Consider the following 104542-nt stretch of genomic DNA (forward strand, 5'->3'; position numbering starts at 1 on the left):
TATTTTCATCATAAATTCAATACAGGGACTCCAAAATACTGAATAATATTGTAATGCCATGTAGAAAACTGTCCTGTTGTCTGACAAATCCAAATTTGACATTCTTTTTGGAAACCATGGATGCCATGTCCTCTGCCCTAAAGAGAAGGAGCACCCAGCTTGTTGTCAGTGCAAACATCCCTGATGGTATGGGGATGCACAAGTGCCCATGATACAGCTAGTTTACACATCTGGTAGGCCCCAATGCAGTCAAGTAAATAAAATGCCCTTTCCAGGGAAGAGTTTACATATTTCACAAGGCAAAGACAAATCAGCTCCTGAGTAGAAGAGTCCAAACAATAAAATTCTGGATTTAACATTTTACTACGTGGCCAAACTTTTCTGGAATTTGTGTTTAATAGTTCATTCAAAATTTAAATCCAAAACCTTGAAACGAGAAGAGATGTGACTGAATCTGATGAAAGGGGACCCAAACTGAGTGTTTGTAGGTGAACAGCCTGAGTACACTCAGTATCTGTAAACTTCTTAGAGCAGGATGTTTTGGTGTAAATACTGAATGGGTCACAGCAGGAGAAACACAGGTGTTACTGAAAACATTCAAGACACCTTTGTGTCACAGTAAACCAGGACAACATGTGAATGTCTCTGAAAGTTCAGTAACAAAGTGAGAGAGCTTTCTGAACTGTTGTTCAGATGCAGCATGATGATGAAAGTCTGTTCAGACAAAGCGGAGAGACATGAGGCCAAGGAAAGCCTTGTTCAGATTTCTAAGTGTTCAGGAGCTTTTTAACAATTGTAGGTCTGACCAAACTTTAACAAAGGGTTATATTTGGAAATATAAATAGTTGACTTGAACACAACATAAAGGTAACACTCTGTAATTCCTGTGTATAAAGAATTTGTTCCTCTTCTTTATGATCGGTCCATGTTTATTAGTCTTACAAAGAAAGAGAAAACAATGGACCACCTTTAAAGACATGAAGAATAATAATTAAGAGAAACTTTTTAATGATCTTACTTTTTTCTTGGTTTACTTTGAATGAGATTGATTGCAAAAAAAAAAAAAAGTTAACTGCATGCATCATAACTTTTTCTTCTTTTTTAACAGTTAAAGTTAATAATTAGTTTATTGGTCAAACTGAAACAAGTATTTGAGTAGTAAATAAAATCAGAAATTGGTAGAATTTGCCATATCTCATGCCCTGGCATGTGACGCACAAAATATGTTTGCAACAACAACAAAAAACAAACAAAAAAGCACAAACAAACAAAAATTAACAGAAGTCAAAGAGTTAAGATTCAGATGCTCAAAAGTTTCAAGAGATACTTTTCTTTCACGGTTACCTTTAGTAGCTAATACATTTTTAGCAATTTAGCCATTTATGGAGTATGTTTTTTTTTTTTTTAGCCGTTTACCCAGTATAGGTTTTGGCTATGCATTTGTACTAGTTTTAACATATTCTTGTAGTCTTCTCAAAGTTCCATTTTTTCAGTTAATGCTAAGGTTGCTTTTTATTGGTGGTTGTCTTTCAGTAATACATTTCAGCCAACACAAGCCACAGAATAAATACAAACACCATATTCTCTGTGGCACAAGTAAATTCAAGTGGTAAGTTCTGGTTAGAGGTACAGCTCAGCTGATTGGATGGCAGGTGCCCAGCTGTTAGCAAGGAGACTCATTTCCAATATGGCTTCTGCTGAAGACTTGCATCAAAACTCCACATCAGAAACAGATGGGTGAAGTCACGGAAACGGTTCCATTTATCTACAGCTAAAACTGTGGGACAGCTTGTGACGTTATCGGCGGCTAAAATAAAATTAGAGGAAATACCTGTGGGAAGTTTACGTTCCTCTGCTTTCCTCAACACCCGCCGTTCTTCCATTATCCAATCCCAACGTCCCTGGTTTCCGCGCGCGCTGGCTGAATCCTGCCTACAGGAAGTGCTCCAGGGTTGAGAGGGGAAGAACACCGGCTTACCACACGATGGATGTCCGCATAACACTTGCTTGCAGCTTTACTCGCAATGTGTCAGAAGCCGAGTGAGTTTTAGTCTCATTGGTCCATGTGGAGTTTCGAGTCTTCTTCATTCATTTGAACGACAGTCTGTAATTGTATTGTTATTACCTTTTCCTCCAGCAGATGGCGCCATTTACTCGTTCAAGTCATACAGGGCAAATGTAAACCCATTTCTTAACCACTGAGGTCTACTGGGCTTTTTAATGCAGATAAGGAGTTAAAGGTATATGAATTTAACTCTTTATTTGCATTAAAACAGTTAATATTCTAATTTATATAAAGTAGTGACTATTAGAACACTTGGCATATTTAAGAGGCTTTTTTATTGTTTTGTTAAATTGTCCTTTTAAATCATTGTTTCCTTACATATGTCATCCTTTTCTTTTTATAGAGGCAAATAATGATCAATTTTATACTCAAGTTTTGTTTCAGTCAGCTGCTAGAGAGGGGTGTCCGGATCAGGAACTGGAGAAGAAGACATCTCAGCACATTTCTCAGAAGAACAGATCCAACATGTGTGACAGCAGCCAGGTGAGCCTGCCACTCATATTCAAGTACCAAGCCGTCTCTGAGGCCTGTGTTTAAGTCCTTATAGCACGTAACCACAGTGTGTGAAAGCCTCTTGACGATACACAAATACTTTTTGAAGTAGAACTATCACAAAAGCCACATGTTTCATAAAGCATTGTATTCATTGTTTATTTGTTTTGCTTTATGTCACAACCATTCATGCTAGCTTGCAATTCCTGAAACTCCCACAGGGTGGCAGTACTGTCCAGCTAATCTGAGGACCAAGCAAGAACAGAATCTATGTGTGTTCAGTATTTCTGAAGGCTGAGATAGGATGTTTAAACAAAATTATAATCAGTAACATTTCTTTTAAATTGGAAGATTACTAACATAAAACCTAGACCAAGATACCTGATTTAAATCTTTTTTTTTTTGTAAATATTTAAACCTAGGAGTATATGAGAATGATAAACAGTATGAAGATAGATAGTGTGTTCCTCAGTGTGAGGTTATGATACAGATCTTTAAAATTTCCTTAGGTCATTTAAGAAAAGTAGATACAGCTGTCTAGTAAGAATGTCTTATCACATTCAAAATACTGAGCTGCTCTCTTTCAAAGACAAGAGACTGTCCTCTCTTACACTTGTCAAATCATTGTTTGAGGACATCCTTCAGACATAGGCTATTATTTGTTAAGATGATGTTGCCATACACAGGGTTAAAATAAGTATCAAGAGCACGTATCAGAGTATTTGATTGATAATACTTGGGCATAGTATTTCAACATTTTATTGCTGCTTGAGATGTGGGGCTCATCTAACTTCTTTGTTGAATGCTGGGGGGTTCTCAGATCTTCTGATGGTGCCAATGATGTCTAGACAAGAAAATTTAGGAAGAACCAGAACATAATTGTGTGTCTGGTGGTAAACTTGAATATAAGAAGTGAAGTTCAGCTACCAACATGTAAAGGGAAAAATTTGAAAATATTATCACTTTGAAATACAGGTAGCAACATCCTCTGCACTTATAACTGCAGTTCTCTAACCATTTTCATCAATTTCAAACATATTGTTACTAGAAAACACACCAAAAATCTAAACATACAATTTTGAGTTCTTTTTTAAATTGATAGGCCTAATCAGTGTCAATAAAGCATCAAATGAGCATTTGAATTGAGAAAAAGTCACAAAACATTTTATAGTGACTTGGCACTATACAAAAAAGATTGATGTGTTTATTGATTGATTGATATTTACGAAGGCTTAAGGAAGGTGTCTGGAGTTCAGGGACTACAAATCCCAGTGTTAGAGTTGGCACAAGGTTTGGCATTTCAGTTAGCATCAGTTAGCACGAGGAAGATGCTAACTTCTGTTTCTTCTTCTTCTCTTTTCAAATTCATTGTTTCATTTTGTTTATTAGTTTTCTTTTTAGCTATTAGGCGTTAGTAAGGTAAGATATACAGATACATTTTTATTTTATAATTTTAGCCCACTGCTGAAGTGTCAATTACATCCTTGTGTTCATTTTGAGGTAGGTTTTGTTCGGATTTGGTCGGCTGTGGATGTGTGTTTTTTTATATAACGTACGAAATTCATTTAGATATGCTGCACTACTTGTAACTTCAACTTGATTTTCTGCGTAAATGAGTCTATTGACCTAATACATTTTAATTTGTTATACATTCATAATTCTGTAGTCTTAGCTAGCAGGAGATTCAGCTTCAGGAGACCGAGCCACGAATCGCCAATGATGCTGTTTTGTAAGGGGAGGAGGTGGGAGGGGGTCTAATTTATTTACGCGCATCTGTAACCGCAGAAAATCTCAAAATGCGCCACATGAATAGGATCCAGCTTTAACGATGTACACAATCCTATTCCCCACTGTAAAGTAAAACTAATTAACACAAACTTTGATCACTTCTATGTCGCCTAATCCTTTGAGCTCAGGGAGGAAACGCTGATCCTGATTTTCTCTCAGAGACCTGGACTGGCTGCGCGGATCAGACCTGTTGTGAAACTTCTCCTCAACCTGAGGTATGGAGGACGAGATTCAGAAAGATGCGCATTTTTAAGACTGGCTGTTATGTCTGCAATGATTTTTTCCCCCAAACATCTCTGACAGCATTCATATCAGAAGTCACGGATGGTAACGGTTATTTTTCCCTTTGTATGGTCTGAAGGTGCAACGGTGATCCGGTTTCCCCTGGAGGGGCAACAGAGGCTGATATCGGTGAGTGAACTTTACTTTGGGAGAGCAAAATAGAAAATAAAATGTCTTTCTTTGTAATTGTTTTTTTTTTCCTCTACTGTTTAATTTGCAGCCTTTCTTAATATCACATCAATACTTTTGGATTAGCATGTGTCTGTTATCTCTCAGGAGGAAATCCACCTCTGAAATCTTAAAGTTTTCATACAGTTGGCAAAGTTGTAATAAATTATTGGTTGTACTTGCTGTTACATTTATCCTTTAAGACTGGGATACCTGCGTAAAATGTCCAAGCTTCTATCTTCAGTTTACTGTTGTCACAATGATGTGTTTGGGGTTTTTAATCTCAAACTGTATTTCTCAGAAAGATGCGGAAAGAAACAGATTTCCTCCTCAGGAATGCTATTGCTGAAAACCTAAATCCTGCTCAGTGTTAATACCCCTGATTTTCTTGTGTAAGTAGCTCAACATGAGTTTGGAGTTCTTATGAGGACAAAGTTCTCTACTCATTTTTGTTTAATGAGAGAGTTATAGTACAAACTGCTTTTATGAATGTACAGATTTCAGTCTATACATTTGATTTAAATAAATGTTGTCAAATGCTAATCCTCCTCAGACTGGGACAAGGATGATTTATTGCTGTGATTTGTGTTGTTCCTTGATGGTCTGTATGTTTACTGTATGTTTCTCCTTTCTTTAGATGAAAAAAAAAGCTGATTGATCAGTCAGAGGGGTTGAGCAAAATCTGAGGAAGGTCTGTCAGCGATGGGGCGTAAACTGGATCTGTCGAGTCTGTCCGACAACGAGGCGGAGCATGTCCTGCAGGTGGTGCAAAGAGACATGAAGTTACGCAAGCAAGAGGAGGAACGACTCAGGTTAGTTCTAGGTGCTTGCGATGCTGCACAGGGCAGACCGACACTTTCAGCAACAAGCCTAAGAATGCAGTGAAGAGTTTATTCGTTGCAAAGCCAGATATTTCCTGGAGGCTTTAGTGGAAGCCAAAAAAACTGATAAAGGGCTTACACTTATCTGTTTTCTGTCTTTTTCGGCAACAAGTACTTCATAACAACTTTGTCAGATTACACACTGTGAGACCATTCATGCTGCTTTTTAAGCTTTCCATGAGTGTCTCTGAATGTGATAATGCACATACAGTAAGAGCTCTTTGACTCTTTCGCCATGGATTATTTTTTCTCTTAGGAGCAGCAGCAACAAGTTATCAAACATCTTTGTATCACCAGTATATACAATAACCTTCTTCTAGGGAAAATAGTTTGCCTTGGAGACCTTTTTAGACATCAATAGAAAGTTCCTCCTCCGCCCTCTTTGCTCTAACATTTGTTCAATAACACTGAACAGGATGACCGCCCTTTCCTGTTGTACTCAGACATACTTCCTCTGAACTTCCGTCCAGCATTAGAGCAAAGTATACATAGACACAAAGACAGTGGGATTGTATGGATTTGTTGTTACCAATAGTTTTCTCAGAGGGGGATTCATAACAGTTGGAAATGCTTCCCAATTTGAGGAATATATGAGTCAGTCACGGGTTAAATCACAGGTTTGTGTTATTTTACCATAGCTGTGAATGAAAAGTTAAAAATGAGACTCAGGGCCATTAACTCCTTTAATTTATTACTAGAGGATAGTATCAGTGTTGACTTTGGCTGAATTTTACGTCAAAACATTTTTGTTTAATCAGTAAAAGTTCCTATTAGTTGGTTTTGATATGATGACAGATGCTGTCAACATTTTCACTTAACTTTGCGATTAAATGATAATTATTGAAGTTTAAAAGCAGGAGTCCCAGACATTTGAGCTGTTTTAAAGAGTTGTGTTAAACCACAGACAGCAGAAAAGAATGGACGGAGCAACAACTCACTGAGTGAAGCCTATAACTAACTCTAGCTCCCCCTAGTGGCTGGATACAAAATAGGTCTTATTATTGTTTCACAACAGATAGGTCCTCTTGAGTGTAATACAACCATCTGTTTGGAAAAGTCTCAACAAAATTCTATCCTCTTCTGGTATCCTTTCATAAAATCAAGCTTATCTATTGATGGACACTGAGCTAAGTGCTGTTCTTTCTTTGCTGTCCACAATGAATGCAGACAACAAAATGTTTAGAATTAGCCAAAGAAAAATAAATTAGGGATAATTAAAATAACAATATATACAAAGATACAAAAAAGTAGTGCATGTCTGTTGTATGTTAAGAGAACAAAGCATTTGTGCACAGCAGTAAAAACAAAAAACACACACAAAAAAGAAAAAAAGCTGCAATTTGAGAGCAAGGAGCAAACATGTCTGCCATGTTTGAATCTTAAGTATATCCGTTTGTTTTATTCAGGACTTGTACCGGCTCCAGCAGCGGAGTGCCTGGTGCTATTGATATTGTTTTGTAACTGTTTATTAGTTAATTTTCTCAGACAACACAAACACATTTTTCAGGGAAAGCCACAGAAGCTGTTGAACTGCCAGAAAACCTCATGATTTGAGGGATTGGAAGCATGTGTTCCTTTTTGGGCCAACACACAAACACAAACACACTTCAACACACACACTGTTAGTCTGTGGGAGAAAAATTGTACAGTTGCAAATACAGTGTGGAAAATAATTATTGAACGTGTCACCTTTTTCTCATCACATTTATTTCCAAAGGTGCAATTCAAACAAAATTTCTACCAGACATTGGTATTAACTCAAATAATCCACACATGAAAAGAAATCACAACAGGTCCATGAATAATGATTATATGGAATTAAGTGCGGTAATGCAGGGAAAAAGTATTGAACACGCTAACTGAGACTCATCTTATACTAAGTGGAAAAGCCTTTGTAGTATGACAGCCGAAAAGTTCAATTTTGGTCTCATCTGACCAGACAACATTCTCCCAGTATTCTACAGGCTTGTCAAGATGCTGTTTAGTAAACTTTAAACAAGCTTCATTATGCCTTTTCTTGAGGAATGGAGTCTTGCGGACTGAGCGTCCATAGAGGCCATGGCAGTGGCGTGTATTGCCTATTGTTTTCTCTGTAACAATTGTACCTGCTGCCTCCAAGTCTTTCTGGAGCACTTTCAGGGTGGTCCTTGGCTCGTTGAGTACTCTTCTGACTATCTTTCTGACTCCCTGGTCAGAAATCTTGCAAGAAGCTCCTGTGCGTGGCCTGTTGATGGTAAGGTGGTGCTTCTTCCACTTGCGAATAATGGCTCCAACGGTGCTGACTGGAATATCCAGGTGCTTTGATACAAGTCTGTAACCAGTTCCATTCTGATGATGAGCAACAATCAGGTTGTGAATGTCTTCAGAGAGCTCTTTGCCTTTACCCAACATGAGGTGTGTCGTATTTAACTGCTTGGTGTGAAAAAACAACCTAATCGGAGGTTCAAGTAACAACTACTGACAGATTTCAGGTGGTATGGTGCATTTCCTTGCCAAAGTATACAGCCTTTCCATGGTGTGTTCAATACTTTTTTCCTGTGTTATCGTACTTAATTCCACATAATCATTATTTATGGACCTGAACGTTGTGATTTCTCTTCATGTGTGGATTAAGTGAGTTAATACCAATGTCTGGTAGAAATTTTGTTTGAATTGCATCTTTGGAAATAAATGTGATGAAAAAAGTTGACACGTTCAATACTTATTCTCCCCACTGTAAATCTTACTTTTTGGTCCAGTTTGGGGAAATTTGTCTTGGATTGGAGTTCTGCACATGCTCATGCACCTTCACAACATTAATGCCAATTAAAAACATCAAAGCTACAACTCACAACGATTTTGATTTCTTTTAACTTATTACGTATTATTTTTTTCAGTAATATCTTAAATGGATTAGTTTTCCGTGCCGAGCTGCTGTAAATAGCAGAGACCAACATAAACTGTATGAAGAAGTTGAATACAGCCACAGACTGAATTTTGTAAGGAAGCCAGAGTACCTGGAACTCCTTTGGACCAGGAACTTCTTGATGTGAAGTGACAGCTCTAACCTACAAACTGCATAAACCGGCCTTTTCAAGGATTCCTGAACAACATTCTGCAAAATATACAACAGCATTAGTAATAATCCTCTTGAAAAATCATAAATCTTAAACATAAAAATTACACAGAGACATGCACACATCAGCAGATGTCAGATCAGCTTATCTCAGAGAAACAGACTTTTTCTGAGGATTATAGCAGCTGACACTGCTGCTTGAGCGTCTTCTTGTTTGTTTCTGTTTTTGTGCTGCGAGCCACAAAGCCCCGTCAGATGAGGACAGAGCTGCAGAAGCCAGAGACAGAAGTGCTGATGTTTCATAAGAGTTAAGATGATGTAAAGAGATAAGAAATGATTGTTGCTTTGTCCTGCTGAGTCAGAGGTGTGTGTTTCATCACGTAGGGTTGTGTGTGTTTGGATTCCTGTACATTATTTTTGTCTCTTGCTTCATGAACGTCTTGCTGTGGCAGTGTGTTTGTGCACAGGTGTGTGGTGTCTGCTGCAGATTTACCTTTATACCTTCAGTATTGGAGTGTGGCTGTGGGGAGAGGGCAGCGGTCATTTAATCGGATCAGCATCTGAGGGACGCAGGGAAACAGGGAAATTTTCAAAGTTTGGAAGCTGCATTATTGTTTCTTCATAATACACCAATTATTCTCCTGGAGTGATAACTGTTGGTTTAAAACCTCTGAACAGAAAACAAGATGTTTCATTTGTACTTTTTGTTTTAAGTTTGGTGTTTGTCAGTTAAAAGAAAAAGGAGTTAGAGCCCACAGTGACTCTTTTTCTGTCCTCGTCTTCATCCTGTCAGACTCCATCACTCTCAGCTGTTATCATTTCAACATGCTTGAGTCTTGATGCGAAAACATTTGATTTTTTTGACACTTTCCTCACAGCACTTCTCACACAACATTCCATTCGTCCATCCTTTGCCTCATCCATCTGAGATTTGGTAAATAAGAATATTTATGTTACTGTTGATGCCTCTGAGCAACTGAACCAACTCTTGTATGTTCAACTGACAGCAGTGTTTGATAAGAAAGGAAAAGATTTATCATATTACCAACCACTTTGGTATTTGTGTGCTTTTACATGATCCAAAATCTTTAACTTGTGTTTTTGGGCTCATCTGGTGTTACTATTTATGGCTCCAGGAAATGGACTCAGATTTCAGATCCTGATCTCAAAAAGAAGGTTTTTATTTCTTTGTTTTGAGTGGCAGTTATAAAAAGTCAGTATTTTAAATTTTTTATCTGCATTTTCTTGCACAACTCACAAACCATTCAAAACAATATTTCATCCCAAAACACAAAAAAGGCAGTGAAAAAAATCTGCGTTTATCTGCAGAAATGCTGAAAGACTGAAAATGCTGTACCAAGCATGCCAGGCCTGTAGTCGGCGCTATGTCTGTCTTGTCCAAGAGCGGTTTTTGTAGATCTCCACTGAAGTAGAGTAGGGCCGATCATCTGGTGCATACACCTCTTACATGTTTTTCAATCTGAGATTTCACTGCAATGGAGGGACTAGTTAGATTTTGCCCAGTTTGCCATTAACAGTTGCAACTTAAAATTGCAACATAAGTAATGATCCAGATATTTTACCCCAACCCTAAGGACCAATGCAACTCAGACAGCAGCAACACAAAACATACATATTTTATTGTATGTTGTACTTTTTATTTCCTTTCTTCATTTATTACTTTTATCATTTTACAAAAGCCTCCTGTGGACAAGTGTTGTAAATTAGCACCTGTGCTACATCACTTAAAATAATGCATCTGGTTTGTCCAATGTAATTGTTTAGTCCACATCAAATAAACAATAAATAAATAAATGAAAATCATATGAACAGAAGCGTGGGTGAAAATCACCTGATGTTAATGCTCTTGGCTAAAGCAGTAGGTGAAAGTGCCCATGGGAAACTGAGTCTTTACCCACAAAAAAACACTACAAATTCTGGCCAAAGGTGTCACTGACATCAACATCAAACAAATGATCCTCACAGCGCCTCTAAATAAAGTTTTTTCCAGGTACCATTACTTGTGGGGAGTGTGTTCTAATGTCTATACTCTCGTCACTCCTGATCAGAAGCAGAGCTCATAGCAAATGAATCTCAGTAAATCTAAATTTTACCTGGACAAAAAATTGTCAGGTAGTTGGACTGATGCTAGCATGAGTCTCTGACATGGTGTTCAATCAATTCCCAACAAAGCATACTTACCAGTGGTGGCTGCTGGTTAGTTAAGGAGGGGAAGCTCATTTTTTTCCAGCCTACATCATTAATTTGTTTATTTATTTAAATGCAAATTCTACCCTCTGTTCCTTTTCAAGAAAATGATATGTGACCCTGTCGTACCAACCAGGTGTTTTTTCCAGGGATTTTACCAGTGTTCTCTCAACGGCCAGAAGAGCTAGACTGCTTAAACGGCCTTAGCCCATTGTGTTGCGGGTGTAAGACGTTGAGCTGCTTTAAACAGGAGAAGCTCCTCTCGACACCTGCAGGCTGTAAGTGTGAGTGGCAGGGGGAGAAGCTCCGCAGCTGTAGCTGTAGCTGCTTATTGATGAAAAGAGAGAGAATCTTTAACAACACTCAGTGTTTTTAAGAAAAGTAAATTCGCTGGGGATTGAAAAGCCTCCAGATCAGTCCAGAACAACTGAATGTACAACTCAGAAGGTGTGGAGGGTTATACTTCAAGATCGCTGACTGGCTTATTTCACTGTCAATCAAAAAGAGATTCGGCCTCAGACAGATCGTCCAATCATCATGCAGAAGCCCAGCGTCCAGGCCAACCCACTGCCTCATAGACCCCCGGAGAAGCTGAGCGTCCGATGGGCGGGACAAAGTCCAGCGTTTATCCAATAACCGTCCAGTTTCCGCAGTGGAACAACCCACTCTACGCTTCCCTGCTGAAGTCAGAAGACACTCAGCGTCTGACTGTGTTAAAGACGAGACGCTGCAGAGATGAATGAGAAGAAGGTGGAGCCAGTTACCTGTAATAGGTAGCTGATTCTGAATAAAAGAAGAGGGAATTCTAGCTCATATTTTGTAACTGAAATGTACACACAGCAGTAGATATCACCACTTTTTGGGGAACATTTTAGAGGAAGCTGAGCTTCCCTTGCAGTCTTCGAGCAATGACCACTGATACTTACCGAGGTAAGAAAAAACACCAGGCATACAAAGTTAGCAAGGTACAGGTGAGACTAAAAGAACAATTAGCAGTCAGAGTTCTGTTTCTTTGACGTGGAGACCAAGCACAGAGATAAAGAAGGTAACATTAGGCAGAAACATGACTCTAAATGAAAGCCACCCTGCTTGATGTGTAAATGAGCAACCTGTAATGAAGTTTAAGCAGAATTTAAGTTAGTAAGAATCGTATGAATCCTATAAAAACAGCCACACTGATGTTCTACCTGCTGCTCCTGTTGAGGAAAACACACAGAAGCATTGTTCAGCACAGCCTCCTTCTTTAACCTTAACATGAGCACAGCAGGTGGTGCTGAAATGAATATGGGATGATAAATCCTCAGCTTAAGATATATTTATAACTGAGCATTTCAGCCCTTTCAATCATCATTTACCTTCAGATGATATTGAGGAAATGATGGATTGACCTGCTTTGTTAAACCACTTTAATTTTTGCTCCATTTTCATTAAAGATGCTTGAGGATCAGTGTGTTGTGCTCTGTGCTCATGTGCATTAACTCATCCTAACATCCATCCTATTTGATTTAGTTAAGCCCACTGCTACTTCATCCATCTCAAGTCAAGATGTACTCAGAATGAAATGTGGAGCTTTTTCCTCATCATTCTGTATCTCTCTCACACACACAAACACACTCACACTCATGGTTTCAGTATCTGTCTCCCTCTAACCATCCCCTCTCCCTCCTCCTCCTCCTCCTCCACACAGTGAACTGAAGCAGGAGCTGGACGAGGAGGGCAGTCGCTGTCTCCTGCTGTCACGTCAGGGTTTCTTCAACCAGCGCTGCTGCATTCGCTGCTGCTCGCCCTTCACCTTCCTGCTCAACCCCAAGCGCAAGTGCCGGGACTGCAAGTACAACGTGTGCAAGGCTTGCCGGGTCTACTGCAAGCGGGAGAAAGCCTGGCTGTGCTCCTCCTGCGAGAAGGGCAGGTAAGGTCTGCGCTTTTCGTGGTGGTGGTGGAGACAGTGAAAGGGACAAGTTGCTGTGGTTCAGTCTGTGATTTTTGTGTATGTGGTTTAGTTTAGGATAAGATGATGCTGCTTCTTACTTTGCCACTACAGGGATGGATTCAGCCCTAAAACAAAAAGGCACTGAGGTTTTGTACAGTATAAAGGATGTTTCACAGAAAAACAACACTACAGAGAAAAAAAATGTTATGGTAGAGCAGCATAAAATGTATCTACAGAGGATTGCTTTTATCCTTCTTTTATCAAAATTATCTCTTTTTTAAACGTAGAGACGTATCTTGATCAGAAGGTCAGGGTTTCATTGTAGTGTCCTCAGGCAAGTCACATCCTGTATTTGCTTTTGCTGTTGTTCAGCAGTGTGTAAATGTGTATAAATGAGATTAACTAATACAGATGGTCCCTTACTGTGGCTGCTCTGCCATCAGTGAATGAGTGTGGTATGAATGGGTTTATTTACTATTTAGATGCAGCTTCTTTGAGATGATATCAAAGCCATTCGGATGCTTTTTTTTCCCTAATGTTTGACTTTCAGAACTTCTGTGCTAAAAATTAGGGAAGTAACCTATGACTTTTATGTTAAATGACCACAAAATTTCAAAATAAAAATCTCAGATGTTTACAATATAAACGTCCGGGGTTTCTTTTCAGAGATTTTAGACAGTCAACATTTCTTTTTTAGGAGGGGATCAATTGTTTTCTCTTATTTCAAAAATTTAAAAAAGGGCATGACACAGTTCATTGACAGTAGTACAAAAGGTTACAGACACTTGATTTTAACAGTTCCTCTAGATGAACTCCCCACCAAATGGCTTTCTTAAATCCCACCATTATCTTTTATATTGTTTGTCTAGAGTGTGTGCAGTGATACAGTATGTAATACCCTGATCTCTTCTGTTTTACAGTTGACATATCATTTTGAAGGAAGAAACTATTTGGCTTAGACTAAATCTGAACTCTAAAGCCTTAAAAAGAAATCTTTGGTCAACATGTTGATTGAAGCTTTCCACAACAACTTAGCTAAAAGGTAGCCTAGCTGTCTTAGACAGATTATCAATACTCAATAAGTGTTTGCTTTGGGACAGTATTTCTTGGTAGCACTGATTAGGGATGGGTACCGAATTAGGTACTTTTATGGGTATTGACTGAATTCTGTCAAAAGTACCGGGTACCGTTTCACGTAGAATCAAAAGGCGCCATGTTTAGGTGCCTAAACGCATCCTTAGGACTGTGAGGGAGTGGAAGAGTAGGTGATTTTCCATGCTAGACATGAAAAAAGTATTGCAAGGTGATAAATTGAAGAATAAATGTTAAATTGAATATATATTAAACAAATTGATATTTTTTACCACATAAACACAAAAAATACCAAAAATTGGAACCAATGAGCACCGATACCGATTGCCAGGCATCGGTACAGTATCGTTTCAAATGTGAAAGGGACCCTTTCCTAGCATTAATACCTTTGCGCAAAGATTGCAAATAAAATAGGATATCATGGGATGTAAAAAACTCATAAAGCAAGTTTTAAAAGACTCACATTGGCCAAAGTGCTGCACAACCAGGAAGACACAAATAAATGGAGTATAATCTAATCAAAAAACATCCACATACATAATAAAACCCATATATATTTAATTGAATATTGGAAAACATATGGAAAAATAATCTAGGGCCAAGATGAAAAAAGAAAATAAATGAAAGACCTGCTTGAGAAACCCTGCAAATGAGAAGAGATGAGTCTTCATCAGTACATCAAACTTGGAAAGTGATGAAGACCTAAGATCAAAAGACTTGGTGTCCTCTGTCTTTGAGTGAACTAAATCTCCTCATCATGATGTTAAATCTGACCAAGGTAAGACATTAGAGACATCAGTAGATACTCAGTCATACATCACACTTTGAGACTTTGTATTTCTCTCTCTCAGCTCCCCTCGCACTGTAACTCCAGCACACAGTGAACAGATGGTAACTCATTAAACACGCTGATGTGACCCTCTCTCCTGCACTCTACAGCTGTTGTCCCTAAACACACAATTAGATCACGGCACATTTTCATTTGAAGCATTTCAGTTTTAAGATGAGGTGTAATTCTTGCATTTATAGATACAATTTATGTTGATATATGGATAAAAACTTAAAAAAGCTTTTAAGAACTACAAACCAACCGTAGAAAATGGTTGAAGGGGGATTTTACCTCCTGTCTCCTGATGTAGGTTTAAGTTGGCTACTCCTTTTCTCTTGATGGTTAAAGAAAGTTGCACCTTGGGCATCAGTTCGGCCTAGTAGGTAGGTTGTGCTCCTTCTGTGACCTCTTTCCCCTCATATCCCCACTCTCGCCTTGTTTCCTGCTCTATCCACTGTCCTCTCCTCTCTGAAGAAAGGCATGAAAAGCCCAGGGTCACGCTGTTTGCTGGTTCAAGTTGCACGTTCAGAGTGACTCATGAGTCAGACGCACACTCAGTCTCGCACTAACCTACTACAAGCAGCTCCTCGGGCCTTCAGAGTCTTTGGTCCACATGCTTCAGAGAGCAGTTTCAGCAAGTGTTTGGCTTCTTCTGTTGGTTTATTTGCAGAGCAGAGGCGAACCTGCACAGCTGCCTGCAGAACACTACAGTTCAGCTGAGTTTCAGTCCATTAAGCACGCCACCATGAGTGATACTCAAACCTGGACTGAACTCAGTTTGAGGATGTGTGATGTAAACACCCATAAGCGAGCGTCACCTTTAACCTGAACTGTTTTCATTTAAAGCAGGTTTGATGTGGCACATAATGGTAATATCACAACAAGAAGTAAATGTTGAAGTGCTGGAATTTGTTGGGATATTTTATTCTGGCTGAAGGAAACTTTTGGACCAACTTTTGGAAAAATTTCATCAGGGCTTTAGTTGTTTAACTGCAGCTCTGTTTGTGTCTCTCAGGTTGTTGAAGACACAGAACCTGGAGTGGTTTTACACCAACGTAAAGACGCGTTTCAAGAGGTTCGGCAGCGCCAAAGTGCTGAAGACTCTCTACAGGAAACATCTGGTGGAGCACCGTACGCTTTTGGAGCTTTCTGGTAACACCTCTGCTCATTTTCAGTTCATCAAGTCAAACGTGTGTGTGTTCAAAGTGTGCATATGTCTTGGCTGCTTTGTGATTTTTGCAGTTTTATAGCTTTGAACAGTGCTGAACTCTTAAGTTTGGAGAAGAGTAAAACAGGATTAAGCTGCTCGCATAACTTGAGCAGATTACGCTCTGCTGCCAGAGTCCAATCTTTATTTTTAAATTTGTTTGACATGGATGCAATTGAGTCATTATAAAACATTCGTTTCAGACAGATGGTAGACTCAACTAATGCAGCATTTTGTTTCAGCTGGAATTAAAAGTTAAATTCATTATAGTTTTTGCCTTGTAAAGATACCAAACCTAACATGAAGCCTTTGGATACCATGACGAGGATGTGAAATTCTCAAATTTGCTTCAAGGAACCTTCCATACTGTGTGAAATCACACACTGAGACTATATATGTGTGTGTTGTTTTGTTCTGTGCAGAAAACAGACGTGGTGTAACAGTAGGTCTTTTATTCAACATGACTTTAGAATCACTTTATCAACAGAGCTATTGTTTCAGTTTTTGGCACCTGCAGTAAAAAGCTCTTAAAACCCTGCTGAGGTTGAGCTCTCAGCAGTAAACAGCAGATGGACTGTTGGAAAATAAGCTAATGTAAGAAAGTGAGCAAATTACAGGGTCAGATGTATGTTCAAAAAGACCAAGTTTATTTTGAGAGGACCAAAAGACTTTTTAATAAATAATATTGATAAATAAGTAGGGTATGATTTTGATTTTTTAGAAAATGAACAGCAGATTTTAGTATCCATCTTTTCGGCCTGTTTGATACATTATGCTAAAAGAGATGAGCTGTGAGGTAGTGCATGAAGCAAGGTTGTCTCTGACTTGAAGTCCCTGTGAGGACTTAATAAGCAATCTTAGTTTCGCTTTTTTATGTTTGCCTGTTCCTGAAATTGTTATCTTTTTGCTGTTTCTAAGTATCCGTGTTCAGGTCAATCACAAATCCCTTTACGCAGATTAGAAATCCCTTTGGTTATGCTACCCCAGCCGGAAAAGTTCAGAAGGGAGGAGAGAGATCTGTGTTTTTTCTCTCTGCTGAAAATGATTTCTTTGATTTATTTTGTACTGATGGTGAACTCTGGAGCTGAACAGGCAAAAAGATGAAGGACAGGAGAGCAGAAGAAAGCTAAACAGGAGAGTGATAGAGCATAGGCTAAAGGCTAAAACACAGGCTAAGCTGTTTGTGATAGTGTCTTTTCCAACCCACAGTCAGCAGTTATTCTGCAGTGGTCTGTTCAAACTTGAGAGTCTATCAATAAAATGAAGAGTGACGTTACGTTACCTCTGATTGGTGGATGAGCACTGGCAGGACATGATTAGGATTCACTAATGTTACACGTTACTGACATGTCAGGCTGTGAGTAGTGATAAATATAACCTGAGTTTACAAGTTTGGTTGTTGTCACATTTCAAACAACAGCGCTTTGTTCTTCTTTGTTTCCTGAAGAAAGTTGTCTTGAGCAAAGAAAAAGTGTTTTTTTTTATTTCATTCATTTGCTTCAAAACAAACTCGTACAAATTACCTCTTTACAAAAGTGGGTGCTCATGGGAAATGGAGTCTGTATGCCTTCTACTTTTTGAGACAGATTTGAAACTCCAGTACCACAGTACCTAAAACTGAAAAAAAAAGACATTTTTTTAGAGTGAACAGGGAAACTGAATTGGGTTGAGACGAGAGTAGTTTTTCTTCCTGGAGCAAACATTGTCCAGGGCACGGGTGCCAGAGTTGGCACGCAAATAATAATTACAATGAGGCAGAGGACAAATAATAAATAGATAAATAAATAAATAAATAAAAGTATTGTGTTGTATTCTGTTTTACTCTTCACAATAAATAAAGCACACTATATATGTTGTTACATAAAAATTTAACAAATAATATTAAGTAATACATTTAAATCATGATGTTACAACTAGAGAATGTGTCTTGCAAGTGCACCACTGCAAATCTCTTGGGAGGTTAGTCTGCTAGCTCACAATTGCATCCATTTAGCGGTGTTATCGTGGCAAACGAACCAAGTTCCAATCGTTCTTTCCAACATGGTTGGACAAAGAAGTATGAATTTAACACCAGAGATGGCCGGAGATCTACGAAGGTGTGGTATTTTAGGACATTAAGTGTCTTTTTGACACCAAACACAGAAACAGCGTTGGAAAAGAATTTGAAACAGAGCAACACATTCAAAACTTTCTGTACTTTGGGCATGAGCGTATTTTAAATTGGCTCAAGTCATGAAAAAGGTCGCCTACCCTTGGCTTAGGGTTATAATGCTGTTGGATGTGATAAACTTCATGAGCTCTGAAAGTAAATAGAGTACATCTTAGAGTATCTGAAGACATTAGACTGCCTCCAGAGTTGCACTGATAAATAAAAACAAAAGAGGCAAAAATCATAGTAACAAAACCACAAATATTTTGCATTTTAGAGGCTGCCAGTGCCTACACTAGGGATGTCCCGATATTACATTTTCACTTCCGATATGATACCGATACTGCAGCATTGAGTATTGGCCGATACCGATATTAATCCGATACGATATCAGTATTAAACATGCATACTTTTATTACTTTTTCTGTAGTATGTCTGTCATGTTAGACAAGGCTTGATTAAGTGATGTTATTCAAACAAAGAACAGTAGTCGGCAACAGTAGGTATGAGGAAAAACTGACCCATTTATTATTAACCAATGGGTAACAGAAACTGCTTATATCGGAGATTTTAGATGCATTCCGATACGATACCGATATTTGTTTTTTTGCTGATATCGGACCGATATTCGATATCAATATTGGACTGGGACACCTCTAGCCTACACATTTATATATTTTCATTTATACGTCAGTTGAAGATTTGAATCTGCACTTCTACTCCAGCCAGTCTGTGTTTTTAAATGTACATCTTCACTTCTACATAAGTGCATTAGGATCCTGATGTTTTATTATCTCTTGCTTTGATGTTGTAAGATCAAGGAGAAAATCAGTTTCTGTCACGTCTTTGAATCTTTACAGAAGCCGAGTTTTGATTTGAACAATCCTCCACAGCTTAAGCACAAATACGGTGAGGGGTTTGGAACATTTCTGGAACCATCCATGCCGAAAATGTTTTTGTAGTTCTTCACTGAGCCTAAATAACAGTGTTCACCCAGCAGCATATGCTCCAGCCTGCTCGTTGAGTCAGAGACAGATCGGTGGAGGCAGAGGAGCGCGTCCTCAGGGCCATTAGTTCAGTCTCTCTGATCTGATTGAAAGACGAGGGATTTTAGAGTATTACCAGTGGTTCTGTGGAGCGGGGGGCGCTGCCTGATGATGATGTAGTGATGTGACCCCTGTGGGAGGATGACTGATGTGGGCTGGCCACCATCAGGCCACCACCCGGCATCTCATTCAGCTCTGTTTTCCTTTTCTGCTCACATGCGCTCTCTTAGCATGCACAGAAACACACATTTTAATTTGTTTTTCACCCAGCCCTGCTAAATCCGCTAATGTTGCCTTACACAAGAATTACGTGAGCTGAATGAATAGCATTAGATTTTAGGGAATAAGACTGTGGGTAAAAGCATTGTCTCATGGGAGATTATTGTAGCAGGGAAACATTTGGCCTCAAGAAATGACCACAGCAGCAGCAGCAGCACAGAGACATCCTCCTAGGGAAAAACGCTGACAAAGTCAAGAGGAGTATTCACAAACAGACCCTGAGAGCAGGACAGAAAGTGTTAGCATGTATCCTGCATGTATTAGCATACCGTTTATGTAGATCTATGATGAGGAGGAGAAAGGACCTTTAGTGTTTAAGTATTGTGTTTAAATTTTCTTATGTTATCCGCCCCTTGTGTCTGTGTTCCACTCTTCTTTGGTTTTCGTGCTAGCTGTGTGACTGTGACTACTCTCAGTCAGCGCTGCGCTTTGGGCTCTGCTTTTTTAACATCAGCATCAGCTAAAAATACATATTATTCAACACAAAACACACTGCTGACACTGTTTTTAGCACATATTTATCACAGCAACAGCTTTGGGCAGCTAAATTGAAAAAAAAAGGAAACACTGACTCACTAGTCCAAAGCAGTTGTTGTTTACGTGTATCCTACATGGCTACTGGTTTGTTTACATCTGCTTGGTAGTGTGAGGTTTACTGGGATGTTCAGAGGGGGCTCTTGTTCTGTTCCTTATGATTATATTGTGAAATAAACACATTAAAGAGGAGGTATTCTGCTTTCCCGTATTTATAACTTGAATAAAAAGTAACATTACTGGATAAGGTTGCAAAGTCCAGGAATTTTCATAATCTAAACTTTCTGTGGGAATTTTTGGAAATTAATGTGAATCAACAGGATTTTTGGGGGAGTTTTCTTGAATTAAAATAGATTATATATACCTAATCATACATGTATAGCTATTGAACATTTTGGTTTGATTTAAGCTGGCATGGATGCAAAAATATCCAATGTAAAATTTTTAAATGACACCATAAATTAATTTATAGGGACCTTTGGGGAATTTTTCCCAACTGGGTCTAGCTGCCACAAATGCAGGCATGAATATTTGTCGTAGCTAGTCTTTAAAAATCATACTCATTTTGATGAGTGTTTGTCAGTTGAAGGTAAATGTATCCACTGCTTAAAGTTCAAACATATCTTCAAACATATTTACCTCAGTACTGTCATCAACACTTACCTTGACTGGACGTCTACACTCCAAATCCAAAAATGTGGTCTCAATAGAAATACTATAGGCTAGTGAAGTACTGACTGAGAATGATCAAATGTGCTTGGAAGTGTTGGCATATGTGATTCATGGAACACAGATGAATTTTGTTCAATCATGTTATTTCAACCAAGATGGGAATTCTCCATCCCTTAAAGTAAAGATAAAATGATTTATCTGAATGTCCAAACTAAACTTGGACAAAATTTCAAGACCTCTGCATATTCATGTTGTAGAAATCTCTGAATCTGTCTGTTAACTGCTCAAAATGCAAAAAATAGCACGAGATCTCCATAAGATCATTACAAGATCTTCCTGAGACCTCAAACACCAAGGTCTGCACAAAGCTCTGCCCTTAACATGCCTTCAGACGGCTGGCCAATCAGAAGGAAGGGGGTTTGTGGAGTGGGGAGCCATAAAGAGACGGAGGCCAAAGTGAGCGTTTCAGACAGAGGCTGAATTGAGGTCTTTCTTAAAAATATCAGTGAGCAAAACAAGTGGTTTTCATTGCTGAAATCATGTGAAGCTACTACTGGGATACCAGAGAAGGAGTACAAAGCTTAAAAAAACACAACACCCCCTCTTTAAAGAACGGTGTTCATAATTACAGTTCACTCAAGAGGACGCTTAGTGCACGTGCCCAGCATTCTTCCAGGGTGTTTACTGTGATGAAATTATTACACATTCATGCCACCTGCCTGGATAAGCAGTTAGCAGACCAAAATAAGCAAATTACTGCCAGACACAAACTAAAGCTGAGGCTTATTTGAGAGGAATTAGTTTGACAGGAATTTGATCACCAACCAAATATTTATAAAAACAAAACTTTTGAGCTTGAGATGGCGTTCATTCAAAAGTGAAAGGATAAACAAAGTATTAATGAAGACTTCCGGGAACTTTAAACCTCATGGTGGCGCTCTGGTTGGTTCATACTGACAGACTAGATTGTGCGACTGATGTTTTATCCTGAAGTTATACTTAAGATTTCATGGTGGTGCAAAGTGTGTTGATTACATTACATTTACTGTACATGTTATTGGTGAGTTTTGATGAAAATCTCTTCCTTAGACAAGTTTTGCTGTCAAATCTGAAAAAAGACAGTGAGTTTACAAAGTCTTGTACATGTGCAGAAGCCTCAGTGAGACTGATCTCTGTTTGCACAAACAATAACATCACCAAACCCCAGCTTCTTTGGTTTGCTGGATTTTGTCTGCCCTGCGTAGCTTTTAACCAAGCAGAAATATTTTACAGCAACAAACACACTCCACCATGGAGTGCCACAGTCAGTTCACCTTTGTTCACGAGGCTCATGATGCCTCTGGGACTAAGGCGACCTTCAGCTGCTGTGGAACAGAAAGCTCTGGATGTCAGGGTCTTTCACTGATCCTGTTTTAGGCGAAATGTGTCGACGCGCATTAGATGTTCTAACAGAGATGTCAAGGGTCAACACAAGCTGCCCTTAATCTCCTCAGAGACATTAAATATCTGAATGCTGTCTTCATTTACAAGACATCTTCAATCAGGAACTCCTGCTGCTCACATCTTTGAGTAATGAGATTCTGTGCACTTTCTAAATCAGAGAAGTTGAGATCACTAAGCTTAACTGTTGCCCTTTTCTCTTAAAATGATTAGTGTGACCCTGTGTACTCCACTGTACCTCTGAAACAGGGAGAGCAGCTCACAGATGAGGTCCCCTGGTAATGCCACATGCGAGGTCGCTCTAATGCACTTATATAACCACAAACGGCCGCATTGTTGCATGAATATTTACATGACGTGAAAAGAGCTCAGGGCTCAAGGCTGGAAGAGGGAAACTGGACTGTGTGCCTGAGCTCTGCTGCTCTGTCACAAACTCCTACGAGCACTAATGGTGCTCTTTAAAGGGCAATTTCACTTCTCTAATAGATACTGACTCCCATCAACGCTCTTATTCAGACTGTTTATGAAAACATATGTTTGGATCTGTCTTTACATTAAAACATCTGTGTTTGTGTGTTTGTGTGCAGAAGGCAGCACCTTCGAGGACAGTATCGGCAATGAGGGCAGCATTTGTGGGAGCGACTCAGCCTTCTACAGACAAAGTGAAGGTACACATAAGCTCTCTACAGTTTTTGTGACATATCTGGGAAAACAAAGATGAAATCAACAGAAACGATTTGACAGAAAACAACATGTCCCCTGACATAACTTTACTTCACACTTGCATGTTTAGGTCCAGCATCTTAAATGAGACAAACACTTAAAGCAGAAAAAAAGAAATACTATAAGCAGAGAGTTTATCCTGATTAACAGCTTTCTCCTCAATCCTCTGGCTTATAATGTTTAAGAGTCTCTTTCTGAACATTACACTGTATGTACACAAACACACATAGCAGCTTGATGTTAACACTGTCCACTGAGATATTTTAGAGAATTTACAGCAGAAGTTCTGTAGATTGAGAAAAGCTATGTTAAAGCATGTTAAAGCGGTTGGTATACAGGACTTTCATTGCAGAAGAACTGCTCCTCCAGAATAAAATGTATTGTAACAAAATAGGCTTTATTGGACCACTTATACGATTAAGAGATTACTGTGTGTGTGAGTGAGCTTTGGAGGCTCTGGTAGGTGGATTTTCTCACCTTTGGACAGAGCCTGACGAGCTGTTTCCTTCCCTTCTCAGTCTTTTTACGCTCAGCTAAAGTGAAACTCATGTCAAATGCTGCAAGAAATCCAGAGCATATCTCTAAATCTTTACATGCTGAGGTGTTATTTATTTATTTTTTTTTCATAAAACTTTTGAAAAAAATCAAAACAAACCTTAAATCACTAACTGTAACAAAATGTGTAAACTTATGTCCAGTTTAGTTAAATGAATTGCTTAGAAAGTACAAAAGACCATAAAAATATGAAAATTTGGCACATTTTTCTCAAAGCGGAAATGTCATGGCTGTAGGGATGGGTACTTTTCACATTTGAAATGATACGGAACTGATGCCCGGTACCTGGCAATCGGTACCGGTACTCAACGGTACCAATTTTCGGTACTCTTTTTGTGTTTATGTGGTAAAAAATATTAATTTGTTTAATGATAAAGTATAGATTTCTTTCAATTTGACAAATTTATTCTTCAATTGTTAACCTTGCAATGCTGTGTTTATGACCAGCATGGAAAATAACCTACTCTTCCGCTGCCTCACAGTCACAAGGATGCGTTTAGGTACCTAAACATGATACCTTTTGGTGTTACATGAATCAATACCCGATACTTTTGACTGAATTCGGTCAGTACCTATAAAAGTACCTAATTCGGTACCCATCCCTACACGGCTGTATCCCTAAAAAAACCTTAAAAACGTGATGACTTTTATTAAACATGACACGATGGGAAAAGTCGCGGTGTGGATCTTGATGCTTTGTTGTTTACCTTTTAGAGTGGATTTCTGCAAACACATTAGAACAAGAATGATCGATCAACCTTCTCTGGTTTCAAATTTATCCCCAATTGAAACTTAAAAGATACAAATTGTGGTTCCGGCACTACACTGTGCTCAACAAGACGAACTGAGTGAGGTGACAAAAAGAGGAGAAATATTCAAGTATTGATTTGAGATTATTAGTACAATTAAGATTAACCAAGAAACAGAATTTTTCCTCAGCTAAACTCAACTGAAAGACTTTTCTATCACTCATCACTAAGCAGTCAAAGGCTGGGATGATGGAGCTGAAGAAAAAAACACAAAATGAAACTAATCCAGCTCAGGAAACTTCCATCTTTTTGGGTAAAAGAACAATGAGGTCACATAGAGGTCACGTAGATCTCCTCTCCCACTACAACACCATGAAACAGAAATATCTCAGCCCAAATATCCATTTTGCCAGCAACGCTAAGATGGTGTTAAGATTTGAAACAGTCTCTGAGCTTCCCCTGTCGACTGGAATGGTACTCCAGTTTTGCAGCTATGAGTGCTTAATTCTTTCTCCATAAAAGATTGAACCTCTGAGGCCACATTATCCTCTTCAAGGTTGTTTTGAGGCCGCAATAATCCTCTCAAGAAACCATACACTCATTTCAGTCCCCTGATGCTGTAAATCTCATGCTTCACAGTGGATAAAACAAAGAAGGGGGAACCATCCAATGGTCTTGACTCTTGTTGTCATCTTTTGGTGTCAATTTATCTCTGTTTGCCCTGGTTCATGAGCACCTTCAGAAGCAACAGAACATGAATGAAAACTTGTGACTCCCAGAAATCATGACCAGACTTTGAAGTGATGTTTTTTTTGTCTTCAGAGCACAGCATGGAAGAGACGCTCACAGTGGCCTTGCGGGTGGCTGAGGAGGCCATAGACGAGGCCATCGCCAAGGCCGAGTTCGACCCCAGTCAGGTTATTTATGTTCTAGATACTCTAAGGATACATCATCATACATATACTGTTTTTATAACAAAAAGCTGTTTTCATTTTTTAGTATGTAGCCCCCTGACATTAGTCTTTTAGAAACGCTTTGATGTAGATTCTGCAGTTTTATTGGTCTATGATGTTCTTTTATAGCATCCTCTACCTCTACTGCCCTTTCATTACGTTCCCCCTTAATCTGTCTCCTCTGCTTTTCCTCTTTCAGTCAGATTATAGAAATAGAAAAGCTTATATCTCTAAGATCATTACAGAGATCAAAAATAACTCTAGGATACTGTTTTCTACGACTGGCTTCTACTATTTAATCCTGCCCTCAAGCTGAACCTTCTAAGCCAAACCTTTGCCCCCTCATATCAGGAATTAGCATCTTTTTTAGGAGTAACGTCAAAATCATCAATCCCTCCGTTTGACCACGTGACAGGCATGCAGTCATGATTGAATTTAAAGCTAAACCCAGAGTTTCTAACACTGAGAAAACAGTTTAACTGGAGTTGTCTGGTGTATTTTCAAAATAAAAGTCATGAATCCCCCTCTTAAAAAATGAAATGTCATCTTAAATGGCGAAACCATAGACTCCGCCATTTGCCAAGGTACAGTTTTGAAACCAAAATACCCCCGTCACAGGCGCAGCCATTGGTAGCCATTGTGCAGCCAGAGTCTGCGCAGTAGAGACTGTGAGGGATTCACAAAAATTATTATTATTTATTTTCTTTCGAGAGTCTAATCACTTCTTGACTCTACCTCCGACATATTTTACAAGACAGGCAGCTGTCAATCATTGTTAAATGTGACGTAAAACCTTGTTTTTAACCTCGTATAACCAATGAAAATGAAACTCTTCAGAAACAAAGGTATTGAATACAAGGCAGCCAAATACTATCTTCAAATCACCACAACAATCGGACGTGAGAACCATTTCTACGAGATGTATTGGTATTTTAAAGTTTGACCACAGCCCATCTGGAATGACTGGGGAGAGATATTTTGACCTATACTGCAGCCAGCCACCAGGGGGAGCAGCTTTCGTGGTGACCTCACTTCTGTTTATAAGGAGTGCTCATACTTTTCAGTTACTGCAGAATCTCACAAACTCTTCACCTTTCACTAATCTGAACACGTTTCTTAAACTTACCGCAGCAGAAAAATGTACGAAAGGCAAATCTGTAGAAGAATAATCAGCTTACAGTGTGTGTTTCCATGTGTGCATGGAGCTGAATCGCTTTCTCAGCTGTGTGTTTGTTCACTAGGAGAGGCAGAATGAGGCACACTATCTGCGAGAGCACAAAGGAGAGCTCGTTGAGGAACTGGCCAAAACTATTGTGCAGAAAGTAAGAGACGGTCATGTTTTCTGCTGCAGACACTTTTTAACATGTGACCAGCTCCATACGCCGTACTAATCAGGTCTCTGTCTCTCTTAGATTATTAGTCGGAGGAAGACTTTGGCTGAGAGGAGGGGTGAATATGTCCAGGACTGGCCAGTTGAACGCAGCACTGACCTTCATCACCGCCATCAGCCCAAGAGTGATCGTGCTGCCAGCTCCGTCAAACAGCAACCAGGCCTCTTTGTAAAGAGATAAAACAAGATTTAAGACAGAAAACAAGCTCTTTTCAGGGTCAAAGCAGCTTAAAATGTGAAATGCTACATAAAAACAGCAAGTTGTCAAACAGATTTGTGACAGAATGAAGTATTATATAGGCTATAGATCTTTCTGCCTGCTCCATTTATCATCACAGCAGTGAAAGTGAAAAATAAGCTGTCTCCTTTCACACTAAAGCTCCAGTTTCTGATCATACCAGGCTTGACCTTCATTAGGGCCCCTTTCCTCTGTAATGCTTTTAGTGCAGCTGTTGATGACAGTTACATACTTTCACTTCAGTGAGATCATCTATAAAGGATCTCTAATTATTAATAAAGTGGAATTTTGAAATAAAGGCAAGATCTGATTGTCCCTAAACACTGAAGTGAAAGATAATGTGTTTCTGCTGCCCCCTGCTGGTAACCAAGTTTTATGCTTTGACTTCAGCTCTTTCAGTAAGTTTGTATTTGTTGTATCTCTTTCCTCAGAGGTCACACTCAGCCTTCTCTCTGTTGGAGAATGACTCCACAGGTTTGAGTCAAGAATCCTCAAAGGGGTCTGTGAAGGAAGGCGGAGCGCCGGCTATGACCACTTGGAAGAGCGTAGACCGGCTGGATAACGCAGGTTGGATCTTCTCTCCTTAAACCTGTTCACTGTTCCTCCAGATTTTTAGACCTTTGATGTATCAGCTCACTTTTAATCTACCTTTTCTTACTGATTTCCTGTTACAGGTCGTGTAAACGTGATGTGTTTAATGATTGGATTATCATTGTCAGATTAAACTAGCCTCACCTGTTTGTTTTTCACTACAGCTCCACTGATCCTTCTTCTTGTGGCATATGCTTGTGTGTGTTTTTGTTTCAAGGTGTGTCCGCAGTGCTCCACAGCATGGACGGGAACTGGATTGCCCTGCAGAGCGCCCAGCTGTCCCGCCCGAGCCTGCTGACCCAAAGGAAGAGCCAGGTCTACAGTGTCTTGGAGAGGGAGTCTGCAGTGGTGTCGGCCTACGAAGGCATGGGCTCAGACAACGAGCTCAAACCTGAGTCTGACAGCTCTGTGGGCGCCGCCCTGCAGGAGATCCACAGGAAGATGATGGACTCCAACATCAACTTGCAGGACACCTGCAACAGGATACTGTCCCCGATTATAAACCGCAGAGGCAGCGGAGACCGGCTCCTCTCTCCGATGCTGGGCCGCAGAGGCAGCAGAGACAGTCTGCTTTCTGACTCTGAGGGGAACTGGAAGCCCAACAAACCTCTGCTGGGTGTGATAAAAATGAAGGTGCCCGCTGAGATCCGACGGCCCTCATCTCGCAGGACCAGCATCATCGATGTGAACTTTAACATGGAGGGAGCACACCAGGAAGGGAACAAGGGGGCCGCAGAGCCGGATGTGCGGAAAGCTGAAAGATCGCTGATGAAAATGATTGACAGAGACTCTTCTTCTGTTGTAAGTTAAAAGAAAAAATACTGTTAAATCAAACTGCAAACTGATGAGATAAAATGAGATGATGAAATGAGTTCTCTGTCTGAATCAAAATAATGATGAATTAAAATTTGCTTCTTTAACTCTTACTGGAGTCAAGGTAAAGTTTAGTGAGTCATACACTTTGTGAAATGTACTAAAAGCTGTAATCTGGCCAGTACTTATACTTACATGTAAGGATCATATAGTTAGCATAGAAATAACATCATGGGCTGAGATATGTGCCATCAAAAACTGAATTTAAATAACTATATGAAATTTAAAAAACTCAGTTTTAATATTTGCGTTTTCACTAATTTTGAATTGAATGATTTATAATTGAAATTAATATTTTATTATTGACTTATTTGCTTCAAAATTATATTTAATCTACTTGAAAATGTAACTCTTAAAAATTAAACAGAGAAAAAAAAATCAGTATGCAATCAAAAAAAATGTTTTTGCTTTTAATAAATTTTTAAGATTAACCTACCTAATTATATACAACTTAAATCTTTTCAAATAAGTAATCAAAAAAATAATAATTACATTTAAAAAGTACCAAAAATTCAAAATTAAATTCTAGTTATTCAATTCTGAATTCAGATGCAGTTCCAATACGATTTCAGTTCAGTGGGACACACCTCTGGTCAGTGAGGATGAGTAATTGAGCACATTTAGCCGAACTACAATTAAAATAAAAAACTAAATCTGAATATTATGTTTTTGATTTTTTTTTTTAAAGTAAGAAGTTGGTAAAAATACAAATTTGAAAACAAAACCAGTTTCAAAATGTTGAATTCAATTTATAGCAATATATTTTTCTTCAGCCTTTAAGTTAATTATTCAAACTTAGCATTTCAAATTTAACATAATTAATTAAATTCACTTTCTAGCAGCACATTTCTCATCTCATATCAAATCGATTTTAATTATGGCATGAGAGAAAACCAAACTACATTAAATGCAGAAATAATGGTATATTCTTCTATTTTTCTCCCATCCACAGGAGAATCTTACAGACAACCTTCCATCTGACGCTCTGACCCCTGACACAGGAAGTCTAACGACCCCTGAACCCCTGGACCTGGAGAATGACATCACAGGACAAATAGTCAATCAGATCGACCAGGAGCTCACGCTGAAACTGGAACAGCTGGCCAGCCGAGTCCACAACGCCTCCACGGGAGAGGAAAAAGAAGCAGATGACGAAGTGAGAGATGCTGATAACGGTGAACAAAGAGAAGAGAAGGCAGAAGAAAACGAGGAAGCAGATGAAGACAACGAACCGCCACAGAACATGGAGACAGAGTCAGATGATGGAAAGACTGAGGATGAGGAGAAAGAGGAGGAAAGTAAAGAAGAGTACGATGAAGAGATGAGTTACAGATTGAATAAGCTCATCACTAAATCCAGATTGGCGTACTTCTCTTCTGCTGAAGATGAGTTAGACAAAGTCAGCAAGAGTGAGGAGGAAGAAGCCGAGGAAGACGAGAAAAAAGATGTGGAGGAAGAACAGAAAGAGCAGGGGGAGGAAAACATGAAAGGCTTCACGTATAAACTCTGTCAGCTGGAAAAAGAAGTGCGTGCCAACCAATTCTCTTCCACAGAGGACGAGATGGACAGAGTTGGCGTTGATGAGAAGACAGCAGAGGAGGAGGAGAAGGGGAATAATGTAGAGCTGGCGGTGAAAGTGTGCAGATTAGCTTACCAAGCCAACGCCAACCAGTTCTCGTCTACTGAGGATGAGCTGGACAGCGCTGGCCTCGTGGAGGAAGACGCAACGACAGGAGAGGACGGGAAGAAAGAGGAGCTGGCATTAAAAGTGTGCAGATTAGCTCACCAAGTCAACGCCAGCCAATTCTCATCAACAGAGGACGAGCTAGACCGAGTGGGCAGAGGTGAAGAGGAGGAGGGGACAGACGAGGAGGCGCTGTGGAAAGAACAGGCGGAGAAAGCCGTCCAGGCTGCTCATCTGAGGGATTTAGCCAGCCTGGTCGGTCCTTCCTCTGAGGATCATCTGGATAAAGCTGGAGGCTCAGAGAAAGAAGTTGACGAAGTGACTAGGAGTGGAAAGTGGGAGGACGCCGAGGGGAATCATCAAGACAAGGAGGAATCATTTGAAGATCTGGATGTGAACATGTTTGATTTAAGGGACGAGGTTCAGGAGAAAAAGGAGAACAATGAGGAAGGGGATGCTTCTGAGAATGCTTTGGTGGAGCAGAAAACAGATTCTGCAGAAGGATGTGAAGTTTCAAAAGTGGCTGACCAGGAGAAAGAATCAGATGAAAGACAAGAAGTGGAGTTGAAAGACGAAAGGATGGAGGAGATGAAAGTTCAAGAAGAGAATCAGCCTGAGGAAAAGAGACAAGAAGAAGAAAAGAGCGGAGAAAGCAACGGGAGCGTGGAAAGTTGGGAGACAGCGGATGAAGAGCGCAGCGAGGAATACGCAGAGTTCGATAAGATCATCAGCAGCATGTTGATGATGACTCTGGAGGACATGCAGGCACCCATGGAGAGGGATGAGGAAGAGGAAAACAAAGAAGTGGTTAAAGAGTCAGAGGAAGTACAGGAAGAAGAGAAGACAGAGGGAGAGGGTGGAGCTGAGCAAGTGGAGGCAGAGGGAGAAAAAGAAAGTGTGACAGTGCAAGTCCAGGTGGATGAAGGAGTGAAATCAGAGGAAAACAGCGGATTGGAGGATAGGAAAGTGGAGGAGGAAGAAAATAGTGGGAGAGAAAGTGGATTGGAGGATGTAAAGGTGGAAGAGGCAGAACAGATAGAGGAGAAAGGTGAGTTAGAGCAGGTGAAGGTGGATGGAGCAGAGAAAGTAGAAGAAACAGATGGAGAAGAGCAAGTGACAGTGGATGAGGAGGTAAATGTTGGGGAACAAAGTGGACTGGAGGAAGAGAAGGTGAGTGAGGAAGTGAAACTAGAGACGGAGAGCGTATCAGAGCACGTAAAGGAAGAGGAGACAGTAAAAGAAGAGGAGGACAGCGGATTGGAGAATGTGAAAGTGGGAGAGAAAGTGCATTACTGGAGTGAAATTGGATCAGAGAAAGTGAAGGTGGAGGAGGCTGTGAAAGGAGAAGGATTGGAGCAGGTGAAGCCTAATGAGCAGGTCAAAACAGAGAACAAGAGGGGCTTAGAGAACGTTAAGGTGGATGAGAAAGTGAAAATGGTGGAAAAGAGTGGATTGGAAAATATTAAAGTGGATGAGAAAGTGAAAATATTGGAGAAGAGTGGATTGGAGAATGTGAAAGTGGATGAGAAGGTGAATTATTGGAGGGAAATTGGATTGGAGCAAGGAAAGGCAGACGAGGAAGTCAAAACAGTGGGAAAGATGGGATTAGAGCATGTGAAGGTGGATGAGAGAATAAAAACAGTGGAGAAGAGCCGAATGGAGCATCTCAAGGTGGATGAGAAAGTCAAAGTTGTGGGGAAGAGTCTGTTTAAGGAACATCTCTCTGAGACTCAGAGCTCAGATGCTTTAAAGGAAACAGAAAGTAAGAAAAAGTTTCAAAGCCCCAGCAACAACGTGACACCAGAGTCAGCAACAAAAGAAAGTCCCAAAGTAAATATTCTGAGAAAAGAGGAGAGTGAAGTTGTCTCAGTCAAAAAGGAAAGTGAGCTGCAGAAAAAAGATCCACAAGTAATCAGCTCTCCATCAAAGAAATCAACGGTCATGTCGATCAAAGAGATGCTGGAAACGTACGAAGCCAAACAGCTCTGTAAGAGGATAGGCCTGCACGATGACAAACAAGAGGACAGAGGAGGAAAAGTGTCTGCTATGAGGCAGATGATGGAGGCACATGGAGACTTCGCAGAGGTTAAAGGAAAGAAAGCAGACAGCAAAGAGCACAGCAGGAGGTCGTCTCTTCACGATATTTTACAGACACCAGAGGAGATTCAGATGGTGAGAGATGCAGGATGAAAAGATGTTACCAAACTTTTGATTTTCAGCTTGCAGCAGCTACAATTTGGAAATAAGTGCCGCTGCTTTGTTTATTATGAGCAGTGGCTTATGTTACTGATGTATATATCAGCAACATTTTAAACTTACACTTTGTTTTTCCCATTGCCTCAGAGTCTTAATGTTAAAACTTAAAATTAAATTGCTCAGAGGTATTTAAACAAAACTAGCTTTTCACTATGAAATCCCAGTTTTCTTAATATTTCCAATTTAAAATCTAAGGTTCATACCTTCAGGACATTTCATTTCTTTTTCACTTCTAGATACAATTTATTTAAAAAACTTAAATTGTTTTGCAATAGCTTTTCCTTTCTTATCATTTTAATACTGAAATTTCAAGTTTAAAAAATCTACAAATTTAATGTTATGACACTTTTTGCTATCTTATTCTGATCACTGTGTAACTGGTAAAACTAAATTTGCTCAGTAATTTAATGATGCGTCTTTACTTGTTATTTGGTGATTTTTATTCCTGTATATTATTTTATATCTCATCATGTTCAAGTTATGAGGAAAAGTTCAAAAGAGCATATTTTCTCTTGCTTTTAATATAAAAAGGGGTGACTAACTCTGCTTATCCAACATGTTAGAGCAAACTTTAAAGTTGAGGATAATGAACTAACTCCTTCACTTCAGAGGAAGTGCCAAGATGTCAACCTGACTAACTTTTCAAACACTTTTCTTCACAGACTAACTCCTTAATCGCTCTGCTTGCTGCTGTTTTTCCCTGTCTCTGTCTTCTGTCCTCTCTTCTCCTCTGTGTGCTGTAGGATAGTGATGTGGAGATGTACGAAACAGTAGAGTTTATATCAACTCTGCTGACACAGGTGAGAACTAGATTTGGTTTAGAAAGTATTTTTGTATACTCTCATTTATTCAAAATCAGTCTCCAAATTTAGAAAAACAAGTTAAGTAAATCAAAAGATGAACACCTGTGTTTAAAGAGGAAGCCTTGTACTTACTCCATCATCAAAGATGTGATAAAACACTTTTTTTCAACATTTCAATAGATTAGATTTAACCAAATAGAACCTGCTGGTCTGTGTGTGTTACAGAGGTATTCTGCAGTGTCTCTGCGTAACATTACCACTGAGGTCCTAAAGGTGCTCAACACCACAGAAGATCTGCTCCAAGGAGTGACAGGAGAAGAGAAGCGCCGGCCCTCTATTCCTTCACTGCCCCCAAACACAGACCCCAAGAAACTGGACCAGCAGTTCTCCAAGCTGGAAGAGAACGTACGGTTTACATCAGATTAGGCTGCACTTATCACAACCAGCAGTTACCTTTGTTAATTTTAGGTTCTACATTTTGAGGTGAGTCTTGTGTTGGACTGCAGGTGTATGTGGCAGCAGGCTCTGTTTACAGTCTGGAGGCGGAGCTTGGTGATCTGGAGGAGTGTGCCAGGAGTATCAGTGGAGCGACATCAGACATGGAGATCTCCTTCCTGGAGGAGCAGGTTGCCTCGGCAGCAGCAAAAGTTCAACAGTCTGATCTACAGGTGGGTTAATGATAAAACACCCTTCTCTATGAGCCGACTGAACGCCCTGTGTGGTCTGTTTGAAGAATATCAGGATGGATCAAGTCCTGATGGTTCATTTCTGACTTCTGAAATCATCGCTCATATCCAAAACTGTAACCTGTGTTTCCCTCTTTTAGATTTGTGACATCTCAGCTCGTATCGCTGCTTTGAAGAATGCTGGCCTCAACGTGGACACACAGTCACGCCCCACTAAGCCCCCCAAGGCCATCCCAGTGATGGTACTGTACCTGTGTTTGTGTTTGTGTTTATGTTGTCGGCAGCATAACAAAAAACTTCTGGCCTCTCATTTTCACCTGCTCCCTCTTACAGCCTGTCACCCTGGACTCCTCCAGACAGTTTAGGAGGAGATTACCTGCACCACCTGTGAAAGGTAAGAAACAAGCACCACACACGGCGTAATGTTTGAACACTCAGAGATCTGATCACTTTATAACGCAGTTTTCTTTCCCTCTTCTAATGTTTCTGAGAAGATAAGGAATCTTAGATCATGAGCTGAGGACCGACCCAGCAGTGCCTTCGCCTCTCTGCCCTGCAGACCCCAGGCCAGTCTTTAGTCCTCTGTTCAGAGACCTTTTGCCTTAATATAATGTAAATCTGAACACGCCTAAGCATACATACTACAGTGTATGTGTGTGTATTTTTAGATGCTCTGTGTGTCGATGATAGTGAGAGAAACTGTTGATTCTTCCGTCATTTTATCAAAATGTATCGTAAACATCATATCTTTATTTTCTGATTGATTACCAAATAGTTTTTAACACGTGTCAGCGCTGATCAGATCAGTAAATACCAGGAAGAACTTTGAATCTGGAATAGTGAAATGAATTGTGTTTAATGTTCTGTAACATTTTTATAGACTTCATTTTAACATCAACACAATCCAATGAACGTCTTGTTAAAGATACGGCATAAATGTATAATAATGACTGTAAGAAACACCAGCAGCACAGCTACTGAGACACCTACAGCTGACACAGTTTTTACCCCTTTCTGGTAAAGAAATTCAACACACGTGAACAATTAAAGCAAGTTCATGTATCATGTCAAAAATAAATACACCTGTATTTTTCCATGGTTACGTCTGTTTGTTCTGCCACAGCATACATGATGTTTTCTCTTTATCTCTAAATGTAAAAAGTAAAGAAAACAATGAAAACCTTCTAGGTGCTTGTATGTGTGTAAAAACATGTTGTGCTCTGAGATAAACAGCGATAAAAACACTCCACACTGCCTCTCAGATGAAGGTGGGTGAGGAATTCAGTCTGTATTTTTCAGATGAGGAAGTGACACCTGAATATGACATTCCACCTTGTGAAGAAGGTGTGGGATCAACACAGGACCAGGCGTCTTTGCAAACACTCCGAATCCTCTCCTCTTGTGCTCTGAGACAAACATGATGAAGTGACCTGAGAAAAGTAGCTGCAGTAGTTTCTCGTCTGACAGATTTAAATGTTTCCTCTTGGAGGTTTTCCTCTCAGGCCTTTAAATGAACCTGAGCAGCAGCTTGAATGGAAACAAGAAGTCACAGCTTTTCAGGAGGGAATCCTTCCTCCTACTGAGGACCAGCTCTATCCCAAAGCCTCCTGGGATATACAGTTTTCGTCAGGAGCTCTCTGAAGCCAGAAAGCGCTCCCTCTGATCAGGAACTATGAATCCTTCCCTCTGTTCACTCTCTCGTCTGTCGGATATGACAAAAGACTGTTTGGGGTCGATGATGATATCGTTGTCTTGACCAGGAGCCTCCACCTCGGCATACGAAGGGTGACCCGAGCCTCGCCTGAACTTCATGATGGGCCAACGGGTTGGCCGCCGCTAAATGAAGCACGTCAGAAAAATGAAGATACAAATAAGTTAGTTTAAGGATAAAATGAAACAGTTCAGTTTTAAATTTTCAGTAATGTGTAGAGGAACTACTACAGGAGGGACAGAAAGTTCAGCTTTAAAGAGAAAAGTATTTCCATTTTAATTCCACAGAAAACTTGTGTAACAAAGTATTAGGACTGACAATCTAATGCTGGCTAAATACTGAGTGCCTGATGAGCTTCAATCACCAAATACCTAAAGTAACAAAGCAGAGCAGCTGTGTCACTGACCTCCATGAAGAAGAGGCCGATGCTGGACGTTGGGTTGTTATACATGTAAACAGATGTTAAGACGGCCGCTGCAATGATGATCAACGCCATGATGATGCCTGCAAGTAGACCGACCTGCAGTCGCTCATTACTCTCCTCTGTGCCCTCCTGATCTCCTGCAGGGGAGGTGAAGATGAGGCTCTAAGAAATGCTTCTTTGTGTGTTTATATAAAAGTGTAAATACATGACAGTCTCTGAAAACCTTTATCAGAATGGAATAATTTTTGACCTACTTATGAAAAACACTGGTGAGCAAGTGTTTTTAAGTAGGGCATTTCAGCTTATAAACAAAACCCTCCCACATTCTGCGATGCACATACATTGAGTCATCGCTCAGCAGCTGAGGACACTATGCAGTATTTAACATGGCGCTGTACACACTCAGCTATGAGCTCACAGTGGGCTGGGAAATAGCTGACCACTTGACCCTCACTCTGTCAGACTGAACACAACACACCCGGAAAGGAAACAACGCAACAACAAATTAATTCATGAGAGAAACGAGAAAATGTGTCCAAAAACTTTTGAGGAAATGACATCAGAAACAAAATGAATGGAAAGAATGTAAAAAAAAAAAAAAGATCTAAGCTGTTTTTCTAAAGTAATTTATTGGATGTTTTAATAATTGAGTTAAACCAGTGTCCTGTTAACGCCTGATGTGAAAGCTTCCTGTTTGTTTACCTTCAGCAGAATTGCTTGTAGGAGACTGTGGAGAGGCTCTGATCTTGCTCATGCTGCTGTGAGATGGAGAGTTAAAGACACTGGAAGTCTTGCTGGAAGGTGTGGAGGTCACGCTAGAGGTCCTCCGCTGCATTGTGGTGGTTATCCTAGGAGTGGTTGACTGAGTGAGGTGATGAGATGTGGCGTTTGTGAGATCTGTCGTTTTAACACAGCGAGGATCTTTTCTCTGGAAAGACAAACATCAGTGAACAACTTCTTTTGGAGCAGAAGTCAAACTTTTCCTGAAAAGCAGAAATAAAGGGCACCTCCTCAGGGCAGCCAAGGTCGACCCAGTCCTGACGGAAACGGTCAAACCCACTGGAGCATCTGAAAAAGAGAAGATACTTTGATTAATATCCTCTGTTTAATCAAACATTAAACTAGAAAAGCACTCAGAGAGTGCAGACCTCCACCAAGCATATTGTGATTGTTACGCAACACTTTAGTCCTACTTTAATGTTATATTCCCTTTCAGCAGACTGTCTGCTACAATTTGGTGTTAGTTGCAGGTTTGTATGATAACTTGTTTCCTGACAGGGTTGGAAATTATGATGACCCAGAAAATATTTCATATTCCAGATCTTAGTATCTAGAATATTACCAGGATCTGGATCGTACTTTTACATCTGTCAGAAATTATGGTGACCTTGTCTTGTATAGTTTTGCAAAGTAATCTGACCATTTATCGTGGAGTTAAATACACATATGGTGAAAAGGGCACTATCTCACAACGATAAAGAATCATTTAAAGAAATCCTGGATCCAGACGGTGATCCAGTTCATCTCCAAAATTCAAACACTTCTTCCTTATCCCATTCTGAACATTTCCTGTTCATCAAGATCTGTTTGTTACTTTTTCAGTTATGTTGTTCACAGACAAACTCTCCCAAAAACATAACCTCCCCTGCGGAGGTAAAAATAAACAAAAAGAGCCAAATTATGACGTTAAAGATCCAAGACAAACAAAAAAGGAAATCTGAATCCTTAAAAGAGCTGATATCTATAAAATGATTTGTTTATTGATCCAAATATCAGCTGTCAGTCAAGATTGTTTCTCCCTGTTGTTTCTGTGTGCGTCTGTATCATTCTGGCTTCACCTCCAGATCTAACATCTTAAAATCTTAAGAACTAAACTAAACAGAGGAACGTCAGCTTTCTTCCAGTTTTACCTTTGTAGCCTGTTGCACCAGCTGCAGTTGAAACCGATCTGAGAAGTGACACATGGGCCGCAGCTGGAGAACTGCAGACACGCTGAGAATGCAGACAGACATGAAGAAGAGTGAAGAGGAAGAGGTGGCTCTCACTTCTGCTGAGTGGACCTGAATTTGTTATCAGCGGCTGTTTGGTAACGTAGAGAATACATGCTACTGCTGCTGCTTTAGCAACATAAATACTGAGTGAGAGTGAGGTTACAGATGAGCCATAAACACTTAAATGTGTGACTGATCTATGTTTTGCCATCTCTATGTTATCTGATGAACTTACTTGGCAGTGGAAAAATCTCCACGGCTGTATAGTTTGAGATTTTAGACTTCAGAATGTCAACTTTGTGATACTCATAAATTGTTCTCCTTCGAACATCTGCAACATTCAGAGCACAGTGAGATTACTCATTACCAGACGGATCCAGTTTTTGTTAAACATTACCAGCATTTTAACATCTTAAACATTTTGAGGCACTGGTATCTCACTCACTGGGGATGTGCTCGATCTCGTGAAGTACCACAAAAGCATCCGACAGACCCACTTTAACGGGATGATTCTCGCTGCTGATTTCACTGATGTCTGTGGGAATCTACAGAGAAAATCTTTGATATAATGAAAACATTTCCAGTAGTGACAGGAGGACAAGAAAAAGAGAAAGAAAGTCACCTCTTTGTATGAGAAAATGATGCGTCCATCTTTGTGGAGAACAGCCTGAAAAGTGAAAGATCCCAGACTGATGTTGTCCTGGATGTGAACCTGCTTCCACTGAGCCACCAAAGCTGTTCCTGTACGTAGGCATGAAACACATTTACTCACTGAAACAAAACTAGTGACATGCACAGTTTCTCACAGTTCTCTTACCGTTATCAAAGTAGAACACAGAGGAGTTTTTGGACAGACTTGGGTCAAAGTTGGCCATCAGAGGAGCGATGTACTGAGTGGCTGTGAGCATTTGGTGGATTACATCTCCAGTGTAAATAAAACCTGTGAGACAGAAAAAAATGTGGGTGCTGCTGTTGATTATTTATGTGAAAAAAAACCTGTCTGGCAGAAAAACACAAAAAATGAAAGACTTTTTTCAGGGATGTCCAACCAAATGTTGATCTGTTAAATGAGACACAACACCTCCTGTTAAACACAGGCATGTGAAAGTCTGCCAGAGGGGCTGAGTGACAAGCCTCCTATACACTGCAAAATACTGATGTCTTACAAAGTGTTTTTGTCTTATTTCAGTGAAAAATGTCTTTTTGGACTTAATATGAGCCACATTCTGCAACGGTTAGCGCTGCAGCCTCACAGCAAGAAGGTCACCGGTTCGATTCCCAGCTTATCTGGTGGGCCTTTCTGTGTGGAGTTTGCATGTTCTCCCCGTGCATGCCTGGGTTCTCTCCGGGTACTCCAGCTTCCTCCCACAGTCCAAAAACATGCTCATCAGGTAAATTGAACACTCTAAATTGTGTCTAATTGTGTGTGTGAATGGTTGTCTGTCTCTATTACCCATTTTCCACCAAGCTGATTCCAGGGCTGGTGCTAAAACCAGTTCACAGTTGGTTCAAGTGCGAACCGGTTAAGAACCGTTTGCTTTTCCACAAACGGGTGCTGGCCTTAACTTTTCTTCTTCTGTTGTTTCGCTTACCCCAAACCTTGTCTTTTTAAAGATGGCGCTCTTCCGTGTTTTACTCTGCTTGAGAGTTGGTGCTTGTCAAGCACCGGTTTTGAGAGCCAACAACCGGTGCTTAGTCTGTGGAAAACCAAAGAACTGGTGCTAAGTCTGGCTATAGCTCCGAACCAGCCCTGGAACCAGCTTGGTGGAGAAGAGGTATATGTCAGCCCTGTGATTGACTGGAGACCAGTCCAGGGTGTACTCTGCCTCTCACTCAATGATAGCTGGGGTAGGCTCCAGTCACCCACAACCCTTAACAGGATAAGCAGTTCAGAAAATGAATGAATGAACCACATTCACATGACCAATCCAGAAACGTGTCTTACTTCAAGTTATTTAAAGGCAAAAATGAGGTCTGAATTGCTTGAAACAAGTAGAAATATCTGCCAGTTGGGTACGAGAAATGTGACCGTCAAGACTAGGATAACGTCTTAATACAAGTATGTTTTTCTTACCCCACTGGCAGATTTTTTTACTTGTTTCAAGCAATTCAGACCTCATTTTTGTCTTTAAGTAACTTAAAATAAGACACTTTTCTGGACTGGTAAAGTGAATGTGGCACATATCAAGTCCAAAAAAGACATTTTTACTGAAATAAGACAAAAACACAAAAGATTTCTTTTTTTTGAGTGATTATAAGTACACGGTTGAGCTGCAGGCACAGGTTAAAAATGTCAAATCCCAACTTGAGTGTATAAAACATTCAAACAAGTTCAAAGAATGTCGAAGAAAAGAAGTGTAAAGCAATCAACAACAGCTTCCAGTTACCAAAGAAGATGAAGAAAACAGGCTTTAATATTCCTGCCCTTACCTCCAGTTGCCACAGTGATTTCTTTCAGCATGTGACCATAAAAAGGGAAATCGAAGGAAAGATTCACTCTCTGGAAAGGCAAAGCAGAATTTTTAAGTACATTACAAATACAGTCAACAGAAACTGCCAAGCAAAATGTTGAGCATATATTCGTCTTTTGTTGTGTAGAGGGAAGCATTTTACCCTGCATGTGACTTTGATTTTCTAATCAGTCACACAGAATGATATCATACCTCAGCTTGTCTGTGGGTGCTGGACAAGACACCGAATGCTTTCCACTCCTCTTCTTTCACCTCACCCATGTTCACCCACAGCTCTTTACCGGTCATGTCTGCAGGGCTGTGTATTTTAGATGTGTAGTAGGCATGATCGATGTCCTGTGAAGAAATGTAGACAAAAAAATGTAACTGTTCCTTTTTCTTTTAAATATGAGTTGAATGGAGTTTTGTCAGACAAGTAAGACCCAGGGAACACAAGGCGGCTGAACCTAAACTCATCATTTCCAGTGAAGTCACTTATTCTCTATATGAACAATCAAACACACCACAATCTGTGTGGAGTTCTCATGTCTCTCCTCCAGCAGGTCTGAATCCGTATCTTCTGGTTTGTGCTGGTTCCTGTAGAGGCTTCCCTTATCTGCAGTCCAGCCAGGGGCACCAAACCTGGGTGCCACCCTCCTGTTGCTGGTCTTGTTGTTTTCTTGGACAACATAAGACCGTGCCTCAGAAGGAGACAAATCGTGGGAATCAGTGCGGTTGAGTCCTGAGGAATCAGACAGTAGAAGAAAAATAATATGATGAGAAGCCGACGATAAATATCTTTTGTTTTGTTGCAACATCAGAAGGATTAACTTTCAGAGCCACACTGAGGAATGAAAAGCCTGTTGATAAATTACTTAAGTTTTCTAAATTTTAAGACAAACATGAGCAACTAATTCTGCAATTTGCAGCAAAATTGCCAAACTAGAATCTAAAAATTATGTTTTCATGTTCTCATTTAATTTTTTTGGCTTGTAAACTCCTGCATATTTTTTTCTACATGGCTAAGCATTTTTTTTAAGGTTTATTACAAACTAACTTTGCCATGCCGATCTTTTTTGGTAGGTTTGTATAAGATTATGGTTATGGCCTTAAGAATATTTCCATCAGATCATTCGATATGAAACTGCAGTGAAAAAATGGGGTTAGATATTTCAGCGAGTTCATTATTCTCCAATAAAAAAGATTAAGAAACACACAAAACGGGTAAGGAATGTTGAAGAATATTCAAGTTATTTCTATTACATTATGAATTTGAGGAAATGAGAATACACTCTAAACTCCTGCAGCTTCTTCTTGCGTGCAATGAGACATAAACAACTCCCCAGAGAGCACCATGTGGCAAACATGCGTGGTCACCCCGTCATCCTGCCCCTCCAGTGACAATGGTGAGCCTAACCTCCCTCTTCACAGCAGAGGGTGAAAGCATGCTTTGCATTCTTCACACCTGCAGGTCCAGGAACCAGCATGTGAGCTCGGGCAGCAGTGGGTGTTGTGTCTACATTTCAATCACATGGTGGTCCTGTGGCTGCTAAAAGCCTGCTAACCAACCACCAGAGTGTAAGTGGTAGTATCCAGTGATGCTACATTAACTGTTGTACACATGCAGTTTTCAAGAGGATGGCGTCAACAACCTCTACTGCACTTGACAGGAACAGGTGGCACCATAATCAAACACAGCTGCAGACAGAAAGACAATTTGTCCCATCAAATATAGAAAAAATATTTCATTTCTATTCCTGTTTTTCAAAAGTTTAATAATGATTTAAAACAATAAGAAACATAAAAACAAAAAACTTATCATTCTTGGTGTGGGAAAGCCCCCCTCAGTCAACAACTTAGTTCTTGGTAATATATGCACATTAAATGTATTAAGACACAATGTTTGGGAAAAAAGACAAAACATTTAATTCAAATAGTGAATGAAAATGAAAATGAAACGACTTTCAATTGTTAACTGACGAAATAACACGGAAAATAATCAACCGGAAGTAGTGCAAGCGTTTGAGTTTAATTAATGTTAAGTTTAACAGCCGTGAATAGTTCAAACATGGGTGAAAGACGTGTGACTGAGTCATTTAGTGCAGCAATTATCCTCATTAAACACTTGATATTACTTTAAAAAGTTGATATGAATACGATTTTAGCAGTCTACTACACTGTAAAAATTAAACTTGACATTTATTTTTTTAACCAAATGACCCCAAAAAAGAGAGAAAACAAAGTCTACACTTTCTGGCTCACCACTTACTTATTTTTTTTTTAAATCTACTTCGAGATGAAATTTAATAAAAAAAATAACTTAATTCATCAGTTTACTTGAATGACTGAAAGTGAGTTATTTAATATTTGTCATGCTTTTGTGGTTACATCATTTGCCAATTTAATGGTACGGATTCTTTAGATGGTAAAAAATGGTAGAATGTCACACAAAATATAACACCAACAGAAATTCAAACACATTCAAGCAAACATCTAACATATTGTTTTAACAATTTTAAAGCACATTTTTATTACCAAACCTGATTTATCACTTTTTGGAAATATTAAACCATTTAGGCGAAAACAGGAAAACGTAAATAGCACTGCACTTAGCTGTCCTCGCGCACCAACCGTTAACTGTAAATCGCAGACGGAGGAGAGTTTAATGACTTACCGTTAACTGTTTTTAGCTTCATGAAGCTCAGCTGAATTTGGCAAACAATAACTAATCCCGTTATCAAATTAAATGTTCTGGTCAGGGTCACCACCATTCTTCCTCTTAGTTCATGGCGCATCTTCAAAAATCGAGGAACACACAGGCGCAATAACAGTGCGTTAAAGTACGTAAAGTATACAAAAAACACAAAGTTATTTTTCTTTAAAGTAAAACTGAAAAAAACGTGTTTAAGTTGCTCCCTGCAAAGTTCGTTCGCTTGCCGCTTTCCATTTGAATCGCTTATGCCGCTTACCATCTGTGGGTCAGCGGAGTCTCCTGCACTAAGAACAAACCCTGCTGGTGATGAGCTTGAAACCGTGGAAACGATGCCTTCAAGTGCTGCGGGAAATATTTACATAAAGACCACAAGCAGGGATGAAGATCCTATTTCACAAGTAAAATCAATTTATGGAAACCTTTTGACAAATGATGATTTACTACTTGTGAATTATCACAGAAGTTCATGTCAAATTGATCGTCTGTGAAAATGATCCACTGATTATTGATCTTCTGCAATCCGAATTTGAGGCCACTCAATTGCATCTGAAGGCAACATAGGCTGCGTCCCTTATGCATTTTCAAGCTCTCGCCACTAGGGGGCAACAATCTCACCAAACCTGGCACATGTAGCCCTGTATATAAAATATAATTGAACACTTTTCAGAGATTGGGGTTAGCTAAAGGTAACGCACAAAACTTAACAAAAAAAAAAATTATTGGAACTATTTTCAGGTAGGATAGATGCTAATGTTTGGTTACACCAGAGAGACACAGGAGACTATATAAAAAGGATAAAATATTTACATTGAGAAGATTAACAAGGTAATCCCTATAAGGCAAATATGTGATGTTTTAAGCCCTTTAAGCTTGCTTGCCATACACACAAAAATACAACCTGACCAAATTTTTAATATTTCAGTTTGGCAATGTAAAATTGAAGACCTTTAGTTTTATGAAGCGACAACGTACGAGGCATAATTATTGTATTTTTTCACTTTAATTCAAGAGTGCAATACCCACTGATAAGACTATTTCTGAAGGATCATGACTTGAAAATAACAAAAACAATATACCAACAAATAAGTGTTAAGCAGTATGCCAATACACAAGGACACTTCAGGCCTTTAACTGTGACAAAAAAAAAAAAATTGAAGTGTCAGGGATGGGCTCTTAAAATCTAATTCACCTAAAATTGGCCATTGAAGCAGTGATGAAAATTCACAAACCACAAATTTACACAAGGTTTTTGTTTACAATGTGTCAAAATTTTAAGCTTAAACCAAATGCATCTACTAAAGGGATCAACAGATGAACACTACAAAAAAGGATTTATAAAAAGGTGTTTCATATGCATCTTTGACATTGATCATTACCTAACTGCCTTCAAACACTCATAAACCTTTGACAACATGAGATGTTTGCCAATTAAGGTCTACTGGTTCAGATTTTTGGATTTTTATGCTGCACACAGAGAACCAGTAGCTTTTGGATTTAATCCACAAACGAATCAGGCTATCATAACTCTTTCCACAAGGATTAATCATGTTAAAAATGATACTGAAATCACCTTTGGGTAAACACTTAATTGTATAAGAGATGTGGGTGGAATGAGAAACTCAGATGAGCAACTGCCAATTTAAAAACTTATAAGCTCGACTTCAAAAATAAGAGTGGAATTTGCAGGGATGATGGGTGGGTATCCTCTGGCACCGTAGGCGTAGTCCGGCGAGCAGGTCAACCTGGCCAACTCCCCACGACTCATCTGTGAAGGAGATGAGAACAAGTCCCATAAATACAGTTTTATTATTGTTCAGCTAATAAATTCATAAAAGTTTTAACTCAGTAACTGATTCATGCACAAAATAGAAGAAAGCTGAAGAGTTAAATCCAAGTAAGATTGTATCTTTTTGGTAACAATGAGGTTTCTTTAGTCCATTATATGAGAAAAGTCTAACGGCCTGTGAAACCTTCCAGATGACAGATGTTTCAATAATCTTTCTTAATTGGCTTGGATGTTAAGCCACAGAACTAACAGTGCAATTATGTTCAAGTCCAAAAAGATTTAGAAGAAAAGTCAAAACAAAATGCTTGATTCACCTCAGCCTAAAAGTGAGACCTGTTGTAAAGTTACACTACAGACTGTAGGGGAACTTGAGAGAGATCAAGGTAATTAAGGTAAGCGTTACTGTAGTAGTTATACACTTACCCTAGCTACACCCTCATCCCAACCTTTGATGACTTGTCCACATCCAATTTTGAACTGGAAGGGCTCTGCACGGTCCCTGGAGGAGTCAAACTTCGTCCCATTTGTCAGCGTTCCTGTTTTAACACATTGAAGAACTGAGGCTCAAAGCAAGATGAGGTTTGTCGAAAAGGTCATGGTTGCTAGGAATAAATGTATTGCTCTGTGGAAAAGCTTAGACCCCATCTCATATAAGTAGCTTAAAGAACTTACCTAATTTCTGTTTTCAGACAGAATTATGTTCAATATTAAAAGAAAATTACACCTGCCATACTTTTCTCTTTTTGTGGAAAAAAAATGAAATGGTCAAAAAGAAATGCGGCTCTTCCCACTTATCTTTAAACATGCCATCTAATAAACCCTAAACGAGCATTAATGCATGTATAAGAAGGAGCCCGGGTAAAAGGCGTCGAGAAAACCCCGCAAACCACCAGACTTACTGTTAATTTACTAGAGATTTGCTAGAGGTAGAATAAACAACGATTTTTAAATTAGTGAGCATAACGGGATGCTAGTTAGAGGATTTAATTTCCCTAACGGAGCCAGGTGGGCCCGTTTCCAGCCTTTGTGCTAAGCTAAGCTATCTGTAGCCTGGAGACCCTCATTCTCATATTCACTCGGCAAGGAGCTCAACACGCCATTACATAACCATGAGACAACGCTACTTGTTTGAGACAAATTTATAAACCGACGGTACAGGGTAACATCAAGACATGAAATTGCTGGAGATCAATAAAAACACATTGTCTTACCAACGTAGTGCACGCTGACCGTGTTTCCCTTCTGCGGGAAAGACTTTCCTGAAGAGAATCATTTAAAATAGGATTAAAACAGATTAATTCTGAATAATTAACGTCTTACTTAGAGTAAAGACATTTGAATATGCAATCTTTACCGTCTCCAGGTCTCAGAGTTTCCACTTCAACTCCCATTGTTCTTTTACAGCAGTCTTTCCTCTCCCACACTTCCTTACAATGCACGCGCTCTGTGAAATAGAGGTGCGCGTTCACATGTGACGTGATTGGTTCTTTCAGTCATGTCGCGTGCATGAGTGGTCCTACATAGCTTAGCTGAATTTTCAGATGCAACAGCGATTTCTTTTTCGCCATCGGTGTAACTGTGTAAGTCAGACTGCGTGCTTTTCAGATGTACAGAACTACTGCGTGAACTAAATTTAATCGCTTTCAATTTGATTAAATGCGACAAATGGTATAGAAGCAGGGGCGTTGTACTGAGGAATAGTGCAGCAGAACCACGAGGGCGCCATATATGGAAGACTCATTTTAATCGCGGTTATACAATGTTTTTTTTAATTGACAAACTTGACATTTTCAAAAAAGGTAATCGAAAAAATCATTACAATTGAATATCTAAGTAGCTCAATGGACATTTGTTTACATGTAAAACAACGGAGGAGATGTTCCAGTTCTAACACCCCCCCAGCAAGCAAAATGGTTTAGCCCACTTGTACTGCAAGCATTGCTTGCATTCAGATACATGTACAATCCGCACCACCGGTTTACGGTGTACCGTGGTCCTGTGTAGTTATAAGGGAGGTCTTACACCAATAAAGAGACCCTGTCCTTCCTTACACCATAAATTAACTGCCCTTGCTATTAAAAACAAAACAAACAAACAACAACAAAAAAACTACCCTCCTTTATGTCATGAACTTTTTCTTTTCTTTTTTTATTTGGTTGTGAATATGTGACTACGTGCACATATACAAACAGCTATTCATACACAGAGGAACACCAGAATGTGAGGTCCTGGGTTTATCTATACCATGCACATAGTTAAAAGAAATTAGCCTCAAGATATCAGAATCAGAAAATCTTTATTACTCCTGGGGGAAAATTTAGTGTTACTGTTGCCCACATATTGTTGCATACACCCCTGGTCATACAGCCATTATGAACCCCCGCGAGAGTGAGTAGCAGACAACTGTTAATTGAATGCAAAATTTCACTTTTAAAATTATAATTAAAGCTTTAATTTTACAACTGTTACACTTTCTTCATTATTCTCCACAACGTATCACACACCATTTAATTCTGTGGTTAGACATCAAAAACAACTAAATATAAGTTAACACAGCGTGCTTACATTTTACAAGGTTCATTACAACTCAGCTTTGCTAGTAAAAAGCAGAACATGCAGGAAATAAATATGTTAACATTCGTTTTTCAGTTGTCAATGTTAAACAAAAAGGCCTCTGGTTCTTCCTAGCTAATCTGTCCTTACATTTATTTTTATTTATAAGCAGAATTTTTTATGTTTAGATGGATTTAAATATCTTGAAGAAAAAAAAACATTATATAAAAACTGGGTATGGTTTTTTTGTTTAAGCTTCACTAAGCGTCCGATGAGACCACAGTTGAGTCAGCTGTATTTGATGATGATGGGTCATACAGATTGTTGAAGAAGGAGAAGTCAGATTCATGTTGTGTACCCTGTTGAAAAAACAAACATTCTCAAAATTGGAGCTCTGCAAAGGCTGGACCAAATGTTTTTTTTTTAATTAAACCTGCTGACTCACATCTGTTTTGCTTTCAAAGTCGTCCAACGCAGAAGTGTGGTCAGATGATTCATCCATAGTTGTCCCCCTATTTCTAAGAAAAACAAGCAGAAATGTAAGCCAACACATAAAGCCGCATGTTTCTGTGTGCTTATGTAAAAGACTTAGGTATTTCAAAACAAATGAGTACATTGTTCTCCACTTCCTGTTCAGCATAAAGAGGAAGATGCAGATGATGACTCCAGCCAGTAGTGTGAGACCTACTGGCAAACCCACGGATGGATCTATGGACACAAAAAACATGAAGAAAGTGAACATTTCTTAAAGTTTTTTTCTAAAGAGGCTTGTTGAAAGGACCGGGATGATGGTATTAAACAGTGTTTCTTGAATCTGATAAAAAGACTAAACACCACATTTATTTATTCTTCTATTGACAGTGAATTCAATTATTCATGTGGCTTATTTTGTGCCCGTGAGCCTGATAGTTGTCCAAAAAGCAGTAGAGACACATACAAGAGCTACAGCAATGTACCAGTCCACATACTTTGCATGTGTTAATACATCATTTAAATGTATTATTTTTTCTCTATTTGTAATCATTCTTAAAGATTTAAATCTTTTTCTGTTTTATCCATCTTAAGTTTCATAAAAATGGAGCTGTCAATAGAGGAAATGTACTGAGAGACTGATGAGCACCACACTGGTTTTGGACTTTTCATTGAAATTGTTGACAGGGATGCAAAAATATAAGACTTATCATGAAATTAAAACAGAAATTTTCTATGACAAGCCTTTCAATCAAGCAAACATTATACATGAAATTAACTTACAAATACTATCAATAAATGGGTATACCTGGGCAGAAATTTTGTCTTTGAATGTTTGTGTTTTTTCATTAGTTCACAACCAGATCATGAAAAAAGAAATAGGAACAGGGTTCAAGCATTTTTTATGTAAAACACTTCAGAGTTGATTATCAGTTGTCTGTTCGGGTAGCAAGCAAGAAAAAGAGAATAGTTACCTTTATTAGTAATGGTGGGCTCAGAATAGCATCCACCAGGGAAGATGATGATATCGTCAAGAGCAACGTCCCCACCTGTGTTCATCCCCCTCTGATACACAAATACGAACTGTAACCCCACCCCCAAAAAAGATTTAACGTTATAGGTAAAGAGTAAAGGTAAAGTAAATCAGTGTGTGTCATTCTCATGCTAGCTGTTTCAATATTAACCATCATGTCATCAAAGTAAAGAAAACTAAAATGAACAAACTCTAACATTAGTATAAGCAAGTTTATTAGTACCCAAAAGGCTTCTTCATGTTTAATAGACACTCTGGCTTCTATCCACTTGTCTCCTTTGTTTCCCGCCTCAATCCACTTCAGACTCCCTTCTTCATTGCCACCAATGTGCATGTTCCTGAATCCATGTACCAGAATTCTTTCAGTTTAATGCTTTACAGTACAGATTATGTTTGTTGTCTCTATTTAGAAAACTATGAAATTACTAAAAATTAATAAAAATAAGTTACCTGTCATTTATGTAAACCCTGAGAGTCCCCACATGGCTGCCATACATGTGATACCAAAACGTCAGACAGTGACCTCTAGTGGTCGGTTGGAATACATCACTGACCAGGAAGGACGTGTATCCCCACTCACCCACTGAGCTGTCCACATATAGGTAATAACCTGTCAAAAAACATATCATTAACACTCAGAAATACCAGTTACACACAACAAATATTAATTTCTAAAGCAAAATAAAGACATCGATCTGGCATAGATAATTGTCCTTTCTCTGGTTTGTTTTTCTGGAGAAAATGTTTCGATTAGAATCTCTTTTTAAAAGAAAACTGAAGACTTGTTTTTCCTAATTTTTCTAGCTCATGTAAATGGGTTATTTTTAGGTTTTCCTCTGAATGCACGTACACTTTAGAAAGTAAAGCAACAAAATTTGTTTGCTTAACAAAAACAATCTTTGCTCAACTTTGAATAAGGGAAATAAAAGATTAAAGCTTCAAAATTAAAAGCTCTCATTTCTAACAATTAATCAATTACAGTATGTTAGTTATGTAAGTTTGCTTAAAGTGAAAAAATAAAGAACATTTAATTATGCTTTTAAATACACCAGGAAAACAGTAAACACATCAAAATGAATGCTGTAGTTGCTGTGAATACAATGAATGGGTAAAGTAATGTTTGCTTGAGAATTGTATCTTCATATTGAATCAAAAGGTGGTGATGTTTTCATGTTTTGTGTAGCTTGGATTTAAACATGAACTTTAGATGAACACTGCCATGATGACATATAGTATGATCAAGTTTTATAGATTTCTATAGTCTTTATTCCAGAATGCAAATAACTGTGAATACCGTGTGAGGTGTTTGTGGTGTGATCAACACTGGGCCCTGTGTTGGGGTTTGGGGAGGCTCCTTGGCCTCGGAGCCAGTCACCCTGGTCCACTTCTCTTCCCAAGTTGGTCCAGCCGCAGTTGTTGTTCTCAAAGTCACAATGGCCATGAGAAGGGCACTGAGCGTCTGACAGATGGACATCGTCAAAAGCCATGTCTCCCTCCAGCGTGGGGCCAGACTTCACACCTTCAACCACGACCTGAAACACCAAGACCCAAAACCATAATGACTCTTTTTTCCCAAGATGAGGTGAAGAAACCTTTGTTGTGCAATTCATTTTTCTACAAAATAAAGAAACTAGAAAAGCACTCAGGGAGCGCAGACCTCTGCCAAACATCCTGTGATTGTCACAAAACACATGCAGGTTGGTACAATAATTTGTTACCTGGCAGTGTTGAAAATGATGATGACCCAGTACATATTTCATACTCCGGATCTGGATCGTACTTTTACATCTGTCAGAAATTATTGTGACCTTGTCTTGTATTCTTTTGCAAAGCAATCTGACCATTTATCGTGGTGTTATATACTCAGACAGTATGGGGAAAACGGCCCTGTCTCAGAATGATAAGAAATCCTTTAAAAAAATTACAGGATCCAGACAGTGATCTGGATCACCTCCAAAATTTAACCACTTCTTCCTTATCCCATTTTGAACATTTCCGGAAAATTTCAGTCACACCTGATGGTAACTTTTTGAGTTATGTTGTTCGCAGACAAACAAACAGAAAAACTCTCCCAAAAAACATAACCTCCTATAAGGACGTAAAAATACGCAGATAAATACACAAACACAAAAAATAATTCTCTGTCACGCAAAAGTGCAGCATTCAGAATTTCACACATGTACAAGTAAAGAACTTGTGGGTCCGAATAGTTTTGGCACAATCTGTTGACTTTTAGGCAAGCACATGAGGCCTTGAAAAGTTTTTTGAGGACAGTGTTTGAGTTAATACACTCTGTTAGCTCCCTTTGTATCCATGTACAGGATCTACCTGGTTCCTGTGGTACTTTGTGTGACTCACCTTGTAAGGCTGAGTCCGGGGCAGAAGAGAGGCCTGAGCAAACCTCCACAATCGGCCCTGGTCTCCAGTCTGGGAGAAAATCAGAGCTTGTTTCCCGTCTTCACTCTGCTGGTAAATGTTCAGTGACCCCATGTCTGCACCGTACATGTGGTACCATAGCTGCAAACAAACTCCTTTGCCTAAGGAGGGATAGTAGATTTAGCAACTGTTTAACTGACAGAAAATTTAAACTCTTCTGGTAGAAAAATAGCTTTTTCATTTAAAACCCTGAAAACATTTTATATTTCCAACTCCTTAAAAGTGGGGCTAATCTGAGTAGTTTTAAAGTTAAGAAAAAAAGAAGCAGTTAAAAACCAATGAATTCAGCCCTTCAGTTGTACCGTACTCAAATGTCTTTCCGTGGAAAGAAGATATTCTGAATGTTTTGACCCTTTAAAGCCATAAAATACATTGTATATTTTGTAAATTTTTGTTTGTTCCTGCTGCATTATGAGGACACCATCTTAGTGGCTGTTACTTCAGGGGCCACTTGATCTTTTGCCTAAATTCACCCACATTGGAAGAAAAGACACCCATGAAGAAAGTAAAACACTGAAACCCAGAGAGTAAGTCTGACCTGTAAGGTGAAAGAGGGTGGCTTTTTCATCTACTCTGCTTTGCTCTAGACCAAAGTTTGTTCAAGGTTCTTCTGTACATACATCACATTAAACAAACTCTATGGATTGTCTGTGTAAAGGCTGCACCTGAGGATTTTTCCATCTGCAGTTATACCAGAGGAGTTGTTACACTGGTGGCTGACTTACCTTCAGGGTAAAATGGCGAGGACATCTTTGCGGTTTGGCCAGCAACATCAGTCTTAGATGAGGGCAGGAAGTAGTAATGTCCTGTGGGTGTGTTTGTGGTGTGGTCACTGTCTGGCCCGGTGTTAGGGTTAAAGGTTGGGCCCGACTGTCTGATCCAGTCAAAGTCATCTGAAGTCTGCTGCTGCCAGTTACAGCTCCCTTCCTCAAAGTCACAAACATCTAAAAAGGAAAGTATCAAAAGCTTTGGTTGATTTATTTCTTAAAATACTGCGTGAGACATAATTCGAGCTGTTTTTATGCCTTTATTTAGCAAGAGTAGGGAGAGAATAAACAGCCTAGGATACTGGATGAAGAGAATTAGGGATGACTTGGGATCAAAGGTTGCAGAAGGACTGTGACCTCTGTACATGGGGCAACAAATTTAACTGCTAAGCTTAAGCTACTTATTACCGGAGGCCGGACATGGTCCACTGCTGAGGACAATGTCATCAACGGCAATATCTCCAGCCTCTCCTCCTACTGTGGCCTCCAGAATCACTTGGTGGACATCCTGCAGGGTCACATGGATCTGCACCAGCTGCCACTCATCCCCCTGGTTTCCTGATTTTTGCCACACCTACAGGAAGGACAGGAGGCTGATTCACTCGTCTCAATGAGGATGTGAAGAGGTTTTTGCAACACTGTGTATGCACAGAAACTGTGCAGCTTGCACTCATTATACAACGCATTGATGTTGTTTTGCAATCAGCATTTCACAATAACTCAAAAAAGATTTATAACAGAGAGAGAAAAACCATGTGGGAACGGTCACAAATATTTCTCAATCAACCTCAGAGCCGTTTTTCTTTAGAAGGGAAGTCATGTGTCCAGACTCAAACAGTTTTCTGATTTTTAAAAAGTGGCCTCCTCTGACCTCTGTTGTCTCCTCACTTCATATCTAATACAGATTAAACTAACAGCTTCATGCATGTTTTACCGTTGTTTTATGCAAGGGTTCAGCTGTTTGCAGAAGCATCCTCAAAGAGTCCACAGTTGCTCCAAACATGTGGAACCAAAATTTGAAACAGTATCCGTTAACACCAGCAGATGGCAGCAGCAGGGACTTCAGTTCTGCTTTATTTCCCCTCACACTTGGTCGGGCACTGTTGATGTAAATATATTTTCCTGTAAAACAACACAAGCAAATATAAAACATGTACATGTAACGATTTCTCACAAATTCCTTTTATGTTTAAGCTGTGGGAAGGTTAATTGAACTTTATTTGAACACTTTTAACAAGAAAACACATCACCCTGTTTCTTCACTGCTTAATACAGATTCAATCAGACCCCTTGGGTCCTAAGAAGGAATCTTTTAACTGGACCCAGAATCAGATCCCTAGGTGCAGAAATGCTTTTCAGAAGGATTTTATTCAAGGATTTTTGTATCCTTTCTCTGATTCAAAATGGGTTTACTCTTTCTGGATTTAAAATCTGTGAGCATGTGTTATTCATTGCTTTTTGATGTTGTGTCCTCGACGTTAAGCACCTTGAGTTTACCTGTAGTTAATTTTGTTTAAAAACTTAGATTTCAGTTGCTATTCTGAAAGTCTGGAGCATCAAGACAAGCATTTAACGTCGACAACAAGACCCTTTTTTATGTTACAGTATCTGATAATTCTCATGACTCCAACGTTTCATTCAGTCATGCTAATACTGTGAAACATTGCCAAACAAAACTGTCACTTTCTGTTGTGTAATTATACTTCACCAGCTGAACTTTGTGATAAGTCCAAAAGTACAGCACTGTTCTTAATCATCAGTTTAGAGGAAGAAATGTAAAACTTTTGATTCAACATCAGTTCATCAAAGCTGCTGAGTTGCTTTTTGTTTTCTGAGAGTCTTTCTTTGGAACGACAGCGCAGCAGTGTTACAGACAGTACTGATTCAGTTTTCAGTCATTATGACTCGTCTTTTCACTAACACTGCGTCGTTGTAACCCATCATCAGGCTGCTGTGATTTGTTTCCTGTACAAGTTACAGAATACACAGGAAATCATCCACTGTCTGTACAAACTGTCTGTACAAACTGTAATAATCAGTGCATCAACATCAAAGTTTACAGTGACACACAAATTTCAGTTTGAATTGAAAGAGACCTTTGCCGGTGGTGTGGTCTCCTACAGGCCCAGTGTTTGGGGTGCCAGTGGGACCAGATCCGGTGAGCCAGTCCAACTCATCCTCAGCCCCCTGAACCCAACCGCACAAACCATCTTCAAAAGAACAGGTGGAGGCAGACAGAGCTGAATGGAGACAAGAGGTCAGGAGTCAGCCAGGCTTCCTTCACGATGCTCTGATGTATGACGCCTATCACTGCTAACAAATTGTCATGTAATGTGCAGATAAAGTCTTGTTCACCTGGAGGTTGGTAAGATTTTTCACAGTTTAGAAACGAGACATCATCCACAGCAACGTCCCCGTGAATGGCACTGAACAAGACCTGAAAGAAGAAATCATTCATGTTATGTTTTTGCAGGATGAGGGTCTTCAGAGTGAGAGTCTGATTGTATACACTGAGATTACTCCTTTTTGTTATTGCACAAATGTTTCTACATATTTTTTGTCTTTGATTGCTCTTATATGAATGTTGTCTTGCACTTCCTAGTGGCTTTATGACTTTGGGAGTTCTTTTGCAGCACTAATGCATACAATTATACATTAATACAGCAATAAGACAATAAAACTGTAATAACATCAGGTTTAGATTCATAACTAGTCCAGAAACTGAGCTTTATGTTTATGATAGTGCTTATAAAAAGGTAATAATGACCATTCAACATTAGTGGGATTTACTTATATATATTTGGTCCTCATTGATATGAATGTGGTGAACTAAAAATACTGTACTACTTTGTTGCCACATGATCCCTGAGATAGTTATGGCAGATGAAACACAGCAACAGCTGCAGCAGATTAGTTAACAGCAGCAAAGGAAACAGGAACCAGCTCATACAGGCTTCATCTGCTTGCTGCTTGTTGATTGTTAATTGTTTGCACACTTACTGCTGATGTGTAAATATGAGGATTACTTCTCTAACTTTTTAGGTTTCATTGAAAAATGTAGGTTTTTAGATTGGCCAGTTAGTTTTTTTGATGTAAACATATTTTAACCACCTTGAGGGATTTTTGCAGCTTTATTTTGTAGGAAGAAAGTGAAGGAACTCCTGCTCTAACAACTTCGCACTTGATACATTCTGCTATACATGCCTGTTCAAATGATTTCACACTTGAAAAAGTTTATGTTAATGTCTTAGATTTTCATTCATGGGACTATTAAGACATATGGGGACATGTTTAAGAAACACACCACCACAGAGGTCTAAAATCCCTCCTTAGTTACATTAAAGCCTCATAATAACTGTATAAATGACAAAATTCTCATACTAACTGGACCCTGCATGAAGTTTTCTGTCATATATGACCTCTCTGCATGTCTCTGTCATTGCTCTAACATGTTAACTGGTAAACACCGTATAAGGCTGCTGGTGCAGGCCGAGCGGCAGCTGCTCTGGGGTCCAGTGGGAGCCCGTGTTGTGACTGCGTGACCACAGGATTGCTTCACTCCCTTCAGCTTGCTGCATAAGCACTCTGAGTGACCCAGCACTCTCTGCGCTGATGTGGAAGTGAAACCTGCGCTCAGGAAAGGAGGAAGGAAGAAGGGGAGAGTGTTGGATTGGGAAGAGAGTTGCGTGGCAGAAAGTCAGGGGCGGTGGAGAAACATTGAGCAATTCATACTTAAGTTATTCAACTTTGTTTCATAAAATATAGAATTAAGAGGGGTGATAAGAAAACCATAACTTTATTGATTATTACTTACTTGATCTGGCAGTAAGGGGGTGAAGGAGGAAGTGGAGGACTCTTGAGTCGAGCCTCGCTTTGTGTGGAGCCCTGACTGAAATTCACCCTCATGTAAAAGCCTGAGAACAAGACAAATACATCTCTATGAATCTAAAAACACTGGTTCAATGTGAGTGAAGACGATTTCTTGTGGTTTTACATTTTAACTACTAAGTCTTCTATTAGTAAAGTCACCTGTGCCTGCAGTGTGATCAGTGGGCGGCTCAGTGTTGTTACTGGCTTTCTGTCTCTGCCATCTGCTCTGTCCTGCACCAGTGTCAGCCCATTTGCACTGGTCCCTCTCAAATGTGCACGGACCTGAAAGTTTAGAGCGAGGCGTGAGTAATACTGCTGAGAAAAGGAGGTGAAGACTGGTTCATGAATCATAGGCTTGTGGAGAAGGGTTATTTGGTGCAACAAAAAAAATAAAACTCTCCAGTTCTGGAGAAGTACGAAATGAAAGGTGCATTTTTTTTTTATAAAGGGTACCTAATCATCTCGTACTTGAATGAATTTATATGTTTCATTTTGGGTAGAATATAAATTCATAGATGACCATAGGAAACTAAATCAATTTTATCAAATCTTTTACAGCTAAGTTAAAGGCCTGGGGTTTATCTGATCTCTCTAAAGCAACAATAATCCATAAATGTATTTTTTTGTCCCAAATTTTATGCTGCAGTTTTGGTAATTATTCAATTTCTTTGCTTTGTTTTTGTGAATGTGATTAATATAACTACTGCAATCTGTTTTCACAAAGATGAAACTTAGTGATAATCCTTTTTATTCCAACTCTGTGTCAAATGTGGGATTGTGGTTAGCCAATACACAAAACCAACAGTGTTTTCTTTAAAAGACAAGCTTCTTCAGAGACAAAATGATCCCTCATGTCAAATCAACCTTCAAAAAGAAGTTAGGTGCATTATATCTCTGTTATCTGATATATTTCCTTTCATTTTATATTCGAAGGTGGGGAGGCACCCCCTTCTAATTGCACCATTGTTGAAAAACAGATGCTAAAGTGCCCTCTAAAAAGAGCCAAACACACTCTAAGCCGCCCTATGGATGGCAAACATCTACACTAAACTACCTTCTTGGAAGCCAAAACATACATCAGAATGCTGTCTTGGATGGCTAATACCTATGCTAAACTGCCTTCTTGAGAGCATAAATATGTGCTATGGTTAGGGATGAGTACCAGATTAGGTACTTTTATATGTACTAACCAAAGTCTGTCAAAAGTACCAGGTACCAATTCATGTAACACCAAAAGGTACCATGTTTAGGCATCCTTGGCCACGTTTCCACCAAGCAGTCCGGGTTTGGCAGTACAGTACAGTTTGGTACGGTTTGGCACAGTTTAGCCTGATCCCATTTGCGTTTCCACAGCAAACTGTGCCCTCTAGTAGGCAGCGTGTACGCAGGATGCCGAAAGCCCCAGCTGTTAAACAATAGCGTGACGCCGTAGCAGCGCGACACAGTTTACCCCGCTAATAAATCCAACGAAGAAGAAAAACGCAACACAGTAAAGAAAGAGCATAAATGGAAAACATGCAGCATTTCGTCTTCTCTGTGATTGGCATGTAGCTCTTTGATACAAAGTGCAATCAAACTTTGTTTCAGAGAAGACTGTGTGCCGCCAGGAGAAATGCAGCCGCTGTCAGGGTAAGTGAAAATTCTTTTGACCAATCAACAGTCTGCAGAGTGTTGCTCCACCTTCCGAAAGCGGATCAGTTCAGTCTGGCACCCGTACGGAAGGGTCCCAAAAAAGTAGGCCGGCTCGTCTCGGTTTTTGGGGATCTGTCCCAGGATAAGTCAGTGGAAACGTCACAAAATGCGCGCTTTACCAAGACGAATCGAACTAGTCTGCTTGGTGGAAACGCGGCTCTTGTGATCGTGAGGAATTGGAAGACTAGGAGAGTTTCCATGCTGGACACGAAGACAGGATTGCAAGGTTATATATTGTAGAATAAATACATTAAATTGAATTTTTTTGTTTTCTATTACTAATCAAATTGATATTTTTTACCACATAAACACACAAAAGTACCATAAATTTGAACCATTGAGTCTCCGTACCGATTGTATCATTTCAAATGTGAAAGATACCCGTCTCTAGCTACAGTCCTTTTTGGTGGCAAAAACACAACATGAAGTGCCCTTTTGGGAGCCAAAACATGCTTAAGTGCCCTCTTGGTTGACAAAACACATGTTAACATTCCCCCTTGGGTTATTAAAACATGATAAACTGCCCTCTTGGGTGGCAAAAACGTGTGCTAAGGTGCCCTTAAAATTATGCAGAATTCAGTGCCTTCTTAAATGGCTAAATGGCTGCGGTGTCTGTGCTCTTTTTTCTCAAAAAGTTAAAAAAAAAAAATCAGTGCACGCCACCGGTCAAGAGACACAAGGAGCCAAATGAAAGGCACATCATCAAAATTGACAGACAACATGTGGTGAACCTGAAAAATGACCTGGTTGAAAGAAAATAAACTGTCAACAGACTTTGAAAGCTGCATGAAGTAAGACCTTATCTTGGAAAAAAACAGTAGCCATCCCTCTTCCTCACTCAGAAGCTATTATTTACAAATAAATTGTGCCCCACTAATCACTCATACATAATCTCACTCTTAGCTTACCACAGCCATCCTCGTCTTCGCCGTATTCACAGTCTGGATGATAATCACACTTTAAAGTGGCTGAAATGCAAACTTCTCCAGCTGAGCGCCAACAGAAAAACTCATCATCCTGCAACACAATGAGTGCACCAGGTGTGGGTTTATGTTTCTGGAAATGCTTTAAGTTTCACAGATCGCCTCATGAGCTCAAAGTGGCGCAGTTTACCTGACAGGGGTTGGGGGGTGCAGGTGAAGTTGACCCTGGAGTAGTGGGTGGGTGGGAGGGTGTAGGTGGTGCAGAGGTGGGTGATGTGTCAGGGAGTTTGTTGTTGTCAGGGTCAAATAAACACTCTCTGGAGAAAGAGATGTCATCCAGTGCGACCAGCCCCCTGGGTTCTTCAGCCCTTTCATACCTGAAGACAACCTGGGAAGGAAGAGAGGAAGAGAAAAAAACATGATAAAAAATGTTTCTATAAAAAGCTCCACAGGGCTTTTTATGGAGGTATTAGAAGTCTGAGTGAAATAAACAAATGTCTTGTTTACTGAAGCTTCATCTTGTGAGCTCACTCACCTTGCTATTAACAGAGGAGGAGAATGTGACCTCTGCTCTCTGCCAGCTGTAGGACTGTGAGTCGCCTCTGAGCCATAACACAGAGTCATCGCTGCCAGACTTCTGTGTCCTTAACTGGGCCGTCAGCCTGGCTGCAGCATCATTCAGGCTGAAGTGAAAGAATCTTACCTACATGGATAAAACGTGCCACGAGAGAGGCATGTGTGAAAATGGGATGTATATCGTGGATGCATCTTTTGTACACGCTTTACAAAATCCATACTCACAGTACACTTTGAGCTGGGTAGTAAAGTTCTGGACAGAATCTCTGACGTCTGACTCTCTGATAGGTGAGTCCCAGGGATGACATAGTGACCTGTATGATGGAAAGGTTAAACTCAGCATTAGTTACGCTGGTAAAGTTATTAATCACAACTTGGGGATTGTGTAAACATCTTAAGTGTGTGATACCTGCAGCAGAGTTTTGGGTGTGATCTCTAGGAGGACCATATTTAGGCCAAGCTTCTTCTCCATTAAAGCGGATCCACTCAGCTTCAGGCGTGTCCACATCACTTCCCGCCCAGGAACACAAGCCCTGCTCAAAGCTGCAGCGCTCCTCAAAACCTTGTTGCTCTGTGATCAGGATAAAAAGAGTGTGATGAAGAAGGAACATAAATCTGTTCGGCATCTTCCTGATTGATCAAGTCATTGTGAAACCTCACCACAGCCGTTTTCATCAGACCAGTCCCCACAGTCATCACTGAAGTCGCACCTCTGGCTGTGCTCTACACACACACTGTTGTTACACCTGAACAAACCCTCTGGACACTGCGGCTGAGGCTCTGTGATGTAAACCAAACACTGCATGAAAGTAAACCACACTGAGCATGTGAGCTGGAGACAGTCAGAGCAGAGCAGAGCAGGTGACCTACCTGGCAGAGTGCAGTTAGCGAAGCTGATGTCATCTATAGCTACATGTCCCTGCGAAGTGAAAGCTCTAGAAGCTTCCAGCAGGATAGAGAAATCCTGAGGGGTTCGCCCAACTCTGACCTCACCGTGATGCCATGAATCTCCATGGTTACCAGAAAGCCACCATAGTGCAGTGCTTCTGGGGCCTTCCATTAACAGCACACTGAGCTCCTCTATGTCTGTAAGAAAAAAAAAGAGGTACATTCATCTCGTCACATGTTAAAGGTCCCATATTAAAGGTCCCATATCAAAGGTCCCGTATTATGCAAAAATCCCTTTTTTGAGTCTTTAAGTGAAATTTGTGGGTCTTTGGCTTTCCTCCCAGCCCACAAATGTGATAGTTAATGACAAAACCTGTACTTAGTAGTGCTTGTGAATGTAAAATCCTGACCTTAAATGAGCTGTTTGGATTTTGGGGGTTTGCAGACGTCAGGGATTCCCTTTTTTTGACCAATCAGGAGCAAGTCTGACCTGATTGGTCCACCGGAGCAGATACCCCCAAACCCCCTCCCTGCCCACTTCTCTCCCCGCATCTGGAGAGAAATCCCTCCAGCAGCGGGGAGAAGAGTGTGGTTGTTTTTGGCTGTAAACTGCCACATAGTTTCATGCTCAAGCTTCCCATCTCGGAAGAAGACAAGACTCAGTGCCTAGAGTTCATTTATGAGGGAAATGTGCCAGCTACACTTAGTTAAACTGTGCATGTGTGTACTAGTCACTTTACGGCTGACTGCTTTTCCAACTTTGGACAGTACAACAGAGGGCTAGCGAATAGACAGGTCATGAATCCAGGCGCATTACCAACCATCCGCCAACAAAACTCAGACCCTGGAAATGTGAGTATTTTAAATGCTGTGTGCTGTGGAGCAGATGTAAGAGCTTTTCCTGTGTCCCCACTGTCTCTGTTTTAGCTTCAGGATGCTAACTTTAGCTGCGGTTAGCCTGTTGTTTTAGCCTGTAATGTTACGGTAAACGAGCTTCGCTGTTGTCTCAACATTGTGCACTGAGAGCTCGTGGCGTCGCTCTCAGTGATGCTGAAGAGCGGGGCGGTATCAGCGGTGGCTCATTTACATATGAAGGTCACGCCCACTAAATCAGAGCGTTCTGAACAGAGGGGCTATGAGAGCCTGGAAACAATGCTGCTGTGCTTGATTTATTGGCTTTTTGGACCAAAACATGTTACTACCATTTCATGAAGACATCAATGATCCATATTAAACTGCAGAAAAGGAGCAGAATATGGGACCTTTAAGAGAGCACACACACACTTTAATAAACAGAACATACCGTCCCCAAACATGTTGTAGTAGAAGTGAAGCGTGCAGGTGCTGCTGGCTTGTTTCATGGTGGGACTCCGAATGGCAGCTGGGCTCATTTGAGCTCCACGGTCAGGCTCCACAGCCATGTACCAACCTGAGGAGCCCAGGATAAGCCTCAGAGTTAACATTCATTCTGCCTTTACACTGATAACAGCAGAACATGAAACCATGGTTGATGATACAATGAGTGAGGACGGGGAAAAGGGTGGCAGGAGTTTCTTTTAGCACAATTCTGAAGGAGATTGGGGATTTTCTTGAAGGTGTTGTAGACTCAACATTAAACAATATCTCTACTGTTCAAAAATTGAGCTGCAAAGCAAAGAAGGTATTACTAAGATGTCCATGATACAGTTACTCATTAGCATGCTATACCCATTTTCAAGCTTTAGGACAGGCAAGCCCGAAGTTGAGCCCAAAAGCCAATCATGGCCTGGGGTCTATTTTTTGACAGCCCCCAGCTTTCATTTTACAAGGTATTAATTATGGGATGAAAATGAGTCATGTTCAAAATTATGTTTACATTTATATTTTCTGTTAAGGTCACAAACAAAACTGAAGTATATCTGGTAACGTCTCACTGAACTACATCTGGACTGTGCTACCTGTATAAAGCTACAGCTCTGTACATTCTGCAATAACTGAAGAACTCCTACAGCTGACTTATGTAAATAAACATACTTAAAAACAGAGGTGTCAAAAGTATTCACATTCATTACTCAAGTAGAAGTATAAATACTAGGATTCAAAGAGACTTTTGTAGAAGTTGAAGTATCTACTCAAGCTTTTTACTTAAGTAGAAGTCTCGAAGTACTGGTTTCAAAACTACTTAAAGTGTAAAAGTATCTTAAAGGGGGGACAAATGCCACTAAGGTCAAAAGCATCTTATCCATCCGCAATCAAATTGCCTCTTTCCGGATAGCGCGATTTCAGCGATTTTAGGATAGGTTTTTACTTTTTTTGGAGTGTGTCTTTTTGAACAATGACCGGCTTTAATGAAACAGGAGTTGTGAAGCTATTTTCAAAACGTGTGCAGTAGAAAGTACAGATATTTTTCTGAAAATGTAAGACATAGAAGTAAAAAGTTGGCTAAAAAATAATGACTCAAGTTGAGTATAGTTACCCCAAATTTTACTTAATTAAAGTAAAAATGTATTTTTACTTAGTTACTTGACATATCTGCTTAAAAATGATGAGTGAATTGAGTTTATTTACAAAAACAAAAACAAAACAAAAAATAAAAAACAGAGGACACAAAACTAGATTGAGATAAGAAATGTGCAGAAAAAGAAAAAAATCTAAGCTATTAGGAGCTAAAAATGTTGTTTTCAGGTCCAAATAGTCTTAAAAACATCATAAAAAACTATTCTGATAAAATCTAGATCCTGACATCTTTTCCCCACGTTGCCCCCCTTATAGAGAACACTTTCCTTGGTCAGAAACAGAGTTTGCTGATGTTAACACAGCACGTTATATTGCAGAAAACTGACCACTTATCATCTGGTATCAAGGGACAACTTAAAGACAGGTGAGGTTTGATGTTTCATAAACCAGTAAGAGGTAATGGTTTGGTCTTACCTAGGTCATTTCCTAATGTGTTGTCAACAGAGGGTCCAGTATCCCCAGTAGCATTCCTTCCTCTCACCCACTGAACCTGGCCTTCACTGATGTCGTCCCAGCCACATGTGCCGTTTTCAAATGAACAACCAACGAATCCCAAAGTAGTTTCATTAACTAAAAGGAAAGAAGCGTTAATTAACATGTAAAAAACACATTTCATTAAGAAACTACAGATGTAAAAACATAATCACCTTGACAAGGTCCTGGTGTGACACTGATGTCATCAACAGCGATAAACTCTCTGCTGTTCACCTCTGCATCAATGAGCAGCTGAGAGGAGGTTTGTTGGAGAAGTCAGTGAAGATAATGGTTTGGTTCTCTTTCTTTTTATTCATCTATTTATTTATTATTTATTCAACTCAGCTGGACTGATTACCTGAAAAGGTTTGTTGCCATCTATAGTCTGAGAGACTCTGGTCCAGCTGTGTCCACTGCTGCTACTGCTGAAGACCAAAGTCCCCTCTGATGGACCTGATCGCAGGATCACCTTCAGTGTCCCAGAGTCACTGTGGAACATCAGGAGGACGTCATGTCTGGTTTGGTTTGGTAGTCCTATCGCTGCTTATTTAGTTGTAGTATCATAATGACAATGGCAGGCAGTGGTATGAAGTATGTGCAGCGTCAAAGTCCTTTCAAGGGGAACGATATTTAAAGAAACTTGAACTATTTTAGATATCACGTCTTTCCAATATGACTGACACAGATCTGTGTAAGGAGGAGGAGTGAACTCTGCCACAGAACATTCTTCTTCTTGCACAAAGTAGGCAGGTGATTCACGCCTGAATGACATTTGTGCACACTTCTTGAGGAAGTCAATGGGGAAACCAAACAGGATGAAGCGGATGTAGAGCATCCTCTGTGTTGTCACAGACTGTAAGGAGTGCTAAAAGCAGTAGTTTGTAGTTTCCTCTCGCTTACCTGCTGCTCATTTGGTACCATAAGGTGAGACAGGAGGAGGTGTCTTTCAGGTGGATCCATTCTGACGCAACCTGAGATACACTTCTGTGGTCTTGGTGCAGAGCTGAGCTCAACAAGAAACGACCTGAAAGCAAAGAAGAAGACTGAAAGTCTAAGCTTGAGTTGAGGTGCTCATTTCAAAATATTTAAAGTCTGGTGCAACTCGACAGAGCGGAGGATAAGTTAAACGATGTATTAGCCAGCAGCCAAAACATAGACGTCAAAATGTCTTATGGTAAAAAACAATTGAACTAGATTTTATTGTTCAAAATATTTTTTTCTTAGGTTGATTTAAATCATCTGAATACATGTAGTCCCAAATCTAATATTTTCTTTATTTATTTATTCTATTTTATTCTTTTTTTTTTTGCTGCTAGTATTACCGACATCAGTTCCTTAAACTCCACTGGAGAGCTAAATTTCTGATTTTAAAGTTGCGACTACTCTTCTTTTCTGCCAGGTGGACACTCTTGAATAAGTTTCCCAACACAGCACTGAAATATTTCCATTTTATATACTTTTTTTTCAGATATATATCACATACTTAGGTTTGCTAATTTGTAAATCCAGCAGACATGAAGCAATAATAGCTATTGGTTTCCGACCGAAAATTATAAATTGCTGACTTTTCTGTAGATAGAAGTGATCAACTGACATGACACTGCAAAGGGCTGTAAAATGTAAAAAAAAAATAAGTAAAAGAATTCAAAGAGGGGAAAATGTTTTGAAGAGCTGACAGATCAGCAGAGTTCTTCGTGTCAAGTGTTATTGGTCCATTGACTGATGTGAAATATTGTGGAATAATCTGAACATCCTACAAGTCTGCAAACCTTGTCGTACGTCAAAACATTACTGAGTAATTACAGTTTCTTCTTCTTATTTTTTGGGGGGGGAGGAAGTTGTTTTGTGTCTGAGGATCAGTCGCACTCAGTAGTGCTGCGTTTCCATCACACTTTTTCGCAAAATAAAAGCGATATTTCTGAAGTTTCGATAAAGAACAATTTCGCCTTGCCGGTGTTTTCATTACGACCAGAGTTGCGCACAACTTGAGTAAAGTAAAACATAATGTCCGTCCGGAAGCTGCACTCATGATGATGCCGATTCTTGAACATTAGTATTTTTATTCACTGCTTAAACTGTCGGCCGTGATCACGCTAACTTAAAACAGGCAGGAACAAAACACTGAATGAAAATCATCATGTCCAGCCCACATACTCTCACACATGCACACAGACCTCCGCCCCTCCCTCCTGCTGCTCTCTGACCCACTCACAGCCGTCCTGCCAGAGTCTGTGGCAGTGGACACGTACAAGGAGGTGAGGGAGGTGCGTTGTTATGACAACTTGAGAAAAAGGGGGAAAAAGGGTGTTTCCATTGCACTTTTGCAAGAAACTTCAATATCGAAACTTCTGAAAAACCACCTCATAAGAGCATAAAAACTTTTTATCGGAACCTGAGAGCTTTTTCGAAAATGTGGCCATTACCATTTTTTATTGCGATTTTTATGTTTTTCCCATTTCTAGGTGTAATGGAAACACAGCTAGAGACAACGCACCCCTGATTAATATAATCTCCAAATCTGAGCCGGCTTCATCATGTGGACTTGACAGCTAATGAGTAACACATTCTTACCCTCTGGGGTCTGAGTTGTGTGGTCAGTCGGTGGACCCTGGAAGCCCCCGTTGGCCAGCACCCAGTCATGACCTCCTTCTTTATGGATGTTGATCCAGTTACATGATCCAGACTCAAAGTCACAGCTTCCTGAAGGACTGCAGGCCCCATCTCTCACAGAAACATCGTCTAACTTCACTGCAGATTCAGCGCCTGGTACGTGGAATGCTCTAAACACCACCTGGTGAGGGACATGAACTATTACAGAAAGCTGCACCACAGGGAATAGTGTTAACATGTTTTTACTTAGCTAACTAACTTAGGGTAACTGTAAAACAGGCTTACATAGAATTTTGCAGGGGAGGCTACAGTGACCTCCGCAACCTCCCAGACTGAGGTTGAGAGAGGCAGAGAAGCTCCAGATCGCTCCCAAAGAGCATCCCCTGTCTCTCCACTTCTCATCACATGCACAGAAAGGCTGCTGGAAGGCTCTGCAGGCAACCAGTACCTAAAACAACACAACACATATGCAAACATCAGAATGTGCGCCAGACAACGACAACGTGTGTGGAGACAGATCTGAACTCACCAGAAACGAACACACATCTCTGCAGCCAAGGGAAACTCAGGAGTGAGCAGCTGGGCTACTTCGCTCTGTGTCGAGTTTGAGGGCATAACAGTCATGTAGAAACCTACAGGAGAGAAGATGAGTTTGACAGTTTTGATGCTCATAAAGAGAGAGACGAATGCAGTGAAGCAGAGAGGAAAATACAAGTTGACTTTAAACTAACTGTAAAGTTTAAATGTCTTTTAGTCAACACTAAATACTTTATAATGCTGTGGTAAAGTATTTTTCTTAGCGTACAACTTACCGTTTTCAGTTCCATAAGTGTGATCCACTTGATGTTTTGTTCCTTTTGTGCGATCCCACCGACCCTTATGTCCAAAATCGTTCTCAAAGCCACACAAAGTGGAATCGAAACCGCACGTATCTAAACAAGTTGTTAGAAAAAGGACAAAGTTATAACATCTGGTTTGTTTTGTCTGGTTTATCCTGTAATTGCACAAAAATCACACACCATGGTTACTGCAGGGCCCATCTCTCACTGTTATGTCATCAATGGCGATAAATCCTTGACTGATGGTGTTTCTGTGGCCAGAGAACATGACCTGAGGATAAAGAAGGACCAGAATTATATGAAAAATAATTTTGAAACACATAAGCTACACTGAATATTTAGATCTAGTTAAAAGGAATTCAGATAATGTAAATATAATGACAGATAGACAAAGCTAATTTAATCTCTTTCAAATATTCTGTCCGTTTTTGGTTTCTAAATGGTAGTTTCAGGGTCAATTAGCCACAACACAGATCTTCGCACATCTACTCCTTGGGCAGGTGCGTCAGATGAAGACAAAAGAGTCCAAATCTAACGGAAGAAAACAAAAAATCCTGCACACTGGCCAACTTCCAGAAAGAAAACTTCATTAATGCAACGTTTCGGTCATAGACCTTTGTTAAGAAAATGCTGGCCAGGGTCAATAAGCCAAAAAGTTGTGAAACGATTCATTGCAGTAATGCCAAAACAAGGGAAAAAAAATATAGTTTGTCCACGAGAGCAAGAACTGAGATGTTGTTTTTTCCCTTTGGCTCACTGAAAAGATAAGAACTTTTGAAGACAAATGCAGATAATCTTATGGAAGAAAAGTCAGCTGATGCATCTTTTGAAAGACTCTCTATGAATTGCCATAATTAAGCTAATGTGAGATGTATTTTTATCTGTACCTGTGTTACATTGCTCATATTGATGGTAACTTGTGCGTTTATCCACTCTGGATTCTGGCTCCCTCTGCGAGTCCACACCAACACCTCAGAAGATGTCTAGAACATAGAAAATCAAAAAAGGCAAAAAGTCACATCACTGAAAGCTAAACAGTTGTAACAGAGGCCTGCAGCCATTCTAGGGTTGATACATACTGTCCGAACCAGCAGGTCCAGGCTGGACACGGAAGGTCCAAGCATGTGATACCAGAAGCCAACACAGAACTGAGCTGTCATATCGATAAGGGGAACAGAGATGGCTGCTCTTTCTCCATCCTTTGATCCAGATCCATGCAGCAGTAGGAAGAAACCTTGTTGGAGAGACACAAAACAGAAGGCTGCAAGGGCACGGGGCAAATCATGCAGAACACAGAACACCAGGTCAAGAAACTTTTTGCTGCTTATTTTTTTTGACAAGTCAATACTACCATCTACTCAGACACTAGCCACAGTAACATGAGGAGTTTTTTGTCTTTCCAAATGAAATCTTTCTGAATGACTTTTCCGAAAACAATAGTATACATGGAAAGGAATATTCCAATCTCTGGTCTTCATGCGCTGCTGTAATCAAACAGAATAGTCAATGGGGCATGCGCAGAAAAACGTAAACATCACCAGCAGTCCAGTGCTGACCGCTTGCCGCCATTTTTTAAAATTGAGGAACATCTATAGCTGCGTCTTACGTCATATCTGAGCATGCGCTGAAAGAATGAACCCTGACAACTTTCCATTGAGTGGATACATGATACCTCATTGGTTTGGGGAAAGGAATATTCCACCCCTGTGAAACCGATTAAATGTCCATTCGGATTGGCACTTTTCTTTTGGGATGAGGTGTATACAAAGGTTAAATTCTTTCCATTTGAGCAAATAAACTGAATGTAAGAGGAATATTTGGGTCCATGTATACGTGGCTACTGGTCAGCTTGTAAGTGGATATGTGCTGCCAATAAATGATTTTTTGACAGGTTTCAACAAAGAAATATGATAATAACTGTGGGTGTTTTCAGACATGAATATAACATAAGTTGATAGTTGATAATATAATATAAGTTGATTCATTGGTTATTACTTTAATGTCAGAAAAGAAAACTTAGAAATTCATGCAAGAAACTTATGAAAAAAGGGTCACCCAAGTGTCTTACCATCAAAGACAATATCGTGTTGATTTGTATGCAATGATGACAAAGTGTTTCTATTGAGTTTTAAACCTACCAATCGGAATCGAGGACCAGTTTTGGTGCAGTAAGCAACAATCCTTTGTCATTATCTACATTTGTCAGTACCTTGATTGTTTCCAACTGTATGATCATACTGAGGTCCATCCCATGGCTCCTCCACTTCAAGTCCATTACTGAGAGTCCAGTTCCAATCATCACTGACCTCCTGGACCCAACTGCACAGACCTGACATTCAAGATATTTAAATACAAGGTAGAAGGATCCTGGACTTGGTATAAAAAAACGACAAATTATTCGCTTTCCAGTTCGAAACAATCTAAATCAAACATTTCTTTACTGCCTTTAGTTAACATGAATATTAACAGATCTAAAAGAGATAACATTATAAGTGCATATTGATGTGTTTCTTTAGCTTTAAAGTGATTTCTCTGAGTCACCTTGTTCGAAGGTGCAGTCCATGGCAGATGCAGGAGCAGTGGTGGGTGTGGTAGTAGGATTTGGGGTGGGGGTGGGTGTGATGTCCACACAGGACTTGTCCCTGAAGACGTGGATGTCGTCCAAGGCAAAGCTTCCTTCATCCCCCTCTGGACAAGTGGCTTGTAAAACAACCTGCGGCAAGAGACAAGGATTCATTAGGAAATTGTTAAAATTATACTTTATTTGAACTTATCACATTTCTTACCTGATGGAGTCCTGTCGCATTGTAATCCACCCTGTCTCTGATCCATGAGTGGTTTGCGAATCCCTTTGTACTCCACACAGGACGCAGTCCAGCAGTCTCGTTCACAAACACTGTCAGTGTGATGCTAGAAGGGCCTGAAGGCATAAATCCATCGTCAAATAATCAGAATATCTGGCGGTGGAAGGCTTCTGTTATTTATTTCTTCATAGAAATCAGGGCGATGGAGTGGATGGCAGAAAGTTTACAGGTCCTCAAACTACAAAGAGCATTGACCCTAAAGTGACATCATTTTCTCCTTCAGTAACTGAGGTTGATAAAGCTCCATCTTGGCTGCATCTGAAATAATCTATCATGCTTCAGCTTTAACTAACACAGAAGAACCTCCTGAAAATGTAAGTAGAAATTGATGTGAATGTTTTCATCAATGCTGACCTTCACTTCACAATTACAGAGGCAAAACTCACCAGTAGATATCCATCCCTGAACATAGTGCCAGATTTCCAGACAAGCTTGGTCAACGGCCTCCATCGTCTCACTCTCCAGACGAGCAGTTTCTTCTCTATCAGGCTCAAAGGCAGCAAAGAATGCAAAGTGGCCTGAAAGAGGAAAGTTACCAACTTGAAAAACTTAGGAAAAACAGTTTCCTGTATATCATCAAAGCTGCTACTCCCTCATAGAGACCACTCACTCAGGATTAAACCAGGTTTTTCATTCAAAAAGTGTCACAGCCACTCCACCACAGTGAGATTAGCCAAAATTGTACAACTCTTACAGGTGAGATGACTCCTGTACGGGGTGTAAACTGTCTCCGGCTGACCACATGCACATGTTTTGGTCATGCACCAAACTTTTTGAGTTTTGATACACCAGGGAAAGTCCTTGGCTGCACTGTGATTCCTGACCCTCTTATTAGGGATGGGCACCTTTTATATTTGATTCAGTACTGATACCCGGTACCGGTACTCAGCTGTACCAATTTTCGTTACTTTTTTGTGTTTATGCGGTAAAAAAAAATACAAATTTATTATTCAATTTATAACCTTGCGGTACTGTGTTCATGTCCAGCATGGAAAATTGCCTACTCTTCCACTCCCTCACAGTCACAAGGATGTATTTAGGTTCCTAAACATGGTACCTTTTGATTTTACGTAACTTGTTACACGGCACTTTTTGAAAGAATTTGGTTGGTACCAATAAAAGTACCTAATTTGGTACCCTTCCTTACCTCTTATTGATCTTTTTGGATTGCTTTCATCCTCTAGCTGGTCAAAATCTTCACATCATATTATTGACTTCTCTCTGCTGCTTCAAGGAGGCTCATTCCTCTTAAATTGACTCATTTGTTCTTTTCCTTTTCCCTCATCTTTCCTTTTCGCTTCCTTTCTGGGATACCACTTGTCTACTTGTTGATACCCCCTGACAGTTGAGTGCATTGTCTTGTCCTTTTTGGTCCTGTAGTCTGAATGAGTGTGAATGAATATGTTGGTTTTGTTCAGAAGTTGTTCTGTTTTGTGGATCTAAAATGTCTTTTTCTTTTCTGTACACACCTCAATGACAGAAAATCTAGTAAAAATATTTGACAAAAAAGTGTGTCACTCACCCAAGGCAGAGTTCGTGGTGTGGTCTCTTTCAGGAATAAACCGACCCTCACTATCACCTGACAGCCAGTCCCACTCCATCCCAGACTCTGCAGAAGGACTGTTCACCCAACCACAGAGGTCCATTTCAAAGTCACAAAAACCTGCAAGAAATGGCACAGAAACAATATCCAGTCAGATACAAAAAAAATAATAAAAAGCAGATTTTTTTTTCTCATACCTGAAAGCTTAAAGTAATTGTCTTGTACCTGGTGGGGGACAAGCACCATTCAAGACAGTGAGGTCATCGAGAGCGATGTCTCTTAACGGTTCGTTCCCAACCACCGCTTCAAAAACTACCTGCCGACCAGAACAAAAACAGATTTAAGAAATAAGTTTTCCAGGTCCTTTTGTCTTTACACGAACTGTGTGACTGAGAAAATGCTAAATCATCAAACGAGGAAGAAGATATTCTGAAAAAACAAGTTTAGATCCACAAATTGTGCTTGATAAAAAAAAAAACCCTTTATTTTTCTCCTTAACTGAGCTGATGGCAAAAAGATTAAAATAAAGATAAAACACAATGAAAAGTGAAGCGTGCCTAGACTCAATGACCCTCTATCTAAAGAGTTATTAAGCCCTAAAAAAAGCCAGAAATGCGATGCTTTGAAGAATGTGCATTGATGTAACAATCACTCTTTAAAACTATCTGATCACTGCCTCCCTGGTGGATGTAACAAACCTGGTATGGGTTATTTGGGCTGAGTAGCGTCACCCTGCCGTGCCTCCAGTGCTTCCCCTGATCTCCTCTCCTGGTCCAGACCTGAGCTGAGGGTATTTGGCTGTCAGATGCTTCGACGTAGACATTGAGTTCCCCCACTCCGCTTCCCTCCATGTAGTACCAGAACATTAGGCACTCCCCTTCAGGAGGAGTGGGCTGCATCAGCGCTGTCTTCACGGCTCCTTTGGATCCCTCAGGGTGATGATACAGCTGGGCACTCAGGTAGTAACCTACAGCAGGTGGAGATACCCAAAGGGACATTTTTAGAAGGAAGTGTGTGTGTAAGGAATGCAAACTAGTCTAAAGGAAGGTCACACTTACAAGGTAAACCAAAATTCACTAAAACACATTATTTGCAAAAATCTCTGAAGAACTTATGTCTCTAAATGTTCTGACAGAGTACTCAGCGCATTAGCTAGCTGAAACAGTTTCCTAAAGTGCAGCAAACCTTGCTCTGTCCCCAGCGTATGATCTGTGGAGGGGCCTGAGGAGTTGGAGGGTTTGCTGGCCCCTGTGATGCGGCTCCAGGTGAAGTCTGCAGACGGTTGGGGCAGCAGACCACAGAGGGAGCCCTGGAAGGTGCACTCTCTTTCTGCAGGGCAAGATCCATCCTCACTGCTGGTCACCTTTATGTCATCAATGGCAATGCTGCCCTGGTGTCCACCAACCACAGCCTCTATAATGAACTGAAAAATGAAGCTACAGCGTAAATCACTGGAGCACAAGTTCAACTCTGTTAGAAAGAAGTGCTTATTATATTTATACATCTTCAAACCGTTTTTTTTCTGACACATGGAAAAAAAGAAAATTTATCATTCCAAACAATCCTTAATAAATCTTCTGTTAAATGATCAACAAGGGAATCCACACAAAACAACAGCAATAGATTGGAGAGTGCAGACTTCTGCCAAGCATACTGTAATTGTCAAGCAACACTTTAGTCCTACTTTAATGTTATACTCCCTTTCAGCAGACTGTCTGCTACAATTTGGTGTTAGTTGCAGGTTTGTACGATAATTTGTTACCTGACAGTGTTGAAAATGATGATAACAGTACAAATTTCATGTTCTGGATCTTAGAATCCAAATTATTGCCAGGATCTGGGTCGTACTTTCACATACGTCGGAAATTATGGTGACCTTGTCTTGTATTGTGCAATCCGATCATTTCTCATGGAGCTATAAACACATATGGTAAAAACGGCCCTATCTCACATTGATAAATATCACCTAAAAAATTTAACCACTTCTTCCTTATCCCATTTTGGACATTTCCTGAAAATTTCATGAAGATCCCTTCATAACTTTTTGAGTTATATTGTTCACAGACAAACAGACAGCCTCTACCACAAACATAACCTCCTTGGTGAAGGTAAAAATACCTGTATTGGCTCGTCACTGATGAAGGTAAGATCTGCAAATCTCCATTTGTTTCCTTGGGTTCCACTTCTCATCCAAACAACTGTCTCCTCCTCACCTGAGTGCTTTGTTATAAACTTCAATGAACCTAAAAATAAGCAGAAATTAACTCTTGAGGAAAGCCAAAAGTTGTTTTTTTTAGTTATTTTGAGGGGTTTTATCCCTTTAATTCAATATAGGAGGACAGAGGATAGAGTAGGAAACAGAGCGAGAGCGGGGAGTGATATGCAGAAAAGAGGCCACAGACTGGATTTGAACCTGGGCCACCTGCACAAGGGCAAACCTCATGAAGTGCGACATAGCCCTTTAGGCCATCTGGAAAATAGACTTCAAGTTTGGTAGATCATTCCTTTGTTGTAACTTTGCTTCTTAACAATAAATGTTATATTGTTGGAAACCCCGTGTATTCCTGTTCTGTTTCTACTGACTCTTGTTTTAGCTTCTGGGCTAAAAATCAGGTGCCTGATAAGTAAATAGTTAAATTTCTGACATATCTTGTTTTCTTCAGCAGACTTCAACAATCCAATCCACCAAACAAGAATCAATACCAGAATAAGCTATTTGGTATTAGCAGAGAATGTGTGACAAATTTTTCATGCTCATCCCACAAGCGCATGTTCCTCACCCACCACCACTATTAAAAAGAGAAATAAAAGGCTTTACAACTTTATAAGATAAAGCTCAGAATTTATGACTTTATCAATGTTTTGGAAGTCTAGTAATAATAAGAAGATGTTTACCAATGCTGTTGCCAAATATGTGATACTGGAAGCTCACACACAGGACTTGACCCGCAGGTTGGGGAAAGCTGATAAGTCGAGCTGCTGAGGAGATATCTGGCCTGGATGCAGTACTTATGAGCATGTAGTAACCTGTGGAAAAGTAAAAGGGAGAAATAAAGGCTCCCTAGTGTAAATATCAGTCACAATGGAGGTGAGGGTGTATGTAGTTTGTAAGTCAGGGTCACACCTTTGAGAGTCCAGTCAGTTGACTAAACTTTCAATTGTTTGATTTGCTGAACAAAGTTTACTCCTAGAAGTTTTGCTTTACTAAAAGCAGAAATGAAGGAGTGATAATTTAATATCTTAGACCCTCCTAGTTCATGTCTAGTGTTGGATTCTGGGTCAGACTACAACACTGAGCAACAGCATTGAATTCAGTCATTTTGTAACTAAGTTCGAAGCTGCTACTGTTACCAGGTTACAAGACAGAACAGGAAACACTCCAGTGACTCTGAAAGCTCCAAGATCTATGCTGTAACCATCACTATTGCTTATCATACACATTTAAGAGATATAAGCCTCAACAACCAAACTTTAAAGGTCCCATATTATGCAAAAATCCCTTTATTGAGTCTTCAAGTGAAATTTGTGGGTCTTTGGCTTTCCTCCCAGCCCACAAAATGTGATATGTAATGACAAACCTGTGCTTGTGAATGTAAAACCCTGACCTAAAACAAGCTGTTTGGATTTTGGGGGTTTGCAGACGTCAGCGATTCCTTTTTTGACCAATCAGGAGCAAGTCTGACCTGATTGGTCCACCGGAGCAGATATCGCCGAACCCCCCCCTTGCCCACTTCTCTCCCCGCTGCCAAAGTTGAAGAGCCATCACTGCTCTGTTTTTAGCTGTAAACAGCCACATAGTTCCATGCACAAGCTTCCCATCTTGGAAGAAGACAAGACTAAGTGGCTAGAGTTCATTTATGAGGGAAATGTGCCAGCTACACTCAGTAAAACTGTGCATGTGTGCTAGTCACTTCACAGCCGACTGCTTTTCCAACTTTGGACAGTACAACAGAGGGCTAGCGAATAGACTGTTCCTGAATCCAGGCGCATTACCAACCATACGCCAACAAAACTCAGACCCTGGAAATGTGAGTATTTTAAATGCTGTGTGCTGTGGAGCAGATGTAAGAGCTTTTCCTCAGTGCCCCCCCCCTGTCTCTGTTTTAGCTTCAGGATGCTAACTTTAGCTGCGGTTGGCCTGTTATTTTAGCCTGTAATGTTACGGTAAACAAGCTTAGCTGTTTTCTAAAACATGGAGCTCGTGGCTCCGCTTTCAGTGACGCGGAAGAGCGGGGTGATATCAGTGGTGGCTCATTTACATATGAAGGTCACGCCCACTAAATCAGACCATTCTGAACAGAGGTGCTATGAGAGCCTGGAAACAATGCTGCTGTGCTTGATTTATTGGCAAAACATGTTACTACCATTTCATGAAGACATCAATGATCCATATTAAACTGCAGAAAAGGAGCAGAATATGGGACCTTTAAACATGAATCAGTGTTTGGGGCTTTTGGCTCTAGTGTTCAGACCAACCCTTGTTCATTAAAATAAAATTCTCCTTCACTGTTAAAAGGATCCTCACCATTACCATCTGGTCCTTCATTAAATCCTCCATCACTCCTTTTCCACAGCAGGTTGGAAGAATAATCATAGTACCACGAGCAGGTGTCATTTTCAAAATCACATGACAGCTGGTCTGATCCGGCGGGGATATCTCCTTCTAAGCAGTTCTCAAAGTTGATATCATCCAGCATAACATCTTTGTCGCCAAAGCTCGAAGGTTCGAGTAAGAACTGAAGCTGTAGAAAGAAAAATTAGTCTCTGATGTTGTTTGGAAATTAATTCTGAAACTGACATAGAAAAAAGCAGAAAACGCTTAAAAGATTAAAGAAAAGTTTAGTCTGAGGATTATAACAGCTTGATTTTTCCTTTAATATTCTGTGAGCACTTCATGGCCTCTAACTTTATGACAACATGGTTTTATTTATGAATACAAACCAAACAATGATAGAGTGAAGCAGAATAATTAGATCTTAGATGTTTTATTGACTCTTCAGGAAATGAGTTATGTAATAAGATAAGGGTATGATATAATGTGAGGTACTGTTATCTTAGTTTAGGAAAGCTCCCCGGATCTAAATTAGATTAAAGCTGCATAATGATACAAAATAATTAGAAAGCAGAGATTATAAAACTCAAGCCCCACCCCCTTCTCTGAGTCCCACATTTTTTGCTACCTTCAAATGAATCCAAGAAAAATACATTTCAACTGTTTTTCTAACAATCCTTGCTCTGAAGCTTGTTTTCTATGCATGCACAGATCCCATCCCCCTAATCTAAAGCCATGTCCGTCCCCAACAGTGCTCACTGTCTGAAAATTTCATTTAAAAACACACTATGACAGATTATCTGTGTAAAGCCTGAAACACACATGAGACTTTACAGACCTTATATCCTCCTGGTTGATTTCCTATAAAGGCCGAGGATTTCTCCCATCCATTCGTGTGACTTGTAGAAATCTCACTCAACGTCTTTTCTGCGAGGCCTCGGATCATTGTTACTTTAAGGCGTGAGGATGAAGATGATGACTCATCGTCATGAATGTGATACCAAAAGCTGAAAAACATTTCACAAAGCACATGTGGACCCCTAGATATGCTAAACAAGTTTTTGATGCTTGTTGTAAATCAATGAAATGTGGAGAGTTATTGTTTTTCTGTACCTGATCTGGCATCCCAGAGCTGCCATGTTTCTGACAGTGTGCTCCAACGTAGCCTTAGAAAGAAACTCAGCTTGTTTGCCATCTACGTGCATGACATGTCCTGTGACCAGCAGAGAAACATGAAACTACATGGTGCTTTCTGTGCGATAATAACCCACACTCTGTACATCACCACTTCAAGACATAAACAGATTTTTCCTCAAATGTTGTTTGGAAACTATTTCATTAACTAAAAATGTGTTATGCCCATACTTAAAGCTGTTTTACACACACACAGTTTGGGGCGGTTAGCTTAAAGTGAGCAATATTAGCTGTTATTACTGTCTGTCACATTGTATTTTCCATTCATCTGTCTCTAAACACAGTTGTATTCCAGAGTTAAGTGTTGACACCTTTCCCCAGCCTCAGTTTCAATCTCTCACGACTTTCCTTAACTTTTTTTTTAATCAATTTACTTGATTTTGCAAACAGAAAGAAACCAAGGTTTTCAAATTAGCTAGACATCTCAAGCTGCTGTGATATATGAACAATCTTTCTGTCTGCGACTGAAAATAGGTCTCAAGAAATGCTCTGTTCTTTACACCAGTGAACTGTTGCTCAGATGTAGTGAATCGTTTTTCTGAAATGGTGCCATATGATAACCAAAGACTGCATATCAAAATAGATGCTAAAAGTGAAGCTTATCCAATGCCAGGCAGGGGCCAATCGTGGGCCAAGGGCCTAGAGAACTCAAGAAAGACTAAGGCAAGGAAATGGATAGGAAAAGACAAAACTGATGCATAATGCAGGAAAGAAAAAATTTGGGCTTATATGTTGTTTGCAGAAATAGTCTTAAAACATTGTGAAAAACAATCATGATTAAACCATGGACTGTATAATTAATGGGCGTAGTCTCCCCAATGTCACCTGTCTGTTTCTGAAATGGATTTTTGAAGCAGATTGGCTGGAGGGCCATACTAGAAGTGGCGTGGGCTTCAAGCTTCCACACTAACAGCTACAGGAAGCCTGTCAGTCACGTATGCTAAGATGTGCCTATGATGGTGCAAACTCATGATCTTAATATCTTCTAAACTGCAGAATTGTGTGTGCCAATAGTGAAATTAACGGCTCGTTTGCTAAACCAGGCCGTAAAAAGGTTAATTTCTGCAGGGAAAACTGCTTTTTTTGGTCTTGGTGTGTATGTGACTTCCGGTTCTTCTGGAGCCAGAATCAAGCAGAAACTCGACAAACAGCAGATTTTAGCACTTCAGCACTGTCTCATATTTTTAGACCAGAGGTTGCTGCTTGAGTAAAAGTAAGTAAAAAGTAAGATCCTGAAAATTTTTTTATCCTGACATATTTTCTCCATAGTGCCCCTTACTGGCAAACATAGTCCTTGAGAAAAGGCGGAGTTGCTGATGTTTATGCAGCACTGCAGAAACCTGATCACATGCCATCTGGTATTCAGAGACATCTTAGGAAAAGGTGAGATTTGATTTTATAAGTCTGTAATGATGGTAAAGTATGTTTGACAACCAGGACTTGACATTAACTTTTTTGCTCACCAGCCACTGTGGCTAGTGGTATCCCTGAGTTACTAGCCACTCAGTATTTTCACTGGCCCCAATTTGTTGTTGGATAATTATGTTCAATATGATTAAAGCCGATGATGACATGCTAAAGTTTACTTAAAAAAGATTTACAACCTCTTAAAATGTAAATGGCCCCTATGCACACTCAAAACAAGACTACATCAATGTTAAAATCCACAGGTCCTTAATCAGGTATTCAGCTCTGATAAAGTTGTGTGTAACATTGTGCTCCTTTCATATGAAAATATGCAGTCTATTAAGACATAGTAATTAAAATAGTAGTTTGTTTTTGCTTATAATAAAATGGTAAAGGGGATCAATTGAACGGATAAAAACTCAGCAAGAGACACTGTCTGCTTAAATATTTATTAACAATTGTAATCAGAAAATCATTTCTTTTTTCAAGAGAATGACAATGAAGGAGAGGTAAATTAAATTTCCTCAGAGCTTTCATCATCAGAGTCATCTTTTTGCTTGTCTCTCTGCTCCATGTTTGAGATAAAATTCAACCCGCCAAAGTGGCCAGTGGGAGCGGTGGTGTTACCCGCCACTGCCGAAATCCACCTGCATTTGGCCGGTTGGCCAGTGTTAATGTCAAGCCCTGTTGACAACACTTAAAGACTGAAAACAAATAAAGCACTCATATGTTACTTTAATAAATAAACATGTCAGTAAGAGATGCTAACCTTTGATCTTTTTCACAAAGTCAAATGTGTTTCACTTTGAAAAAGCTAGGATGCTCCTGCCATATGTTTAAGGACTGTGAAGCCATAAGAGTTACAGAGCCCTCTTCTGGCTGACTGAAGAACAGGTTGTAATGTCATGTCCACAGATGAAACTTGAGTCAAATCTTTCTCACATAGTTTCTATAGTTGTAGTTATTTCTTATCTTTCTGATTTAGGCCCAGTTCTTCTGGAAGATTCAGTTTCAGTTTGTTATTTGATTGTAAAATAATGGCTGATTGACAGCTCAGACCATGAATGTGGATAAACAGAGGAGGACTGGTGACAGAAAACATAGTGAACTTTAATACGAGTCATTGGTCCCTTCTGTATGCCTCAGCTACACCAGCAGGATATGTTACTTTAGATAAATGACTGTAAAAATCATATGATACATCTTTTATGTAACGAATGATAACCAATCAGTGTCAAATTCTTGACCCATCTGTGAAATAATCTAATCTAACATCACCATCCGGGGTTTATAATGCCACTGCATCCGTTTTAAATGCTAATCAACAGGTGGGGGGGCAACTTGAACAAGACATGATAGAAGGTCAATATTTACCCCATTGACTTCCTGTGGTGTGGTCCTGTCCAGGTACTGAGGTGATGTTTGCTAACTGCCGTCTCCAGCTGTAGGAGTCATCACTGGTGGTATTCCATCCACAAGTGTGATTCTCAAAGCTACATGAGCCTGAACAAGGAAGGTGAAAGAGGTAGAATTGACCAGTTTAAGACACTGCAGAACCAATATTGATCCCAAGTGCTTTGCCAATAATTAGTTAAATCTTTTTGGCTTGATTAGGAAAAGTAATGCTGGACTATCATCTTACCGCAAAACTCCTCGTCTGAGCCATCTCTACAGTCCTTCCTGAAGTCACAGATGACCCGAGCAGAAACACACTCTCCAGATTTACAGCTAAACTCCTCAACAGTACAAAGGGACACGATGGCCAACAATCCTGTAAGAAAGTTTATCACAGACAGATAAGAAGAAAAGGAAAGTGAGACGTGACCATAACACTTGTGTTTAGAAAACCATCGTGACAGCACAACTGGTCACAGATTCAGTGAATCCTCCACACCTTCTATTCTAACAGAAACCACGAAGACAATAAACACACTCCAAAGTCAAAAAGAAATACAAAACATGTGAATGAGAAGAAGCTGTGAGGACCTTTACCTGAAAGCAGAACAAAAACTTCCTTCATCTTTGAAGTGAAATGACGGAAGACGAGATAAACCAGAGAAGAAGAGGGATCCTTGCAGCGTGATCGCCTCTCCGGCTGCACCTGTTCAGCTCTCTGTGCCTGTAATATCTGAGTGCAACTTTTATAACAATGATTGAGCTACGTCCAGGACTCCTTATCTGTGAATCCCAGCTTAAAGTCCAGCGTGCACTCAGTCAACTGCTATACATTTCCGCTGCTTGTCTTTATAACCCTGGCAGCATGTCTGCAGGTTACAAAGCAAAGCTTAGGTTTACAAGGAAATCTTCACGTGGAAATGACATCACACTACTGAGGTCTTTGTGGGTGTGAAAACGAATAGGTGGTGAAGCAATCAAACTTGTGATTTGGAGGAGATTAATAGTGTTTGGAGAAGCATAGTTTGGGATTTTAATCCTTTACCTGCTAATTTCATCCCATTAATCAACAATGTACTCTTCACTTTAACAAACTTCTTTTCTGAGATTCAGTCAAATGAGGTCATGTACCTTGCCAAGTACAGTACATGGTAAAAGCAGACATACTGGGTGTTATCTTAACTTCTAAGAGATAAAAAATTCAGACAGAGTGAGACACAACATGTTCTACTTTGGTCATGCAAAGTTAACATGCGTTTATTACTTTCATTTATGTGCAAAAGGATAATCCAACTTTTAAATGGTTTCAGATTTAAACAATTTCAGATTGTTTGGCCTGAGGAGTGAATAAATAAATTTATCATTTTTGAATTGGTTAAATTTTCTTTTGGCTGTTAGGAATCTTACACCTGAAACTGTTCCTTTTTTTATCCATCTAAAGTCCTTTCTCTCCTTTACCTCAAGTGACTCCTGTGCATGATGCCAGATTACAGCTGTTGGGTCTTCTTTCCATGACAACGATTTAAGGCCATGCATCCTCTGAGCAAAGGAGAGATCTTTGGGATCTCATGTTCACCTTGGAGAGAAAACCTCATAAACCTGCACGTATGAGTTAACTTGTACAAATTGTGTTCAAATGCCACATGGGAACATTGACTCCATCCATGTTTATATCTCCTGCATCTCCTGGTTTGTGAACCACCTCCAAATGGTAAAAACAAGGTTTAGAGCAGTGGTTTACTTTAAAGGCAAGAAGAAATTTTCAGACAGTTCTCATACTCTTGGTTTCTTAGCTTTTGTGAAAACCTCTAAAACACGACTTAAAAACAGCTCTTAACGGCTCTCATATTTCAGCGCAGTTAGTCTCAAAAAGAAAAAAAGGAGAATAACCAAAGGGGAAGTGAAAATACAAAATGCTATGATGGATGTTGAGGAACAGAGGGAGAACAAACCTCAACATCTGAATGCCTGTCCCCCAAAACAGGATATTGTGTTGCTACACTCAGGATGCACAAAAATTCTCTTCATCAGCAACAGAGCAATATCACTTTGCTCTAAAAACCTCATAAGCAGTCGTCGGTCCTCCTTGTATTCATCAAAGCATCTAAAGAGCATGGTGGTAGCATGCATGTTGCTTTTGGTGAATGAAGAAATAGCACAAACAGTGAGTTTAGGCACGTTTCTGAGTGTCATATTCACATAAGGTAACTTCGACTCGCAGGATCTTTTCTTAGCCTGTCAACCCCCTTAATATTACACATTTGAGCAGTACATTTTCAGACTGATGGATAAAGTTAAGTTCTTTATTCCTTAAACAAAGCTCCCCTTGCTTTGATTTCTTGCACTCAGTAGATCCTTTAAATTATGTAATAGGGAACTGAAAACTAGGGAAATAACGAAACCTCAGATATTTTTTTTTTCTAAGTTGTTTGGATTGAAAATCTAGCATGTGGTTTGGTTTGCAGAGAACTTAAAGTCAACTCCAGAGACTATCACAAAGCTTGTGCCCCTAAACATCTGCTAACATTTGCATTAGGCTGAAACTTTGCTAATGTCACTAAGGCTGGACCTGGATGCTTTTCTCCTGATATTATTCTTTCACTTTTTTTGGGGTGACAACTTAATTTGAATTGTGATTCTTCAGTAGTTCAGGTTTTTAGTTTGCTTTCTTTTAACACCTGACTATGTGAAGAAGTTTAATGATGATAATATGTACAGCCTATAACAGGAGACATATCTTCCCCAAAAATTCACATAATGTGAGTCAGTTTGTAGGATTTATTCAGGGGATCCCACATCTTAACTTTTTCCCAATCCAACTTTTAAACAAAGACTAAAACGAAGGATTTGAATTTGATGGAGAAAAAGAAAGGAACAGAAAGTCATGATTTAAAATTGTTAAACAAAAAATCCTGATACTTTAATTTTTTTCTGCTACCCCTAAGCGTCACACAGACCTTTCCTGTCAGTCTGAGGTAAAACAATATCAGTGATATGGTGTTGCACTAATTCTTAGATCTCACAGTCTTTGAGAATCTAGATTGCACTTCCAGACTTTCTGAAGAAAGTTCATGTGATTCAACTTTTTTTATTTTTGCATCCCAGTGTGTGGAAAAGTCAGATCTGATGGGTCTTGAGTATTCTGGTGGATGCTGCACTGGCCCATTGACTGTGATGAGTCATGTTTAGCACTCATCTCTTTCACATCTTTTTTTCCCTACAAGACAGGAAGTCCAGGGGCCATTTTTTTTCTTTTGCTCAACCATTTTTGGACACATCCGTGCAAGCAAGTATGTGTGTGTGTGTGTTGTCCTAACTTCCCTCTCATCCTCCCCTCCCCCTTTTTTCCAGTAGCAAAATGTTGAAATGTGCCAATCTGCAATCTGACACTTTCTCATTGAAAAGGAAAAGAAAAAAAACCCTGACGGTGTCAGCGGCATTAAGGTCGTCTCCTTTTCATCCTCATGCTCATAAGTCTTCTGTTTGCAATGCACAGAGCATGTCTGCTGCTCTGAGACTTATCAGAGGAATGGTGACCCCAAGGATAACTCTAGCAGCCTTTGTGCTCTTCATCCAAACGGCTCAGTGCACAGTAACGACTGGTACAGTACTGAATGAAGCTTTTTTTTGATGATGCTTGTTTAAGCTGTGCTTGTGGAGCTGTCAATGTTTTATCGTGCATTTGATGAGACTTGACAACAAGATTGCAGCAACAAGGATGCAGATTAATTTAAGAGTATCAGTGAAAAGCAGGTTTCTACATTTTTATGCCTCAAATGTTGTGCCGTAGACTAACTTAGAGTTTGTTTTTTGGTGGTTTGAAACCGCCAAAGTCTACAACAGAAAATACTGTTCATCTAAAGTGTCTTTCTTCCTCTTTCCTCTGCAGATTTTCCGTTTGCGCTCATTAATAGAGCCACTGGGTTTTGTTTGCTGAAAAGATCAACTCGCTGCCTGGACGTGCGCTGGACAACCAACGATCGTCTCTTTGCTGTCTCGAGCAAAAAGTGCATCGGAGCGCAGGGCAAAAGCGTGGGGAGTGAAGTGAGCCTCTACGACTGTGACGACAAGAGCGCCCTCCAAAAGTGGGAATGCAAGAATGGAACACTGCTCAACCTCAAAGACACACAGTTCTACATCACCGCCAACGCCGATGAATCCATCACTGTCACGAAAACTGTTGGACCCAACAACCACTTCACAATCACAGGGACTACCAGTGGGGCCTGCACGAGGACGTACAGAGGTAGAGTATGAGAGTATTAGGAGTGTGCAGCCAGTGGGAACATCAGCCTGAAGGACACAACAGATGCTGGAATAGATGTAACCTGGTGACTGTTGGTGTCTGCTGCTGGGGAGCTAGTTTTTAACTCTCTAAGGTTTAATTCATGGGCCTGGATTTCCTGAACAAGAAATCATAAACATAATTGCTAAAACCCATGAAGTTTTGCAGATAATTTCATCATTAGTGGTTTAGTTTAAAAATACATGATCTGCTCTTTCTTTCTTCTCCCTGCAGAACTTTACACCATCGAGGGAAATGCATTTGGTAAGATCTGCATGTTTCCCTTCCTCTACAAAGACCGCTGGTTTGGAGACTGCACAACATACGACTCCTCATCCAAGCGTGCTTGGTGTGCAGTAGGAACGAGATATGAAAATGAACAGTGGGGATACTGCCCGACCTCTTGTGAGTGCTGCATTCGTAATCTGACCCCCATGATGATTAACAGGATGCATGTTCTGCTCCCTGCAGTTTTACAGCAAGCTACAGTGAAACATAAAACGTCTGAGTGACCTTTTGTTTTTAACATTTCTGTTTCAACACAGCGACCGACCACTGGTCTAAAAACCTGATAACAGGAGCTTATTATCAGCTCAATGCGCAGTCAGTTCTGACACAGTCCCAGGCTGAAGCCAGCTGTAAACAGCAGGGGGCCGCTCTGCTCAGTGTGGTGGATCCCAACGAGCAGGCTTTCGTCTCAGGTAAGCTGTCACCTGGTGGATGTTTGATGGTGCTGAAACAGATGGTATAATAGTATCATGAAGACTTGAGCTATCATTACTTTACTGTTGCACTTTTTGATCATTTGAATATGTTTCATCTTATTTCTATCCATTGAAACTGCTCTTTATGCATTAGTCTGCAAAAAGAAGAATTATGTCCATAATATAACTTAAACACTAAATGGTATAATTTATAAACATATAACACATAAAGCAAAAAACTGCATTAAACAAGTTTATTTAACTTTTTTAGTTTTCAGTGTTTTGGAAGTTTCCTGTATGATATTAGACTGTTGCACAGAAACAAAGAACACATCTCTCAGCTCCAACTGAATTCTCAAAATTAGCTTTTTGTTTTTCAAAACATGAGGCAGACACAAGACGGATAGTGTTTAAAGTGAAAATAATGACACATTTTGTACTTTGGCTTTTGGTTAAAAAAAGAAAATAAGCTCTAGGCTTCCACTTTTGTTACACCTTCCTGTTTTTTCAGACAAAAGCATCAATCTCCCCTGAATGCTCAGTGTTGGTTGGTTGATTTTATTATTATTATTATTATCTATTGTAAATAGACATTATTTCTGTTTGTAAAAACAGCACCAGAACCTTTAGACCACACTTTATTTCCCCACATTGTGAGTCATAGGATCAGTGTGACACTCTGAGCAAAGAGGAGAAATTATGCAATCTGCTTGGTTTGGGAGAAATACCATAATGGCTAGAATAGAGGGCGCACTGATTATAAGATGACCAATGATTAACAACAGAAAAGAGACTCTTAAAATCTATTTTCAGAAACAGGGAGAAACCCAAACACATTTAATGCCTTCAAATCAAATAGTCAGATGTAAATGAAGCACACCGTAATAACCTGAATAACCTGCAGTGCATCAGATAAATGACATGTCTGCTAATGTGTGCTTCGCATTTCATTAAGAATCTCTGGAGCACATTTAAAGATGACTTTTAAGGATGTCCCTGCATGTTTCATGCCCTTAACTTGGACAGTTGATGACTAAACCTGGATAGATACGCTGATAAAGATACACTCAGTTTGTTTACACCAGTTAACCTCCTATAAAAAATGTTGAAGCCCAAAAGGGATTTTCATTTTCACTATTTGTGATTATTGTGTTTGATGTCTATGTGCTTGTTTTGACAATGTTCTGTATTTTCTGGGCATGTTCAAAAGAAGTGAAAAAGAGGAAGACTGTGGAAAAGAGGAACAATTTCTTACTCTGTCCTTTTTCCTTTTTTCTCTGTCCCTCTCAACCATGAACACAAACAAAAACACACACAGCATTGCTGGCAGCTGGGAAACACAAACTTTGGATCGGGCTGGTCCTGGATCCAGAGCATGGCTGGAAGTGGTCAGATGCTAAGCCTTTCCGCTATCTGAGATGGAACTCAGGTGAGTAACAGAAAAAAGACCTTTCTATTAGTCATACAAAGTGTAACTGCATTAAGTAACTCCCTGTCTCACACTTCAGCCCCTTCAGTTTCACATTTGAGGGTCATATTAGCAGCTGCTCTAAGCTCATATCAGGTTTGGTTATTGATAAACCAAAAGCTGCTCCAAAGCTAATTCAATGAAAAATATCACCACAAATGACTCTGATGTGGTCAAAAACAGATAGACCTAATGATAGGAAACATCCTGACACACTACTTGTGATTTTTGTTTTTCATTACCTCGCAATTATTTTCATTTCTGCAGACTTTATCTCCTGTTTTTATGTTTGTCTCTGTCCAGCACCCAGCATTTAGGATGTGGATATGTGTGCAGCTTGTATTTTGAACATTTGATGATCTCCACCTTTACACTTTATTGCTTTAGTATCTTCTGGTAAAAAATGATTGGGGACCAAAACAAAGACACAAGTCACATAATATAAAAAAAAATAAATAAAATGAGTGTCTAGAAATGTGCTGCCAGTGTTGCTTATAACACACTGGAAATGAATAAAGGATTTGTTTATGATATCTTTACTGCCCCCAAATGGCCAAAAACTGTGTTTCATTAAATACGATCACAGTTTCTTCAACAAGGAACTTAAAAAAATACAAAGACTTCCTTTAATCCCAACAACTATGATCCATGTCTGCAGAAAACTACTTTTGTGACTTTTGAGATTTTGTGTACAAGGTAAAAAAAAAACTTTCCAGATGTTTCAAAACAAGAATAATGACTTTGTGATTTCAGATACCTTAAAACAGTGTGAAAACTTTAATTGGATCATTTTGTTTTTCTAGGGAATCCTCAACCCAATCCAGGATACAACTGTGCGTTTCTTGACTCTGCTGCCCAGCACACCTGGCAAAGTTCATCCTGTGTCAAGAAACTCGGATACATCTGCTACAAAGACGGGACGGCACCAAGTCCTCCACAAAGTACAAAAAAACATTTAACTTTGCACCACTAATACTTTTGTTTGCTCTGTTTAGTGTTTGATATCTTGGTTGTTTTTATCATCAGCTGAGCAAGGATTTTGTGCCAGCCCTTGGATTCCTTACAACGGCCACTGCTTCCATCTTTACCGTCAGCCTCAAAGCTGGTCTGCTGCTCAGAAGGAATGCCGCAAAGAAGGAGGAGACCTAGTGACCATGCGCAATGTGGAAGACCAAAGCTTTGTCATCTCTCAACTCGGATACGGTAAGTGGAGACTCAAAGAAAAATTTGTAAAAGAAGTGTTTGTTTTTTGAAGCGTATTTATCTTGAAATACAAAATTCAAAAAATCTTAAAAAGTCTGAGGAAGGAGTGAGAGACAAAAAAGCGTATAGTTAATGCAGGTTTTAGAGAAACATTGAGGGTATATTTTTACCTGATTTTTATTTTGTTGTAATGAGCACGATCACTGAGTGTCTAAGCATCCAACAGGACAAGATGTAGTAATCTTGCTATTAGGCTACTGCTGTTTGAATTCATCCAGCTACTGCTATGAAAGACAAAAGCTTTTTGGAATCATTCTTAGTTTCCTTATAAATGTGATAAACACTATAAAAAAGATATTTGACCATCTCTAGTTAACTATTATTACTGTTATTATCACGGGGCACTGAGAAGAGGAAATGGAAAAATTTAGAAACAAAGAAAAACTAAAACATAAATTCAAAACCATCTAAATTGCCATAATTTAATGTGTAGAAATTGGGATATTTAACAATCAGATTCTAAATTCAAGCACTCCCCTGCTCACAGTTCTGTTTAAGTGAGGGTATGGTGGCTCTCAAGGATAAAAAGCTCTCTGATGCATATGATGCTCGATGCATCAATGCATGTGATGCTCTATTTGCTAAGTTTTCACCATCAAAAACATCTATAAATCTAAATCTATAAATACAAATTATTTTGCACAAAGAAAAAACAGCAAAGCACTTGTTACTCATTTGCCTGTTTGATTCTACTGTAGAAACATGGCAATGCAGGGTTGCAGGCTTCATGGAAGAAGACTGATGTAGATTAACAAGGCTCTTTCTAAGTTTACATTTAAGGATTTTATAATTCCTTGATAAGAAAATCTATATTTCTGAAAACTTAATTCAATATTTGCCAACTTTATTATCATTATTATTGTTAAAATATTAAGAAAATGCTTCTAAAACTATGCAAACAGAAGATGTTTGATCTGTTTTCAACACTTCTTTGTTGCCACAAGCCTCCAGAGGTGACTCAGCCAGGATGGCAGGTTGATTTACTTAAAACAGCATTGGAGGGGCTGTGAGGAGTTTGAAAGTGATCTTGAAAATGGCTTCCTTCTACATACATGCCTGATCATACACCGCACTTTAAATTGAGATTATCAGCGCAAGTATAGGTTATTTTGAACTGCTACGTCGTAGCCTCCCAATCAGGTCAAGCAAGAGTGGATTGATTTTTGGCACTTTGGAGTCTTTATGACAACACCACACCGGCTGACCAAGGTTGGAAGTGAGAAGAGAGATCTGTGTTTTTCTCTGTTGAAAACAATTTCTGTGATTAATTTTGTAGTGATGGTGGACACAGGAGCGTAACTGTCAAACAGAAAAGGACAGAAGAAGGATAAACTGGAGAGTGATCCAGCCTGAGCTAAAGGCTAAAAGGGATAAACTGTTTGTGATACTGTTCATTCCAACCCACAGTTAGCAGTTATTCTGCAGTGGTCTGTTCAAACTGGAGTCTATCAATAAAATGAAGAGTGAGGTTACGTTAGCTCTGATTGGTAGATGACTGGCAGGACATAACCAGGATTCACTAACGTTACACATTACAGGCATGCCTCACAGCACCACACTGTCAGTAGCCCTATATATAGAAAGCTACTGAACTACTGTACGAACTGACTGTTAGCTTGTTGTCATGTTAGCCTAGGGATACTCTGTAGCACTGGGCTGCTAGCAGCGCTACATATATTTTGATACTGTCGTATGGTACAAACTTACAAAGTTTGCTTGTTGTAATGTTTCAAACTGATTAATATCTTACCTCGACGTGTTGTATCCTGTAAAAAGTTGTCTTGAACAAAGAAAATTTGTTCCAAAACAAACACACACCTACTTAGAAGTCACATATTCACAACAGTGTGCGTGAGACTCTGGGCCAGAAGTTGGCAAGGCAGTCCAATTAAAACAGATCCTCCTCAAAGCATCTTTAAGTGTGTGTACATGGTCTATTAGTCTATCAATGCACTAATTAAGTATCTTATGACTTTTATTAGGACTGGCCTGCTAGTGTATTTCCACAGCAGGGAGTCGCCAGTCTTCAGCACCATTATTTAACCCCTGGTGCAGAATGTTGAGAAAAACTCTTCTCTTTCCATATCCACAGCATCCACTGATGAACTCTGGATCGGACTGAACGACATTAGGACAGAGGGGCTGTTTGACTGGAGTGACCACTCCCCTGTCACCTTCACCAGCTGGCAATATGGGGCACCCACTACCACTTCTGATTCAGTTGACTGTGTCCTTATGAGAGGAGAGGTATGGAGCCCTGTGGTATCATGATTTTTCCCATGTATATTTATCCATATGCTCAGGTTTGATCTGATGTGACATAATTTGGGTCAACAGATATTAAATAAAATACTTTGGATGGTAAAGGGCAATACAGGATATCCCAAAAATATGGTGTAAAAGTATTTCAGTATTCTACACTGATATTTCTTGCAGAATGGAAACTGGGCAGATCGCACATGTGATGAGAAACATGGCTATATCTGTATGAAGCAAAGTGAAACTGAACGCACCGGGCAGGAAGAGGATCTGGATAGAGGCTGCAAATCTGTAAGTGGAAAACTAAGGACAATAAAAAACAAGAACCTTCCAGAGGCATTGCTACAGAGTGCATGATTCAAAGGAAGAAATAACTGGACTGATAATTTTCAGTGTATTCAGTGTTAACTCAAGGCCAGCTAAGCTTCTGTTTTGTGAGACCAAGAGCTACGGTTTTACCAACTCCTCTATTTCAATGTCAAATTTGTTCTCCACAGGGTTGGAAAAGACACGGCTCCTACTGCTACTTTGTAGGACCACAGACGAAGACGTTTGATGCTGCAAAAGAAGACTGCACAAGTTCTGGCTCTTATCTTGCCGATGTTTCCAACGGGTGAGAACATTTTGAGTTTCCAGGAGCTGCAGTGTGTGACTTGTGTGTGCATGTACGCTGCAGGATTTTTCAACAGAAACAAAACTAAGAGCTTGTGTAAACATCTCCAGGGTGGACAATGCATTCCTTATCAGTCTGGTGGGGTCCAGATCAGAAAAACACTTCTGGATCGGGCTCTCCAACATGAAGATCATCGATGAGTTTCAGTGGACCAGCGGTACCCCAGTCACTTATACACACTGGAATGCTGAAATGCCAGGTATGGAGAAAATACAGCTCCACCTTTAAACCAAAGGGAACAAACAGCATTTTACATTTTAAATTTGATTTTACTCCCCTTCAAAAGGTTACCAACAGGGATGTGTGGCTATGACAACTGGGCTTTTGGCTGGCCTCTGGGACCTGCTGCCGTGCACTAACGCAGAGAAATACATCTGCAAGCATCTGGCAGAGGGAGCAGTTTTAACCCCTGCACCACCAACGCAGTCTCCTCCAAAGTGTGCAGAGGGCTGGATGAGAGTTGGAACAAGAAATGTCTGCTCTAAGGTACCACCTGAGGTCAAAGTAGACGCAACACAAATGAAACAATTTATGTTACTACCAACAAAACCCAGGACAGTAGAGCTGCAGAAAGTCCTGCACAAGGTTTGCCCTTCCATATAGGAAAGTGGAAGGGTGAGGTGCCGCTTATAGTTTTTGAGTGAGTGTTTAGCATAATCTCTTGTAATTATACTTTATAAAATAACACTTGTAATTATCTTCACTACACAAAAACTTTAAGATCTTAGCTTTGGAACGTTAAAGGTGATTATATGTTTGTTATTTTGACCAGATTTGCAAATCTGGGCGAGCCAAAGATTAAAAAAGGAAAAGAAAGATCTCAATCTCTATATATCGTTGTTTTGTGTTCAAGTTTTTCACAGGGCCTCGAGCACATGAGAAGACCTGGTATGAAGCCAGGGATTACTGCAGGGCCATTGGAGGAGACCTGCTCAGCATCCACAGTGGGATTGATATGCTAGTTTCAGGGTACGAGTCCGATACCTTTAAAGAAACATAGCTCTTTTAGGAAGAAAATGTTATGTAAATAAAATGAGTTCTATCAGCAAAAGAGAGTTTTAAAACCCAAAACACCAACATGCTGAAATGGAATAAATATAGCAAAGAGCAACATATGACCGCTAAAAATTCTTGTCAACCTCTTTGTTTAAGCATTTTCAAATCAAATTAACATTTGTCTTGACTATTGTCTACAGCCACGGACGAGCCTGGATTGGACTTCACATTCCTGAGTCGAGCACTGGTTTTGCTTGGAGTGATGGATCTGCGGTCAGTGACCTGTGATCAGATACAAGTTTTATACATCAAATATTGTAGAATATATTTCTAATACTTATTTTTTTCTGCATCATTCTTTCTTTTGGCTCACAGCTGAACTTTCAGCACTGGCAAGAGGGAGAGCCTAACAACCACAACAATGATGAATCCTGTACTGAATTCAGAATGTATCGCCGGGATGACGGCGGCTCTTGGAACGACGTCAACTGTGAGAGTTACAATGACTGGCTGTGTCAGATCCGAGCAGGTACAGTCAGAAAAAAGTTTCATCTCAATCATACAGAAAAACGGATGTAAAAAAATGTGGAAATACTCAAAGCATCACTACTTAGTAGTGTCTTTCATATTCAATCAGTGACTTAACAGAAAAAAAACTTTCCCTGTGTCTTGTTCTGATTTTTAGATCATTACATCCCATAAAGTAACTGAGGAAACAAACTGTTTATCTGCTTTAATTGAGTGAAATGAGCCATTTTTCAGTAAACTTAATACTCATACACTTATTAGAGTCAAGAGACCAAGAGGGACTATCTGAATACTGTCTGAATACATTTGAAAGCAGAAGGGCAGGTACAATAATCCACTGGATAAATAGAGCCCACAAAAACTATAGCTATATAGGTATGTTTTTATGAGCTCTCCTTAGGTAAAAACTAGGGATGTTTGATACCACTTTATGAAGACCAATTCCAGTTCGGGACTCCCTCCAGTACTCACCGATACCAAGTTCCAATACCACTAAAATCCCAAATATAACAAAAACAGCTCTTTCTGAGTTTACAATTTGTTTTTAATAATAAATAAAAATGCAAAATAAAACTAAACTGTCAGAGTTTTAGCAATTTTCAAAAACAAACTGAAGTGCAAAATAAAACAGTTTAACTGTTGACTCGCTAACCCATTCAAATTGTCTGAACAGGACCTGACGTACATTGGTTGGGGTGTCAAACCGCAGCAATTTTTTATATTTTATCTCATCTTTTTATTTTAACTTAAACTGTGTATGTATTTTATTCTACTCTGTACAAAGTTCTTTATTTAATGCTGTTATTACTATTATTTCCTCTACCACTTAAGCTCTATTTTTTCTACTTTTGTAATATTTAGTGTTTCTTTAGAGTTTTCTATTCACAATAATTGTACTTAGAGAGAGTTCAGGTTGGAGTCAAATTCCTTGTATTCTTGAGGATACTTGGCGAATAAAGGGGATTCTGATTCTGATTCAATGTAGCGCCAACTACTGGCGAGGAGGACTTACTCTACATAAGATTTTTTTGCCTTGAGCACCAGCTGCTGGTATCAGCAGCCTTTGTGAGTACCAGTACCTTGAAATAAGACTGGTATCAGCCCAACACCCAATACCGGTACTTGCCCATCCCCAGTAAAAACCATACATATATTTCCTCCTTAAAAAATGACTCATGTACTCTATTTTTTTTTATTTACAGGAATGACTCCTAGACCTCCTCCAAATAACACTGTAGTTGGTAAGTAAGCATTTTTTAACTAGCAAAAAGACACATGGGTTATTAGTGATGGATGGTTAAACCTAAAGTTAGTATATCCTGTTATTGGCTTTGTATGTAACTGACTCTACTGAGTTAATCAAATAGAGTTTAAAATTATATGAGCTGACTTATAAAGTTAGATTGAAATGAGAGTAAGTAGTACTCCATTTATACAAACCAATATACGTACACCTCTTTCAGATTTTAACACCACTGCAGACGGTTGGCTTGTTTGGAGAGGAAACCAGTATTATATCAACAGAATGACAATGTCTGCGGATGATGCTCGACACTACTGTCAACAGTGGCATGGTGACCTGGTATCCATCAGCAGCAAAGAGGAAAACTCTTTTTTATGGAAACAGGTCAGCTGTTGAGTTTTTTTTACTTTTACAACAACACAATTCTGTACCTTATAGACTGTCAGACAGTATGCTATCAAAGGAAGAGGTTTTAAAGGCTGTGATTGTCTGTGTCTGTGTTCACAGATCTCCAGAAGCTATGGCTACTATTACATAGGTTTGTCTGTGGACCTCGATGGCTCATTCTGGTGAGTTTTAATCACAGTAAATTATCTGCTGTGAGTGTCCTGGCCTATTGTTTGCTCTCAAGAATTAAATGTGTGTAAAGTGCAGGGAGATTCGCTTGCTTGGAGTTGATACCTGTAGTGAAGAGGGCAGTATGTAAGTCATTTCTTATATAGGTTAGTTGGACACGTCTACAAATCCAAAGGATAACTGGATACAGATATTCATCTATTATCCACATCAATACCTTACCCATTTCCAATTCTACAATTTCTTGTCAAGCTTTATTTCTTTTTGATTTCTGAAAAATGTTGAATGTCAAGTGTTTAGTGTCAAGTGTATTGAAGCTAGAGTTTGTCTTTCAGGTGGATGGATGGGACTCCATTGGGGTTACAAAAATGGGATGAAAATCAGCCAAATACCAACACCTTTGATGAGAACTGTGTTACTATGACCTACTATATGGGTGAGTAGCAACGAGCTCCACAAATTTAGCACAGCCCACAACCCACAGTGTTCTGGATGATGTAAAAGTGCTGCTTTAATTGGTTGTTTTTTAAAATTATTTTCTGTCCCTACAGGTTTCTGGACAACCTGTAACTGTGGCCAGGAGCACTACTCAATTTGTAAAAGAAGCAACTCAGTTCCTACTAACACTACTGCTGCACCAACCACTGCTCCTAAAGGCGGCTGCCCTATCAAGTGGACCAAGTTTGATTCAAAGGTAGGGAGTTGCCCCAAATCTGAGAGAAGTTTTATGAAGTGCTTTTATATTGATAAAAAGTTACTTTATGGAGGGTGTGGAGGAGGATCTGTTTAAACTGAATTGCGGCAACACCTTTTGGCCCAGAGTCGCACGCACACTGTCATGAAGAAATGACTCTTAACAATAGGGATGCACGATATTGGATTTTTGCCAATATCAGATATGCCGATATATCGAAACCCCTTTTGGCTGATATCGATACCAATACCGATAATCACAAGTTTGTTTTTTTCTCTGTAAAGAAAGCTAAGTCTATCCTGTACTGGAACTTATATGTTACTCTTATTGTGACGGTCTTACTTGTTTAAGAAACACACATAAAACAAGACAAAAAACATTTGATTTTGCCATAAATAAGAAATGTATTATTTTTTCAAACTCAAGACATTCTGTACTAAAATACAGAAAAATAATTTCTTTAGATCACATGAACTTTAAATGGACAATGCATTTTTAAACATAAGCAAGTTGCATTTGATTATTTTAGAGCTACTGTAACAACCTGGTGACAGACACCGAGCTCTGCAGTGCAAATAATTGAAGTGCTACATTTTATTTACAGATACCGATAAACAGGTTTTTGACCTTTTATCAGTCGATACCAAAATTGTGCTGATAATATCGTGCATCCCTACTTAACAAGGCATGTGCTAGTTTTGGAAATGAATGGTGACTGGATCCTCTTTTTGACATAACTTTCTACTGGATACAACGCAACGAGGTAATGTAGTTTATAACATAGTTAATTAGCTATCTATATTCAGTGCTAATAACAGCCAGGTGCTGTAATGCATAATCTTAGTGAATCCTGGTTATGTCCTGCCAGTCATCTACCTAGGAGAGCTAATTTAACCTCACTCCTTATCACCATGTTAAACTCACAAACTGCCACGTGGAGATGTGTCAGTGACTTTAGGCTTCACACAGATGGCTTTCAAAGAATATACTAAAATTCTCTTTTTATTTCTGACATGTAGTGTTACAGTGTCATCAGTAACCGGCAGGCCACCTGGGAAGAAGCAAGGAGACAATGCATCACGATGGGAGGCAACTTAGTCTCAATTCCCACAAGACGTGAGCAAGGTCTGTCCTACAGTTTCACCTACCTTTGGTTTTCATCATGTTTATAAAAACAAATGATCGTAAACATAATATTCTAGATCATGCTTGTCACTAAAACATGATGATGATGATGTATTCATGGTTTTTTCAGAAAAAAGGAAATAAAGCATGTCTATACAATCTTGATAACTGGTTTTTGTTTTGGGCAAAGAAAAAAAAAACACTTTTCTTTTTTTTATATTTCAGTATTTTTAATCACAAAGATGGCTGAAGCAGCAACTCCAGACCTATGGATTGGATTGAATAGTTTAAAACAAGATGGGTTTTACTGGACTGATGGGAAAAAAAGGAAATACACCAACTGGGGCTATTCTGTAAGTACAGACTTTAGATATGAGAAAAGAGTTTGTACATATTAATATAACTGTCCTAATTTTAGTAAAATTTTAATGTTTTGATGAATCCCTCAATCTTTTTTAAAAAATATATTATTTTTGCTGTTTAGAGAAATATACGCCGTCAAGGGAGCTTCTATCAACGATGGAATGAGGTACAATTTCAATGCTAATTTAAAAGGATAAAATTATATTTCATCTTTTTTTCCCTTTTTTTGTATGAATTATAAATGTAAGTTATTTTATTTTTATTTTACCAGTGCTCTTGGCTACTTCATTTGAAATGTAATCTGCGATGCACTTTCTTTGTTTTTTTGACGCTTTACCAGTCCACAGAGTATAAAAGTTCACAAATGAATAGAATTTTTGTACACTCTGAAGCTTTGTTTTGCTGGTAAACATTTAAATATTTTATAGTTTATATAAATATTAACTTAAGTAATTCCATGTATACTAATTTTTTGCCTTTTACCCAAAGCATTACCAGACTTATTCCACAGTAGGACATGCAAGTTATGATTAAACTGGTATTGAATCATCATTGGTAGATACCAAAAGCCCAGGTATCGGTATCAGTATCGGAACCAGAATAGTTGGATTGGTGTATCCTTACAGGAAATATGTTAATTCATCACGATAAGGCTTACACTCATCAGAATTTGCTAATGAGATGTTTATTACATCTGCTACAATCAAAGATAACAGGGAAAAAACTGCTAACGGTTTTGACCGCTTAAGGCAATCATTTGAACATTGTGCACTTTAATGTTGCTACCAATCCATGGCTATATCTCAAACGACTTAAATGTTTTTACCTTTTAACTGCATATTGTGGGGCTATTATCTGTATTTGTAGTATGTACTGATTCACTTTGTGTCAAATAAGTTCCCCCACTGGAGATTAATGAAGTTTTCTAAGTCTAATGATAACCCGTAATGTCCTTCTCCAGGAAGACTGTGTTATGATGACCAGTAATCCCACTCTTGGCATTGGCAAATGGTACATCAAATCCTGTAATGACACCAATGGATTTGTTTGTCATCGAAATCTTGGTGAGTATATTTGTTTTAATTGATTAGGAAAAATTTAAGGTTTAACTTTAATATACATTACACTTCCTTTGGGGATTTTTTTACTACGTTATGAAAACAATATTCTCACATGTGCACTGCAGACAATCAAAATGAAAGAAATATATTTTAGTATGTCCCACTTGTTAGTACATTGATTGAAAATCAATATAAAGTTTAATATATGTATTCTTGAACTGGGATGGTCAGTTTTTCATCTTGAAGTTGCTGTCGATATAATCTTTCTCTCTTCATATTTTTTAATGGTTTCGAAATGACTCATCATTGTCAACAAGCCTCCCCATGGCTCACCTCTTGTACGACCCAATTGCAAGAGAAATTTCCAAACTAACCGGATTCATCCCTCATCTATCTCTCCTTTCAAACAGATCCAAACACTCCGCCCGGGCCAGAGCCATCGATTCCAAGCACTTACGTCTCTCTAGGAAATGACAGCATTAAGGTTGTGACTAAAAATCTAACCTGGGACGAGGCCAAGAAACAGTGCGAAGGGGAAAAAGCCAACCTGGCTAGCCTGCGGAAAGAGTGGACACAGGCCTATGTAGAGCTGCTGTCAATGAATCTGAAAACTCCTCTTTGGATTGGACTGAACAAAGAGCTGGTACAAGGCTGCAGACATCTGCCACTACAGTACTGAATAAGTTCAGGGAAAGTCATACCTAAGCATTAAAGTCAATTTTAACTGCCCAAAAATCCCCCAAAATGGAGAAATGGCTGAGCATGAATGAACATCCTGTTAAACAGTTAACATTTCTAAAATATAACGGTGATGACGGCTTTGTGAGAAGTCAGCCAGTGCTGATTTATTTATTCATTTAATTATTTTTTCTAATAGTGTGACTTGGCAATTATGTGTTAAAAATACACATTCAACTTCAGTTCAGGGACGAGAGTTAAATTTTGTTGTGATTTCAAACATAGTGCAGCTTACATCAAGTTTTATCTTAATGTAAAAAACCTGTTTGCTTTCAGACTGGTGGTTATTTTAGATACATCGATGGCTGGCACCTGAACTTTGCCAACTGGGCAGAAGGAGAACCCAGCAGGGATCTTCCATGTGTTTACCTGGATGTGGATGGAAAATGGAAGACGGCTGCATGCAGTACCAAGATGAAAAGTGTTTGTATGCAGACTTCAGGTAGGTTAAAGGATTCTGTAATGCATTTGAGCTGATTTACTGATATACTTTATTCAAATGTGTAGTAGGAAGCATGCTATTGTTATATATTTTGAAAACTTGGGGCAGAGTTAGCATCTGAATTAATCTCCAATTTAATTTGAGCACTTGCGAATTTCCACTCTTGTGTTTCCATGTCCTGTGAAGTTCACTATGATGCATTGCTAAACACAAGCTCACAACTAACAGGAGAGGATGTACACTTGAAAGTTTACAGTGTGCAGTGTGCACAATGTCACCAAGTGAACCCTGTATCCATCCCTCTTTTATTCACAGACACTCCACCAACAGAGTCCAGCATCTACCCAGGAGTTTGTCCAGAAGAGACCCAAGTGGAATATCAACAGAGTGCTTCCTGGCTACCGTTCAAGGCTCAATGCTATTTGTTCATGACAGATGAAATTGAGTGGGCTGATGCAGCTAGCAGCTGTGTACAGCATGGTAAGAGATGAATTTTGAGTAAATCAGATGTATGATGGCTAGTTAATGTATGTCTGTGGATGTATATGTAACTGCCTTTGTTTGTTGGTGAAGGTGGAACCCTGGCTAGTATCGCAAATCCCGATGAGCAAAATTTCATCAAAAGCCAAGTGGAAATATTCCAGGATGGTCACATGTCTTTCTGGATTGGCCTGTTCAGGACTCACAAAGGTACAACAATAATAATAATAATGCACGTGCATACTCAAATAATATATTCATCACAAAATAAATGAAGAAAGCAAGAATAGAAGCTTGGTTACCAAAAGTGCCCAACCTGTTTCTTTTTCTAAAATACTTATTCAGCAAACTTTTAAGGGGAAATTAGTAGTAACTTTTTTTTTCTTATCTTATGGTACAAGGAACCTGGATGTGGTTGGATAAAACAGTCATGGATTACACCAACTGGTCCCCATCTGAGCCCGAAAATGACTACGGGGAGATTGGAACATCAGATGGACTTTGGAGGACAGGTCGCAGATGGCATGATCGAGGATACATCTGCAAAACACCGAAAGGTAACAGTATGTTAGTCAACCAAAAGCTCTCTATAAAGATCGATTAGCAAAGTAAAATCACGCCCTGAGATCCAAGTCTCTTTTCCCTTCTTCTTTCAGTGTCAGCTTTAGATCCAGAATCCAGACCTGGTAAGCTTTATTTAGTTTTCTCATTAAGTTGTGTTCAAATGGGTCAACAGTTTTAATGATTTTATGTATCCCTTAACATTAAAAAGTTATTTAAAATAAGTGCACTTGTATCCAACTAAGTGTTCTTCAAATATCTGATCTGATGATCATTCGCATGATGTTTTCACAGAGCCTCAAGGTCCGGGACCCCGCAACCGTGTCCACACAAGTCTGGTGGTTGTGCTGATCATAATCGTCATTTCCTCACTGATGGCTTTAGGATTCTTCCTCTACAAGAAGTCTCCACGTCCCTTACCAACCTTCGATAATCCACTCTACTTTGGCACTGAACGATCACAGCCAGATGTGGTCGACACCAACAAACTGATAGAAAATGCAGAGGCGGAAAACCCTGAGCCAATCATAGCCCTGTGATTTAAAAAGCCAGAGAATCGAAAAGGAATGCATGATACTGTACAGTATCCATGCTGTATTAGACGTTGGCGCTTTGTTACTGTTTTATTTACTGTTGTTGTTTCTGCCATGTGTGGTTTATATTCAGTTATTTAATGTCATATGTGAGTTTCACTGGAGTTGGAAATGTCTGACCTCATGGAACAGAACAGTTTAGGCTCTGGGATGTCTCAATGGGAATGACTGCTATTTGATTTTTTTATGTATGATTGAGTGTAAATATTTGTTACAAGTTTTGCTTATGCAACTTCGATGCTGTTTATTGCTTATACTCTTGGGATATGTAAAAAAAAAACAGTTTCTGTTATACGAACATCACTGATATGGACATTAAAGATTTATTCTGATGAGTTAAGAAAAAACAGGGCACTGATTTCTCTGCTATTATCCTCTTGACTATCCCTCTATAAAGTAAAATTGTCACCAAACCCCAAAAATAAATTTCAAGAGTAGCAGCTGTCAACAGAGGGTGCAAGAGGACAACTCCAAACATAAAGGATAACAGACCTCTACTGAATATGCAGAATGCACTAGAAATAGACATGTCTCTGTAGTGGAAGTTGATGCATGGGCTCAAATCACCTCCAAAAACCATTATCTGTGCACTAGGTACTTTTCACTACATGCACAAATGCAGATTCAAAGTGAACCTGACAAAGATGAAACTAAACAAACCTGATCAAGAACTGACAGTGACCTCTGGGCCCTGAGCTCTTGGTGATGGCACCATTAATGCTGGTTCAATGTGGACAGGTTTTAGAACGACTTAAGCCTCGTTTCCACCAAGCAGTCCAGTCTGGATCAGCATGGGTTGGCTTGGTAAAGCCTGATCCTGTTTGTGTTTATTCAACCAACCATGCCCCTTCTTGCTAGGTGACACAGTAAACAAAGAGCAACGATGGAAAACATCAAGCAATTTGCCTTCTTAGTGATTGCCACTGGCTATTTGAAACAAAGTGGAGTCAAGCTTTGTTGTAGAGAAGGCTGTGTGCCACCAGGAGAAATACACTCACCGGCCACTTTATTAGGTACAACTTGTTAGTACTTCAGAACTGCCTTTGTGGCGTAGATTCAACAAAGTACTGGAAACATTCCTTAGAGAGTTTGCTCCATGTTGACATGATAGCATCACACAGTTGCTGTAGATGTGTCAGCTGAACATCCATGATAAGAATCTCCTGTTCCACCACATCCCAAAGGAGCTCTATTGGATTGAGATCTGGTGACTGTGGAGGCCATTTGCGTACAGTGAACTCATTGTCATGTTCAAGAAACCAGTCTGAGATGATTCCAGCTTTATGACATGGAGCGTTATCCTGCTGGAAGTAGCCATCAGAAGATGGGTACACTGTGCTCATAAAGGGATGGACATGGTCAGCAACAATGCTCAAGTACTAAGTTGGTACTAAGGGGGCCCAAAGTGGGCCAAGAAAATATCCCCCACACCATTACACCACCACCACCCTGCTAAACCACTGGTACAAGGCAGGATGGATCCATGCTTTCATGTTGTTGACACCAAATTCTGACCCTACCATCCAGAGGACGCAGCAGAAATCCAGACTCATCAGACCAGGCAACGTTTTTCTAATCTTATATTGTCCAGTTTTGGTGAGCCTGTGTGAGTTGTAGCCTCAGTTTCCTGTTCTTAGCTGACTGTTGCCTTTCTATCACCTCGAACAAGTGTGGCCATTCTCCTCTGACTTCTTGCATCAACAAGGTATTTTGGCACACAGAACTGCCGCTCACTGGATATTTACTCTTTTTGGGACCATTCTCTGTAAACTCTAGAGATGGTTGTGTATGAAAATCCCAGTAGATCATCAGTTTCTGAAATACTCAGACCATCCTGTCTGGCACAAACAACCATGCCACATTCAAAGCCACTTAAATCACCTTTCTTCCCCATTCTGATGCTTGACCATGTGTACATGCCTAAATGCACAGAGTTGCTGTCATCTGATTGGCTCATTAGAAATTTTGGTTAACAAGCAGTTGGACAGGTGTGCCTAATAAAGTGGACTGTGAGCGTACAACTGCTGTTGCACAGAGAGTGTCGATTCTTTTCACCAATCAACAGACTGCAGTGTTTCTAGCTCCACCTTCCTAGTCGCTTTAGTTAAGTAAGGCACCCCAACTTGAAGGGTCCCAAAAAGTGGGACGCCTCATTGCAGTTATACAGGGATCTGTCCTGAGATTGGTCAGGGGAAACACCACAAAAAGCATGCTGTACCAAGACAAACCGAAGTGAACCGCTTGGTAAAAATGGTGCTCTATACTACGGTCCCCACAATGCCTTATTCAGATGATCAAGACGATCCACGCAATACAACAGCATAGCTCAGTAGAAGACTTGTGGTGCTAAAGTGGCTGGACTGCAGTCCCAGCTTGTCTTTAATTGAAAAACACAACAAAACCCCTGAACTGATGAGCAGATGGAATCCTACATCAGGAAACGCTGGACAAAGCTTCACTTGCAAAACACTAGAAACTGGTCTTCTTGGTTCCCAAAAATCCACTGAGTGATGTATTAAGAATAGATGATGCAACACAACAGTAAAAGTGACCCTGTCCAAACTTTTTTTGAAGCCTGCATCAAACTCAAACAAGTTTATATTTTCCATTAAATGTGGAGCTCACAGCAACTGCTTTGGAAATTAGGTTGCTGCTAATTCTTCACTCTAATAACGCCATGGTTGAAAGAAGACTTGTTAAAGTCAAGATTGACATGTTGAAACGTGGCTTTTGCAAATAAATGGTGAGGCCAAGTAAAAGTAGTGTGCAGGATTTTTGCTCATCAAAGCTTTAGAAACGGAAACCCAAAAAGATGCGGAGTCCCTTAAATTGGTCAGTGTGCAGTGTGCATGTATCTATTAGATGTCATGTAGAGCATTCAAAGCTGTGGTTCAGACCCCCTGATTAATGTTTTGAAAATGAATTTATTTTTTTTAATTGAATTATTTTTTTTAATTGAATTTGAAAAAACACAGAATTCAATTTCAATTCACAAAAAGCAGTTTCAGTTTTAAAATTCAATTTCAATTCACAAAAAGCAGATTCAGTTTTGAAATTCAGTTTCAATTCAGAGCGGCATGACCGTTACGTCATCTTGTGTCTGTAGGGCGACTAATCAAGCACAGATTCAAAGACACCCTCTACATGTTCATGGACTCTCCTGTGTTGTGTCTAGTTGTGCTACTCCTCCCCTGAGCAGGACGATCATCAGTTCAACAATGGCTGAAGACCAGCGGTTGAATAATCAAGTTAAAAATCACATAATACACATGGTTGTCTGTCCACTATGTTACCCTGCGATTGACTGGCGACCGGCACCGCTCTCTACTACCTCTCTGCTACCGCCTTTCGCCTAGTGTCAGCTGCGACCACCCCGCAACCCCGAAAGGGATAGCCGGTATAGGAATGAATGAAATCACATACATGCCCCTCAGCACTCCCGAGTTGACAATCAAAGATGGCTGCCCCCCGTTCTTAACAGTTTTCAAGCTCCTGAAATAATCAGTTCATAAGCACTTCTGACAAATGTTTGTAACACTAAATCAGACGTAAACATAGTATTGTTCAACTTTTATTTGTAGAAATGCTACCTCAGTGTTATTTACATCCCTCGTGTGGTATTTGTGAACTAAACCCAGGGCATGCTAACAACAGCTTACGAAACATCCCTGGTATGTCAGCACAGATAGCGGACGTGTAGAGGGTGTCTGTGAATCTGCTCGATTAGTCTTACCAACAGGCAATGGTCGTGCCACTGAAATGATTTTTAAACTGAATTTTAAAACTGAATCTGCTTTTTGTGAATTGAAATTGAATTTTAAAACTGAAACTGCTTTTTGTGAATTGAAATTGAATTCTGTGTTTTTTCAAATTCAATCTAAAAAAGTAATTCAATTAAAAAAATTAATTCATTTTCAAAACATTAATTTTCAGTTACACTTAATGCTTTTCAAATCAATATTTTAATTCAATTTCAGTTTCTGATGGCACAAATATAACCCCATAAAATTGGGGTAACTGTTTTGTCATTGCTTATTAGTTGGCCTAAAGATATATTCCTACAGCATGGGGTGGGGCGCACATGACCTAGCGAAAACCGTTATATTTTACACAATAGTGTAAATTCGAGCTTTATTGCAACAGCTTGGAAAAGCCTATTTCCTGTTTCAACATGGGTCAAGACAAGGTTGGAGTGTATTTTTTTTTCTAGTTTGGAGTAGATGAACTGAACTAGTCTGCAAAAAGCCCTGACATCAGCTTCAACAAGGTGATAGACAGGTTCCTTTCCTTCAATAAAAAACAATTATTTTTATCAACAGCATAACAAAATGTGCACAAATCTCTCATTCAGTCCCTCAATCTGTGGCCACAGAAATTTGAAATATGCCCATGAGAATTGCAGAAATTTCTTCTTTTAAAATGCAAAGTTTTCGTTCCATGTACTTACCATGCATGTGTTGCAATTTGAATTAATGCTGCAATTTCTAAGTATTGTTTATTTGATTGTAGAGTATTAGTACTTTGTAGGATTTTATTGCATTATGTTGCCTTCTGTTTGTCTCTTCCAATTTCTCAGTTTCTGTCACACGTTCATACACTGATCAAATAAAGTCAATAAACCAGATCACCCATGAGCGATGTGCTACAAGACAACATCGAGACAACATAGAGTGAAGAAGCCACCCAGACTTATCTTTGCTTGGTCTGTTAAGGTTGGTTTGTCAGTGCTATTTAACGCCTCCTCTGAACGTGAGCTTGTTGACTGTTGAGCTGCTTTGTGCCCAAAGACTGGATAATTAATGGATGAAGCCACCATGATGACAACTGCAGCCCATATTTCAGCAAATTCCCATCCTGTCTATGTTTTCTGGGGCCAGAAGTTGCCTTATACCTTCTTTATTTCTGCTGTAAAGACTGGAATTAGTGAAGACTTTGAGGCTGTGGGAATAGCCTCAACAGATACCACAGACACTGTAAGCTAAAATAAAAATAATTATGATAATCTTTATATAGAGCAGGTGATTTAGCCGCGAAGAGATAAAGAGAAATTAGGCAACTATTTAAGCTAAGTGGCAATCGGTTTCAAAAGCCTGTAAAATAAGACAGACAGTATTGATACCATAATAGCTTCCTGATTGCTTCCTTTCTCAGTTAGAGTGTGTGCAAACCACAACTTTTAGTACTTATACTTCTCCTATAAACTAAAATGATGTA

At 39.6% G+C, this 104542-nt stretch overlaps 5 protein-coding genes across 8 annotated transcripts; 2 read left to right on the plus strand and 3 right to left on the minus strand.

Moving 5' to 3' along the window:
• The first annotated feature begins 1981 nt into the window (after positions 1-1981).
• Positions 1982-34747, plus strand: myripa (myosin VIIA and Rab interacting protein a). 4 transcript variants are annotated; one of them, XM_074688720.1, is made up of 21 exons: positions 1982-2040; positions 2141-2240; positions 2439-2548; positions 4474-4560; positions 4707-4756; positions 5433-5607; positions 12627-12848; positions 15806-15942; positions 22705-22785; positions 24967-25061; positions 26339-26419; positions 26510-26656; positions 27157-27292; positions 27534-28117; positions 29142-32045; positions 32873-32929; positions 33158-33337; positions 33439-33600; positions 33759-33860; positions 33952-34012; positions 34113-34747. In XM_074688720.1, exons 6-21 carry the CDS (start codon positions 5498-5500, stop codon positions 34124-34126), a joined length of 5073 nt encoding a protein of 1690 aa, XP_074544821.1. In that variant the 5' UTR covers positions 1982-2040; positions 2141-2240; positions 2439-2548; positions 4474-4560; positions 4707-4756; positions 5433-5497; the 3' UTR covers positions 34127-34747. The 4 variants fall into 4 exon arrangements, with proteins under 4 accessions (XP_074544821.1, XP_074544820.1, XP_074544824.1 ...); XM_074688719.1 differs by having other exon boundaries at positions 1988-2040; positions 2138-2240; XM_074688723.1 differs by lacking the exon at positions 32873-32929 and having other exon boundaries at positions 1988-2040; positions 2138-2240.
• plxdc2a (plexin domain containing 2a) lies at positions 34686-43751 on the minus strand. The gene is made up of 13 exons (XM_074688724.1): positions 42869-43751; positions 40719-40936; positions 40408-40551; positions 40175-40244; positions 38562-38684; positions 38367-38485; positions 38190-38289; positions 37980-38075; positions 37664-37745; positions 36761-36821; positions 36456-36681; positions 35736-35890; positions 34686-35454 (listed from the first exon to the last, which is right to left on the minus strand). The coding sequence occupies exons 1-13, from the start codon at positions 43164-43166 to the stop codon at positions 35245-35247; spliced, it is 1902 nt and encodes a 633-aa protein (XP_074544825.1). The 5' UTR covers positions 43167-43751; the 3' UTR covers positions 34686-35244.
• A 137-nt stretch (positions 43752-43888) lies between these two features.
• LOC141804346 (uncharacterized) lies at positions 43889-46301 on the minus strand. The gene is made up of 4 exons (XM_074688727.1): positions 46048-46301; positions 45905-45952; positions 45117-45229; positions 43889-44672 (listed from the first exon to the last, which is right to left on the minus strand). The coding sequence occupies exons 1-4, from the start codon at positions 46082-46084 to the stop codon at positions 44547-44549; spliced, it is 324 nt and encodes a 107-aa protein (XP_074544828.1). The 5' UTR covers positions 46085-46301; the 3' UTR covers positions 43889-44546.
• Positions 46302-46957: 656 nt separating this feature from the next.
• On the minus strand, positions 46958-75425 carry LOC141804240 (MAM and LDL-receptor class A domain-containing protein 1). The gene is made up of 46 exons (XM_074688575.1): positions 75254-75425; positions 73624-73755; positions 72847-72971; positions 71914-72151; positions 71427-71695; positions 70954-71044; positions 70708-70848; positions 69572-69703; positions 69108-69241; positions 68863-69034; positions 68531-68650; positions 67401-67555; positions 67209-67304; positions 66502-66592; positions 66295-66414; positions 66012-66114; positions 65768-65930; positions 65444-65663; positions 63773-63896; positions 63231-63360; positions 63046-63124; positions 62813-62968; positions 61206-61331; positions 59885-60100; positions 59675-59794; positions 59424-59585; positions 59240-59328; positions 58974-59141; positions 58629-58826; positions 58424-58532; positions 55983-56105; positions 55768-55867; positions 55421-55580; positions 54309-54390; positions 54050-54193; positions 52888-53075; positions 52362-52527; positions 51912-52130; positions 51109-51287; positions 50045-50282; positions 49201-49360; positions 48974-49088; positions 48692-48800; positions 47861-47954; positions 47692-47764; positions 46958-47605 (listed from the first exon to the last, which is right to left on the minus strand). Exons 1-46 carry the CDS (start codon positions 75423-75425, stop codon positions 47507-47509), a joined length of 6600 nt encoding a protein of 2199 aa, XP_074544676.1. The 3' UTR covers positions 46958-47506.
• Positions 75426-82627: 7202 nt separating this feature from the next.
• On the plus strand, positions 82628-99619 carry LOC141804421 (macrophage mannose receptor 1-like). Its single transcript, XM_074688835.1, has 31 exons — positions 82628-82878; positions 83166-83522; positions 83796-83966; positions 84107-84262; positions 85584-85694; positions 86537-86674; positions 86760-86936; positions 89089-89243; positions 89433-89546; positions 89753-89868; positions 89979-90127; positions 90215-90414; positions 90782-90897; positions 91125-91197; positions 91300-91453; positions 92655-92693; positions 92916-93079; positions 93203-93264; positions 93607-93707; positions 93823-93965; positions 94985-95090; positions 95316-95443; positions 95575-95619; positions 96415-96517; positions 96925-97157; positions 97529-97694; positions 98010-98174; positions 98268-98384; positions 98576-98731; positions 98831-98860; positions 99030-99619. Exons 1-31 carry the CDS (start codon positions 82635-82637, stop codon positions 99272-99274), a joined length of 4434 nt encoding a protein of 1477 aa, XP_074544936.1. The 5' UTR covers positions 82628-82634; the 3' UTR covers positions 99275-99619.
• The last annotated feature ends 4923 nt before the right edge of the window (positions 99620-104542 follow it).

The sequence above is a fragment of the Halichoeres trimaculatus genome, unplaced genomic scaffold, assembly GCF_033239565.1.
Source record: "Halichoeres trimaculatus isolate MK-OKI-2021-1 unplaced genomic scaffold, fHalTri1.1 fHalTri1_scaffold_15, whole genome shotgun sequence".
NCBI lineage: Eukaryota > Metazoa > Chordata > Actinopteri > Labriformes > Labridae > Halichoeres > Halichoeres trimaculatus.

Coding starts and splice junctions, on each gene's coding strand:
- LOC141804346 (XM_074688727.1), bottom strand. CDS start 46,084: ATGGGAGTTGAAGTGGAAACTCTGAGACCTGGAGACG. Junction 45,953..46,047: donor AACTCTGAGACCTGGAGACG/GTAAAGATTGCA, acceptor GATTCTCTTCAG/GAAAGTCTTTCCCGCAGAAG. Junction 44,673..45,116: donor GGGATGAGGGTGTAGCTAGG/GTAAGTGTATAA, acceptor TCTCCTTCACAG/ATGAGTCGTGGGGAGTTGGC.
- plxdc2a (XM_074688724.1), bottom strand. CDS start 43,166: ATGGTAAGCGGCATAAGCGATTCAAATGGAAAGCGGCAAGCGAACGAA. Junction 38,486..38,561: donor TGTGTTCTACTTTGATAACG/GTAAGAGAACTG, acceptor GCCTACGTACAG/GAACAGCTTTGGTGGCTCAG. Junction 36,682..36,760: donor ACCTTGGCTGCCCTGAGGAG/GTGCCCTTTATT, acceptor TTGTCTTTCCAG/AGAAAAGATCCTCGCTGTGT.
- myripa (XM_074688720.1), top strand. CDS start 5,498: ATGGGGCGTAAACTGGATCTGTCGAGTCTGTCCGACAACGAGGCGGAG. Junction 26,657..27,156: donor AACAGCAACCAGGCCTCTTT/GTAAAGAGATAA, acceptor CTCTTTCCTCAG/AGGTCACACTCAGCCTTCTC. Junction 27,293..27,533: donor AGACCGGCTGGATAACGCAG/GTTGGATCTTCT, acceptor TTTTGTTTCAAG/GTGTGTCCGCAGTGCTCCAC.
- LOC141804240 (XM_074688575.1), bottom strand. CDS start 75,425: ATGCTGGATGATATCAACTTTGAGAACTGCTTAGAAGGAGATATCCCC. Junction 72,152..72,846: donor TCAGTGACGAGCCAATACAG/GTATTTTTACCT, acceptor TTCATTTTTCAG/TTCATTATAGAGGCTGTGGT. Junction 51,288..51,911: donor CTCGCCATTTTACCCTGAAG/GTAAGTCAGCCA, acceptor ATCCCTCCTTAG/GCAAAGGAGTTTGTTTGCAG.
- LOC141804421 (XM_074688835.1), top strand. CDS start 82,635: ATGTTGAAATGTGCCAATCTGCAATCTGACACTTTCTCATTGAAAAGG. Junction 97,158..97,528: donor TTGGACTGAACAAAGAGCTG/GTACAAGGCTGC, acceptor GTTTGCTTTCAG/ACTGGTGGTTATTTTAGATA. Junction 97,695..98,009: donor TGTTTGTATGCAGACTTCAG/GTAGGTTAAAGG, acceptor TTTTATTCACAG/ACACTCCACCAACAGAGTCC.